This window comes from Culex pipiens, chromosome 2 (assembly GCF_016801865.2).
Source record: "Culex pipiens pallens isolate TS chromosome 2, TS_CPP_V2, whole genome shotgun sequence".
Taxonomy (NCBI): domain Eukaryota; kingdom Metazoa; phylum Arthropoda; class Insecta; order Diptera; family Culicidae; genus Culex; species Culex pipiens.
In genome coordinates, this window is record NC_068938.1 from 153,590,945 (window position 1) to 153,735,123 (window position 144,179).

The 144,179-nt window shown below is 34.0% G+C and overlaps 5 protein-coding genes and 7 non-coding genes across 16 annotated transcripts in view; 10 read left to right on the forward strand and 2 right to left on the reverse strand.

The window, feature by feature from the left end:
• The window catches only part of LOC120424599 (uncharacterized), an 81,912-nt gene extending 50,913 nt beyond the window's left edge, over positions 1-30,999 (forward strand). Inside the window, exon 4 of the transcript XR_008211991.1 lies at positions 30,841-30,999. The gene's annotated coding sequence lies outside the window, so the exon portion shown is untranslated. The remainder of the gene's footprint in view (positions 1-30,840) is intronic.
• LOC120429591 (uncharacterized) overlaps positions 1-30,999 on the forward strand; it is a 39,477-nt gene extending 8,478 nt beyond the window's left edge. The window contains exons 1-4 of one of the 5 annotated variants that reach the window (XM_039594627.2): positions 8,875-9,203; positions 18,971-19,352; positions 25,944-26,074; positions 30,264-30,999. In XM_039594627.2, the coding sequence (XP_039450561.1) occupies positions 19,208-19,352; positions 25,944-26,074; positions 30,264-30,419 (432 nt within the window). In that variant the 5' untranslated portion in view covers positions 8,875-9,203; positions 18,971-19,207 and the 3' untranslated portion in view covers positions 30,420-30,999. Of the gene's footprint in view, positions 1-8,874; positions 9,204-9,259; positions 9,482-18,970; positions 19,353-25,943; positions 26,075-30,263 lie in introns of those variants that run through there. The other 4 variants (XM_052707352.1, XM_052707353.1, XM_052707354.1 and 1 more) reach the window with 4 other exon arrangements.
• Positions 19,794-19,959, forward strand: LOC120429599 (U1 spliceosomal RNA). Its single transcript, XR_005607453.1, has one exon. It is a non-coding gene; the product is annotated as a U1 spliceosomal RNA (small nuclear RNA).
• Positions 25,070-25,235, reverse strand: LOC120429593 (U1 spliceosomal RNA). The gene has a single exon (XR_005607447.1). It is a non-coding gene; the product is annotated as a U1 spliceosomal RNA (small nuclear RNA).
• Positions 25,724-25,889, forward strand: LOC120429598 (U1 spliceosomal RNA). Its single transcript, XR_005607452.1, has one exon. It is a non-coding gene; the product is annotated as a U1 spliceosomal RNA (small nuclear RNA).
• A 9,632-nt stretch (positions 31,000-40,631) lies between the features above and the next one.
• Positions 40,632-78,952, forward strand: LOC120429588 (serine-enriched protein). The gene is made up of 7 exons (XM_039594625.2): positions 40,632-41,243; positions 41,513-41,669; positions 41,819-41,984; positions 63,567-63,700; positions 77,787-78,311; positions 78,474-78,649; positions 78,712-78,952. Exons 1-7 carry the CDS (start codon positions 41,026-41,028, stop codon positions 78,935-78,937), a joined length of 1,602 nt encoding a protein of 533 aa, XP_039450559.1. The 5' UTR covers positions 40,632-41,025; the 3' UTR covers positions 78,938-78,952.
• Positions 62,758-63,477, forward strand: LOC120429589 (probable small nuclear ribonucleoprotein E). Its single transcript, XM_039594626.2, has 2 exons — positions 62,758-62,978; positions 63,071-63,477. The coding sequence occupies exons 1-2, from the start codon at positions 62,843-62,845 to the stop codon at positions 63,208-63,210; spliced, it is 276 nt and encodes a 91-aa protein (XP_039450560.1). The 5' UTR covers positions 62,758-62,842; the 3' UTR covers positions 63,211-63,477.
• Positions 78,953-91,008: 12,056 nt separating the features above from the next.
• Positions 91,009-91,174, forward strand: LOC120429594 (U1 spliceosomal RNA). Its single transcript, XR_005607448.1, has one exon. It is a non-coding gene; the product is annotated as a U1 spliceosomal RNA (small nuclear RNA).
• Positions 91,175-99,938: 8,764 nt separating this feature from the next.
• LOC120429597 (U1 spliceosomal RNA) lies at positions 99,939-100,104 on the reverse strand. Its single transcript, XR_005607451.1, has one exon. It is a non-coding gene; the product is annotated as a U1 spliceosomal RNA (small nuclear RNA).
• A 1,112-nt stretch (positions 100,105-101,216) lies between these two features.
• On the forward strand, positions 101,217-101,382 carry LOC120429596 (U1 spliceosomal RNA). Its single transcript, XR_005607450.1, has one exon. It is a non-coding gene; the product is annotated as a U1 spliceosomal RNA (small nuclear RNA).
• Positions 101,383-103,410: 2,028 nt separating this feature from the next.
• LOC120429592 (U1 spliceosomal RNA) lies at positions 103,411-103,576 on the forward strand. The gene has a single exon (XR_005607446.1). It is a non-coding gene; the product is annotated as a U1 spliceosomal RNA (small nuclear RNA).
• Positions 103,577-129,690: 26,114 nt separating this feature from the next.
• Positions 129,691-130,546, forward strand: LOC120429587 (trypsin-7-like). Its single transcript, XM_039594624.2, has 2 exons — positions 129,691-130,175; positions 130,229-130,546. The coding sequence occupies exons 1-2, from the start codon at positions 129,738-129,740 to the stop codon at positions 130,529-130,531; spliced, it is 741 nt and encodes a 246-aa protein (XP_039450558.1). The 5' UTR covers positions 129,691-129,737; the 3' UTR covers positions 130,532-130,546.
• Positions 130,547-144,179: the final 13,633 nt, after the last annotated feature.

Sequence of the window (144,179 nt, forward strand, 5' to 3'; positions counted from 1 at the left end):
AGTAGACCACAAGCTGTTCGAAATCAGCGAGGAGGACATTAATGGTATCGCGTGGGAAAAAAACAACGTATCCGATTGACGATTATTTTCGGAAAAGGTGGCTTCCTGTACAGTTTCACAAAATGAACCACGTGCGCATTTATAAGTTTTTTTTTTGCATTCACAGTCGTTTTTGGGTGAAATCTAAAATTAAAAAAAATTATTATGTAATAATAAGGCAAGTGTTAAATAATTAAAACTTTCGTCATTTTGTAAAATTATAAAAAATTAAGCTCAATATATAAACCCCGTGATTTAAAAAGCTTGGAAAATCAAAGAAAGGAGAATGGGCAAATTTGTATGGGAGCTGGTCCAAGGATGTACACGAACGGGACCAATTTTTTTCGAAAGATCTCGCCGAGACATGAAAAAAAGTCTTCCGGACCAACTCTCTAAACCCCGGGGTTCAAAAGTTACATGTTGTTGAAGTTTAAGCATTTTGGGTAAAAATTGTACAAAAAATCGTATTTTTGCTAATTCTAAAATCATTTATAAAATCTCCATTTTATTATGGATTTTGCTCATCTTGACTTCATTCGACGCGTATCAGCAAAAACTATGAGTTCTAATATGTCTTAGCATGATTGAAACATGATTTCTCTTGTTTTTATACGTTTGAACCGTTTGTACAAGAGGCATCCCATAGAAAAAAGTCGAAACTTCAAGGTATTGAAACCGGATCCGACCCAGACTGCTTCAGTGAGTATGGAAGGCTTCAGTGCAATGTTGTAACAACTTATTGGGATGGTCTGAGTCATCCGAGAACTCCTTGGAGTTAAGACCGGCGAGTCTACCACCGTAACAAGCAAGATGTCGGCGGTTTTTGACCACTGATCATACCCGCATGGCTTCAGTGAGTATGGTAGACTACTATGCTGATGTGTTGGAGTGTCCTGGGATCTCCTAGGACTCCCTGGAGTTAAGATCTGTGGGTCTACTACCGTAACAAGCAAAATGTCGACCGGTTTTGACAACGGAAGCTTCAGTGAGTGTGGTAGACTACTTTGCTAATATGTTAGGATGTCCTGGGTCATCCAAGGACTCCCTGGAGTTATGATCTGTGGAGCTACAGCCGTAACAAGCAAGAGGTCGACGGTTTTTGACCCCGGAACATACCCGCATAGCTTCAGTCAGTATGGTAGACTGCTTTCTTAATGTGTTAAGATGTCTTTGGTCATCCTAGGACTCCCTGGAGTTAAGATATTTGGGTCACTGTAACAAGAGAAAGGTCGACGATTTTTAACCGCGCATCATAACCGCAAAGATTCAGTGAGTATGGCAGACTGTATTGCTGTTATGTTGGGATGTTCTGGACCATTCCAGGGAGACCTTGTAACAGCCGTAGACCAACAGATCATAACTCCAGGGAGCCCTTGGAGGACCCAGGACATCCTAACACATCAGCATAGTAGTCTACCACACTCACTGAAGCTATGCGGGTATGATCAGTGGTCAAAAATCGCCAACATCTTGCTTGTTACGGCGGTAGACTCACCGGTCTTAACTCCAAGGAGTTCTCGGATGACTCAGAACATCCCAATAAGTTGTTACAACATTGCACTGTAGTCTTCCATACTCACTGAAGCAGTCTGGGTAGGATCCGTTTTCAAAATCTTCAATTTTCGACTTGTTTCTATAATAAACCTCTTGCACAAACGGTTCAAACGGATAAAAACAAGTGAAATCATGTTTCAATCATGCTAAGATATATCAGAATTCATAGTTTTTGCTGATACGCGTAGAATGAAGTCAAGAAAATCGAAATCCATAATGAAACAGAGATTTTATAAATGATTTTAGAAATAGCAAAAATCCTTTTTTTGTATTTTTTTACTCAAAATGCTCAAACTTCAACAGCATGTAACTTTTGAACCCCGGGGTTTAGAGAGTTGGTCCAGAAGACTTTTTTTCATGTCTCGGCGAGATCTTTCGAAAAAAGTTGGTCCCGTTCGTGTACATCCTTGGACCAAATTCGCCCATTCTCCTTTAAACAAATGAACGATTTTTTTTAATTTAAGAAATGTTAGATACAGTACAAACTCTATTATTTGGCCTTGGAAAAAAATCACATCGGTTTATCGAAATTTCGAAAAATCGAATCACGATTTTTCCTCTTTGTCTTATTTTTGATGTTCTATTTCAGGTATGACCACTAAACAACTTCAAAGTGGTTATTCAAGATAGCGGTCAAAATGGCGACGATAAAAGATTGATTATTAAAAAGGAAATCAGCCTTTCAAATTTGTTAAAAAATAAGGCTTGTACAAATTTTCTTTAAAGTTTTTGTCATTTCGTATTTTATTTAATTCTTAAATTCAAAAATACTAAAATTCAAAAAATCCAATATTCTAAAATTCTAAAATTCTAAAATTCTAAAATTCTTAAATTCTTAAATTCTTAAATTCTTAAATTCTAAAATTCTAAAATTCTAAAATTCTAAAATTCTAAAATTTTAAAATTCTAAAATTCTAAAATTCTAAAATTCTAAAATTTTAAAATTCTAAAATTCTAAAATTCTAAAATTCTAAAATTCTAAAAAAATTTAAAATTTCTTAAAATTTCATAAAATTTCATAAAATTTCATAAAATTTCTAAAACTTCTAAAATTTATAAAATTTCTAAAATTTTTAAAATTTCTAAAATTTCTAAAATTTCTAAAATTTCTAAAATTTCTAAAATTTCTAAAATTTCTAAAATTTCTAAAATTTCTAAAATTTCTAAAATTTCTAAAATTTCTAAAATTTCTAAAATTTCTAAAATTTCTAAAATTTCTAAAATTTCTAAAATTTCTAAATTCTTCTAAAATTTCTAAAATTTCTAAAATTTCTAAAATTTCTAAAATTTCTAAAATTTCTAAAATTTCTAAAATTTCTAAAATTTCTAAAATTTCTAAAATTTCTAAAATTTCTAAATTTCTAAAATTTCTAAAATTCTAAAATTTCTAAAATTTCTAAAATTTCTAAAATTTCTAAAATTTCTAAAATTTCTAAAATTTCTAAAATTTCTAAAATTTCTAAAATTTCTAAAATTTCTAAAATTTCTAAAATTTCTAAAATTTCTAAAATTTCTAAAATTTCTAAAATTTCTAAAATTTCTAAAATTTCTAAAATTTCTAAAATTTCTAAAATTTCTAAAATTTTTAAAATTTCTAAAATTTCTAAAATTATAAAATTCTAAAATTCTAAAATTGTAAAATTCTAAAATTCTAAAATTCTAAAATTCTAAAATTCTAAAATTCTAAAATTCTAAAATTCTAAAATTCTAAAATTCTAAAATTCTAAAATTCTAAAATTATAAAATTATAAAATTCTAAAATTCTAAAATTCTAAAATTCTAAAATTCTAAAATTCTAAAATTCTAAAATTCTAAAATTCTAAAATTCTAAAATTCTAAAATTCTAAAATTCTAAAATTCTAAAATTCTAAAATTCTAAAATTCTAAAATTCTAAAATTCTAAAAAAATTTAAAATTTCTTAAAATTTCTTTAAATTTCATAAAATTTCATAAAATTTCTAAAATTTCTAAAATTTCTAAAATTTCTAAAATTTCTAAAATTTCTAAAATTTTTAAAATTTCTAAAATTTCTAAAATTTCTAAAATTTCTAAAATTTCTAAAATTTCTAAAATTTCTAAAATTTCTAAAATTTCTAAAATTTCTAAAATTTCTAAAATTTCTAAAATTTCTAAAATTTCTAAAATTTCTAAAATTTCTAAAATTTCTAAAATTTCTAAAATTTCTAAAATTTCTAAAATTTCTAAAATTTCTAAAATTTCTAAAATTTCTAAAATTTCTAAAATTTCTAAAATTTCTAAAATTTCTAAAATTTCTAAAATTTCTAAAATTTCTAAAATTTCTAAAATTTCTAAAATTTCTAAAATTTCTAAAATTTCTAAAATTTCTAAAATTTCTAAAATTTCTAAAATTTCTAAAATTTCTAAAATTTCTAAAATTTCTAAAATTTCTAAAATTTCTAAAATATCTAAAATTTCTAAAATTTCTAAAATTTCTAAAATTTCTAAAATTTCTAAAATTTCTAAAATTTCTAAAATTTCTAAAATTTCTAAAATTTCTAAATTTTTTAAAATTTCTAAAATTTCTAAAATTTCTAAAATTTCTAAAATTTTTAAAATTTCTAAAATTTCTAAAATTTCTAAAATTTCTAAAATTTCTAAAATTTCTAAAATTTCTAAAATTTCTAAAATTTCTAAAATTTCTAAAATTTCTAAAATTTCTAAAATTTCTAAAATTTCTAAAATTTCTAAAATTTCTAAAATTTCTAAAATTTCTAAAATTTCTAAAATTTCTAAAATTTCTAAAATTTCTATAATTTCTAAAATTTCTAAAATTTCTAAAATTTCTAAAATTTCTAAAATTTCTAAAATTTTCTAAAATTTTCTAAAATTTCTAAAATTTCTAAAATTTCTAAAATTTCTAAAATTTCTAAAATTTTTAAAATTTCTAAAATTTCTAAAATTTCTAAAATTTCTAAAATTTCTAAAATTTCTAAAATTTCTAAAATTTCTAAAATTTCTAAAATTTCTAAAATTTCTAAAATTTCTAAAATTTCTAAAATTTCTAAAATTTCTAAAATTTCTAAAATTTCTAAAATTTCTAAAATTTCTAAAATTTCTAAAATTTCTAAAATTTCTAAAATTTCTAAAATTTCTAAAATTTCTAAAATTTCTAAAATTTCTAAAATTTCTAAACTTTCTAAAATTTCTAAAATTTCTAAAATTTCTAAAATTTTTAAAATTTCTAAAATTTCTAAAATTTCTAAAATTTCTAAAATTTCTAAAATTTCTAAAATTTCTAAAATTTCTAAAATTTCTAAAATTTCTAAAATTTCTAAAATTTCTAAAATTTCTAAAATTTCTAAAATTTCTAAAATTTCTAAAATTTCTAAAATTTCTAAAATTTCTAAAATTTCTAAAATTTCTAAAATTTCTAAAATTTCTAAAATTTCTAAAATTTCTAAAATTTCTAAAATTTCTAAAATTTCTAAAATTTCTAAAATTTCTAAAATTTCTAAAATTTCTAAAATTTCTAAAATTTCTAAAATTTCTAAAATTTCTAAAATTTCTAAAATTTCTAAAATTTCTAAAATTTCTAAAATTTCTAAAATTTCTAAAATTTCTAAAATTTCTAAAATTTCTAAAATTTCTAAAATTTCTAAAATTTCTAAAATTTCTAAAATATCTAAAATATCTAAAATTTCTAAAATTTTTAAAATTTCTAAAATTTCAATATTTGAAATATTCTGAGATTTTTTGAAATTTTTAGAATTTTTAAGAATTTTAGAAATTTTTTGAGAATTTTTGAAAAAAATGAGATTTTTTTACAATTTTTGAAAATTTCTAAGAATTTTTGAAAATTTAATAAAAAATTATATTATTTTAGAGAACTTTTTGAGATTTTTTGAGAATTTTCGAAAAGTTTTGATAATTTTTGAAATTTTTTGAGAATTTTCGAGATTTTTTGAAAAATTTTAAGAATTTTCGAAATTTTTTGAAAATTTTTGACAATTTTTGAGATTTTTTGAGAATTTTTGAGAATTTTTGAGAATTTCCGGGTATTTTTGAGTATTTTTGAGAATTTTTGAGAATTTTTGAAATTTTTTGAGATTTTTTGAGATTTTTTGGGAATTTTTGAGTATTTTTGAGAATTTTTGAGAATTAAACTAATAAAAAATGGATAATTTAAGAGAACTTTTTAAGAATTTTTGATATATTTTAAAAATTTTAAAATTTTTAAATTTTTTTAAATTTTTTTTAAAATTTCTGAAATTTCTGAAATTCCTAAAATTTAAGATAAATAAATTTCTAAAATTTCTAGAAATTTTAAATTTCTAGAAATTTAGAATTTTAGATTTTGAGAATTTTTGAGAAATTTTGATAAATTCGAAAAAGTTTTGAGAATTTTAAAGAATTTTTGTGATTTTTGAGAATATTTTAGAATATTTGAAATATTTTGAGAATTTTTTACCAAAATTTTTGGAATTTTTAGAATTTTAGAAATTTTTTGAGAATTTTTGAAAAAAAAATGAGAATTTTTAACAATTTTTGAAAATTTTTAAGAATTTTTGAAATATTAATAAAAAATTAGATAATTTTAGAGAACTTTTTGAGAATTTTTGAGATTTTTTGAGAAATTTCGAAAAGTTTTGATAATTTTTGAGGATTTTCGAAAAATTTTGAGAATTTTTATGAATTTTTGAGAATTTTTGAAATTTTTTGACAATTTTGAGAGTTTTTGAGAATTTTTGAAAAATTTTGAAAAATTTCGAAATTTTTTGAGAATTTTTGAAAATTTTTGAGAAATTTCGAATTTTTTTGAGAAAATTTGAGAAAATTTGAGATTTTTTGAGAAATTTTGAGAATTTTTGAGAATTTTTGAGAATTTTTGAGAATTTTTGAGAATTTTTGAGAACTTTTGAGAATTTTTGAGAATTTTTGAGAATTTTTGATTTTTTTTGAGAACTTTCGGGAATTTTTGAAATTTTGAGAAATTTTGAGAATTTTTGAGATTTTTTGAGAATTAAATTTAAAAAAATTGGATAATTTAAGAGAACTTTTGAAGAATTTTTGATATATTTTCTCATTCGCAGTCTACGGCTCGCAATTGCAGCGTGAGTTCGGCGAACACCTTCACAGATCCGACTGCTGGCGGAGATTCTGGGGACTTGTTCCAGTCGGACGGTCTTCTAGTGGAGGCCACTCCGCTCAAGTCGATTCTCGAGGTGAAGATCGGGGGTCAACCTCCAGGACGCAACAGCTCGCTGCGCGACGCGGGAAATCAGCCAGATCGACGACCCGAGCACGCTGCACAGGTCTCAGCACCTCTATCCGGGTGACCCCGCCGCCGACGTCTCCGAGCACGGGAAGGACCTGTACAATCATTACCAAAAAAAAAAACATAGCTGCCGCGGTGCCGGCCACAAAGACTTTGGCAAGTGGAGCATCAACGAGTGCATTTCGGCCACGCCACCTTCTTTTCTTACTGCTAGCACCGGGACTCTCGTCACGGGGAGTAACATTCCAACGGCGGCACCGACGCCCAGCGGTAACCTGCTGCCCCACGGACATCGAGGACGGCCAGATCAGAACAATCGACTCGTTCGAACCTTCACAAGTCAAAGGCAAAACACATCGAAAAAAAAAAAAAAAATCCGTAGTAAACCGCTCACAGAATTGCTTTGATTTGGTATTGAATTATGATTAAATAAATGAAAAAATTGAAACCTCTTCTTCTTCTTCTTAATTCCATCCAAAATTTGAAAAGCAACGGTCAATTCAAAACAGTAAATATTGTAGTGGCTGCGTGCTGCGTGCTTTTGGCAGGCATGCGTTACGGCGTTACGTTTGCGATATCGAAAATCACCGTTTGCGATATTGGAAGCAATGCTTCCTGCTGACGGGTGTAAACGGAGGTTTGCGATTGGTAGAGCAAATCGGAAGCAAAGTTTGCGATTCCGCAAACCGGATTTTGTTCCGTGTACAACAGATCCATGGTTCCATAAGTGAACAATTTAACTGTGATGAAATAAACTTAATTACGGTTACCGTAAAACGGGGTGACTTTGATAGCCGTGACTTTGATAAGTTTGCGATTTTTCCGCAAAATGAAGAGTACAATTAAAATACGTACGGAATTGTTTAGAATCATACTGACCGTGGTAGAGAAGTGTTCAAAGTACCTCAAGAAGAACTTTTCATAAAATTTTGACAAGTTTAAAACGTTAGTTAATTATTGTTAAGAAAATGTTGATGAAAGTCATTATTTTAAACTTCTCAAAGTGTCATGATTTTCTCAATGAACATGATTTTGAATCGGAAAACGGAATGCATTTTCGGATTCTTTGGACAATTTTGCACTGGGAAAAGGTTAAATAAGTTTGTAAATTGTAAATAATATGTGTTTTTGAAACACGATAAAAAAATCTTCAAATTTATAGACTATTTCAGTGGAACAAATTTCATGTCAAATGTGAAAACTCGTGATTCGTGCTACGAATTCAGTATAAAATGCAATATAAATTGATAATTTTATGAACAAAACCAGTTTTAACAAATTTCAGGCAAAATTTCGACTTTTTAACAATTTTATCTAAAATTTATATGTATTTTGTTAAAAAGCTTATGAACTTACTCAACTAATTATTAACATTGATTTTTTTTTTCTTAAAAACTATATTAGCTACTTTAGTGATGGTACATTTAACGTACACATAAAGTTTGAACATCTTAAATATGATTTCAACAAGAAAAACTATGTCTATCAAAGTCACCCCGGAATTTAAACTAAGAATTTTTAACGTAAATATTTTTCTAAACACTATTGAAAAAACTTTTTCCCAAAATAGTGCATGGACCTTGTTGGGCCTTCCAACAGGTTAGGTCTCAAGATAATTATTTTTTAAAAACATGTACTGGGTACATGTTTTTTAAAAATAATTATCTTGAGAAAAACCTAACCTGTTGGAAAATATTCCAAAAACAAATTGAAATCCTATCAAAGTCACCCCGGTTTACGGTTTGCAATTTTTAATACCAAACATTGTTTATACGATCAAAATATCTTAACATTATTATGTTGTTTCTCAGTTTTACCTTACTTATCATGACCTCATAATTATTTGTCAACCCAAGTAAATTCAAAACAGATTTGTTATGCAAAAAAAAGTGAATCAAGTCGCCACCCTGTCTAAGCGCGCAAAATAACGCGTTCGTCCAGTACAGCATCTTACGCGCAGCATCCAGTCAATGGTCCACACCACTACGAAACTGGCCAGTGTACTAACCACAGCAGTTGATGTTGTTATTTTTACGAATTCCGCACCAGGGTGTGGCGTATTTACCTCGTAATAAGCCAAAGTAAACATTAAGCAACGTGCGCGATGGCTAGCTGGAAGTTAAAATTAAGTGATTTAAAAAAAGCTCTCTCATCGCCGCGACAACTTCCCTCCAAGCCGACGAAACTCGTTTTGTGTCCCCTCCTCGCAAGGACTTTTGCCACTTTGCCAAAGCCGCCTCTGTAGGAGTGGTCGGTCATCCGGAGGTTGGGAGCGATGAAAACGATAAGTTTGATCGGCCGAGCTTAGTATCTGTTGGTGATCGTTGGCAGAAAGAAGTGTTTTGCGGAACTTTGACGGCGAAAAAGCACGTGTGTAGGTCGAAGATCTTGTGCGGTGTTGTAGGTCGTGCTCACTTAGTAGTTGCGGTGATGGCTGTGAAGATAACCGTGTAACTTAAACCATGTACGGACTGGCCCCAAGAGAGTTACATCAAGTGACGGAGTGTATTTACATAATTGCTTATTGATGTACCAACGCTCGGCGGCCCCATCGAAGCCAGCTGTTGGCGGTTTTGCTGCGTAGTACCAAACCCTCTCGACTTGAAGATATTAAGTGTTTATTAGTTGAAAAGAGCCTGCGGTAATGAGTGAGTGAGTGTGTCTGTGTGTTGAGTAGGGGATGCTGGGGACCTTCCCAAGTTGATCAAACGTCACGTTTAGCACTCTGTAATATGCCAATTCCAATTCAATCCACAATCCAGCTGAGCTGTGTTGTCTTGAAGGATTGAGTTTGACAATGAAACCCAGACCCGAGGAGATATGCATTTAATCACGTGATAAGGTTCGCTTTGTTTTCGAACAATATGCTGCTTACCTGCAGAGACACGTGCTGCTAATATGCACTCAACAAATCATAAGTGTGTTATGTGTGGGCTTTATTATTTGCTGGGCATTCAAAAGCTGTTATTGATATTTGACGAGTAAACGATAGTGGCACGATCTTTCGAGCATCATTAAAGCTCAGACGTGTGTCAATGGCAGGGAGGTATGTGATAATGTTGGGCAATCAAAACGAGACCTAGTCAATGGAGATAATTCAAGGGCATTACGTCATTATAGATTAATGTTGAATTGATTCAAATTAAATGCAACCCCAAATCCTTTTGTTGGTTGTATGCATTTCGTTCAGAGTGTTTTCTATCAATCTAATAGAAAGAGACAGCAATTTCATAACACAGTTTTTTTGAAACTATGTTTTTTCCCCAAATCATATAAATTCAAAGTATGGGTTTAAAACAGGGGTGCTCAAAGTTTTTGAATGGCGGGCCAAATTTGATGCTCACATGAGCTTGCGGGCCATATGAGAAAAAAAATGATTTTTTTTATTTCAATCTATAACAAAATATTAGGAAACATAAAAAAAATAAACAGTTTTGTACAAAAAAAGGCTCAAATCAATTGGTTAAATTTTATTAAAATCAGAAAATCCAAAAAAATGCCAACATAAATATTATTCATCTGCTTTTCATTGCAACTTTCGTGCCTTGACAATCGTGATTTCACAAATATAATAAAAATTTTAAAGTTGTGTTTAAATTGATTTTTTTAAATATATTTTAAAAGTAATAACACAAATTCTGTAAAAGTGTGCAATTATTTTTTTAAATTATGTGCAATCTTAATAATAAATAGTTGCTTAAGGTTTTTTCAAAAATTATTCCTCCAATTTTAATAAAATTTCAATAAATATTTGATGAAAATTTTGACATAATTTACTCATTTTAATCACATTTAAATGTTACGTTACGTTACGATGTTACGATAGATAGTTACGATATGATAGATTTTTAACACAATATTTGTTTCATATAATCGGGATGAAAGAATGGATTTTCCATACTTTGATTAGTTTTATATTAACAAAATCTAAAAAGTTCACAAAATAGGCAAAAACTTAACCTTAATTTCTAGGAATTATAAAATCACGTCAAAGTCATGATCATTCAAAATGGGTCCGCGGGCCACAAAAAATGACCTCGCGGGCCACGTTTGGCCCGCGGGCCATACTTTGGTCACCCCTGGTTTAAAATATTTCTTTATACATGAATTTCAATACGAAAAATCTAGCTCATTTTTGAAAAAAAAAAAATCCAAATGCACGTTTTTTACGGTGGTTGACATGCCAGGTAAACCTTAGATTATATAAATATTACAAAAATCTCGTAATAATAAAAACAAAATAAATTGAAATAAATTAACCCTTTAATTCCATTTTTAAAATGTTTTTTGTAAATTTTTCTTGTGATTATTTCAAGCAACTTTTGCTACCGTAAACCGGGGTGACTTTGATAGGATTTCAATTTGTTTTTAGAATATTTTCCAACAGGTAAGGTTTTTCTCAAGATTATTATTTTTAAAACATGTACTGGGGTAGGCCACACAAAGTCCATGTACTATTTTGGGAAAAAAGTTTTTTCAATAGTGTTTAGAAAAATAGTTACGTTAAAAATTCTCGGTTTTAATTCCGGGGTGACTTTGATAGTCATAGTTTTTCTTGTTAAAATCATATTTAAGATGTTCAAACTTTATTTGTACGTTAAATGTACCATCACTAAAGTAGCTGATATAGTTTGTAAGAAAAAAAATCAATGTTTATATTAAGTTAACTAAGTTTATAAGCTTTTTAACAAAATACATATAAATTTTAGGTAAAATTGTTAAAAAGTCGGAATTTTGCCTAAAATTTGTTAAAAATAGTTTTGTTTATAAAATTATCGATTTATATTGCATTTTATACTAAATTCGAAGCACGAATCACAAGTTTTCACATTTTACATGAAATTTGTTCAACTGAATTTGCCTATAAATTTGGAGATTTTTTTAATTGTGTTTCAAAAACACATATTATTTATTATTTACAAACTTATTTAACCTTCTCTTAGTGGAAAATTGTCCAAAGAATCCGAAAATGCATTCCGTTTTCCGATTAAAAATCATGTTCATTGAGAAAATCATGACACTTTGAGAAGTTTAAAATAATGACTTTTATCCACATTTTCTTAACTATAGTTAACTAACTTTATAAACTTTTCAAAAATTTATGAAAAGTTCTTCATGAGGTACTTTGAACACTTCTCTACCACGGTCAGTATGTTTCTGAACCATTCCTTACGTATTTTAATTGTACTCTTCATTTTGCGGAAAAATCGCAAACCTATCAAAGTCACCCCGGCTATCAAAGTCACCCCGTTTTACGGTATACGAAAATAATATTACTCTTGTTTGCTGTTTTTCTTCTTTAATTTTAAGCTTTTCTCTTGCATTTATCTTGTTTAGGTTATGTTTTCTTTTTCTATAAAGGATGAGCCTTTTCTACACAGATTAAAAGTTACATGAAAAATCATGAACCGAAAGTTATCATGATTTAAATTTGACCGAAAGTTGAAAGAAATATGGAAAAATCAATCATATGATAAATTCAAAAATTACATATGATATGGCTGATAACCAGGGTTGTTAAAATATCAAAATATCAGCTCTCAGCTACTACAATTATCCCGCCTGAATATTCATGCCTCAAATACACTGCTCTTCTCTCCTCATTGAAACTCTCAGCGCCAAACATAGCCGAACACGTTTTCGTGTTTACCCACTCGCGATTATCATTTTCCTTTTCTCTCTCATTCCCGCTTCCACGATCATCCTACCGCAACATCGTTTAACCACAAAAGCCGCCACAAAACCAATTTTGCAAACGCAGTTTAGCAGAACGTCATGCGAGGTCGGCTCCTAATCGCCATCTCGCGTTCTCTCATTGCAGTATCCGGAGAGATTGAGAGACTCAACGGTGAGAGCGCATAGTCGAGGAAAAGGGGGGGGAGGGGGGGAGGATAGAGAGAGAATTACATCGCTGGGAATCACGAGACACAAGAAGAGATCTCACAAGCTATAGTGACGGCCGCTAGACACTCGGATATTTTTGGTGCAGAGATAATCTATTGATAGCTTTTCTATCACTCATTTGCTACACTGCTGATAACATTGAATTTCAGCTTTAACCGAACGCTGCACATCAATCAGTGCTTTTTCCAGGTTTTTTTTACACATATTTTGGTTTTTTCAAAACTGCGGAAACACCCATATTGATTTATCCCCTAAAGTATTATCTACAAATTAATATACAACAAATTTTGAATATTTTAACAACCCGAAAATTTGACAATCTTGGAAAAAGAGGACATAATCATCCTTGGTTTCACCTTTCATACTGAAAAAAGGTAAAAGATTTGAATAACTTGCTAAAATGGGGATAACAACGCAACATCTATTAATTTTCACTAAATTAGTTTTATTTTGATTTTTTTTTTTTTTAATTTATATTTATTCAGATTTTTTTTCTTCCATGTACATTCATTCAGTTAAAATATTATTGAGTGTCCAATCACAATCGATGACTTTTCACCTCAATTTTAAATACTAACAACTTTCATTTATTCATGAAATATTGTAGCTTTCGCTATTCAGTGATTTCAAATGTAGGAGGTCCTACATGTACAAAAGGGAAAAGGGATAACTTAAAACTAACTTATAATCTATACAAAGAGCGGAACAATGCAGCTGAAGACTGCAATGATTTTTGTCGAAATGCATCAATTATCTTATTGGACATAACATCCAAAGTGTCAACTTCGGCTAATTGATGGAGTTCACTGGTGCTGAACCAGGGAGGAAGTTTCAGAATCATTTTCAGAATTTTGTTCTGAATCCTCTGAAGTTTTTTCTTCCTGGTTAAGCAACAGCTTGTCCAGATCGGCACAGCATAAAGCATGGCAGGTCTGAAAATTTGTTTATAAATTAACAGTTTATTCTTGAGACAAAGTCTAGAATTCCTGTTTATAAGTGGATAAGTTTTATTTTGATAAAAACACCGGAGTATTACAAAATATATTATTTTTCTAATATTTTAAATTCTCATTAATATATGGGTAAAAAACGACGCCAAAGTTTGCAAAGATTTCCACTAAATTAGATTTTTGAGTTTGGGTTTTGATAAAGACTTCTCGAAAAAATTGATACACGGAAAAACTCAGTTTTTTTTTTATATAACACTTACCAATTTATTTCATTTATTGCCGCTAAAAGATAAAATCCCAAAATACGCATTTTTTTTTATTTTTCGACATTTTTTTATATGACATAATTTAAGCCATAATTCTTGATGGTAAATGGAGATATGAATTTATATAAAATTAGTTTTTTTAAGTGCCGAAAAACCGCACATTTTTAAAAGTCATTTAACCAAGTTAAATCAAACATTTTTTCACAAATTTACCCTTCTTAAGCTATAGCCACATTCGAATACATATTTTCGTTTTCCTTCGTTTTTTTTTCGCTCAGAAAATATCCTTCAATTTTCTTTTTGAGATAGTTAGTTTCTGGGTGATGAATAGAGAGAATGCGTAACGTGATTTTCGAATGATCCCTCTTTGTTTACATCTACAAAGTAGGAGGCTGTTCAAGCACAAGCATGACTTTTTTCTTACTGGTAAATGAGATGTTTTATAATCAGTGACATGTCTATTATTTTGTTTAGTTTTTAACAGTTTTTGCTGGAAATTCTTGTGTGTTTTCATGTTTCGATCGGTTTGAAGAGGTTTTTATTTTTTACGGGCGACGAAGAACTGTGGCGAGAGTGTCATTCTGCGATGTCGCAGATAAATTCCCTGGCTGATTTTGGAATCCTACAGCTATTCCTGGTCCATCGAAAAAACATTGCTAATTCTAGCGAAGCTGATCCAACAAATAGAAAGGAGTTTCACTTAACCAGTAGGTTTTCAAACGGAATCAAACAATTTAGACAGCTTCTGGATGAATCCAATAGCATCGACTTTATTAACAGCTTCATGCCTTCAATTTTCTTAAGATTTGTTGACTTCAAGTTCAGGTCCTCAAAAGCCAAAAAATTTTTGCAATTTTTGCAAAAAAGAAAACAATTTTTAATAATCGATAACAATGCTTTCTACTTTTGACGAACAGTAAATTGGTTCCACTTTGACAGTTCAAAATTTAGGCCGTTTTGCGAACCTCTATTCAGCACCCAGGTTAGTTTCTGAGGTACAGCATCACAAAGAATACGAATTGATATACATGTGTTTTCCCAAGTGTCCATATCAACTTTGTCGATTTATCGGAAACTATTGTTACAAAATTAAAAATTTGTGAAATTTTTCTGATCTCTTCAATAAAAATAATTTCAAGTTTTTAAAATGAGACAAAAATTCTGAAAAGGACAGCAAATAGTTAATTTTCGTCATCTCATATCTTAGACCAAATAAAAAAAATATTTTAATTGAAAAGATTTCCACTTTTTAACATTCAAAATCGAATCATTGGTTTTCGAGATATCGACACAAAGCTCACAAGCTAATTAAGTGACACTTAGAAAAACTCATTTTCATAGTTACGAGTTCTTTCAAAGACTTGAAGAGACAATTGTTGGAAATCTTCTGAGCTTGATAAAAATATATTTTTCAGGGTTGGCTTTCCTTCATAAGGTAATTAAAAAACTAACTTAATCCACCTATGTGGTTGGTTTTTATCAACATTTGGTGATATGATGAGTTTGGACACAAATTTCATCTATTTCTCAATAAAAAAATACACAAATGTCACTTAAGCGGTCATAACTTGAAACTGAGCGTTGCCAGATCTTCAAAAAACTTATTACCTAACCAACGATGGGTCGGATGATGGATCCGGACAAAGCTTAGGAATTTAAAAAAAGTATAAAAATATCACTTAAGTGGTCATATCTCGAGACAAGGTTGCCAGATCATCAATGTTTTGGACTCATTGGAAAGGTCTTTTGATTACCTAACCAACGATGGGTCGAATGATGGATCCGGATATAGTTTACATACATTTAAGTGAGATCCGGCTTCAAATGTACATTAATATCACTTAAGTGGTCATATCTCGAGACAGGGTTGCCAGATCGTCAACGTTTTGGACTCATTGGAAAGGTCTTTTGATTACCTAACCAACGATGGGTCGGATGTTGGATCTGGACATAGTTTATATACATTTAAGTGAGATCCGGCTTCAAAAAAGTACATTAATATCATTTAAGTTATCATAACTTGAGACAGGGTTGCCAGATCTTCAATGTTTTGGACTCATTGGAAAGGACTTTTGATTACCTAACCAACGATGGGTCGGATGATGGATCCGGACATAGTTTACATACATTTAAGTGAGATCCGGCTTCGAAAAAGTACATTAATATCACGTAAGTGGTCATAACATGAGACAGGGTTTCCAGATCTTCAATGTTTTGGACTCATTGGAAAGGTCTTTCGATTACCTAACCAACGATGGGTCGGATGATGGATCCGGACATAGTTAACATACATTTAAGTGAGATCCGGCTTCAAAAAAGTACATAAATATCACTTAAGTGGTCATAACTTGAGACAAGGTTGCCAGATCTTCAATGTTTTGGACTCATTGCAAAGGTCTTTCGATTACCTAACTAACGATGGGTCGGATGATGGATCCGGACATAGTTAACATACATTTAAGTGAGATCCGGCTTCAAAAAAGTACATGAATATCACTTAAGTGGTCATAACTTGAGACAGGGTTGCCAGATCTTCAATGTTTTGGACTCATTGGAAAGGTCTTTTGATTACCTAACTAACGATGGGTCGGATGATGGATCCGGACATAGTTTACATACATTTAAGTGAGATCCGGCTTCAAAAAAGTACATTAATATCACTTAAGTGGTCATAACTTGAGACAGGGTTGCCAGATCTTCAATGTTTTGGACTCATTGGAAAGATCTTTTGATTACCTAACCAACGATGGGTCGGATGATAGATCCGGACATAGTTTTCATATAGATAAGTGAGATCCGGCATCAAAATTCCAGCACCTGATTAACAACTCTGACACTTTTTTATACGTAACTTTTGAACTACTTATCGGATCTTCAAACAATTCAATAGTGCAGTATGGGGCACTCAAACGAATTGAATGCAACTTGTTTTACTCAAATCGGATCAGCCAGTGGCAAGAATTTTGAGCACCAAGGTGAATACGCACACACATACACACACACACATACATTTGTTCAGTTTTCGATTCTGAGTCGATAGGTATACATGAATATAGGTCTACGAGCTGTTTTTCAAAAGTTCATTTTTCGAGCAGGATTATAGCCTTACCTCAGTGAGGAAGGCAAAACAAAAAAGGTAAAATTTCCTAAAATTAAAGCGCAAATCCAAAACCGCTCACTGTATCGAAATTCATATTTCTGGTACTAAATTTGGCACCACTATAACTCAAATGATTTGTTTTTCAATAAAAATTATCAAAACATTCGACAATTCAAAAGTACATATTTTGGGAATCCAACTTTTAATGAAAAAAAAGTTTAACAAAAAATTGGTAATGTACTTTTTGATGCAAATTTTTGTTTCGATCCATTTTTTTTGTTTTTTACCACATTTTTTTTTTGTTTTTTACCGCATTTTTGATGTACAGGCCAGACTCGATTATCCGAAACTCTTGGCAAAATTTCATTTCGGATATCGAATCTTCGGATAATCGAATTACAAAAGATTTTTTTCATTGTCCTGCTAAGTACGGCCCCTAAACTACTCTAAAGTGATTTTGAATGTTTAAATTCAAAATGGCGATGATGAAATATTGAAAAAATGCATTGCATAGCAAATATTAATCAAAGTTTACGTTGCCCCATTCAAAATTGACCAATAAATAAGGGTGAATGAAAATATTTTTCAGTAAACTTCAAAATTCAGTTGTGAGTAGATGTCTAACAAAAATCAATTTCAAATGCATTTTCTTGTTTTTGTAATCATATTTGGCATGTTTGGTCTCGCTTTAAAACATTTAGATTTTTTGTAAAATTCCGATGTACACTGCCCATCATTGAAAAAATGTTTAATATCCACTTTTGTCAAAATCGAAATTTTAGCACCAAATGGTAGAGGATGTTCCAAAGCATCTTCTGAAACTTGAATTTCACAAAAAATAGTGTTTAGTTTTGGCTGCAGATGCGAAAAACCAAACGGCTAATATGCCATTCTAATTATAAATTGCCTTGACAAAGCATTGGTGTCAAACACTAATGCGCGTTTTCTCGGAATACATACTTGAATCTTCAAAAATTCTTAGACAGGTTATTCTTATTCAACACCCTAAACCCGGCATCTCCTTCCCACTCTCAGCCTCATCACATTTCGGAAGCATCACCCACAACGCGTAGCTCGTACGCCACACCACGCCACTTGGAATATTGCGACCCCGGCTTAACCCAACGCAACGCTAATACCACTCTCGCTTCTTCCCCACATGAGATTGCGGTGTTTATTGCCATCTCCACCACGCGTCACGTCACCGCAAAGATCGGCGGCTACGCAAATGTCAGAGCTGCCAGAGCTCTTCGAACAAGCTCGTCGTCTGCTTAATGGAATTTGTCAAACGGAATTTTAACATTTTGCGTGTTTATTGATTTAAATAACAAATTAGTCAGATTATCATCCTCAATGTCATCAGCAGCGCGCGCTCGGTTGGTTGGAGATCTCTAATAGCTGTCTAAACCGCGTTCGTCGCTAACTTCGTTGCAGTCGATTGGCGGGGGTGACTTTGGCCAGGTCGAACCTGTATACGTAGTTCTGCGGCGTAGCTGAACACGTTGTGTCGACCTCCAGCGAAACTCCGCGCCCAAAACCTGTATCGATCATTTCTGGTTCATCAATCAAAAGACTTGCGCGCGCGCGCAAGGAAACGAACCTGCTTATTTCGGGGAGGTCGTCGAAGGTTGTTGGGCACATTTCTTCGACCGCACCCTGGCCAAATCTGAACTTTTGGACTTGCTACATCGGTGTGGTAGTGATGCTGTAAGCGACTCGGCGCAAAAAAAACCTGCAACTGTGAGGTCACTGGCTGCGATGTTGGCTGTGTTTATGTCCAATTTCGACCTATTCCTCCAGATATTGTAAATTTCCGCGGTTCGCGCGCGCTCGCAGTCTGCGTTCGCCGCTGGACCGGTTCGGTTGGTGTGAATTTTTTTCGGTGATTTTGACTCTCCATCTCATTTTTTGGCGGCAACAGCAGCAGCGGCGGCTATCAAGAAAGTTTACGTAACCCACGGTGCACGTGTGAAATTGGTTGGAAAAATTACTGACCCACAGCCGCAGGGGGTCGCGAAGAAGAAGAAGAAAAAAAGCGATAAAGCGCAGTGAAACAGTGAAGAAGGAAAATTAAAATCATCAACCGGAAAGTAAGCCACTAGTGAGAAAACGAAAGTGAGAAGTGAGAAAAGATTGGAAGGTCTAGTGAGTGGTGAAAATGCGGGAAAACTTCTTCCTGCTGGTGGGGACGGCCTGCGTTCTGGTGGGCCTTCAGGTGGCCCGATCGGAGCTCAGTGCGGACGAGGTTGAGTACGACGAGGAAGGCTTCTGGATCGGACACGGGCTGGGCAGTAGGAAAGAGGGTGAGTTCAAGATATGATTACTGTTTGTCATTGAAGCAATTTCACAATTTGGTGCAAATAATTTTTTATCTTCATATCAATAACAGTAACGGTTTAACCACATGTATAAAGGTTTAAAAAAGATATTTTCTTTACTAATTTTATAATTATCAGCAAATCAATGAATCTATGACATTGCAACAATCTACCTTCAGTCTTATTGGTTCACATCATATTGATCAATTGGAGTAAACTATTGTATGGTTCAATTAGTTGGAATTCAACTGGCTTCTTATTTGAATGAATAATTTCTCATTTGAATATAGCAATTTTATGACATCAGTCTTTACCTCATTTTCCTCTTACAGGTAAAATTCTGACAAGATCTTCACAAAATTGTTAAAATCACTAGCAAAACATGTCATCTAAAATTTAAAACGATCCCTCGAACCACCAGAAGGCATACTTACCTGGCACAGGGGTTACCGTGATCATCAAGGCGGTTCCCCCAGGGCGAGGCTCGGCCATTGCACATTCCGGTCGGGTTGACCCCTGCGAATATCCCTCATGTGGATATCTCGTGTGTGTTATTTTTGGTAGCCGGGACGTGCGTACGCGCACATCCCGATTCTAATCTAGACTTAAAGAAATATTTTGAAAATTGGGTAAGCAATAAAAGATTCATTTATATTCAAAAGCATGCCTTGTAGAAATTAATTAGATTCTTATTTCAATTTTAGTCCCAAAACATTTAGGAAAAAAAATGGCAACGTTTGATTAAACCTGCCAAAAATGCCTAATAGTTGAAAATTGAAACAGTATTACGTCCTAGATGGGGTTATATTGAGTCAATTAAACTAAAACAATGTTCAAATAAAAAAGCATAGGTCAAAGAAGTCATCTACCAGTGACGGTTTCCACGCGAAATCGACCATAAAAATATGATTTTGAACCGGACCATCTCCGATCTTAATAAAACTTGCTGGATCGTTTGTCCTACTCAAATCAACAACTCCTGTGCACTCAGTTTAGTAATTCACAATGGCATTTGAATTTTAGGAATTCTTTAATTTTTAAATTATTGGTAATAACGTTTAAATTGAAAAAATCATATCTTTTGAAGCAGATGTTCAAAAAATCGATCGAAAGTGTGTTTTAACGAAAATCGTGCGCTCTTTTCAATAAAAATATTTCCAAAAGCCGAAACTTTCATTTTCGATCAAAAAACAGCCAAAAATTAAACTTTCTTCGAAAATCAGGCTAAATACACCCTTCGATTCAAATTTTGCCATTACCATTCGAAAGAGCGGACAATTTCCCATTTTTCTCCCATAGACACCAAGTTGGAGCGAAAGCGTTTTCGAGTGGTTTGTAAATAAAAACCTTTTTTCGTTTTTTTTTATTTTTTTCCAAAAAACTAAATTACATGTTTTATGGCAAATTTTGTAACAGATCCCATTTTTAAACATAAAATAAAGTTCTGCTTCCGTGTTTTTGAGTTTTTCCTTGACGTACCAGTTTCAAATACATATAAAAGGAACGAAATAATTACTAAAGATAACCAAAAAAGGTGCATTTAAAGTAACATTTCCTGAACCACTTTTATTATGGAAAAAATGTTTATCTCACTCGTCAGTGTTGTTAATACCTGAAAAATAGTTTGTTTTCCTATTTTTTTTTCCAAATTCATCAACGTGTTTATCAAAACTGTTTGCGTAGATTTGTAGCTAATTATATCCAGAATAAATTTGCAGAATAAACATGCTATTTCATCAAATCTCTGAAAAGTTACAACAATTTTTGTATAGAAAAGCTGAAAATTGTAAAATTCTGTGATATTTATTCCCTTTTCGTCCTACTATTACTTAAATTACTTCAGGATGACAAATCAAAAATCCTGTGTTGGATTTTAATTTTATTTTAATTGTAGAAAAAAAAAACACGTTGACAAATTATTGAACATCTTACAAAATTTTGCTAAGCGACTTAGGTGTATTGTTGAATAAAAATTTTGTATTTACGGTGTTCCAATACAACAATTTTCTAGGCAAACGGCATGGCCAAACTCTAAGGTGCTCGGATCGGCTTCAAATCTTCGGGATTCTCTACCCAAAATAGTTTTATACATAATTTTTGTTAGGTCATTGGAGTGGTTCCTGGCACGTCAGTGTGTGCTTTAAAATGGTAATTATGGCGATTTCCAAAACCATTACTTGACATTGTTTCAACCAACTTTAGTTATCCGGTTTGTACAAGAAAAGTGACTAATTTGGCTTTCAAGGGAAAATACGCATGAGTTCAGTTTAAACGGCGTTTGACAATGATTATTAAAAAAATACTCAAAATTGTCATCTTTGAACCGCCCTGACGTGACAGGAATCACCCTAAAACCCAAAAAAATAGGAAAAAAAACTATTTTTCAGGTATTAACAACACTGACGAGTGAGATAAACATTTTTTCCATAATAAAAGTGGTTCAGGAAATGTTACTTTAAATGCACCTTTTTTGGTTATCTTTAGTAATTATTTCGTTCCTTTTATATGTATTTGAAACTGGTACGTCAAGGAAAAACTCAAAAACACGGAAGCAGAACTTTATTTTATGTTTAAAAATGGGATCTGTTACAAAATTTGCCATAAAACAGGTAATTTAGTTTTTTGGAAAAAAATAAAAAAAAACGAAAAAAGGTTTTTATTAACAAACCACTCGAAAACCCTTTCGCTCCAACTTGGTGTCTATGGGAAAAAAATGGGAAATTGTCCGCTCTTTCGAATGGTAATGGCAAAATTTGAATCGAAGGGTGTATTCAGCCTGATTTTCGAAGAAAGTTTAATTTTTGGCTGTTTTTTGATCGAAAATGAAAGTTTCGGCTTTTGAAAATATTTTCATTGAAAAGAGCGCACGATTTCCGATAAAACACACTTTCGATCTATTTTTTTTTAATCTTCTTCGAAAGATATTATTTATCCAATTTAAACGTAATTACAAATAATTTAAAACTAAAAGAGTTCCTAAAATTCAAATGCCATTGTGAATTACTAAACTGAGTGCACAGGAGTTGTTGATTTGAGCAGGACAAACGATCCAGCAAGTTTTATTAAGATCGGAGATGGTCCGGATTTTGAGTGGTCGATTTCGCGTGGAAACCGTCCAGTGTTTGCATACGATAATTTTAACACATGATTCTCCGCAAGGTTAGAATTTTCTGATCGTTTGGTGTTGAAGGTTGATGAGCACTATACAAAAAAATAGGTACACGAAAAAAAGTGGATTTTTTAAATATTTTTTTCGAATCAAAATCCGTATTTTTGTAATCATATTTGAGAAATTTTAAAAGCAATGGGCGTAATATTGAACTGTTGGCCCTTTTGAAACATAAGTGGCGATTCAATTTTTTAAATATTTTTTTCGAAAAGATCGTAAAATTTCATGAAGGTTTCATTTATTTTAACATTGAAAATCGGACTATGACATTAGAAAATGAAGGGTTGTTTGCGTGAGACTTAGAAGACTTAATTTTTCCCGTTTCTCTGTCTTTAAGCCGCTGAATCTCAGCAACCAAATGGCCTTCAAAGTCTCTTAGACAATTTTATAGCAAATTTTCCGAACCTTTAAAAAAAGTACCATACTCATGGTCACAATTTTTAAAATTTTAAACTACAAAGATTTCGCTGAAATCAAACTTTTGTCAACTTTTTTTTATCAAAAAATCTGTATAGTACTTTTCGATTGCAAATTCAATTTTACACAAACAAAATTAGGTAAAAAAAAGTTTCATTATTATAAAAATAATTAAATATTGTATTAAAATTCCGAAAATCTCTATTTTTTCAAATATTCATAACTCGACGGCAACATTTTGACCATACTTCTCCATTGCTCAAAAGTTGCGGGTTTTGTTCCCTAAACATATAAAAGATCTTAAAAATAAAAAAAAGGATTTTGAGAAATAGAGTTTTTGTGAAAAAAGTTAATAAAAAAATCAGCAATTTTTTTTCCCGTATACCTTTTTTTTATAGTCCTCATCGATACCTACAATAAAACCGAAGACACAAAATTGATCAGAAAATTCCTTAAAAAGTTACAGATTTTTGAATATTTACGCACCAGCTGCCAAATTTGTATAGAGACTTGTATGGATGCGCCAATGACAAAAAAAGCTTTGAGCCAAGTTAAAAATACAAATAAAATCCATTTCTGGTTTTGGTAGAGAATTGCTCAATTTCTTATTTACTCATTTTCAAATTTAATTACATTTTTTTCCAGATCGCATAATTAAGTGGAAAATGGATTTTCCGAAAAATTGTGAAGTTTTTGAGCTTTGGTGTTCTCAGAAGCGTTGTTGTAAATGAAAAGGGGCAACTTTTGGTTTGGTTGAAAATTGGGGTGGTTCACGATCAGGGTGATTTTGAAAATCTAACTTTTCAGGAATATTTTTGGTCTTCTAGAAAGTTGTTGGGCTTGCAAATCCAAGCAACTTTGTCGAAGGCACCAAAATTTTATCTCGTAATCTACGCCTTCTGCGACCAAATTTAAAGAAAACATCTGAGCAAACCTCTAAAAACCAGTTTTTTGAACGTGGCAATTCTGGGTTAAGTTTTAGAAAAAAGTGATATTCGGACCACTTTTGGAGCTCTATAAACAATTTTTTTTATTTTTTGACAAGTCAATTTGGACTTAAGGGTCAAAAGTTACAGTTATTTTATGGTAAAAAAGATGCAAATTTAAAAATCAAATATTTCGAAAAAGCGCAAGCCAAATTTTAAGCGCCAGGTTGCATTTGAAAGAGGAGATCCAGCACTACAAACTCAGAGGTGTTTTTCTTTAAACTCGAGGTATCTTCATTTGAAAATGTCTAATTTTCAAGGAAAAACAGATAATAATCTACATTACCGACGGCTTTTTGGATGTATTTCACAAAAAAAAAACCCTTAACAGAACGAGGATTGAACCACCAACTTCTTGGTTATTGATCCACATTATATGTGTTGGTGAGAACTGCAGATCGCTGAAATGTTTACACGCGGGCAAAAATGATCTAGGGGCTTGCTGCAAAAAATGTTATAAAATTTGACATTTTCTGCAGCAAATCCACTGTTGCAGATTTTGAGATATATTTTTCCTTTGGGTGTAGGAGCTAACCTTTTCTTGTCCCATTGTCTCTTAGGGTAATTTAAAGTCAAAATTACAAAATAAAATTACAATGCAAGCTTAAACATTTCAATGGACTTTTTCTCACGAAAAGTATATTTAGATTCTTAGCTAAGTCTGCCCAAACTTTTCGACTCAATTTTCTATCACCAGAATAAACAATTTTTGAATTATTTTATAAATGAAATTGATTCAAAGTCAAAGAACACAGTTTTTGCCAAAGTTTATTATAATATTTATGTAATTTGTTATTTACCCAAAATTATGTCCAGAATCAATTCGCAAGTTTTTTGGAAAATGCCACAGCTCCAGTACTTATTCAACTAATAATGATCTTTTTTATGTGGGTCTCGTGGCGCAGGGGTAGCGGCTTCGGCTGCCGATCCCGATGATGCTATGAGACGCGGGTTCGATTCCCGCCTTATCCACTGAGCTTCTATCGGATGGTGAAGTAAAACGTCGGTCCCGGTTTCTCCTGTCTCGTCAGAGGCGCTGGAGCAGAAATCCCACGTTAGAGGAAGGCCATGCCCCGGGGGGCGTAGTGCCAATAGTTTCGTTTTCGTGATCTTTTTTATAAATACTAGGATCGGGATGTGCGCGTACGCACGTCCCGGCTACCAAAAATAACACACACGAGATATCCACATGAGGGATATTCGCAGGGGTCAACCCGACCGGAATGTGCAATGGCCAAGCCTCACCCTGGGGGAACCGCCTTGATGATCACGGTAACCCCTGTGCCAGGTAAGTATGCCTTCTGGTGGTTCGGCGGAACGTCTTGAACTCTTGGTGACATGTTAGTTTAGTAATTCAGAATTTTAAAAAAAATATTATTAGATTTTTGACTGAAACGGGTAGAAAAAGTAAAGATTGATTGTATGTCATGTATCTATTCAAATGAGAAATAAATCTTGAAAATCAAATAAGAAACAAAGTCCATTCAAATTCGCTGAAACACAAAACTTTGCGTACTTTAATATTATCTTATTGGTTTAAATCACATCAAACGGATGGGGGAAAAGTTTGCTTTTGTATGTTTCAGTAAGTGTGAATTACGAGTTTGGCTTCTTATTTGAATTATGCATTTCTCATTTGAATGTAGTTATTTTATGACATCATTCCTTAGCTAATTTTACCTATATCAGGTAAAAACCTAATAAGTTCTTCAGAAAAAATATCTGAATCAATAGACTAACATGTCACCAAGCGTTCAAGACATTCCCCCGAACCACCAGAAGGCATACTTACCTGGCACAGGGGTTACCGTGATCATCAAGGCGGTTCCCCCAGGGCGAGGCTCGGCCATTGCACATTCCGGTCGGGTTGACCCCTGCGAATATCCCTCATGTGGATATCTCGTGTGTGTTATTTTTGGTAGCCGGGACGTGCGTACGCGCACATCCCGATCCTTATCTACTTCAAAAACTTATTAGAACTAAATTTTCTTTCTTAAATTTTAGGTGACGAAATCCTCAAGATCCTGTACAAATCGGTGGGCCCGTTCAGCGAACCACAAAATGTCACCCTGGTGGAAAAGTTCAACGCTGGCGACGGAGAAAGCATCACTTTCACGCAGTTCAACTCCTCGAAGGTAAATTAGCGTTTAATGCAGCGGAGATCAATTTTACGGAAAATAATAATAATTAAGACGGCGATAAAAGTGGAAGTAGACAGCTTGTCTACGACGCCAAGGACAAGGGGAATGTCGGGGCAAAAAAGTGATTATTAGCACTAATTGCTAATGGCGATGAGTGACTTTGCATTATCTTCAAAAGCCTGACTAATTAATACTAGTCAGTCAAATGACCTTCGTGATTTAAGCCCTATCGAGTGTCTACTCGAATGAAAATGTTAAGACGTCTCTCGAGATAAACATAATTCCACCCTGAAAGCCTTTTTGTAACAGACTCTGGCTAAGGCGTCTAATAACGCCCAACTTTTTTTTCTCTCTGCTCTTTAACCACAATAAAGTGTGAAAATTGCAAAGCACATTTTGATCATAGATCATTAGTGCATTGACCACACACCACCAACTCACCCAAGATTAATATCTTTGACACTTGGGCAACCGCAGCCACCGGGCTGCATGCCATTGACCATAAAAGCTTGGGCCGATCTAGAGTATTTGGTACCGGTTTCAACCCGGCCGGCTTCGAAATAACAATCCACCTCCACCACCCCTTTCAATCGCACACCCTCTGTTGAGCTTTTTTCTGAGCCATATTCGTGGGTTGTAAACGGGGTGGATATCTTACAAATTGAGTAGGGTAGTATGTAGAAACAGCAACAGAAAAATGGTGCGAACCGTATTTTTTCTGATGCCTTAATTACAGATATTTACTGTAGTTCAACAAACTTTTTATACAAGTAACGTGTGAATTTATATTTAAAAACTGACTTGTGACAAATTGTATTGTAACATAAAAAGCGAGCATTTTTTCAAATGTATAAAAATATTAACAACAATTGTCGTAAATCCTTCGAAGCACTTTATTTTAAAACAAAAAACACAACATTATTGCTTTTATACATCGGTACATCCATGAACAAAACAAAACAAAAATATTACTTCACGGTCATAACAATATGAAAATTAAAATTAAAATATTCTCAAAATAATGTTTTATCATTAGCGTTAGTTTAGTATGGAGGTGAATAAATAAAATAAATAATAAATGAAATAACATCAACATAAAATAGTTATTTAAGAGCGAGTCCACGAACAGGGCATACCCCTTTGTATGGGACGTCGTCTGGATCTCACCAATCTGCCTGAAATTTTCAGGGGTTGTTTGTACATATAAAACTAACATCTGGCCAAAATATGAGCACTCTAGGTCAATGGGAAGTGGGGCATATCGGGACACAAAATTCGATTGTTCAAAAACATAAAAAATCTTTTTTTTCAATTTTCAATTCGGTTTTATTGGTGAATTATCAATATACAATAAGTTCTTTTGAAATACATAACAGAGTTTTGGAGTTCCTTTCAGCTGTGTGTTACATCATAATCCATTTTGGAACAATTGTTGCTTGTAGTTAAGGGGTTGAATCTGAAGGGAGTTATTGGCATTTTGATGAAAAAATAGCATAATTTTCAAACTCAAATAAAAAAGTGTTCCATCCAGATATCAACTCGGTTCGACCTGCAGCTTGTAGGGGGCATCTGAGACTACCATCTGAGACTGAGAACGCTTTGGGTAAGGCAGTTTAACATATTAAATAGACACTTTTACTTTTTGTGAATTTTATGGTTGTACATTTTTGCTCGGGGGACCCCGTAGATCCCATTTTCTGGTGATAATTTTATCATATTCATGTTCCTGAGACAATTTTACAATATAAACATCCATAAAAATGTTTATTTTTATCCATTTTAACCCTATAAAAAATGAAAGTTAAAAATTTGTATTCAAATTGATTATTTAAATTTATTTTTAAATATATTTTAGAAGGGGTGACACAAAATTTGTAAAAGTGTGTAATTTATTTTTTAAATTTTGTGCAATCTAAGTTATAAATATTAGCTTAAGGATTTTTCAAAAAATATTCCTCCAATTTTAATAAAATTTCAATAAATATTTGATGAAAATTTTGACATAATTTACTCTTTTTAACCACTTTTAAAACTGTTACGAAACGTGTTAAAATAGACATAAACTTAACATTAAAATCCAGGAATTATAAAATCACTTAACGTGAAGACTTCCATCATTGCCATGATTTTTCGTTCAAAGATATAAATTTTGCGTCCCTATCAATATTTTGACAAAATTCCTTCTACAAGTTGTTTATAATTGTGCCCTACACATGCTGATTCCTTTTGGTAACGATTATCCTTGCAAAGTTATGGAAATCGTCATTAATCAATGATTGCCACCTAGGACGTCAGTGATTGTAGCACAACACTATATATATTTTTTTTTTAGATTTAGATCAAAAATTCCTTCAGTGGCTTCAAGAAGGCAACAACCGGAACATGCTGATTCATTTTGCATAAGCATAAGCATAGGTGCTCACCCGCAGTTGCTACTCCGTTATTGACCAGGACCTCCAGAAGTTACATCCACGAGCCGTGGAAGATTAGTGGAGTCACGGGGAAGTGGATGGGAATGTTAGTCCGATCTTGAGTGATAGAGACCGCCCAATCGACTGCTTCTCCGACAAAGTATCACATGAGTTTTGAGGGGGTTAGTAGATGGGTATGAGGTCAGGATTCACGAGTGGCAGTGATGTGACCATGAGCATTTTGTTTATCGGTTGAAATTTTTAAATCTTAGGCAGCCGGCTGCGGAAAGATAGATAATTGATTATTTAAAATGGTTTATTTTTATCGAACGCGTGCCAGCCGAGCAGTAGTGCTATGGGCTGGACTTATCAGTATAATTTTACTGTTTTTACAATTTAGATAACGCGAGCAAATTTCAAAAATAGTAAATAAATGACGCTTTACCCTTCATAAAATTGATAGTTTGATGAGTTAATACTAAAACTGAAAGTTGGAATAAATTTTTACGATCATTTACGACGAAAATTATCGGGAAAAAAACCGGACTGTGCGTCCCAAGAAGCACTGCACTTATGAAGGCATTATTCAATTATAATGACCAATCACCCCATGCACACAAACAGCGACACAAAAGAGACGAAAATTATCGCGTAAAAACAGGACTGCGCGTCCCCAGAAGCACTGCACTTATCAACAACCGGAACATGCTGATTCATTTTGATGCAGAAATTCGTAAAATTGAACTCAATACAGAGCATTTTAGAGTGATGATCAATTTTCTTTGAAAATGATCAACGGCTTCACCTTAAAGATGTGTCAAAGGGCCATTTTACATGATCATCCAAAATGAGTCCGCAGGCCACAAAAAATGACCTCGCGGGCCACGCGGGCCTTACTTTGGTCACCCCTGGCTTAAATCATCAAAAAAAACGAGTTATTTCGAAAAGTGGTCAAAGACAATCTAATGGGAAATTGGACGAGCTTTCTGGTAAAAATACAGATAGACCTGATATAACTTATTTTCCATGCTGTTACAAAATTTTCCAATTTGTCAAATATAATCTTATAAGTTAACAATAAAAAATGGCGTTCCAAATAGCAAAAAAGTGTAATACCGTAAACTGGGGTCAATCGAGACACATGGGGCGAATTGGGACAGCAGTTTTAACCATGTTGGAGCACAATATTTTGATTTTTCTGGTTGGTTTCGGTTAGAACAGACTCAGGCCAACAAAATGTGTTCATCCATTTCCAAATTTATAAGCTTTAAGTCCTCTAAAAACTGCTGTCCCTATTCAGACTGTAGTCCCGATTCACCCCAGATTACGGTAACCATTATATACATTCAATTTAATAGCTGGCATAGAAACGACAACTTTCAAAGGCATGTTTGTCCCATTGGAAACTATTAGTTCCACTTAATTAACAATTTTTCACAGTAAAAAAAAAAAGACATCAGAGCTAACCAACACTCTAAATTCGACTTTCACGCATCAGCTAATCTGATGCATCGTCATCGTCGTTGACTTCGTCGTCACCGATGTTCATGACCTCGATCGCACCAAACAGCTGATAAATGTGGCGTGAAGCAATTTTGAAACGTCCAAATAAGGCCCAATTTCTGGCGGTTGGCCTCCAATCACTGTCACTTTTGTGTGATTCACGGTGCGACATTGACCTTTTTTTTCGTCATTTTCACAAAATTGAAAATGTCAATCGATTTGAAGGTTGTTTTGGCAGTTTTTAACGTTTTATTTTTGATTCGTTCCAGGTCCTCACATACTTCCGCGAGGTGGTGCTGGACTTCAACCCGAAGAACTTCTACATCAAGCTGAACCTGTACAACATCACGAACCTGCGGCTACAGCGAACCGTGTACGGCCACCGATCACCAAACGCGCTCAAGAGACGATCGAATCTCGTCTGAGGAAAAAAACGCCACTGAGTAGTTGTATAGATTTAGGGCATCGCAGCTAAGACTAGCAAGTAGGCAACCCTAGAAGTATTATAAAACTGTTTAGCTGATAGATCGTCTAGAAGTTAAGTTTAATCACCGATAATACCCCGTTTCAAACGCGAAGTATTTTGCTAGGACTCACAAAACCAAAAAGAAGTATGTTGAAACTTGAATCGTTTGTAGTATTTTATAGAAGAAGAAAAGACGTCAACTTTAAGAAAGTTACTCGTTTGCAAGATTGCACCATCGTCCCCACAATAACCGATTGTACAAACTTAAGTTTAGCGCTCAAAATCAACCCCAATCCCCAAATCAAAACCATTGAAAATATCGATTCGTTCAAAAAGATACCTCAAACATTACACAATCACAGCCAAAAAAATAAACGCAGGTCATTGAGACTGTAATCACACAACCCCCCCGACAGGAATTTATGTCAAACAAACAAACCGCAAATCGTTAAATACTCAGAAGTGAAAAAATGGTGCTCGAACATACGAACAGAATTAATAAATGCAAATAAACAAACACAAACAGACACAAAACGTAGTAGAGACATGCAGACTCGCTAATTTGAGTATAATGACAAATTCCCCAATTGAAAGTAGAAGTTATGAAAATTAACACGCAACCAACAACTATACATTTATGCAAATCGCGCCAAATGACACAATGCGGCGTTCCAAAGTGGAGTTGCTTTCCTTTTGGTGACGATCCATCTTAGGTGGGCAAGTGAAAAGTGCTTGGGCAAATTTGTGCAGTCGCGTAATCACACGTGTGATTGACGTTTGAGGAGAGGAACTCCGGATGGCTGGCACCTGTTGATATGTGTCAATTATGCAATGGTAAATACAGATGTCTTGCGTTTTAGTTGTTTAATTAGAAAGAAATTATCCAATTTAATATGAGGTTACAACAGTAATGTATTTTTTCAGTGAACTTTTTGTACATGTATTATTTAAAAATTGTAAAAAATTCTGAAAAAAAAACATATTGATTTGTCTTAAAAAACACAGGCCTACAAATTTGGCCCACCATTCAAAAACTTTGAGCACCCCTGCTATATAGAATCACTCAAAAAATGGACTTCTTAATTAGATTTCCTATACCCACCTTCACGTATACGTATCTACTCGGGAACAAATTCAGCGCAAATGTCTGTGAGCAATTTTTCCCGAATTCCGGCAATGTTTGTATTTTTTTATTTAGCTAAAATTTGTGGGGCTCTTCCCTAGGATCAAAAAATCCATTTTGTGTTATTGTTTTGCCTATACGCCTTGTATACAATTTTGGCAGCTGTCCATACAAAAATAGTAAGTATATTGTAATTCTAAATTTAGTTTGTTGCGATATCCTGTTAGTCAGACTTTTTATCAGGGCAGGGGGTGTACAAACCGGAAAATAAAATTCGAAGATCTGTGACTTTAAGAGGAATTTCCGGATCTATTAAGTATCATCGGCAAAATTGTCGATAGAAGAATATTCAGAAAAAAATAATGCAATGCCATTTTTTCTACCGATTTTTAAATAAAAAAAATTGCCACCGTGTTATTACTTTTTTATTTTGTTCTCAATAAAATAGAAATCTTACTTCAAAATTTCGTTTTATATCAGTTTTTGATGTAAAATCTAGTATGCAATTTTTGATCAAATTTATCAAACAGACATTTTTAATAACGTGCACCGTTTTCGAAACATATCCTAGCTGTTTGATTTCAACTACAAAAAAAAACAATTTTTCTATTAAAAAAGAAATTTCTTGAAAATTCAGATATTTTTTTTTCAGAAAAAAACATTGAAGATTTGACATCTGTCTGCTCAAATACAGTGGATTAAAGAAAAAGAAACAGTCCAGAGCGGCCAATCAAGTAAGAAAAGTCGAGAATTCGCCAAAATATGCAAAAATCAGGAAAAAGTCGCGAAATTGTAAATTGTTGACAAATAGTTGGGAAAATTCGGGAATCCCGAGCGCACGCACCTGACAACAAAGTTCTAACTTTTTAATAATTTTATAATCTTTTGTAGAATTTTCAAATCAATTACAGTCAATTTGTGAATTTTTATTTGAAATTCCTTTTACAAGTTAAATGCAACTGAGAATTGAAATGCTATTTAAGGAATTACAATCCCAATAAATTTTTGAATAATTATGATGGCATGTTTTTACAAAAGCTTATCAAAATAATGTTAATGAATAATGGATTTTGATTTATTTTTGACTTATTTTATTGAAATAGTAAGAAAACAGTAAACTTGAGTTTGGCAAAAGTTTTTTAATTTAAATTGTAAACTAAATTAGGTTATTGCCAACATTATCCAAATTTCACATTCCCTATTTTTTATGAATAAAGTTGAAAAATATGAAAAAACTTGATTTGAATAAATCGTAGAATCTTAACAAACAATTAAAAATCAAACCGTTTTCTTGCAAGTTTCCAAATATCAGAATAGTCTCAATCATTTTTTATCAATCTGTGGAGTTTTTTTCTTTTTTTTTTTTTTTGCTTTTATAATTACACACTCGACTAAGATTTATCCAAAATTCAATAACCTCATAAATACTGCATCGGGCACTTAACATTGAAATAACAGCACTTTACCGTTCAATTACAGCTTCTAAAAGTGATTTAATTTGAAATCAGGTAATTAATAGCTTAATGGGAAGTGAACAAAAAGGTTTCTCTCTCGGTTTTACCAAATAAGTTTTTAAAGCAGTGAAAATGTATGTATACAGGACAGAATCCTTAACCTGCAAAACATCTGAAAGTTTTCTTTAAATTTTCAATTTTTGCGCTGAAATCAACATGCAAATCATCTTATTCACATTTCTAACATCCTCATAAAATCATTGACCGGAACACAATCAGCCGTCAAAGTTTTCCCTTCCAAAGACTTTATTTTTGGGTTCAGAAACTTTTCTCACCATTTCACCTTAACCAGTCCTAGGTTGGACCAAGTTTGTTGGCAAATTAGGATTTTCAATTTTTCCATGTCAATAAACGCATTGATAAGCGTTCGTGCCTTTCAAAAACTTTTCGGAGGACGCTTCCCTTCCCGATCCTGACACTAATTTCAATCAAACGAATGATCGGTGAACACCGGATGAGGTGAGGGGAACAATAAAGAAGGGTTTAATTAATGGTGACACGTCGGGAAAAGGTATTCGAAGGGAAAGTTTTGTGTCACGAGTCAGCGAACTTTCGTTATTGGATTTCAAGGTGAGTTTTGGGTAGAACTGAGCGAGTCATTTGAGATAAAGATCATTTAAACATAAAATTGGTCTATCATGTCATATTTCAAAAATTAAATGTAAGTTTAAAATTATTCAACCTACCAACAAAAAAAAATACAAAAAAAAAACCTTGCGTCAATATGTGCCTTTCACCAAGACAGTTATTAAAATCAGCTTTCAATCAAACCGTTCGTGATTGTTATTTAATTGATTTTCTCCGCATAAAATTCCTGTCGCCGAGGAAAAAAAACATCCCAAACAATCGCTCCCCACTCGTTAAAATAACATCAAAATTGGATCGGGGGTGCAAAAAGATCCCCCAAAAAAACCCACTTTGCCGGATACCCGTTTGAAATTACATTTTGATTCCATTTTAAGGGTAAACCAAATTCAATTATTTGCGCTCTGCCGGCACACGATAATGTGACTCTCTTTTCCTTTTTTTGGACACGCAGCAATAGGAAAAGGAAAATTTCCAGAATTGACTGTGCGTGATGATGTTTACTCTAGCTCTCGTAGCGTTCGGAAAACCCCCCCGGAAGTGACGACGTGAAAATTGGGAAAATGGAACCGCACAAGCTGTTGTGCGGGATGTGATTTTGGTGGGCGAGGGTTGAGCGAAATACTTTGCATTCCATTAAAAAGAAGCGTTCTTGTTGTCGTTCTGTTTTGCGAATGTGTTTAAATGGATTTTAGCACTCTTTCAGTGCCAATTGAAGTGATTTTTATCATTCCTAATTTTGCATAAGTACTGAGATGGAAACACGCTGCATAATCTAGTGTTTACATGGAAGGATTTTGTTAAGCAAAGTGTCACAGACAAAAATGGTAATTGTGTAAAAAAAATATTTTAGCAGAAAAAAAAAACATCCAAACTGCAAAATACAATGTTACAAATCTTACTGTAAACGCTTATCTAATTGTTATAATCAATTGAATCTATTTATCTATGTCAAATGAAATGAAAAGCAACCTCAGGACACGAATCGCCCTACACTGTGAAAACATGCACTCTGGGTGCTCTATGAAAAGGCAAAAGTAAATAAAAGGGCGTGATGATAAGTGCTGGAAAAGCAGTAATTGAAAAATAAATAAAAGTGAAAAAACGCGAACGATGGCGTGTTTTGAAGAGACTCAAATGGATTGGTTATGGTTGGAATATATTTTCAAATTATCGTACGTTTCTTTAAACTTTTAAGTATCCCGAGCATGAGTAAATAACAAGGGAAATGTGTAATAATACCTTTCTCAGGTATCAATACCAAATTTTGGTATTCCTGGACCCTTTAAAATTTGTCTTAAGGAATTTGCAAGAGCAATATTTGGTATCATACCAATTTTAGGTATTGTTTTGATAATGCAAAATTGCAGAATTTGTCAATAGTCGGACACCACATTTTGGTATTTTTTTGGTATTACAGTATTTCAGCAAATTCCTCTGAAACTATGGGAAAATATTGACCAATTTGACAAACTAATAAATTTTGCACTTAAATGATGTCTCAAAGCGAATGCTTTCATTGAAAACCGGAAATTTCAAACTTGATTTTAAACATTTTTGATATACCCCCTAAAGAAATGCCTTGAAATTGGGAAAATTTTCAGGATATCACATTTTGGTATTATTTTGGTATTGAAGTGTTTTATCAAATTCCTCTGAAACTATGGGAATTTTTTTTACCAATTTGACAAGATATTTAATTTTGCGCTTTAATTACTTGAAACCCAAAAATGTTAAAGCTGATTTTAAAATTTTTTGATATACCCACTAAGTTTTTTTTTAAATCGTTGAAATTTCTCAAAGTCTGGAACCAATAACTTTGAAAAACGAGTCAATCGTCAGTTTATTGAATTTTGGTGAATTTCAATCCAGTTTCATTTTAATAATACTTATTTTTCAATCTTGTTATTTTTCAGAAGCTTCAAGAAATTCAAGCACAAGCCGTTCATCAATGACAAATTTATTCGATGTTGTGAAGAATATCACTAAGAACAACATGGAATCATCAGGTGAGTAGATTTGGCTGTTGCATATGAATAATTTCCGTTTTTTTTTTTCAATAACTGCAACTGCTACACTAAAAAATGGCACGCAATACCAAAATTTGGTATTACTTGGGCAAATAACAGCGACCAAAATGTGCTCTTGTTTGCCTGGATGGTAAAATACTATGAAATCATACCAAAATCATTTATGTGGAAGACCACAGGAATGACGAAATATGATTTTCCAATGGCGCGGGAATACCTTAAAATAAAACCATGGCAATACCAAGTTTTGGTATTCAAGCAATGTTCAAAAATCCAGAAGACCTCAACTTGGTATTGAAATGGTTTAATTTTGTGGTATTATTTTACCCTTGGAATAACATGGTTTGGTATTGTTGTGCCCTTCCACATACAAGACTTTGGTATGATTTTGTGGTATTTTACCATCTATTACATATTTTGGTTCCTGGTATTTGCCCAAGTAATACCAAAATTTGGTATTCCCGTGTTACTTACCCCTGCTCGGGATACAATTACTACTTCTAAAATAAATGAATTACTATATTTTGGAACTTGTTGAAACATTCTACAAAGTGTCACTGGATAGTATAACTTTTTTATTTCTCCTCAAATTGAAAAAAAAATAATCTTAAAAAAATTGAAAACATTCCCATGTATTTTATTTGATTAACTATACCTTAAATTCCAATCGTTTGAAAATTGAACCAATCTCTCCCCTTACATTGTCACCCCCTCACATTGCAATTGGGTCAAATGAAACTAAAATACAAAGATATTGTAAAAACAAGTCATCTAATGGTGTTTCATGTTCGAGGGAATCATATTGACATGCTATAATGGTTGAAGTAAAGATTTTCAAACATTTGAGTATTTTTCGAGCAATTCCAACAAAAATATAAAAAAAAGATTTTTCGAGAGGTAATTTTTCGCCAAAAACGTATTTCAACTTATGACATCTGCCAAAATGTCATCTTAAGATGTCCCATACACAACCCTTTGAACAGAATTTAGTTTCACTGAGAAGAACCTGAGGAATGGTAAAATCCGTAAAAAATCGCTATGACTCAATTTCATCCATAGACCCTATATCATCCCCGCTGACGGTATATAGTTTGCAATTTAAAACGTGTTATTTACTTTTTGAACTGTAAGATTTGAAATGATCACAAACATTAGAATATAATTGTTACAACAATTGATAAGACATGCATGCTATGCATATTTAATTGAACTAAAAAAACATATAATAGCTTCGGAACCATCAAATAATAATAAAAAATTGAAAAACTGGACTTACTAAGTTCAGAGGAGTATTTCTCTGATATTGTGCTTATTTGTTTAGTATTCACTCTAACAGAACTATGCTCCTATATCTTGGAAATTAATTTCTACTTTCTTTCACTCATCGTTGATTTCATTTAGATAGTCAAATCCCCAAAAACAATAATACTCATAACAATACACACACCCTTAACACTTGATTGAATTCCATCGTTTCATTCACGCATCTCTGTGTGCCCTACTTTGACGAAAAACCTATCCACACCATAAATAAACACTTATGGTGAATGGAAAAAGGATAACACTCAACTCGATCTCCATCCTCCCTGAACCCACTAACTCATCATGAACAAATGCGATGCTTTTTCCCCGTTTCCCCCTTCTCGTTTGCAATCAATCGCAAATTCGATATCATCTTTCTGATTGTGAAATTTGCGGTGTCCATTCAACGCTCGGACGAATCATTTGGAACAACCTCTCTGTCGAAAAAGGATGATTCTTCTTCTGCCGCTGGCAAGGATATCCTCTTCTAGGTGGCAACTATGAGCAGCTAAAATTAATTACGTTCCCTCTTCTGAACGAGATGCGATGATGATTGTTGACTTAGAAATGAGAATAATTTCTGACCAGTCGATTTTTCTGGACTTTTGTGTGGTTCTCTGTGATATTGAGATACTTTCTATGACACGAATGGGTTTCCGTCTTGTTGTCGCCTAAAATGTTATTTGAATAATTGGATCATACAATTTTAAAAATTATGTACTAAAGAGCATTGTCAATGATTCAATAATTAAGTATCTTTTTTTAACAAACTTCCAATCAATATTGTGTCTTTGTCAATGTTGAAGGTATAATTGCAAGACAGTGAGCAAGAGAGCAACTCTCTTTTCCCCTGATTCCTTTTGTTTCTCTCTGCTTTGCTCCCATTTGCTCTGGAGTAAGAGTAAACAGAACCAAATAATACAGGAAGAGAAAAAAATCTGGAGGAAAAGAGAGTTGCGCTGTTGCTTACTGTCTTAATCTTCCGGCAGTCGCGCTACTTTTTGCACAAAATGCGACTTCCAAAAGTTTAGAGAGGATCTGCTTGTCTGTGATCGAAGTCGGTTGGTCGGTGAAGCGCTCCGCAGTGTTTTCGCGTTGTTCGGGTTTATTTTGCTATCTTCGGACGCGTGTGTAGTGTTAAAATACAAATTGAGGAAGCCTTTTTCATAGTAACATGGAGTACATTGATTTGAGCTAAGTTAAAATGCATTTAGCGTCGAATTAAACGACAAGATTTTGTCTTCTTTTTACTGTTCCAAATTAAATTATTCTTATTCTATCGACGGTTAAGTCGACTGATAGGTCGACTGTCAGGGGCTAACCTCACAAGCGTGAGCGCGTTGCTGATTGGTAGTTGTGATGTGTAATGACAGTTCTTTTTCACGTAGTCAGAAACGGGAAATCTGTTTAATTCATGACGAGATTAAAATCCAATTGGAAAGAAATGTTATTTACAAAGGAAGAAAGGAAAGTGATTTGCGTGTGTGCTCTGATGAAAGTTTAAGCGACAGCCTTTTGCTATCACATTGTACATAGTGAAATTTGCTACTGATTTGTGTTTCGTCGACGTGAGTTTAGGCAGTATGTTGAAAGACTAGGATGAACCCGGTGAGTTTGTTCCGAGCTTTCCTTTTCTCTGATGAACTAATGGGCTAGATAAAGCGAAATCATAATTAATTTTGAGCTAGAACAATGTGTAAACAAATTGTTATGTTTCGTTCTTTTAAAAGAAGTGAACATTGAAATTGAAATAAATTTCAAACTGATAAATAACGACTCCAAAATTAACCACTTGTGAACTATCTTGAACAAAAAGGGGACAAAGTATTAAAAATCCAAATTTCATTGTGAACTTGGCTTTTTTATATTGAATGAGTTTCCAGCAGGATGACCCCTTCATGTGAACGCAAGTGAGTGTAAATGATCACCTCTTAATCTCATTTGATTTAGTTCGATCTTTCCACAGCCGGCTGTCTGAGAAAGAACCTTTCCTAAATTAATTTCCTCAACAATTAAACGGGAATCTCTCAACAGCAACGTCTGAATACTTGCCTTGAGATTAATACAACATACTTTAAAATTTTTAATGGAAAATTAAATAAACGGGAATTGTCTCAACAGCAGCATCCGATTGCTTGCCTTGAGAATAATATGGTATCCGTTAATTTCATCTATGCCACTGGTCGTATCGCTTGCTTAGGGCGAATCCCAGACCATTATTACCCCACACAACTACCAACTCCACGCGACACTTACGCAGCCCTGTTGCTTAAATTCAATTAAATTTGGTTAAACGGCCAATTTGATCGAGTTCCACTGTAGGGTTGGGAAAAAGAGCCTGCGGTTTCGCTACCTTTTTCTAAGTAAGTCAAGCATCAACATTTCCCGTGCTCCTAATCCTTATTCCTGCCCCGGTGAATGGTGGAGATGGGAGCGGCCGGCAATGGATGGTTTTCATGGTGCTGCCTGTCCGGTTCTGGTAGAATTGGTTTTAATTCCCTTTAATCAATTTCTAAGCAACCTGGGCTGGACAATCATCACATATACATGATGAAATCCAGTCTGCAACCAGCTAAGATCACCATCTCCATGCGAATGCGAATGCGAATGCGAATGCGAAAAATGCGACTTCCAAAAGTTTAATAATTTACATAATTTTACGGTTAGAAATGCTTTCGTTCTGTTATTTATTTTAATTGATATTTATAAAATTTAATTGATAAGTTTTAATACATCAATCATGATTATGAAGGATTTTTTTTAATAACTCATTTTCTAGAGAACACTTCACCGGTAGTGTCCGAAGCAGAGAGAAAATGATCCTGGTGATATGATTTTATGACAATTCTATAGACCGAAGATATCCACGGTGTCAGTGGCACGGAAGGAGATATGCCATTATTGTTCGTTCGTTGTTGATTGTTATTTGATTTCGGGGTTGGATCGTGATTTTATTTTCTCATTTTCATCGAGAGGAGGGCTGTGATTTTGTGGTGAATCAACTATGAGTAGGTAGGTTGAAGTGAGGAACCTCTGGCTGATTGTTATTGAAGATGGGTTTGATTTGTATGCGAATAAAATTAATTATTATCTATAGCCTAGAGATATGCAACACTTCTACACAATTAAAAAAAATCAAGTTTTGATTTGTAATTTAAAACTTTATTGCAAACTATGTTTTTGTTAACACTTTTTGCTTGCAGATTTCGGCTTATCATCAGTCTTAAACTTAACAAGCTTTGGTGTAAAAAACTCTAATGTATATTTAATTCTTAAACAAAAATTAGAACGTGTCAAAACTTGATAACCATACCCTATTTCCATAAAATACCAGATCAAAACATAAAACGCCACAAACAACCGACCATTCCGACAGGTATTTCTTGCAGGTGATGTTGATGTGTAAGTGTCAGAAAGACATCCCAAAGCAAGAGAGGATCGAAGAAAGGTGACTGAGCCGGTTCTGATCTCTGCTGCCAGTTGCCATGGTTGCGTACAAGTGGGCTTAGCTCTTCAGATTTTTGGCTTGTTTGATGGTTATTCGTGATCAAAAGTGCCTTAAATTAGTGTTTTTTTGTGCATTGTGATGAGGTTTAGTGTTTGTGATAAAAATCTACAAGAATATCGATCGATTGAAACGATTTTGGATGAATTGAAGTTTTCTAAATTTTGGGCAACTCGATTTGAAGATCATTATTTTCGTTCGTTGATCGTTGGCTCGCGGTGTGAGTGTTGAGAAAGAGTTGCCTTCACCTGGCACCAATATTTGCGCAAGGAAGTTGCGATCGCGGCTGCACGTGTGGTAGTGGTACAAAAGCACATGTTGTTTACGTTTTCCGCTCGTTTGTTTGAGTGTCGTTTTGTGTAAGGTGTGTTTTCAAAACAAATCGCGAAAACGTGACCCATCGATCGTTTGTTTGTTTACATTTGCACGTTGAAGAGCTAGAAGTAAACTTTCGCGATCGCGATCGATTTTTCCTCTTGAGAAAAAAGCTCGCAAAGCTAGTTTGAATGAAATACGAAATCAGCTATCACAGCGATACCACGAGCGAGGGTGCGATGGGAAGCCGTGCGCAGTCCGTGATCTGTGACAAGGTGCTGGCCGGGCTGCCCCAGCTGCTCGACGATCTGCAAAAGCTGTCCGAGGATCAGGACACCGCGGACGTGGTGTTTATCCTCGGGACCTCCGAGGAGCGCATTTTTGCGCACCGTATCATCTTGATGGCTAGGTTGGATTGAGTTTAAGCATACCGTCATCTGGGGTGAATCGGGACTACAGTCTGAATAGGGACAGCAGTGTTTAGAGCACTTAAAGGTTTCAAATTTGGAAATGGATGTACACATTTTGTTGGTCTGAGTCTGTTCTATCCGAAACCAATCAGAAAAATCAAAATATTGTGCTCTAACATGGTTAAAACTGCTGTCCCAATTCGCCCCATGTGTCCCAATTCACCCCAGTTGACGGTATTTATATTCAAAACTAACAAAATTATTTTAGATGCAAATCGTTCCAAAACACAAAACGCGGTGAGATCTGTCGCATTCCGGGTTGTTCGGTGTTGCCATCTGCCCCGGGCGCTCCCTCACCGATTCGACTGCCACACATCGAAGCGGACATATTTCGGCAGTTTATCCTCTACGTGTACACTGCAAAGGTATGAATCGGACCAGAACGGTTTGTGTCTTTGCCCAAAAAACTTAAGCTTAGGGTGGGTGTTACTGCTAAACACGATTGATTAGAGAAAGACATGAACCGTAAAGCACTTTAAAATTCACTACTGAACTAACTTATCAACATTTTTAGATCATGCTGCAAGATTCGAAGGTGTTTGAAATGATGACCCTGGCGCAGGATTTGGGCGTGGAAGAGTTGAAAATTGCCTGCGAGGAGCACGTCAGAACGACGATGTCGGTTGCGAATGCTTGTACGTTTTTGGCTGCCGTTATGGAAATTCAGGATAAGGCTTCTGGTAAGTGAATTGCACACTTTTTGGAAGTATTCACGGTACAATGCGTGTTGGGTTGGTCCTTACCGGTCGACGATAGCTCAGGGGGGTTGGATCGGGGTTGTCCGGATTGTTGGGGGCGCCTTTTTGTCCTGGGCTGTTCCGTCCGTTTGGTGGGGTTTTTGGGGGGAATTCCGGGGTCCAAATAACAACACGTACACACAGTTTCACATAAAACACTCAGCTACACTAAACACATTTATTAAAACTACAAAACTACATATATTAGGCACACAAAATACAGATTAAAAATCGGCCTCTTGGCCAGCTAGTTTTCGCTGCTGTTCAGCTTTGGGGTTCGCACAATTATTATTTAATTATTCTAATCATTGGCCGGGCCGGCCAGTCCGTTCCGCGTATTGGTGTCCATCGATCAGCTGGTCCAGCACACGCACACAGCGGCCGCCGCCGTGTGGATCGCGAGATGCACCAGTGAGACGGGATGAGCTGCAGTCGGTGAGAAGCGAGATTGCCTGCGCTACCGTACACGTAGACAATGCGGGAACGATCGAAACCAATTCTACGAATGTTTCTGATTTTAGCATAGCATAGCATTGGTGTCTACCCGTAGATGCTACTCTGTTATTGACCAGGACCTCCAAGAATTGCTCCGTGGACCACAGATGAAGAGTAGGAACCAATCATCACCACTTCGCAACTTTCAAATGTCCCTATCATGCTAGCCAATCACAGCGCCGGCCACGACCAGTGGTAAGACACGGGGGAAGTGGATAGGAATTTTAGTCCGATACTTGAGTGATGAAGACCGCTAAATCAGCTGCGTCTTCGACAAAGTATCACGTGAGGTTTGAGGGTGTTAGTAAGATGGGTGTGAAGCTAGGATTCACCGTGGTAAGTGATGCGGCCGGTCAAATCTATTTATAGTCCTTAATTCTTCGTATGTTCTTGGATTCATTTTTGGAAGCTTTCCAATTCGGTTCACCAAGCTTTTTGTGGTGAATTCTGGTCGTGTTGAAACCAGTGTCCTTGAATTCAACTTGCATTCAATATTGCATTTTCCTGTTCTTAGGTTCACACAGATTCCAATCAAGTTTCTTGGATTCTTATAGCATTCTTAATCCTTCTAGACAACTAAGCCTCGATGGTCTGGTGGTTAGCATTTTTGTCTGCTGACCCAAAGGACGGGGGATCGAACCCCGCCGCGAGCTAATGAATTTTTCGTTCATATTCAAGTGTTCAGAATTATTCCTTCTTTCCATAATTTCTCGATAGGGGCAGATGGGAATCGAACCCAGAACCTTCCGCTTACAAAGCGAACAGCGTAACCATTCAGCCACGCTTACCCCATTCTACGAATGTTTCTGATTTTCTGATTAAACGTGGACTGAAGTGTAATGAAACTACGATTGACTGTTGATAAAAGAGTTCCAATTTAAATGAAATCCATTGAACAAAATACTTATGGGTTGCATGTCATTTTGGGCAAAAAAACGTTTGAATTTAACTCGATTTTCACTCATCTATCTCTCTCTTAGTACGTAAAAGGTATGTACGGTACATACTTCGATGCCTCTGTGCTCTGATGTACTAACTGACTTTTGGGCCAAAATGAGTTAATGATGACATCTTTTAGCTAATTAAATTCCCTACAAAACGCTTTTAAGAGATCTGAAAAATTCGTTTCCTACGCGGAGATATCGCCCTGCAACCATTTGTACTAACTGACATTTTCGAACGCCTCATGGATGTGCTCTCTTATTTTTCATCATGGCTTGACCTTTTGAAAACACGCAAATCCATAAAAATACGATTGCACTATAATATTATGGTAAATTGCCAGGTGTCCTTACTAGTTTGAGCAATATTATGGAGCACTATTTTGGAAGGCAATTAGCACAAGTGTGCACATTTGGATACGTGAAGAAGTTGTAAGTTAGACGAAGTGCGTCAAATAATTATTTAGTGGCAGAGTTTTTTTAAATTGGATGACCCCTGAGTTAAGCTAAGTGTGACATTGGTAGGTGGATGTTATTGTTACGTAGTTTTTGGATTGGACGACCCCTGCAGTTGTTTTAAGTGTGCACAACGACTTAAAAATGTTTTAAATTGGATATTTGGGTTAGGCAAAGTGTGAGATTAATTAGTGGATGTTATTGTTACGTAGTTTTTTTTTTTAATGGACGACCCCTGCAGTTGTGCTATGTGTGCACAACGATTTAAAAAATGTTTTAAATTGGATATTTGGGATAGGCTAAGTGTGAGATTAGTTAGTGGATGATGTTGTTACGTAGTTTTTTTGGATTGGGCAACCCCTGAAGTTGTGCTAAGTGAGTTAGGCTGAGTGTGCACAACGACTTAAAAAATGTTTTAATTTTATGGTGTAACGAATGTTACGGTGTAACAAATGTTACGGTGTAACGAATGTTACGGTGTAACAAATGTTACGGTGTAACGAATGTTACGGTGTAACGAATGTTACGGTGTAACGAATGTTACGGTGTAACGAATGTTACGGTGTAACGAATGTTACGGTGTAACGAATGTTACGGTGTAACGAATGTTACGGTGTAACGAATGTTGCGGTGTAACGAATGTTACGGTGTAACGAATGTTACGGTGTAACGAATGTTACGGTGTAACGAATGTTACGGTGTAACGAATGTTACGGTGTAACGAATGTTACGGTGTAACGAATGTTACGGTGTAACGAATGTTACGGTGTAACGAATGTTACGGTGTAACGAATGTTACGGTGTAACGAATGTTACGGTGTAACGAATGTTACGGTGTAACGAATGTTACGGTGTAACGAATGTTACGGTGTAACGAATGTTACGGTGTAACGAATGTTACGGTGTAACGAATGTTACGGTGTAACGAATGTTACAGTGTAACGAATGATGCGGTGTAACGAATGATGCGGTGTAAGGAATGTTACGGTGTAACGAATGTTACGGTGTAACGAATGTTACGGTATAACGAATGTTACAGTGTAACGAATGATGCGGTGTAACGAATGATGCGGTGTAAAGAATGTTACGGTGTAACGAATGTTACAGTGTAACGAATGATGCGGTGTAACGAATGTTACGGTGTAACGAATGTTACGGTGTAACGAATGTTACGGTGTAACTAATGTTACGGTGTAACGAATGTTACGGTGTAACAAATGTTACGGTGTAACGAATGTTACGGTGTAACAAATGTTACGGTGTAACGAATGTTACGGTGTAACAAATGTTACGGTGTAACGTATGTTACGGTGTAACAAATGTTACGGTGTAACGAATGTTACGGTGTAACGAATGTTACGGTGTAACTAATTTTACGGTGAAACTTATTTTACGGTGAAACGTATGTTGCGGTGTAACGAATGTTACGGTGTAACGAATTTTACGATGTAACGAATGTTGCGGTGTAACGAATGTTGCGGTGTAACGAATGTTGCGGTGTAACAAATGTTTCGGTGTAACGAATGTTACGGTGTAACGAATGATGCGGTGTAACGAATTTTACGTTGAAACGTACGAATGTCACGGTGTAACGAATGGTTCATGGTTCACTGAACCAGGATTGAACCACAAAGGGAGGTTTAAGCCGAACCAATAGATGAACCTAGCCTAACCGGTTCATTTGGGAACTCTTGTTGTGCACACTTAGCACAATTGCAGGGGTCGTCCAAACAAAAAAAACTACGTAACAACAACATCCACTAACCAATGGCACACTTAACCTAACCCAAATATACACCTCAAACACCCTTCAAGAAGTTGTGCACATTTAGCACAACTGCAGGGATCATCCAATACAAAAAACTACGTAACAATAACATCCACTAACCAATCTCACACTTAGCCTAACCCAAATATCCAACTCAAACAAGAAGTTGTGCAAACTTAGCAAAACTGCAGGGATCGTCCAAACCAAAAAAAAACACGTAACAACATCATTCACGTAGTAGTGCACACTTAGCACAACTGTAGGGGTCGTCCATGTACAAATTCTAAGTATTGATTTTTTTGGAGCACTTTTGTTCTATTCGATACAAACTAAGAATCCATTGCAAGAGACAAGGGTTTCCAGCAAGGCCTCAGACTGGCAAGTAATTAATAATTACTTTGATTTTAAGCTGGTAATTAGGTAATTCATTAATTACTTAGTAATTCATGGTAATTAGAGTAATTTAAAGTAATAAATTGGTAATTATAGTAATTTTCGAATAATTAAAGTAATTTTTTTTAATTGTGCTTCTTCAACAAAACTTTTTGACTTTTATACATAATCTTTTATAACAGTATTTTTTTATTTCAAATAATAGTGTCACACGAAGATTAAAAAAAAAAGACAAAGATTAAAAAAAGACTGGTTCTTATTCACCAAAGTTCTCTCCTAAAACTTTCTTAAAATTTATTTTAAACATGTTTATTTGTTAAGCTGATTAACAACAAAAGTCAACGCCATGATATATTACTTAGTGAAAAATGTTTTGTGAATCCAAAATCTATTAATTTTTATTAAACAATTGTAGAAATATGAAACTTTTTGCAAGATTAACATTAGAACTGATTAATTTTTTATGCTTTACCTTCTAATAGGCAGTCAAAATTATTTGAAGTTTATGTGGATCAAATATTTAAACCAAAATGTACTTAATTATCATTGATAAAAGCAAAGTTTTCAAGTGATAGCCATTTAAAAATCAATAAAAATAAAAATAAGTTTATTTAAATATTTTTTCATAGTCTTCAGAAATTTACAGTCCCGTAATATCTCTTTTTTTAAGAGTTGAGCTATTTTCCTGCAAAAATTCCAAATATTTCTGAGACAAATGTTTCAATGTTAAAAATCAAATTCAGTGACTACAGTTGACTAATATTCAGATGCAGAAATTAAATCCAATGTAAATGTCATATTTTACATTATCCATATTTTTGGTAACGGATTTTTTAAATAAGCTTGAGAAAAAAAAAACAAAATTATGTCAAACCAATGTTCAAAAAATAATGTAAAACTTAACGTTATTTTGATGAATTTCACAGTTTTCAACTGCAAATATTTTTCAAAGTATATGTTTGGCACGAAAATTAGGGGGCCTTTTTTCAAAAAACTTCAATATTTTGATGGCATTCGACTTGCAATAAACTGAAAACAATTTAAAGTTGTGGTTTGGTTGAGAGTTTTAGCAGAATGCATTAATGTGAATACAAAAAGTTGTTCCTTTTTAAAATTAAATAATTTAATATTTTTTTCATATATTTAAGTAAAACAGTACAGTAAAAATTTATTTTGCGGTTAAAAAGATAATTTAAAATATTAAGGAAAAATAAGCCTGCAATTTGTTTTAAAGCTACGCTTTTCAATTTTTGCTTTTATGATAAGGCCGTTGCAAATATTTTTTGAAGTTTATGTCTCTCGGCTCTGACCAAATTCAATGGGGGGGGGGGGGGGGGTCAAAAAATAAAAAAATGAAATTACAAGCCTAGGATTCAACATTTGGATGAAAAAAGTATTTTAAAATGCATTTTACACGCACCCAGTTGCTTTCCAATCATTAGTTTTCACATATCGAGGTATCGACGAAAAAAAAATTTTTCGTCGGATTGTACATTGGTATTTTATGAAAATTCAAAATGTTTTCAAAGGAGTTCAAACATGCTAAATATGTATGATGATAAACGCAGGAAAATGCATCCTAACTGGTTTTCAATTAATTAAACTTTAATTTTCATTAAAATTTTGAAATTTTCCGGAAAAATATTTTTCTTGCCCCCTGAATATTCAGGCCGACTTTGAAAAAGGGGGAGGGTGCCTTAACATGACTTCAAAAAACGTCAGTCAACTTAAATAATCTTTTTTGCAAATGATTAATAAGGGTTTGGTTGATTGAAGCGTGAAACATAATGGAATTTCGTATCAGATAATAGACAGGTTAAATTGGCCATAAAACAAATTGTTCATATCAATTGAGCTACTTATTTTTTACCTGTGAATGGTATAATTGAATACTTATGTCAATTTTATAATGAAATAAAGTTTACTCGCTGTAGAATATTATGAAACTTCACCCCAAGTTTCAGCGCCCTCTAATGTCCCGCCCGTGTTGATCAATTGGACCGCGCACTGGACTTACAATCCAGAGGTTGCTGGCTCGAATCCCGCGGCGGGCGTACTAAAATTCTTTGTGTAAATATGGGTATCCGGCGCCGTCGCTCCGTGCCGTACTCAAACACTTAGGAGCCCAGGGCGGCGAAGTCCTTGTAGATAAAAATGAAGACACTAGTGGTTGGTACTTGCAAAGGTGGCCGACAGCTATAAAGTCAACTTCGTTTCTAATGGGGGGCAATTTTGACGTTGATCGCCTATAGCTCGGAAACGATTTTCAATATGTAAACTTTACGTTAGTGAAATATTCTGCTATTTTCAATAAAAAATATATGCAAAATTCACAATATCCAGATTGGTACAAAAATAAAATAAAAAGCATAATTTAAGACTTTGAACAAAAAAAATTGTCTGTCTTTCGCTTGATAAAGAGTGTTTTTAATTTATTTTATTAAGTTTTATTTTTAAAAATGCTATCGAATGAGCTTTTAATAAATAATTAAGTTAAAAATCGTAGAAATATATTCTTAAATTTATTTAATATTATTTTTTTTATCGCAGTCAAAAGTAATTAAGTAATTTATGTAATTAATCATTTTGGACCAGTAATTTGAGTAATTAATTGGCAGACTGGCAAGTAATAAACGCTTCTGGAAACCCTTGGCAAGAGACACACTTGTTCTAACTGCAATCTACCATAACAGTTCTATGGTTTGTGTCCTGGATATCTTGCATTTCTGAAAAGGTCGTATGACATGATGGAAATAAAATAAACTAGATCAAAGTTTTTACAAAATCATTTTCTTCTGTTTGTAAGCGTAGAACTATTCGGTTTTCGTCATAGTTGGTCTTATTGAAGCTATTTCATGGATTATCATACTTATATTTATGAAACATCACACTTCACTAAGTTTTTCTTCATAAAATTCAAGTTTTAACGGTAGTTGCTCTCAAAAACTGCAATTTTCACAATAAATTTAATGATAAACAAGTCTATTAAAAAAGTATTGTTGAGAAAAATGTTACTTAACTAGCAAAAATTCAAAGTTACTACGCAAAAACATTGAAACAACAAATAACTACTATTTTTAAAATAAAATGACTCTGCGCACTTTTGTACCAAGTGCCAGGTTGGAAGTATACACGACTCTGCCATCGAAGAAGCATTTTAGCTCAACTGCAAAATTCGCCCTGTGCACGTTTGTGCTAACTCATACAAATCACTGTTCAAGACACACTTGTGCTAATTGCAAGCATGATTTTTTTTCGTAATTTCTCTGTCAAATTTTTTTTGCATTTCAAAAGTTTTCATATTTTACCATATTATTAAGTTATGTCAGGAGCATACTTTAAAATTATTAGGACAATTTTTGCCTTCCTCACCTCACTGAGGCAAGGCTATAAAATCACTCGAAAAATGAACTTCTTAAATACGACTTTTAGATATACCTTCACGTATACCTATCGACTCAGAATCAAATTCTGAACAAATGTCTGTGGGGATGTGTGTAGACATGTTTTTTTCCACACGATTATCTCAGAACTGGCTGAACCGATTTTGGCCGGATCCGCCTTATTCTGTTCGTTTTGGGGTCCCCTAAGACCCTATTAAATTTTATTCTGTTTAATGAAGTACTTTTAAAGTTATGCCAAGAAAAAGTTTTTTTGTAGCTGCATAAAAGGGTGATTTTTGCATAACCTCAAAGGCCGGATCTTTTTGCTTACGCGCGAGAGTCGCGCAGCATGCGTAGGGATTTTGGTCCACGCGGGGGATTGGCAGCCACACCCCCTTGCATGCGTATCGCCCGGTTGCCACATTGCTTAAGCAGTGTCTGCGTCTCTTCTGGAAAAAATCTGTATTGATTATGTTGCTGCATCATTTTGTCTCGACAAAGATTTACACGAACTTTTTAATTATTTTTTTTATAACTCATGAGACTTTTCTCCTTTATTTTGGAGAGTTGGTAAAAAAAATAATTGAAAATTGCTGTTCAAGCAAAATCAATAATTATAAAAAATAAATGAAAAAAAAAAACTCTTAAATTAATTTGTAAATACAACCTAAAATACAACATGAATACGAGGAAGGCACCAATCACCTTAAGGTGGATTAAGTAACGTTTTTGTCGAATAGTTTCCCAGAAACAGAAATTCAAAGTTAAAAAATCGATTTTCTCGTAACTACCAAAATGTCAGTTAGTATAAGAGAGCACACAAGCATCGACTTGTTACAATGGTTCGGCATCATAGCCGCAAGTCCTGCAAGCTCTAACGCAGATGCTCTATGCTACAATCACCATCATCTTCCTATTATAGGATGCCATATTTAGCATTTGGTATGACAACTGAAGATTAGCTTTTTTCTATTGTATACACAAGAAGTGAACTGTTGCAATACATTGTATTGCGTTTTCACAAACTGATGCAAATAAGGTGAACTGTTCCAATAATTAATAACAAAATGTCGCACGAAATGCCAAGGTTAATCGTTGCTACGTCCGTGGTAGAAATACAGAAATGCGTAGAAGCATAATACTCAGTCGTGAAACACAGTTGACGTTCAAAAGTCATGTTTGCCTTACGCACCTCAATGAGGAATGGCTATAAATCACTTGAAACCTTCTAGACTTACCTTCACGTATACAAAACGACTCAGAATCTGATTCTGGGCAAATATCTGCGCGTGTCGGTGTGTATCAAAAGTGTCACTCGATCATCGCTGGACGGCCTTGACCGATTTTGACCGTTTTGGTCTTATTCGATCCGTTTTGGGGCCTATAAGTCTCTATTCAATATCAGCAAGTTTATATAAGTACTTCAAAAGTCATGCTAAAATAACGATTTCGACTTAAGTCCAAAAGATTGCGATACCACCCTTTTTGTAGAAAAAATCGTCATGTTATACATTTTTAGAAAGCTAAAGCTTGAAGATCTGATAACCTTACCAAAGTTACGAGCACTCAAGTGTTCATTATACTCTTTTTTGTAGTCGGATCTAAGATATTTTGACGAAAAAGGTATCCGGATGTCCATCATGCGAATCATCGTTAGATTTGTAATTGAAATATTTTTTTTCCCCCATTTTCGTCATTTTCTCTTGATTTCTTTTTTTTTCGCTAAACCATATTTTGATACATTACCGTCATCAGGGGTGAAATTGAAGACATTTCATTATTTTTGTATGACCCAATGTCACCCTTGTTGACGGTACGTACAATTTTCCAAGTAATCCGATAAAAATAGTTTCTGACATGGGCTCATTGGTACCGAGACCGTCAAAACAGCATTTAAAGTGTTCATACGACATTTTCAGATATCAGGCTAGAATTTTTTGAACTTTAAACTAATTTGCTTAAAATGGGGGGAGGTGTCCACGTGCTTCCATCCCGCCAGTCCATATGTATAGCCTTAGTGTTGTGTTTTCTGTATTTGATATTTTGTGAACCACACCGTATGCTGTACTCGACAGATATGGACTGTAGCCCGGGTCAAAAAAAATAAAATTGCTCAAATCAAAAAGTATATGAGATTGCCCGAAAGAGTACTCAAAATGGGGCCTACAGCCCAAATTTCAGCCCATTTGGTTGAAAATTGGCTTGCCTTGAGCAGGAATAAGTTTAAATGGGAATTAACCCGTAAAACTTGAGCAATTGGGTACATTGCTCTGTACAAGTCTGTCGTTGAAATTTAACGACTTTTGCATACCATGGGGTCCAAGGGGATGTTCTGGGAAACAATTCCTCTGAAGGGTGCAAGATGATCCGAGGCCTCTAATCTTGCCTAGAAGCAGAATCATTCCGGCGTCGCCGAAATTCTCATGGTCCCAGCAAAATGTACTGGGATAAATCAAAGCACACTAAGAAGGCTGCCTCGATCAGAGGACGCCACATGTCAATCAGCCACCACGTGGAAGGAGGGGTGTCTCCAATTTTGGCTTTAAAGTGGTTCTGTCAATGTTAAAACATTTTATTTAGTCAGATATTTGTGCAAAAACACTTTATAAAAGTCAAATATCATTTTAATCTCCAATTTCCAGATACCCTCCTGCCACGCGGTGGCTGATTGACATGTGGCGTCCTCTGATCGAGACAGCTTTCTTAGTGTGCTATGATTTATCCCAGTACATTTTGCTGGGACCTTGAGAATTTCGGCGACGCCGGAATGATTCTGCTTCTAGGCAAGATTAGAGGCCTCGGATCACCTTGCATCCTTCAGAGGAATTGTTTCCCAGAACATCCCCTTGGACCCCATGGTATGCAAAAGTCGTTAAATTTCAACGACAGACTTGTACAGAGCAATGTACCCAATTGCTCAAGTTTTACGGGTTAATTCCCATTTAAACTTATTCCTGCTCAAGGCAAGCCAATTTTCAACCAAATGGGCTGAAATTTGGGCTGGAGGCCCCATTTTGAGTACTCTTTCGGGCAATCTCATATACTTTTTGATTTGAGCAATTTTATTTTTTTTGACCCGGGCTAATGGACTGGTTCCCGGCCGGGCTGATGGGTCTCGCAGCTGGCTAGTTGAACGTACCTGTTAGAACATCAAATCATGATGTTTTATCCTTTTGTTTCCTTAGTAACAGTAGCATAGTTAGTTCAGCAAGGGAAGCAATAGTTTGATCCGTTCAGCTGTTCAAGCAATTGCTTTCGATTCAAACTTGTGCTGAACATTGTTGGACTACCTAGACTACTGATCAAAGGAAACAAACACGAGGGTACAAAGGGATAAGCTCCCCCCGGATGGGGCTAAATTGTGGAACGCTCCCAGTGAATTTTACTGAGCTGTTTTGGACATTTTAGGTAATAGTTGTACAAAAAAATAGTTAAAGCTCGGTATTAATTCACTGGGAGGTCGTGTAAAAATGTCCGTGCTTGTGAAGTTCTGTTTCTGTGTCACTGTTGTGTTAGTTTGTAACATGTTCGCCATGAAACTTCTAACCAGCAATGATTAGTTATGCGGAATTCTTCAAGTACGGGAGCACGACGAAATTAGACGACCCGAAGAAATAGTGAAAGTGATAGTGAAAGCAAATAAATGAAGTGTCAATAAATAATCATAAAGTGACAGTATTATTATAAATATATTTAATATGATATTACACTTTACAGTTGAGTTGAAACTCACTATCAGAATCTAATGTTTTCTTGTGTTCTCTTTTGTTCTTTTCGTTTCAAACCGAATGAGCGAGCATCTGACTTGCTACACAGCTGCAGGACAAATTAACACCAGCTGTGATCAATACCACACCGACTGTCAGGATTGCTACCAAGCATGGTGGCCACGGCTATATGTCCAACCGAGAGACCTCCAAGGTCGCAGGGAAGTATTAATTAGTATCGCCTTTTTATTTCTGACCCTTTTGTTAATACAAATTCCTTTGCAGATACCACTTTAAAAGTATGGCTCGCGCTCTGCTTTGATGTTTTGCTTTTTCTATCCGCTTTCTACCCCCAATGTGTCCTGCACTGGGGGTGCCTGGGGTAACTTCGAGTTGACCTGGGCCGCCCGAGGAATTATGTCGTAGGTGGCTCGTGTACAGGTTCACTCACCTCTCCTCGCGGCAAGGTTTTCCGTAGGTCTACACTCGAACATGCAACATGGGACAGCATGAATCTTCAGCTGAAGCCGGACGAATGTATTCCGAAATTACAGAATTACAGAATTTAAACTAATTTGCTTAAAATCTTACACGCAACCGAGCTCGGCTGAAAATCGTGCAAAATCCCTCTCAAGTCGAGCGGGAATTACTACCGTGCACGGACAGGCGAGAAAACCCTCACGAATGTGTTGCGGGAAATCCGCAAGAAATATTTCAAGCTTGAGTAAGCGGGGAATAAACACACACATGCGTGTTTTTACACATGTATTGGTGATATTTTGGGATCACATCGAATATGAGTGTGTTAGTGAGGTTTTTTGTGGGTTTATTTGTATTGGTAAGCTTCGTCGGGAAAAAATGGCTGCCCTCCCATTCAAAGCAAATAAAAAAATAACGCAAAATAGGTTTCAAAATGGTTTATTCACAAAAAACACTTCATAATTTTTTATCGTTTAACACTTTTCACAAAATTTATCACATTTTTCGGGAAGCGCACGGGAGCCGGGAGCGGATCAGCACCCACACGTTGTTGCCGGAATCTGCTTGATGAAGTCATGGCCACGTCTTGTCCGCAGCTTGGCCAACGCTTTTGAACGACTTGACTTGGCCACGGCTTGTCCGCAACTAGGCCAAAGATTGTCCGGGACTTGGACACCAAAGCTCCAGCACTCCGATGAACCTAAACACAGAAAAAAGTAGACGAATTTAACTTCATGCTGATATCGTTTTATTTTGTTTTAATCTCACCTTTTTGGGCCACTTTTTTTGTAACTCGTTCCAATGATGTGAATTCATAGAATTTCAAACGATTTCGGATGAAATTATCTTCGAAATTTGCTTCCGATCACGCGAAAAAAAAACAACCGCTGCGTTCAAAATCTCGTCTCCACTCAACTGTCATTGCAAGCAAAAAAACAGCAGGAGTTGTTCAAGGCAATCGGGTGCTATAAGGTATGACGGACTTTTTTGCTTTATAAAAGTATTTAGATAATGGGAATATGGGTATTTTGAGGAAAATTATTATATTACATGTTATATTATGATAATTGGAAAATAATGTTCAAATTTGTATTATGTAGAGAAATAATAATCCAAACAAAAACATATTTGTACAGGACAATATTCCACCATACCTTCTAATATTTAAGCTCTTGGTGGACGTTTGCTTAGTTACTATTCTTAAATTGCCGTAATGAAAGTATTGGCATTTTCAGAAAAAAAGAATATCCGTTACTTGATCGATTATTATTATTATTATGTAATGGATTTTTTATAAAATTGTAAAATTGTCAAAATGTTAAAATGTCAAAATGTCAAAATGTCAAAATGTCAAAATGTCAAAATGTCAAAATGTCAAAATGTCAAAATGTCAAAATGTCAAAATGTCAAAATGTCAAAATGTCAAAATGTCAAAATGTCAAAATGTCAAAATGTCAAAATGTCAAAATGTCAAAATGTCAAAATGTCAAAATGTCAAAATGTCAAAATGTCAAAATGTCAAAATGTCAAAATGTCAAAATGTCAAAATGTCAAAATGTCAAAATGTCAAAATGTCAAAATGTCAAAATGTCAAAATGTCAAAATGTCAAAATGTCAAAATGTCAAAATGTCAAAATGTCAAAATGTCAAAATGTCAAAATGTCAAAATGTCAAAATGTCAAAATGTCAAAATGTCAAAATGTCAAAATGTCAAAATGTCAAAATGTCAAATTGTCAAATTGTCAAATTGTCAAATTGTCAAATTGTCAAATTGTCAAAATGTCAAATTGTCTAATTGTCAAATTGTCAAATTGTCAAATTGTCAAATTGTCAAATTGTCTAATTGTCAAATTGTCAAATTGTCAAATTGTCAAATTGTCAAATTGTCAAATTGTCAAATTGTCAAATTGTCAAATTGTCAAATTGTCAAATTGACAAATTGTCAAATTGTCAAATTGTCAAATTGTCAAATTGTCAAATTGTCAAATTGTCAAATTGTCAAATTGTCAAATTGTCAAATTGTCAAATTGTCAAAATGTCAAATTGTCAAATTGTCAAATTGTCAAATTGTCAAATTGTCAAATTGTCAAATTGTCAAATTGTCAAATTGTCAAATTGTCAAATTGTCAAATTGTCAAATTGTCAAATTGTCAAATTGTCAAATTGTCAAATTGTCAAATTGTCAAATTGTCAAATTGTCAAATTGTCAAATTGTCAAATCGTCAAATTGTCAAATTGTCAAATTGTCAAATTGTCAAATTGTCAAATTGTCAAATTGTCAAATTGTCAAATTGTCAAATTGTCAAATTGTCAAATTGTCAAATTGTCAAATTGTCAAATTGTCAAATTGTCAAATTGTCAAATTGTCAAATTGTCAAATTGTCAAATTGTCAAATTGTCAAATTGTCAAATTGTCAAATTGTCAAATTGTCAAATTGTCAAATTGTCAAATTGTCAAATTGTCAAATTGTCAAATTGTCAAATTGTCAAATTGTCAAATTGTCAAATTGTCAAATTGTCAAATTGTCAAATTGTCAAATTGTCAAATTGTCAAATTGTCAAATTGTCAAATTGTCAAATTGTCAAATTGTCAAATTGTCAAATTGTCAAATTGTCAAATTGTCAAATTGTCAAATTGTCAAATTGTCAAATTGTCAAATTGTCAAATTGTCAAATTGTCAAATTGTCAAATTGTCAAATTGTCAAATTGTCAAATTGTCAAATTGTCAAATTGTCAAATTGTCAAATTGTCAAATTGTCAAATTGTCAAATTGTCAAATTGTCAAATTGTCAAATTGTCAAATTGTCAAATTGTCAAATTGTCAAATTGTCAAATTGTCAAATTGTCAAATTGTCAAATTGTCAAATTGTCAAATTGTCAAATTGTCAAATTGTCAAATTGTCAAATTGTCAAATTGTCAAATTGTCAAATTGTCAAATTGTCAAATTGTCAAATTGTCAAATTGTCAAATTGTCAAATTGTCAAATTGTCAAATTGTCAAATTGTCAAATTGTCAAATTGTCAAATTGTCAAATTGTCAAATTGTCAAATTGTCAAATTGTCAAATTGTCAAATTGTCAAATTGTCAAATTGTCAAATTGTCAAATTGTCAAATTGTCAAATTGTCAAATTGTCAAATTGTCAGATTGTCAAACAATGTTTCAATTTTCAATGACATTTTGACAAAACAATTAAAGAAAACAGTAAATTCTTCAATTGTTCAATATGTTTGAGTCATGTCACTCCTGTGCCGCACTGCTAAGTGAATTTGTGCTGATCGGCGATACAAATGAAGCACGCATACTTGTGCACAGCACTGACGTGTGAGATACAACTGCCCTTTGAGTGTTTACGTTCTTGGTCAATGAAATTGAAACATTTCGACATTTTCCTGTGATGGTGTGCGTGAATTTTCGAGACCGTTCAAGTCGGGAGGGATTTCCTCGCGATTTCAGCGTTGTTCCACACAGCTCAAATTGGGAGGGCCGCCCTCAAGGATTTCTCGTTTGCGTGTACTACCTTTCATTTGTGTCCATGCGACCTAAAACCGGTAAAATCGGCTATTCGTCGATCATCGACTGTATTTTTTCATATACTGAACTGAATCACCCTGTACAATTGAATATTAGTAAACAAAAACAATTAACAAGAAAAAACCTCTGGGGAAATAGATTGAGGTTAAAAATTCTTCATCCATAAGAAAGGTCATTTCAGAACCTTTCTAAAAATATATAATATGACAGGTTTTTATGCCAAACCACCCTTTTTTGCACATTGTGAAATTTATATGCAGCAGTTTATTAATCTTAACTTTTGATGTGCTTATTAAATCTTATAAATTTCAAAAGGGACTTATGGGGACCCAAGACGAATCGAATGAGGCCAATACGGTCAAAATCGGTTCAGCCAGTGACGAGATATTCCAGTGATATTAATTTTCGGTACACGTGTCTACATACATCCGAACACACAGACATTTGCTCAGCTGGTGATTCTGAGTCGGTATGTTCAAATGAGGGTGGCAGGGATACCAGGTCTGGTGGAAGTCGAATTCGTAGACTTGTTCAAAAAAAAATTTCCAGGTGGTTGGTGTCTAGGGAACACAAAATATTTTTATTTTAGCTAGGGGTTATAGAATTTCCAAAACAAATAGTTTTCTTTTTTCTTTTAAATCTATTTAAGGTTTTATCAAGATCAATAAAAAATTAATTTCAAATTTCATGCCTAATTTTACGACACTATATTTCTACAGTTGTGCTACTGTACATAAACTACAAAATATAAATGATTTATTGAAAATATTTTTTTTCGTGATTTTATGTGCATGTGTCCGTTTCCTGATCTTCATTTAAAATTAATTTAAAATGACAACCGATCTGTCTAACAATCGAATTTAAAAAAAACTGTTGTGGAAGTTTTACAAAAATTCAAAATATTTTTGAACAAACTTGAAGGAGCTTAAAATGGTTATGATACATTGTGCCGTGACAGAATGACGTTTCTTTTTTTCAGTTTTTTGCTGTAACTCGGAAATTTCAAAGAAAACATCCTCAATATTTTTACAGATTCTGAAAGTAAATTAATTTGCCATAAGACATTGGGCTAAGAGTTTAACGTTTCGGTTGCTGTTTTCCGTTCGTGTTTTTCGACGAGAAATTTATTCTATTTTCTGGATATGATAAGCTTTGGAAAAATAGTTTCTGACCACCGGATATATTTCAGGATTCCGAAGGTGGTTTTGAGGTGTTTTTGCAGTTTATATTTCATTTGCGTCGAAAGTCAAGGTTATAAATCTTTAAATGTTTGTAAATGTTGGCTTTACAAGCCTTAACTATACACAATCCAATCACAACATATATTTCGCCAATAAATCAAGTTTTAAAATTTTCCTACTGGTATACTAGCCCGGAGAATGTGTCTTATAAACACAGGAAAATGCATTTTAATGTTGAATTGATTGCACTCCTATTTTCAAGATTTTTTATTACAAAAAATGGTTTACCATATTTTGTTAGGTACCTCGTTAGGTACCCTATTCAGAAGAAAAGGCAACACTAACATTGAATTAATGTGTATTACATAAAAAAAAATTGTCCACAGTCTTACATATTACATATAATATTACTTAAATTACATTTGCAACGTTTTTAAGTGCTTTGTAAACAGTCGAAAATTTTTATCTTGCGAATGAACTATCCAATTGATTTGGTGTTTTCGGCTAAGATTTTCATATTTTTTAGACCGTTGCATTTTTTTTTAAATAGTGTTTTGAAATGCATTTTACACCTGCCCAGTTGTTTTGCAATCATTAGTTTTAAAAATATCTAAGTACTGAAGATTTTTTTTTTCGCAGAATTTTTTTTTTGCAATTATGTACAACGGAAATTCACTGAAAATCCAAATTTTTCAATCGATCGCAGACATGCTAAATATTATTTTTAACTCTAACAAAAGAATACACTTTTTTTCAATTACTTTTAAACTTTTAAAATTCCCAAATTTCGCATTTACATTTTTTCAAAAAAACCTCTGCTTGGCCGTGACTTATAAAATTTTCACCCAAAACATTTTAAACTTCATTTTTGAAAGTAGAATTGAACTTGCAAACGAAAAGCATTTTTCAGAAATGTTGATAAAGCTTTTACAAAGAATTTTTTCTTAATAAGTGTAAATTGCATTTTTTTTTTAGTTTTTATTTAAGTACACGTCTAATAAACATTGTAGATTTGTCTTTTCGTTCCTGCGATACAGCCACTTAAATATAAAGAATAAAAAAATGTTTTCAAAATTTCACCCGAACAGCAAGATTTTTTTATTCAAGATAGCCCTTTCATTCATTAAATATTATTTAAATTCAGAAAATTTGAAATTTTCCGAAAATCCTAAGCCAGGGCCACCTAACATCCGGCAGCGAAGGCATTTTATCTGGCCTACGGCGGTTTTCGAAAATTGTTTGTGTAGACCAGCGATTCTCAACGGGGGTACAAAACAATCTGAAGATAAAAACAATCTGAAGATAAAATTTTAACATTTTTAACAAAACATTTATTGAAGCATTTATATGGATTTTGCTTTTATCTTTTTTTGTACAAAACACAAGTTGGTGAAAAGTTACAAATCGTCTATATATTTTTTTTTTATTTTGCCAAAATTAACACATTTGAGCAATTCTCTACGAAATCGGTATTTTTTCTTTAATTTTAATTTTTGTATTTTCAATCCGGCTGAAACTTTTTTGGTGCCTTCGATATGCTTAAAGAAGCCATTTTGCATCACTAGTTTGTCCATATTATGTTCCATACAAATTTGGCAGCTGTCCATACAAAAATGATGTATGAAAATTCAAAAATCTGTATCTTTTGAAGGAATTTTTTGATCGATTTGGTGTCTTGGGCAAAGTTGTAGGTATGTATAAGGACTACACTGGAAAAAATTGATAAACGGTAAAAAATTAGTGATTTTTTATTTCACTTTTTGTCACTAAAACTTGATTTGCAAAAAACACTATTTTTAATTTTTTTTAATCAAGACTAACATTTCAAAAGGTTAAAATTAAAAAAATGACCGGTTAAAATTTAAAAAAATATCCATACCTGCAACTTTGCCGAAGACACCAAATCGATAAAAAAAATCCTTCCAAAGATACAGATTTTCGAATTTTCATAAATCATTTTTGTATGGAAAGCTGCCAAATTTGTATGGAAAAATATATGGACAAACTAATGATGCAAAATGGATTCTTTGGGCATACCGAAGGCACCAAAAAAGTTTCAGCCGGATTAAAAAATATAAAAAATGATCGAAATCTCAGAGAATTGCTCATTTACCATATTAATGCTCTGGGCATACAAATTTCTCGAAGCAAATTTGGTTATAGTAATTTAGAAATATAGAAATAATAAAATGTATAAACAAAAAATATGTTTTATAGATGGTTTGAAAAATATTTTTCCTTATTTTTGTTTAAAATCTTTGAATTTTAAATTTATTTGATTTCACGAATAAAAAATTAAATAAAAAAAACACTTAAATTTTTTTTGAATGCTTAAATTAACCGAAAAAAATCAGTTTTTAAATTGTATTTTTAAATTTCATGTCAATTTAAAGTAGAAAATAGAAACTAGAAACAAGAAATTAAATCATCGATTTGAAAATACTGCAACAAGAAAACTGGGTTATGGATTTTTTTGCCAACCTGTATACTGCTCCAACTGCCATTTTTAAATCAGAATTCTTTAGAGCAATCGGCAAACATTTGAATTTAAAATTAATTTATCAAAGTGTGGAAATATTAAGGAGGGCGCCGAATTGATGCTTCGCCAAGGGCCCCTTGGACATCCCTGAAGCAAAGTAACATTTTTCGAAGAGCAAAAGTTACTAAAAATGTCCTCATGAACACGGGAAAAATATGTGGAATTTTCACTTGTAACCTCTTCTTAGAGAAAGTTACTCAAAACCCTATACAATATTCCTACTCCCAATTTTTGTTAAAGGTTTTGATCCGGAGAATAACTTTTTAGAACATCGCAAAGCGCTAGGAGTTGATTCCGAAAAGAAACAAGATGTTTTGGGATATTTTTTTTTTGTTTCTTGGGCCCAATACACACCACATATTCTAATTTCAATCCAAATTTGCCTTTTAACTCAAGTTTAACTTATGTTACGATTTTGTTTTAAATTATTTATTAATGTTTTATTCACAACATAGGGGGAGAGGGGGTCATATGCAACTCCGGGGCAAAATGCACCCACAGCATTTCTCGATATTAGGAAGAATTTTCCGGGGAAAAAATCATAGAAATTGGAAGCTTAACATTGTAAAACTATGCTGGAAAAGTTTGAGCATGGTAGGGTAAAAACAGCCAAAGTTATTTGCAAAACTTTAAAATGTTGTGTTTTGATCTAATTTTGATTGAACTTCCATTATGATGTTTGGACAATATAAAAAGCATTTATTGATATTGTAAGTGTTTGTTTATATAGTTTTTACCACAATCTTCATTATTCTATAGATAGATGAGTCCAAAAACATGAAAAATTTATTTTTGATTGAATGTTATGTAATAAGCGTGGTCGGGGCAAAATGCATCGCTGTGATGCTCCTTTGTTAAAACAGCGGTGTCATCTAGTGGTGGCTAGTGAAAACTGCTTTTACCCGGTGCATTTTGCCCCATTTTTGTGGTGCATTTTGCCCCGTTGTTGTAGTGCATTTTGCCCCAATGCTGTGGTGCATATTGCCCCGCATGATTGTTTGGAATGAATCAAAAATATTTTTAGAAATATGCATTTTTAAGCAATTTTGAGGGGTTTTCAAGACATTTTACACATGGGTGACGATGTTATGGTTGAGAAATCACAGTTTTCCCTTAGGGGGTGCATATTACCCCTTCTCCCCCTAATTATTTTTCAATCATCGACTTGACGTGACCTCAACCCACTAGATCGGTTACTTATTTATAAGCCTCATTTCTCCTAAACGACTTTTCAATTTAACGATCTTTAAAACTTCTTGTAAAACTGATTGTTCAAAACGTTTTCATAAAACATTTTTATCACGCAAAAATATAATTTCACGTCCTTCATACAATTATCAGCCGGTATGAAAATCCGTAGATTTTGGAGATCAATCCGTAGATCCGTAGAAATGGCTAAAATCCGTAGATCTACGGAGAAATCCGTAGATATGGCATCCCTGGCAGGGTGGGTCTAATTAAAAAGTTCATTTTTGGAGTGATTTTTAAGCCTTTCCTCAGTATGGTGAGGAAGGCATAAATTTTAATAAGATAAAAATTAAAAAAAAAACTGAAAAAGTGAATATTTCGATCCTACTCGCCACCAGGATGCGTGCACGTTTCCGTGAAATTCCTCAATTTAAGTTTGCCATAATATTTTATTTATGTCTTTTTGCCTTACTGCCACCTGCTTCTCGCTAGAACAACTTTTTGTAAAGCAGCTAATCGCCACCAGGTTGTATTACATACATGTGTTGCCGCTGTAATCAAATTATAGCGAAACGTTTTCAGCGGTACTCCCCTAAAAATCACCACAAGGGTCCATATCTGACACCTGCCCACTTCTGTCAAGCGGCTTGTTTTCATTCTTCGACCGCGTCCCTCTCGCTTCGGCCAAACGTTTTGTGTAATTTCCCCGCGACAAAAAAAAAAACCGGCCTCCAAAATGTCGTTCAAGGGCTCCAAGGTGCAGAAGGTGATGGTCCAACCCATCAACCTGATCTTCCGCTACCTGCAGAACCGGTCCCGCGTGCAGGTTTGGCTGTACGAGAACACCCACCTCCGGATAGAGGGACACATCGGTAAGCGCTCGGTTCTAACCTCAATCTGGTCCGGTCCCCGGAGGAAGGAAAGTAAACAGAGTTCTAATCTGGATTGAGTTTTTTTTTTGCAGTCGGATTCGACGAGTACATGAACCTGGTGCTGGACGAAGCCGAGGAGTACAACATCAAGAAGCAGAACCGGCGCACCCTCGGCCGGATCATGCTCAAGGGGGACAACATTACGCTCATCCAGAACGTTCAGGCGAATTGAGGCGGGGACGGAGCTGACCATCAACTTGAATTAACTTTAACTTTTTAAATATCTCTCGTGTGAACTTGTGTGAGGGGAGAGAGAACCATCTTCTGAGAATTAATTTCATTTAAATGCCGATTCTGTTATTTTGTAAGACTAGTGAACGATGTTTCGTCCGGGAAGAATTTGAAGGCGAATCGTTTACGAATTAAAACAATCTTTTTGCTGTAAAGTGAAAAATACTGCTGTAAAGTAAGAATAAATGGAAGGATAATGAATTCAAAATCGATGTGTTTTCAGTGTAGTTGCTATAAAAATTAAAATTCTAGTTTAATAGTGCAACACCTAATTGAGAAAATTATAATTATTTCCAGGTGCGAAATTTGCAGCTCCGTTTTTGGAAAAGTGCATAACATACATTGCGGAAAATGCGTCCGAGTGCGTCAAGACGAATGCGTTTCTGAACCTCACCAAGGAGGGACTGATTCAGGTCATTTCGTATGATAATGTAAGTATGACATTTTGGTTAACTCGAATTCTTTTAACTGCTTTTTAAAATAATTCTAAAACTGATTTAAATGTATTGGGTAAAACTAGTAGGCTAGGCCACACAGGTCTGAAAATAGTTGGAAATTTGCCGAAATCTGTGAAAATCGGGAAAAGTGGAATATCCAAAACATTGTTTGCAAAAATTTAACACTTCAACAATTCCAGAACCTGTTTCGAACCTTTTTGTCCTTTTTTCCCGTCCTTTAAAACGACCTATTCTTGATTCTGGTATAAATTTGGTGAGTTTTTTCATTCTTTCAAACATGGGCACGATGCTTTGGGGCTAAACGGGACACAAAGGGCGAATGCGGATAGCAGTTTTACATATATGTTGTTGCACAACATTTTGGTATTTTTTTTTATTGGTTTCGGTAAGAACAGACACAGAAAAACTAAATACAGTATGGCCCATAAAAAAATGCGACATTGTTATTAGGTGTAAATCGGGACTATTTTTACTATTTATGATGTATGTAGCATGTGTACACGTTAAATAGGTTCAAAACAAACAATCAATGCCTTTAAAACCATTCCCTTAGCATACAATAAGTTACAGCTCATTGAAATTTATAATTTTCCAATTTGCTCTACGCCCAGGCCATATAAAGAAAAACATACTTTTTTCATGTTGGTCGATCTGGATAGCCTATTATGGTATTTTTATGGACTAAAAAGTATACAGCCTTCAAGGTTACTGTTTTTGGAGAGTTGTAAGAGTTAGTTCCACCGAATTTTACGCATTCTATTTACCAGTTATAATAAAATAGTGAACTTTTCAAAAATATCCCGATTCTGAAAATGCATCATTTTTTGGGATTTTTTGGAGCCTGCAATGTTTCAACGAAAAAAACAAATGCTACTAATGATGGTAATTGATACTAACAGATGCTCTGATGTGACTTTTAACAATATAGAGCCGCTGGGCACGCTTTTGAGCCATCGACAACGGTTTTAAGTTATTGATTTATTTTGACAGAATCACACAAAATAATAACCAAAATGGCATTTTTCACACAAATTACCAATTTTAACAAAATTAAAAAACTTCGTTGATTGGGCGTATTTAAGAAGGACTTCTAATGATGCTTTCGGCACATTGTTGGATATTTTAAACTGTTTCGTTTTTGAAATATAAATTATTTAATTAGGGTAAATATTGTTCCAAAAATACATTCATAATTGTAGACCACCTGTACACAGTTTTGGTGAACTGCAAAAAACTATCATGACGATATCTTCAAAACATACTTAACTAACACCATAATACATTAAAAAATCAGATTGTTAAATAAATTTAAGAATGGCACCACTTTTTCTGTGAAAAAATGCACAAGTCGTATTTTTTTATGGGCCATACTGTAAGTCCATCAAAATCCATATTTGGAACTTATAAGTGCTCTAAAAACTGCCCTGTTCAGACTGTAGTCCCGATTCGCCCCGTTGATGACAGTTCTCTAGTTAAAAATCCGACTTATAAAATATGTTTTTACTTGTTTTCTGCAGACCCAAAGGTTATGACTCTCCTTGAATTAAGCTTGTATAGTCATTTTTTGTAATTTTTTGTAGGTCAGTGAACATAGCATGTTTTGACTATTTACTCGAAATATTTACAAAAAGAAAAGGTTAAAATGGATGTTTAGAGAAAAAAATCTGGAGTTTTTTTTAAAGGTCCAATAAACCAAATTTCCAGTCCAGAGTCAGGGGTATTTAAAAACACCCAAAAAGCAAAAACTGAAAATTTGGTTTATTGGACCTTTTAAAAAACTCCAGAAATGGGTCATATGATCAAAAGGGCGTAATAATGAATGTTTGGGCCTTTTGAAATGTTGGTCTTGATTCAAAAAAATTGAAAACATTTTTTTCGAAACGATCAGAAAATTTCACGAATGTTTCATATTTTAACATTCAAAATCGGACCATTAGTTGCTGAGATATCGACATTAGAAAATGGTGAGTTGTTTGGGTGACACTTGAGCAGTTCTCTCAGATTTCGGTCATTCGATTTTTTTTTTGTATTTCTAATCCGACTGAAACTTTTTTGGTAAATTTTATTTATAACTTAAAACTTGATTTGCAAATAACACTTTTTTTTTATATGTTTTAGGGGACATCAAATGCCAAATTTTCAGAAATTTCCAGGTTGTGCAAAAAATCTTTGACCGAGTTATACATTTTTGAATCAATACTGATTTTTTCAAAAAATCGAAATATTTGTCGCAAAAATTTGTCAACTTCATTTTTCGATGTAAAATCAAATTTGCAATCAAAAAGTAATTTTGATAAAGTGCATCGTTTTCAAGTTAAAGCTATTTTTAGGTAACTTTTTGAAAATAGTCGCAGTTTTCAAATTTTTTTTAAATTAGTGCACATGTATATTTTTGAAAAGCTGAGAAAATTCTCTATATTTTGCTTTTTTGAACTTTTTTGATACGACCCTTAGTTGCTGAGATATTGCCATGTAGGGCGTCCAATTTTCCCGGGTTTTGAATTTCCCGGGAAACGGGAAAAATATTTTTGGAATCCCGGGAATTCCCGGGATCCCGGGAAATTTTTGAATCAGTAATAAAATCTATGTTTCATTATATTTGTTATGTTTTCAAGCTTAAAATCATTAATTAGCTTAATAATATCAAATGGTCATAATCCTCACTTCAATCTAAACAAAGACGACAGTTTTAAAATAGCCTAAAAGATTTTTTTTTATCTTTGTGGTGTTTAGGATTTTATATCAACTACTATTTTTAATTCCAGTATGATTAATTATTTTTTATTTGCGAATCAAATTACATAATTCTTGAGTTTTTTTAAAAGGTCCAATAAGCTTTTGTCTTCCATATGTTTATAGAACCTAATCAAAAAAAAACTTCAGCATTCTTTCATATATTTTTTTTCTTTTATATATATTTTTATATGACATGACTAAAACAGCTTAAAAAAAATATTTTATGTGTCTAAAAACCAAAAAACGACAATAAATAAAATGATACCAGTCAATGTTATATTTTATATAACTTTGGAATTCATTGTTTTATTTAAAACATATTTTACAAATTATCTTCAAGTTACTACCGGCAACCGAGGGAAAATCAGAATTACAGTCTAAATAGGTACAGGAGATTTTAGAGCAATACATTTGGAAGTACAAATTGTTTTGTTCTGTTCCTGTTTTAACCGAAGTCATCCAAAACGTCATGCAATTATTTTTTGCTTTAATAGCTGTATTTATTCGTTACATTTGTACGTATTTGCCCTAGATGCCGGTGTTTGATTATAAATAATTTGATATGAGATTGTTTTTTTTCAAATTTAAAATCGAAAATATACGTCAATATATCCAGTCTTTAAAAAACATAAAATAATAGAGAAAAAAATTTAAAGCACTAAGCATTTTGCGGACCTGTTAATTAAAATTATAATATTTTTTCCTTAAAAGCCAATTTAATGCTGAGATTTGCTGAATACAAATTTTAATTCATTTTATTGTTCTACTATAAATCTGAATTTCCAGACCAAAATATGATTTTTTTTCAATTTCGGGAATTCCCGGGACAAATTATAGAAAATCCCGGGATTCGGGAATTCCCGGTTTAGGAAAAATCCCGGGATTTTTGTCCCGGGAATTCCCGGGATGGACGCACTATTGCCATGCAAGTGTTTAAAAACATGAAAATTGATGTTTTTTAAGTCTCACCCAAACAACCCACAATTTTCTAATGTCGATATCTCAGCAACTAATGGTCCGATTTACAATGTTAAAATATGAAACATTCGTGAAATTTTTCGATCATTTCAAAAACCTACCATTTCATACCTACAACTTTGCCCAAGATACCAAATCGATCAGAAAATTCCTTCAAAAGATTCAGATTTTTGAATTTTCATACATCATTTTTGTATGGACAGCTGCCAAATTTGTATGGAAAATTATATGGACAAACTAATGATGCAAAATGGCTTCTTTGGGCATACCGAAGGCATACAAAAAGTTTCAGTCGGATTAAAAAATACAAAAAATAAAATTCTAAAAAAAATACCGATTTCGTAGAGAATTGCTCATGAACTGTTTTCAAATTGCAAAAAATTACCATTTTTGTAAATTCCATCTTAAAACGCCTATAACTTGACACGGTGCACTTTAACGAAAAAACGTGTAAATTCGATTGGAAATCGAATCTATAATTTTGGAAATTTAGTTTTACAATTTCTTAGATTTTTATTCAAAAATCATTTTTTTCAAAACCAAAACTATCCTAAACCATCCTCTTAAAAAAACAAATTCCAAATTTCAAGCTTATTTTTTTTTTGAATCAAAAAATATCAAAAAAGTCTACTGTAAATAAATTGCAGAATATCAATGAATTTCAAAAATAAAATTGAAAAATAATAAATGCAAATGGCCTTACCACTTGATCTTGAAATTATGTTTATTTTTTGGTTTAATTCAAACTTTTAGCTCATTTTTGTTTTGTTTTCAAGGGGAAACGTGGTTAAAATATAGAAAGAAAATGTATTGTCATGTCGTCAGTTGTGTGCTATCTTGTGACAACGACCATTTAGTACTTTTCGAGAAAATCGATTTTTAAAGTCTGTTGGTAAATAATTTCAAAACTATGATTGATAGAGCCAAACTTTTTGAAGCAATCGGTTCGTATACTATCGCTTAACAAACGCTCCAATTTCAACTAATTTGGTTACACCAGTTAAAAGATACAGTAAATAATGTAAACAAAAATCTGAAAAGCACGTGTCACAAGTGTGTTTCGAAAGTAAAATTGTACTACGTGTCACAAGTGTGCACAGAATTCCCATACAAACTAAAATAAGTTCAAATCAATGGTTTAATCGACTTAATCTGTATATTTTTATAAACAAAAGGTTGAATTGCCTTTAGAAAGATGTGTGTACATAAATTTGTGAAAAACAAGAAAAATTTTCCACATTTTCCAACAACATGTATGACGTGTCACAAGTGTGCACAATCATTTTGATGATAAATTGGTCTATGTCACAAGTGTGTATTGCGATATCCGGGAAACGGAAGCGAGTTTCCAAAATCGGGTTAAAGCATCTTGTAGTGTTTGTTAAGTATAGCAAAACGTCATCATTAACTCATTTTCGACCAAAATGGTCTATGTCACAAGATAGCACACAGCTGACGATGTATAGACTAGTTAACAAAATGTTTCAATTTGGGATTGTGATTGCTAATGATAGTAATAATAAAATTGAAAAGTGTATCAGACTGTCGATTGTTAAGAAATATTGTATACCATGGTCGTTTTTCGGGGCTGGAAAGTTAGTAGCGCTATTAAAAGCCCATTAAAAATGGGGGTAAAATTTTGTATAAAAACAAGCCGAAAATCATTCACCATCATCACAGATTGTTTAACTATTCAGTTTGAAACATCTAACTCCCTCCAAATCAAATCAAACCATGAAGATCACCTTCTTCCTCGCTGTGGTGGCCTCCGTCGCCTATCTGTCCACGGTGACCGCCCAGGATGTCACCGTTGCCGCGGACCCCTCGGTCATAACTGGAGCCGGAGCTCCTGCTCCGGCAGCTCCGGAAACCACAAACAAACCGGACACCACGACGGTTGCTGGAACCAAGAAGGATGATTCCTCGGAGGAGAACGGATCGGATTCGCATGAGCGCAAGGGCCATGGCAAGCGTGGCCATGGAAGGAGACACGGTAAGGGTAAGGGTGGCGAGAAGGAGACCACCAAGGGCAACAAGGGAGACACCAAGGGACAGGCCAACAAAGAGAGGGGACAGGCCAGTAAGGGAAAGGGACAGGGTAAGAACTAAGGTTGTGATGATCATGGATATTTATAAATTTGCTTTGTAGAAAAGTAATCGAAATTGCAAAATTTATTGGAATAAATTGTTTACTCCTTTATTTGACGTTCTTGGTCAAATTGTGTCTTCGAAAGAATTGTTGTTCTGTACTCAGGGGTGACGTTAGGTCTGGGGGTGAGATTGAGTCATACAAAAATGCTGAAATTTGTATGACTCAATCTTGATACTTGATATTTTTAAGTTATTGACATACAGGGTGAAAACCTTTAAAGGTGTTAACCAAAACCTAACTTTGTTGGATAACGTTTTAGAGCTTTGGTGTCTTGGACAAAGTTGCACTGGAGACAATTTGAAGAAAGTTTGTCGAAGAAGCCACAATTCTAGCTCTTGATCTACAAGAGGTAAACGCCATTTCTGCCAATAAGGTCGAAAAAGACACTTCGGTGATAACTTAAAATAATATTTTTGGAGGTGTTTTTGAGTGTTTATTTAGATATTATTATACTGTTCTTGAATGACTTTGCTTCGCTTTGCTTCATTGTTTTGAAATGATTTTGTACCGATTTTAAAGTTGCGATGTGGTGTATTTGGTGCAAAACCCTAACAATACATCTGAAAGGACATTCTTTGTATCGTCATCTGGGGCGAATTGGGACACATGGGGTGAATTGGGACAGCTGTTTCAGCAAGGTTTTTGCACTATATTTTGATATTTTTGATTGATTTAGGTTAGAACAGATACAGATCAACTAAATAAGCGCATCAATTACTAAATTTAAAACATTTAAATGTTTTAAAAACTGCTGTCCCTATTCGGACTGCCTCAGTTGACGGTACTACATATCCTGAAAATATTCCAGTAAATATATTTTGATATCTGATTTGGTTTGGCTGATTTGATTGGGGTTTCAATTGAATTATATACCAATTTTATACGGAATGAGCAAACATTAATAAAAGGTGACAAAAACTTCAAATATAATGTGCATGAGCATACATTTTTTTAATTTAAAATGGCTGTAATTCGAAAAAGTTCGAATAACAGCCATTATAAATTCGATTTTGAGAGAAAAAAAAACTAACATTTTTCGATTTTTCAAAAAACATTTCTGAAAAAAGAAAATGAACAGCTTAGAAAATTTCCTATTAATTTGCCTAAGAAACATTGAAAATTGGTCTATTCCTTCCTGAAATAAAGTCACTTAAATATAAAAAAGCAAAAGCAATTAAAGTTTTATTTCTAAGTGTCGACCAGACAGCACTAAACTTTCAAATGCTGATGTCTCAGAAACTAATGGTCCGAATTTCAATGTAAAAAAATGAATGATTCGTAAAATTTTCTGATCGCTCCGGAAAAAGTTCCTTATGTTTTAAACTCAAGACTAACATTTCAAAAGAGTCAAAGACTCTTCTTCATTTAATTCGAAAACGGTGCATTTTTTTTAAATGCATGAAGTACATTTATGTTGAAAATTCGATTCTACGAAATGATATGCAAAAGTTGTGTTTACTTAAAATTCTATTTATAAAAAATCACTGTTTGAACAAAAATACTCAACTGTAAAATCTCTGCCTTACTTCTCTATGGCCTGTTTTGATTCCCAAAAAAAAACGAAAATCTAGAAATATGATTTTTTTAACGAAACCTTTGAAGAGACAAATTTATTTTAAAAATAAGTTATTTTTTGAGAAGGTACCTTTTTCTGTATAGTCCTTGCTAGAGGGTGACGATTCTCGAGATTTTCAATTTCCCGGGAATCGAGAGTTGAATTTGTCCATTTCCCGGGAATTCCCGGGACCCGGGAGTTTTTTTTTACTATGCCAATAGTGGCAAAATTCAAAAAGAAAAGTATTAAATTTATTATTTATTCGTTAAATTAAGAGCGAGTCCACGAACAGGGCATACCCCTTTGTATGGGACGTCGTTTGGACCTCACCAATCTGCCAGAAATTTTCAGGGGTTGTTTGTACATATAAAACTAGCATCTGGCCAAAATATGAGCACTCTGGGTCAACGGGAAGTGGGGCAAATCGGGACACAAAGTTTGAAGGTTTAAAAACGTCAAAAGCTCAAAAAGGCTATAACTCAGGCAAAATTCAATTTAATTTCAAAATTCAAAATGCATCTGAAAGGGCTTAAAAAATGCAACAAAATGCAGGGTAGAGCATCCCAATTTGTTGAATCTGAAGGGAGTTATTGGCATTTTAGTGAAAAAATAGCATAATTTTCAAACTCAAATAAAAAAGTCTTCCATCCAGATATCAACTCGGTTCGACCTGCAGCTTGTAGGGGACATCTGGGACTACCATCCGAGACTGAGAACGCTTTGGGTAAGGCAGTAAAACGTATTAAATAGATACTTTTACTTTTAGTGAATTTTTTGGTTGTACATTTTTGCTCGGGGGACCCCTTAGATCAAATTTTCCGATGATAATTTTATCATATTCGTGTTCCTGAGACAATTTCACAATAGAAAAATGCATAAAAATGTTTATTTTCATCCATTTTAACCCTTTAAAAATTAAAAGTTCAAAAAAAACTTATATTCACAGTTATTTAAAATCAAGTTCGTTTCCAAGGATACTAGATGACACCAGAAAAAAGCAGCTTCTTAACTTTTTTAAACTTTTATTTTTAAGAGGGTTAAAATGGATGAAAATAAACATTTTTATGCATGTTTCTATTGTGAAATTGTCTCAGGAACACGAATATGATAAAATTACCACCGGAAAATTTGATCTAAGGGGTCCCCCGAGCAAAAATGTACAACCAAAAAATTCACTAAAAGTAAAAGTATCTATTTAATACGTTTTACTGCCTTACCCAAAGCGTTCTCAGTCTCGGATGGTAGTCCCAGATGTCCCCTACAAGCTGCAGGTCGAACCGAGTTGATATCTGGATGGAACACTTTTTTATTTGAGTTTGAAAATTATGCTATTTTTTCACTAAAATGCCAATAACTCCCTTTAGATTTAACCAATTGGGATGCTCTACCCTGCATTTTGTTGCATTTTTTAAGCCCTTTCAGATGCATTTTGAATTTTGAAATTATATTGAATTTTGCCAAAGTTATAGCATTTTTAAGATTTTTGACGTTTTTGAACCTTTAAACTTTGTGTCCCGATTTGCCCCACTTCCCGTTGACCTAGAGTGCTCATATTTTGGCCAGATGCTAGTTTTATATGTACAAACAACCCCTGAAAATTTCAGGCAGATTGCTGATGTCGATGCGAGATGGGTATGCTTTGCTCGTGGACTCGCTCTTAAGTATCCTCAAAATTTTCAGGAACTATATAGTTTACTACAATTGTTTTAAAATGTTTACCAATCATAATTCGCAATGAGTGACTTTTCAAATGTTGCACAAACTTGTTCCATGAACTTCTTATTATTAAATTTTTGTGAAGTAAAAACATAGCTAATATATAATTTCCCAGTATCGAGATTTTTGCAATATGATAAATAACGACTCAAAATAACAATTTAAACTTTTTTTTATCTTTTTTAAGGTCAACTGTAAATTTAAATTGAAGATATATTTACAGTTATCAGGAAAACCGGAGTATTCACAATTGGCGAACCTTAACTTTACAAAGATTACCGCTCCAGAGTTTTTTTTTCCCAAAATATAATGTAATATTGAGGTTGACGTGAAACATAAATTGACATCGCTTTGACATAAAAAAAAGAAATTACCTTGAAAATTAACTTAGGTACCTAGAAAAAAAAAAGACAATTGCTATGCTCGAGAGAAGATATGGAATTTGAACTTATCTTGAAAAAGCTTTTACCTCTTAGAAATAATAAATAAAAATAATATTTCTAGAGTTTTTTTCATAACGTCCTATAAACACTCTGGATTTATAAAAAAGAAAACATTGAATTTCATTTCTGGGGTGTAACTGCAGAGTATGTTTTAAGGTAAATTTTGGGGTCCACATTTTTTGGCTTCTCTAAATTATAGTTATTGGATTTTTTGACAAGTTAAAATTTAAAAATAAAAAAAATATATATGAATAGGAAGATTAGAGAACCATTGGTTAATTTGAATTTGAACATAGAACATTAAACACCCAATGTTACAAAACAATTTTGAATTTTTCAAATACTTCTTGATTAGTTTATATAATTTTGCTTCAAAATTTATAAGTTTAAAATTTCCCGGGAGTCTCGACCGAATTTCCCGGGAATCGAGAAGTCCAAAAATGGTCGATTTCCCGTGAAATTTTTCCCGGGAATTCCCGCTCGTCACCCTCTAGTCCTTGCGAATACCTAAAAATCAATCAGAAAATTCCTTCCCAATACAAAGATTTTCGAAAATTTATTTATAATTTTGTATGAATATCTGTCAAATTCGTATGGAAAATTATTCGAACAAAACTCAATTAGAAATTTGACCAAATAAGTGAAAATTAGGTACTTTTTTGTTTCAAAAACCTTTTGGATTCTTCTTTTTTTTGTAAAATAGTATAACAAAAATATATATTTGACTGGAGTTTAACTATTTTTTTCTGTGTACCATCAGCAGGTTGTGGGTTGACCTTTGAAGGTTGAGTTCGGGTCTTAAAAATTTGCCTGAAAATTAACCAGCAAACTTAGCCCAATTTTGGACTCAATTTTTCAACCAATTGCTGTGCAATATATATTTTTTTTTCTATGTCTATTCTATGTTTAGGGGAGAGTGGAGAGACTTGCCTGTATCTCGTTAGCGTGTGGGTAAAAAATTAGCTTTGTTTTAGAAAGTTATAAGAAATTTTCATAAAGTTACTGTAGAATAAAAATGGAAAAATAATAAATTGTTCGGATTGAGTAAGACATGATTCTAAAAAGTACTGTGAAAATCATCCAAGAGATGGCCCTTATTTCCCTTGTCGAAGCCCTTTCCCTTGCCCTGACCAATTCCGTGGTTCCGTTTGCCACAATCCTTCTTCTTCTGGTCCTGCTTTTCCGGCTCATCCTTGGCCCCTCCAGAGTATGGCGTATCCCAGGGAGAGCTCTCCGATGCCACTGCGGGAGCAGACGAAACTGGAATGGAAACGTCCTCCTTAATCAAGGCAATCGGTATGGTTGGGTCGATGAATGCATTTTGGGCTCCGATTGAAGCCAGAAAGGCGACGGTGGCCAGAAATGGGAAGAGGAAGAATATCTTCATGGTTTGGCTAGGGTTGGTTCTGATGCTGGTTAAAGAAGTTTGGATAACTGTGATAAATATACATTTTACATAGCCTTTTATAGTGGATGTTAGTTACTAATGAGTTTTTGATAGCCATAGTTTGCTTTGCTTTGGTTTCTCCTGTCTCGTCAGAGGCGCTGGAGCAGAAATCCCACGTTAGAGGAAGGCCATGCCCCGGGGGGCGTAGTGCCAATAGTTTCGTTTTTAGTTTGCTTTGCGGAAGCAAATTCAAACGCTACGCATGATTTTTTTTGTTCAATTTGTAGTTGATGGATACTGTAATCATTTGTATGAATTAATTTTAAAATTCATACTTTATATTTCATTAGAAATTTACTTCACCTATTTTATACTACTTTAGCTCACAACATATTTTTCTATTTTTATTTTTAAATGTCATGGTCATGAGTTTTTTTTACTTTTTTTGCGTTTTTGAAAAATCAGAAAAAAAATTCTTAAGCAATACTCATGATTTTTTTTCCTAAAGTAAAGAAATGTTTACGTATAAAAACGATACCTGTAATAACAATTAAAAGCTGATTTTCAATGATATCGAAAAAAATTGTTTGATATTTCATAATTTGATTTGAATTCAGTTTAAAATCAATTAAAAACAACAAACATATCATCGATTAAATTTGTTATTTCATAAAGCTCGAATTGTTAAGCTTATAGAAAATGAATCATAACATTTATGTAATTTTTTTCAAGGTATTTTTTCAAATTGCTTTATAATTGACTCGAGTAATGCGAAAATGATCAAAGCGAAGTGGAAATGCCATTAGACCTTTGATAAACATTAAATGTCGATTAGTTTGGTGGAATTTAATCCATAGCAAAAAAAAAAACAAAAAACAAAATTTATTTCAGATTTATTTAACACATTTTGTTACATTGTAACACCTTACATGTTTCACACTCCAAAATTTTAATTATTCCCCTGTCCACGTCCCTGCCCTTTCCCCTTGTTGCCCTTATTTTCCTTGTTCGGCCCCCGTCCCATGTTGCCGCCCTTGCCCTTGGCTCCCTTATCAAAACCCTTTCCCTTACCCTGCCCAATGCCGTGGTTCCGCTGACCACAGGTCTTTTTCTGGTCCGGTTGCTCCGGAGCAATGGTCGGCAGGGGCTCTCCGTTGCCGTACGGTCTCGCTGATGGTGTGGAGTCAGGATCAATGAAAGCGATGAGCATCGGATCGGAACCACCTTCTGGAACATTGGGTACGAATGGGTCGAAGGCAGTGACCTGGGCTTTGGTTGAGGCCAGAATGGTGACGGTGGCCAGGAATGGCCAAATCTTCATGGTTTGAGATGAGGTTTGTTCCGGGACTGGTTTAAAATTGTAGATTGATTAAACTGTTGTGGATATCGAGGATTTTATCTGCATTTATAGTGAACTTTCTCTTTACCACTAATGAGTTGTTTGCGATGCGATGCATATCCAAGCGGAAGTTATTATTTTACATGCATCAAAAACGCATTAAAATTAAATTTAGAAAATCATCTTTCTTCTTGCTACTACTATTTGTGATTCTCTAGATTTTTGCACGTTACCCATTTAGGGGGAGAGGGGGTAATATGCACCCTCGGGGCAAAATGCACCCCCTGCTTTTCTCGGTATTTGGAAGAATTTTCCGGGGAAAAAATCATAGAAATTGGAAGCTTAACATTGCAAAACCAAGCTGGAAAAATTTGAGCATCGCAGTATAGAAACAGCTCAAGTTATTTGCAAAACTTTAAAATGTTATGTTTTCATCTAATTTTCATTGAACTTTCATTATGATTTTTGAACAATATAAAAAGCATTTATTGATATTGTAAGTGTTGAGGTATATAGGCAATCAAACGTCAAAAGTACCACCCACTAGAGGGCGCTGAAACTTGGGGTGATGTTTTCATTATAACCTACAGCGAGTAAATTGGTTTGAAATTTGAAATTGTTTTATTTCATCATAAAATCGACATTTATTAGCAAATTATACCATTTTCAGGTAAGAAATAAATAGCTTAATTGATATAAACGAAAATATTTTTGTGATGGCTGATTTAACCTGTTCATTATCTGATTCAAAATAAGGGAATGTTTTAATCAACCAAAACCTAACTAATCAATTGAGAATGTAGATTATTCAAGTGGACAAATATTTTTTAAAGTCACTTCTACCATAAAAGCAAAGCTCTTGAATAATGGCAATTGGAATGATTTTCAAAATTAGCAATCTAACCTCATTCTCGCGTTTTAAATCCGGATCTCAGAATTTTCAATGAAAAAGGCAACTTAGCAAAAAAATCAAATAGTCAGTCGATCGAACTTTTTATTTCTTACCTCCTATTAACTTTATTTTATTCCAAAAGATCAATTTTCTTTTAAAAAACCTTAAAATAGTTTTCACTCCCCTTTGCACTTATCGCGCAAAAACGTAAACGTAACCTTGCACCAAAGTTCTCCTACTCGAATGTAGGTGGCGAATCGAGTTTTTAACTTTGGTTTTGGGGGCCTATAGTTTTTGCCATAATCTTCATTATTCTGTAGATAGATGTGCCCTAAAACATCAAAAAAACATTTTTGATAACATTTTTTGCAAAAAGTGTGGTCGGGGCAAAATGCACCGCTGTGAAGCTCCTTTGTAAAAACAGCGGTGTCATCTAGTGGTGACTAGAGGAAACTGCTTTTACCCGGTGCATTTTGCACCATGTTGTGGTGCATTTTGCCCCGTTGTTGTAGGTAGTGCATGTTGCCCCATTGTTGCGGTGCATATTGCCCCGCATGGTTGTGTGAAATGAATCAAAAATGTGTTTAGACATTTGAAAATTTCGAACAATTTTGTGGTTTTTTAAGTCTTTTTTCACATGGATGACGAAGAATAATAGTTGTTTTAGAACAGCGAACAAAATTCTTCCAAAGTAATGCTGTAATGGTTGAGAAATCACAGTTTTCGCTTAGGGGGTGCATATTACCCCCTCTCCCCCTACTTCACTCAGGCCCATAGCCAGGGGTTCTGAGGATTGAAAATTGAAAGGGGACGCTTCTGTTTGTAGCCTAACATATTTTTATTTCATTTTTCAATCCCCAGCTCGGTCTCGAGGAGGAGGACGTGTGGCGATGTGTGCTAGCCTGGGCCAAGAACCAAGCCGGAGTGACCCAACCGACGGCCCACTGGACCGAGGAGGAACGCCAACGGGTGTGTCAACAGCTGGCGCCGGTCATTTCCCACGTACGACTATTTCTAATCGACAGTCAGGTGTTCGCAGAAGAGGTCGAACCGACGGGAGCGGTTCCGATCGAGCTGTCCCTGGAACGGTACCGTCGGGCGGCGTTGCATTCGAACAAACTTCCGGCGTCGGCCGCACCCATCCAGGCTGGTCCCGGACTGGCGGAGAACGATAAGCGACTGCAGCCCCGGTTGATGCTGAATCTGTTTCATGGTTCGGCGATTCTGAAGAACGACAAGATTCACATGCAGGGCACGCTGAACGGGTTCTACGGGGCGCCGAAGCAGACCTGGAGATTGATGTACCGGGCGTCGACGAACGGGTTCTCGGCGGCGGCGTTCCATCGGCACTGTGATGGAGTGGCACCGTTGTTTATTATTGCACAGGTAAGGAATTTCGGGTTTTGTTTTTGTTTTTGTTTTTGTTCTGGTTCTGGTTCTGGTTCTGGTTCTGGTTCTGGTTCTGATGTTATGTTCTAATCATCCACAAATAATGTGCAACAACAAATATTATTGTCGAAAACCAATTAATCTTGCAATTCCTTTCAGGGCTCCCAGGGCGCCATCAGCGGTGGCTTCACGGACGTGGCCTTCGCCAAAACCAACCGCAAGGGCGGATACATCCACTCGGAGAAGGCGTTTCTGTTTGCGCTGAACTACAACAACGAGCCGCCGAGCAAGTTCGAGATCGTGAAGAAACCGTACGCGATTTGCTACCACCCGGAGTGAGTTTGTTAGAATGGTTGATGACTTATGTTTTGTTTTAATTAATTATTTTATTTTTCAGTTGTGGACCAATTTTCGGCGCTGGAGCAGATTTGTTGATTTCGAACAACTGCAATATCAACATGGAATCGTACTCGAACTTTCCACATTCGTATGATGGACCTAACGCCACATTTGGAAACCTTTTTGGAGATTATAACTTTTCCATTGCTGACTATGAAGTGTTTACGTTGGCTCCTTCGGCTGTCCCCGGGGGGATAAAGATGAAGCATGACCGGTATCCGTGAGGAGAAAATTGGTCTAAATTTTACAGGTGCAACGATATGAAATTTTTGAATAGCATTATATTTTTAAGGGTAAAGTATTCAAATAAAATTATGTATTTTAGTATATGAAATAAAACTAATTTTCTTCACAATTTTAAGTTTTTTTTTCTGCATTTTTACCCTCAAATTTGATCAATCTCGACATGATCAAAGATACGCTTCCCGTCCAAATCCGCCATAAAATAACTTTAATCTTCAAACGCAATCAACTCGACGACCAAGCAGCATTACCCTTTGGGATCGGTATTCAATTATGCGCAGAATTGCGGTCACTGATTGCTCTTCATGCAGTGCCCATAACTACCATCCAGACGGAGTTCTACTATAGGGAAGAAATGTCCCGCTGCGGGTTTAAGCTGGTCATTGGACTATCGGTGGCCCACCATCGCCGGCCGGCTCATAATGCGCTCGGATAATGACAAGATCTTAATTCTATTAGTATCGATCATTCGTGCTCCCTGCAGTGAGTGCGTTTCAAAGGTTTTTTTTTGTACGAAGATACACGGGGTCCTGTGGGTTTAAGCCGTGGAGAGGTCAGTTTGCTGGCAGCAGTTGCTGGTTGTGTGATTTAGTTCGGGAGCGCTGAAGTTGTGATATGGTTCTGGTCGACTGTTTGGATTGGCAGGAAAAGCTGTGCAATCTCTGGAAATTATTGATATGGAATATTTGATTGAAATAACCATTTTAATGACAAAAATTTCAAATGAAAAATAAAAAAAAATTGCAAAATTTCAATAAATTGATTAATTTTTATTTTTTTGCCAAAGTTTCAAGTATTTTTCCGAACTGTGGTTTCAAAATAAATTTAAAAGAAATCAGCCTGAATTATTTTTTTGAGTAAAACAAATTTAACCATAATTCAGCAGGTCGTATACATGACACCGTGGAAAAAGTGGGTTATTCTCGACATTTTGCGGAGAGAATCGATTTTTTTTTCCAGAAGTGTAGCTTTAAAACATTTTTATCGATTTTTATAATATTTATCTTGAGTCACTGAAAAAAGATAGAAAAATTAAAATATAAATCAAGTTTCTAAATAACTTGCTGTGAATGGCACCATATTTTGCCACTACATAATCGGCAATAGTTGAACAACAATAAAAAAAAAATTAATCATGAAAATCTCATGGGGTATTAAGTAGATTTTGGTGAAATAGGGGAAGTTGGAGCAAGTGCAATAGGCGAAGGAAATGCTCGTTAAAATCCATCAAAACGAAAAAAAGTAAGTTGGATCTTTCGACAATCCTCTAATTCCATTCCAAAATTGTTGAAAATGTCAGAAATTTTAGAAATGTTTAAAATGTCAGCAAGATCCAAATCATCTAAAATGCTAGAAATAAAAAAAAAATATCATGAATGACAGCAAATGTCAAATATGAGGACAACAAATCTGCTCCAAAATCAGAAATGTAATAATTTTAGCACAACAGACGAAATGCCAAAAATAACAGCAAAAATTACTAAGAATGTCAAAAATTACAGAAAATGCACAAATCTCACGAAATGTAGGAAAATTTTCAAATGTCAACTGTCGACAATTAAAAAAAATGAAAATTATAAAATTTTTGAAAGCTTTGAAACTTTAATTAAAAAAGAATCTGTTTTTTTAATTCGTAAAATTCTTAAAATTATTAATTTTTTTTAAATTTTGAGATTTTTGAAAATTTTGAGATTTTTGGAAAAAAAATTGAAGGAGTTTCGTAGTTGAACTACCAGAAACACCTGAAAGTATGCAGCACGTTACCAAATTGAGAAAGGCGTTATGTTGGCAAATCCGTTTACAATTGTAAACGAATTTGTTGCAAATGTGAACGGATCGTCTACATTGGTAAACCGATTCTAGAACAAATCGTTCACAACAGGCCTGCCCAACGTTCGGCCCGTGAAGCCATTTTATCCGGCCCGCTAAGGCTTTTTAAAATAGTTCTATGGCCGTCTCTTAAGGCTGTTCATGAAATGTTAAATAAATTAATTGATTGTCTGAATTAAAAAAAAATAATCTTAAGATCAAATTTTAACATATTTAAACAACATTTTTCATGTTTGAATTTAATTCTTATAATTTCTATATTGATATTTCTAAACTGAAAAATGGTACAAGAAAACAAAATTATCCCTTTCGTAAAATTGTGCAATTTATGAAAAAACTTGGATTGTTGTCTTAAAATGTACAAAAAGGCACTAAATTTAAATGTCTCAAATTGAGTCAAGAAATTTGGGAGCAAAAATATGTTTATCGTAAACTTTGAATTTTAAAGAATTACGAATTGCAAATGATTGAATATATATATATATTTTCGGCCGGGTCCGGTGGCGCAGTGGTTAGCGTGGTAGCCTCTCACCCCAGTATGGCCTGGGTTCAATCCCAGACGGACCCGGTGGCATTTTTCGAAACGAGATTTGCCTGATCACGCCTTCCATCGGATGGGGAAGTAAAACGTCGGTCCATTAGCGTAAAAGTGGTTTTGAGTGACTCACCACACATAACCTTCGGACGCCTAGAAATGAGCAGAAACTTGCAACAGAGCCCACAAAAGACCCGGGGGTCGTTAAAGTGGATTGCTTTGCTTTTTTTTATATATTTTCTGCACTTTTAAATTTAGTGTGTGTCATTTAAAAATATTTTTTTTAAATATTTGAATAAAGGTGCACAACAACGCAAAATGTTTTTATTGATTTGTAAAGGATATACGAATCCAAATTTCGTTTGAATAAATTTTACTATGTCTCCATTATTTTTTTTATTTCGTAGTGTTGAGGAAATTAAACTTTAAAAAATTACGATGACAACTGAAATTTGAATGTTTTTTTTTAATAAAAATTTGCAATCGTCAAAATCAACAACTATACAATTTCAAACAAATAAAAATTAAAATAAGTCAAATGAACACATTTTTGAATGGTATCTTTATTATTTCTTCTTAAAATCAAGATTTATGAATCTTATTTGCATTCTTATTTGTTCTTCTATTTTTATTTACTTTAAAAAACCCAATCATAAAAATATTGAAAATAATGTGTTTACTTTTAAACTGTCTGCCTGTGTGGATCAATCGGACCGCGCACTGAACTCACAATCCAGAGGTCGCCGGTTCGAATCCCGAGGCGGACGCAAAAAAATTCTAAGTGTAAATATAGGTTTTCGGTGCCCTCTCCCCGTGCCATACCTTCACACTTAGGAGACCCGGGAGGCGGAGTCTTGTCGCAAAAAGAACGATACACGCCTGTGGATCCGTTGACGAAACCGCAAGGTTTAAGAGGGCCACATTATAAGGTGTTACGTCGATTTCGTTCGTTACTTTTGAACTTTTATTAAATGTTAGTTCCGGCCCGCCACTGCTTCAGAAAAATCAGATCAGGCCCGCAGGGCCAAAAGGTTGGGCATCCCTGGTTTAAAATGTTAACGGATCCGCCGACTGGATTTCTTCCCGTGTACTTTATTGCTTAGAAACATAGGTTTAGAATGCATTTTTAAAATTGATTGATAATGTCTTACTTATAGATTATTTTGAATTTTGATAATATAATTTTATTATGTGTAGGACAGTTTGGTTTACTAATATGCATCGATTTGATTGCGTTTTAATAATAAATAATATTGTTGCACACATAAATACTTTTTTACATGCATTTCATGGACATTTCAAAGCAATAAAACTGGGAAATTGAGGTTAGGAAACTTTTGTTGGTGTTTAATTTTTGACAAAATGTGATATTTGGATTCTTCTTAATTGATGAGAAACTTAACGAACTCAATTTTTAGTGACTTTTTCGAGGCTTTTCAGAAGATTTTTTTTAAATCGATAAAAAAAACATCTCTAAAAAGAGTTGCACTGGACCTCCAACGAAAATGTCAATTCCCCCCGCAAAATGCCAGGAAAGAGACCTTTTTTCGCGGTGCCAAATATCAGACTTAACGATTTTTTTAATCTTGAGTTTGTTATACGAAATAGACCATCATGCGTTGGATTATAAATGGGTCATTCCCGCCCGTGTGGATCAATCGGACCGCGCACTGGTTCACAATCCAGAGGTTGCTGGTTCGAATCCCGCGGCGGGCGCTCTAAAATTCTTTGTGTAAATATGGGTATTCGGCGCCGTCGCTCCGTGCCATACTTTCATACACTTAGGAGCCCAGGGCGGCGAAGTCCTTGTAGTTAAAAAGGAAGACACTAGTGGTTGGTACTAGCAATGGTGGCCGACAGCTATAAAGTCAACTTCGTTTCATTCTACGCTAATTCACACAGCAGTTTCCCCGACCCCTCTCCGATTTGCGTGAAACTTTGTCCTAAGGGGTAACTTTTGTCCCTGATCACGAATCCTAGGTCCGTTTCCTCATGACGGAGGGCGGTACGACCCCTTCCATTTTGGAACATTTGAAAAAAATACGTGTTTTTCAATAATTTGCAACCTGAAACGGTGATGGATAGAAATTTGGTGTCAAAGGAACTTTTATGTAAAATTGTACGCCCGATTTGATGGCGTACTCAGAGTTCCGAAAATACGTACTTTTCATCGAAAAAAAAACACAAAAAGTTTTAAAAATTATGCCACTTTTCGTTACTCGACTGTAAAATTTTTTGGAACATTTCATTTTATGGGAAATTTAATGTACTTGTAAATTATTATTTTTAAAAGATTAATTTTTTTTAACAGCACATATTTTACCAGTACAACATTAAGAAACGTTTTACTTCCTCAAGAGTGAATCACTCAAGCTCCTCAACTCTCTTTCACTGTGATGTCTGATTTTACTGCATCACAAAACGCATCCGCGGAGAAATTGTTCACCCAATACTCGCGGGAGTAATGATTTATGGCATATGCAAATCTCTGCATCCCTATGCCTGCGGCAGGCCGAATAATTGAACAACGTGCTTGAAATATTTCTGTCGACAATTGTATCCGATCGCCCGCTCGGACTCGCCTCAGATCTCGTTGTGGTGGAAGTTCATTTAGCAGACAAGGTACAATTCGCCGCCGTCAGTCGTCTGTGCAGAGGGACTCCATGGGCTTTTGATGGATAACCGGCGACCTGATATTAATCCTGGGAGTTGCAGATTATCACAGCAGCAGGCTGCAAGTAGAATGCAGGGTACTCTAGAGAGACTTGATCCATCTGGACCGCATAGTGCACGGCACCACCCGCCAATGGTTAGGGTGTCAGCTTGAGTTTGAATTTGAAAATAATCCGGTTGAAGTCTATTTTGAAAATCAATATTTTCAAAATTTAAATAGACACCCTGCTTCGAGAAAGGACCCACAGTCTAGAGTTCAACCCAGAGTGCGCGCACTTATATGGGAGTCGCCTGTCAGCCGGACTGACACTTGAAATATGGAAAGTCATCTCATCGCATGTGTGTACTTTTACGTGCATGTAAAAGCAAATGGTTGTCGGTCACAGCTGCTGGTCGGCCACAGATTGGTCCGTACCGACAGTAGCCCCGGCCGTAATCTGTGTGGAGTATCCCATTGTGAGAATATTAATTTAATGCGGTATTTAGACGAGACATGCCACCGGCTGGACGCGACTGCACTGATTGACTTTGATCTATCGAATGGTGATGGAATGGCAAGGAGGCTGATCATGATGGTTTTTGTATGGGTTAGCATTATACATTTTAACTATTTTATTTCACACTGACTTTATACTTAAGAAAAAAATGAGTTGAGATTAGCCCATTGATATCCGAGCCTAAAGATGGTGAAATTTTTTTTTTCATACAAAAATTACATTTTTAAAACGCTGATAACTTTATAGATTCGAGTTGTACAGCATTGGTATGCTCTACAAAGTTGTAGAGCATTAAATTTCCAATGAGAATCTCACTTTTGGGAATATTTGGAGTGAAGTACTGCACCGTGCAGACCAAACCGTAAGAAAATAGGGTTTTCCATACATTTTTTACGATTTTTTCCACACAAACTTCACCTTCGAGTATCAATGGGTTAATGTTGACCGATTTTGCTCATATTTGGCCCAGAGTCCTAAAATAGCTCAAGGAACAATATTCAGCTTGTGGAGCGAGGTTTTGAGAAAAAGTCCCATACAATTCTCTTCATATGAATTTTGAAATCATTGACCAGATTTCGAATGATCGTTTAAAAAAATAATGAAAAATAGACTAGCTTTGAGATTTTTTTTAAGCCATGTGATGTGTCAGCAGGGGTGATATTGGGTCTGGGGGATAAAATCAGGTCATAAAGATTTAAATTTGTGTTAATTTGTATGGCAAATCTCAACCCACAGACACAATGTCTTCCATGCTGATGGTAGATTTAATTTAGGCCGATGCAAATATTTTTCAAAGTTTATGACGCCCGTTCAAAATGGGACCGAAAAGACAGATGGCCATTTTAACTTAATTTTCAAAACACTTCAAATTTCAATGAAAACAGAAGTCGAATAAGCGGAAAAAAGTTTGAAATGCTTATTACTACGTTGCCAATGATATTTAGCATGTTTGGGCATGTTTAAAAATATGTAAAGTTTTTTTTTAATTCCTATGTACAGTACCGCAAAAATTTTGTTTCTGTTCAAAAATCGTCAATAGTTAGAAATGATTGCAAAGCAACTTAACTGGTGTAAAATACTTTTTAAACATTTTTTTTTCATTCAGCCAAACATATTTGCAAAGGCATTATCAAGCCATCAAAAAGTGTTAAGATTATATCTTAAAATGAAAAATAAAATGTAAAAATAGTGTGTTAACTATTTTTGCATTTTTTTTATGAAAAAAAAACTTTTATTGAAGACATTTTAAAATGTTTGGGTTCATTTGTAAATTTCAAAATTATTTTCACTAAAAAGAGCATAACATTTCACAAAAGTTTTATTGTTGACATTGAAAATCGAACCAATGGTTAATTAGATAACTCTTTTTCATAATTTTTTCCTTGTTTTTCCATACAAATTTGGCAGCTGTCTATACAAAAATGATATATGAAAATTCAAAAATCTGTATCTTTTGAAGGACGTTTTTGATCGATTTGGTGCATTCGGCAAAGTTGTAGGTATGAATAAGGACAACACTGAAAAAAAAAATGATACATGGTAAAAAACATTTGGTGATTTTTTATTTCACTTTTTGTCACTAAAACTTGATATGCAAAAAAAAACTATTATTAATATTTTTCATTTTTTGATATGTTTTCGGGGACATCAATTACTAACTTTTCAGAAACTTCCAGAATGGGCAAAAAATCTTTGACCGAGTTATGAATTTTTGAATCAATAATGATTTTTTTCAAAAATTCGAAATAATGGTCGCAAAAATTTTTCAACTTCATTTTTCGATGTAAAATCAAATTTGCAATCAAAAAGTACTCTAGCTTAATTTTGATAAAGTGCACCGTTTTCAAGTTATAGCCATTTTTAGGAAACTTTTTTAATAATAGTCGCAGTTATTTATTTTTTGAAATTAGTGCCCGTGTTTGCCTACCTTTGAAAAACATATTTTTGAAGAGCTGAGAAAATTCTCTATATTTTGCATTTTTAAACATTGTTGTTACGACCCTTAGTTGCTGAGATATTGCCATGCAAAGATTAAAAAAAAGGAAAATTGATGTTTTCTAAGTCTCACAAAAAAAAAAAACCACCATTTCCTAATGTCGATATCTCAGCACCTACACGGAAAAAATCAATTCTCGAAATCGTGAATTAAATTCACGAATGCGAGATCCTCAAAGGAATATATGCACGTTCATAGTGCAAATGCTCCATACTCATGAATAAATTCCTTCGTGGTTCTCACATTCGTGAACTTAATTCACGATAACGAGAATTGATTTTTTTCTGTGTAATGGAAACATTTGTTAATTCTTCTGATCTTTTCAAAAATATATTTTTAATTTTTTTGAATCAAGGCTAACATTTTAAAATGGCCAAACATTCAATATAACACACTTTTGAAATGGTAGTCTAGATTGAAAAAAATAAAAAAAATTTTTTTTGAAAGGATTAGAAGATTTCACGAATTTTCATATTTTACAATGAAAATCGGACTATTAGTTGCTGAGATATCGACGTTTAAAAATTGTGGGTTGTTTGGGCGAGACTTTGACAACATCAATTTTTTTCTTTTAAAAAGTGGGCAAACATGTGCACTTATTTTAAAAAAAATAATAACTGCGACTATTTTGAAAAAATTTACCTAGAAATGGCTATAACTTGAAAACGGTGCACATTATCAAAATTTCACTAAAGTATTTTTTTTATTGAAAATTAAATTTTACATCAAAAAATGAAGTTGAAAAATGTTTGCGACCAATATCTCGATTTTTTTGTAAAAAAAAACAGATTTGAATAAAAAATGTATAACTCGGTCAAAGATTTTTTGCCCATTCTGAAAATTTCTGAAAAGTTGGTATTTGATGTCCACTAAAACATATCAGAAAATGAAAATATAAATAAAAATAGTGTTTTATTGCCAATCAACTTTTAGTGACAAAAAGTGAAATAAAATATCACAATTTTTTTACCGTGTATCATTTTTTCAGTGTTGTCCATATCCATACTTACAACTTTGCCGAAGACACCAAATCGAAGAAAAAATTCCTTAAATAGATACAGATTTTTTGAATTTTCATAAATCATTTTTGTATGGACAGCTTCCAAATTTGTATGGAAAAGTATATGGACAAACTAATGATGCAAAATGGTTTCTTTGGGCCTACCGAAGGCACCAAAAAAGTTTCAGCCGGATTAAAACATACAAAAAAAATCGAATGACCGAAATCTCAGAGAATTGCTCTCATGATAAATTTGAAAAGAGCTTTTTTTTTTCCTATTTTTGTTAGCTGTTTTGCTGCTTACATTTTTTGTTGAAAATCTTTCTGAAAAAATAAAGTAAATCTAGTAATTTCCGGGCCATTGCTTAACAACTCCTTGCTATTTATAATCAACAAATTTATTAAAATTATGTCATAACATCTGCTTCAAAGTTATGTTACCAATTTTTTATAAAATTCAAACTCCTAGAAGCATATTTCGTCTGGTTTTAGGTTTAATATACATTTGAAAAAATCTTGGTATTATTACACCTGGGAATGTCGATTTTGCTGGATTTTGCATGAATTGAGGTAAAATTACACCAAAAAGAGGTAATTTTCTCCGATTTTTTTCTTTCTAAAATTTAATATCAAAATTATGATCGTTCAAGAGTTATTTTATCTCACAATAAAATGTTTTCCTGCATTTTTTTTTATTTTAATTATTAAATAAGGCCGTTGCAAATGTTTTTTGAAGTTTATGTCCCTCGGCTCTGACCAAAGTCGAATGGGGGGGGGGGGGGGGGGGGGGCCAAAAAAATAAAAAAAATAAAAATTGAAATAACAAGCCTAGGGTTTAAAAAAAAAATTCGCCCCCTGATTACTCAGGCCAACTTTGAAGGGAGGGTGGGCGACATAAACTTTGAAAAATATTTGCGACGGCCTAAATACAGGAAACATCACATAAAACCAAGATTTATTTTTTCTTTATTAAAACATGTATATTTGTATTTGGTTTGATACTTTCATAAGTTTTGCATGTTTTACTACACTGTAAAAAAAGATTAAGGGTGACCACCACATCATTACATTTATGGATCCAAACCTGACATAAATTGATAGTAAACAAAGAGCATCTAGGCGGGATTCATTCAAAAAATTCTCCAAAAAACAATTTTTCAAACAAATGTTTGATGTTTGGAAAGAAGAATTTAATTGGTTGGAAATTTCTCTTATTTTATGTGGCTTTGCCAATGTTTTTTTGTTTAAATGTAATTTCTTCCTGAACACAGAAAAAACTAAAAAAAAAGCGAAAAAAATTGAGCAGTGGAGGCTTAATGTTTGATTGAAACTTAATTTTTTTAAATGAAATTTGTATTTTTTGATTTTTTCAATATTAACAATTTAAAGATGCCTGATTGAATCCTGATGGGTTAAGTTTTGGTGCCATTTTCCCCTCCAAAATTCTTTCCATCACGTTCGACTGCTCATGATTTATTTATGTTTATTTTTTTATTGCATCGAGCAACATTTTCAGATGAGTCAAAATGCGTTGAAAATAAAAAAAGCTCCACAAAGAAAATCTCATTTTCAGGTGTAAATTTTATTCTTTCCCCACTCTTGCTAACATCAAAACCATCCCCCTCTAAATTGGCCAATCTAGTTTTGATTCATAACCTTTGCGGCCATAAATCACCACCCTAAACGACAATAACCTCCAGTTACGATTCTCTCACCTGACGAGAGTTGCCCCAAAATCAGGTTGTACCATCCAGCACACAAGGGTCGATCCAAATTCCTCCCCAAAATGTTTTTTTTCACCTCTCTTTCGGGCGAGCTCATCATTTGATGGAGCTCAACAAGAAATATCAAAATATTATTCACTTTTAACGATTCCCGCTGAAGAAGATCAAGAAGTCCGTCCCAGAATCATCAACGTGCCCGTTTAATGGTTCGATTTCGAGGAGCATGAAAACAGATCGAGTGATAAATCATAAGATTTCGAGGCGGCAATCGTCCCGAATGAATTAAGAGAAATTAAAGAGCATCATTTTCCATTCAAAGCCCATCGATCCGAGCCGGGATTACACTATAAAAGCAAGATTTATTGGACGGCGGCTGGAGTACGAATGTGCATTTTCATGACGGGGTCCTCCTATATCGTAAAAATTTGTAATTAAAATCAGACTGATTCGCCTGGATGTTTGTAGGAAAGTGTTTTGTGGTGGAGGAAAAATAGACGGTCTCGAGCTTTATTATACCACCTATATCGTTTGACGCGGTGCTACCGTAAGAAAGCTGCTTTGAGAGCTTTGAAGTGAAGAAGAAAAAACCGCAACAGTATCAAATTTAAACATTATGGGGAGATTTTTTTTCAGCTAATCGAAGCAATTTTAACGGTCTATTAGGCTATTTGCAGGATTTTATAACTGCCATAAAATAAGCTTTTAGATGCAAGTGTTGAACATCGTGATTTATGTGAACCTCATTGGTCTGTTGATATTGATATTAAAAAATGCTCTTAACCTTTAAATAAGTTTCATCTACATGACTTTAAGCATTTGCATTACGAGCCAGGACCACAGGCAGAAAAATATAAATTTAATATTTGCTAGGCACCAACTTTTAAACTGAATTTTGTGTGTTTTGTCGTATACCGTATAACAAATTGAGAATCGATCAAAAACATCCATTAAGTCTCAACCCAACCAACGACAACGCGCTGGAATGTTTGCGAAATAATTTATAAATTGGCAATCAATAGGAAAATTATATATCTTGACTTTTTTTTGATAAGGTCCTATAAACAAATGTAAACATTGAGTGTATCCCTTTCACACCTTATGTCAAAGTCCATCGGAGTAAGCGGGATACACTCAATGTTTACATTTGTTTATAGGACCTTATCAAAAAAAAGTCAAGATATTCCCCGGGAAATGGCACAATTCACACAGCTCTCTGTTTCAATTGCCATTGATCGGATCGGCCTGATAAGAGCAAAGAAGAAATGCCTCGATCCTGGGACTGAGTCGTCGTCGGTGGAGGAGGAGATCATACAACACACTGACGGTATCTACCTCTAGCCACATAGATGAAGTAGTATCAATGAGCGGGATTGGTGATTTGTTTCAATAATCCGCCGGAACCGGGCGGCAAACCAAGAAGTCATTCATGTGTGCGCTGGAAATTTTGTGATAGCGCGGGCTCGTGCGGCACAATGGGCTCAAAGGAAGATGAGTTGAATGATTCGGTCAGCTAGAAGTGTCGAGTTGGATTTTCAAAGTTTGACGAAAAGACACAAAATTGTCTAATAAGAGCCTGAGGAATACTGAAAGCAAATGTGTTTGACGGATTCCAACTTGAAAAACTAATTTGAATATTTCGATAGTTAAGAACCTTACAAATGGTGCTGAAGCAATAATTTATTTCTGGTTAGAAAACATCCTTAGTTCAGGTAAACGTCTTATAAAAAAAAAAAACTGCAAACGCTAGCGAAATATGTCTCCTGAAAGTTAAATCGCTCCCCCAAACCACCAGAAGGCATACTTACCTGGCATAGGGGTTACCGTGATCATCAAGGCGGTTCCCCCAGGGCGAGGCTCGGCCATTGCACATTCCGGTCGGGTTGACCCCTGCGAATATCCCTCATGTGGATATCTCGTGTGTGTTATTTTTGGTAGCCGGGACGTGCGTACGCGCACATCCCGATCCTAATCCTTTATTAAAAAAAGAATATTTGATTTTATTCTTTTTCATTTTATTTTATAAATACAAGGTGATTTTGAATTTCAAATTCTTCCGATTCCAACAGTCTGATAAAACGTATATTTCACCGTTACCAAAAAAAAATAAATAAAATAATAATACACATAATAAGAATTCTCAGCGGTAATATACATATTTACTGATAAAATTTATTCGAATCATTGAAAAGTGAAATCTATATATATAAAAAATTTCGACGGTTTTGTTCGAACGCGCATCAGTTGATAACGGAAAGTCGGATCGGAGCGTTCTTTGCTGCGTTGGGTTCGTATAAGCCCAAGGAAGGTTCTTACGCTAAAGAGTGACAACTTTGGCCACTCCGGAACCGATTCCGGAAGATCTGCAGATTGTATGGGAAAAGTTGCGTAAAATCAAATTTTGATCACAGGAGGCTAAAAACGTCAAGAAGTGAAAAAATGACAAGACGAAGTTTGTCGGGGTTAGCTTGTATTTTATAGACATTTTTGAAATAGCATTATTTCAACATTCAAGAATGGTGGTAAATTTTATAAAATCTGGAATGTCTGGAACATGTATAGAAAAACTCGTCAAGTAAAATCATTTATAACCCTTGAATTTCTGATTATTGATACTATAACTTCAATGCAAAATATTTATACTATACTAGTTTTTTTTGTCGATTTCGTCGCCGTCGTTTTAACTTGTCGTACGTGCATTTTGGGCCAAATTGAGTTAAGAACGCCATTTTGTGCAGCTAACAATGCCTCACCTTTTGACCTTCACAGATCCCCAAAATTCGATTTCAATCCTGAGATATTCAATAAAAACCAAAATAGCTCCGCGGATTTTGTCACTTTTCATATGAAAGAAGTTTCAATCTTGTCGTGCTATCTTGTCACTCCCTGAAAAATGATGTAAGTGCGACAATTGGCCAAAAGGATTTCAGGTCAGGATGCGTTTGACGCACGTACAAGTGAGACTACCGTAAACATTTGTAATTATAACTCGGGACTCCGGCAAACAAATTCAACCAAACTTCGGGGCAATGCACAGAATGGTCAACCAAACAAAACGTGTTTTTTATTGTTTACATTGCGTGCTATCGTTTTTGTTTATTCAAGGTTAAACATTAAAATGCGTTTTTCTCGGAACGTCGAAATGGCGGGTGCGACATGATAGCACGACAGCGTCGATTTGTTTTATTATGTTATGTAACTCATGTTGAAATCAATGCATAAACATGCTGAAAAGTTTATTAATTGTTTTTTTGTTTAATTTGCTTAAATTTAATTTGCTTTGCAAAAAATGCTTTAAATAACTCAGAGTTCGAAATTACATCAAACATTTTTTTTTTTCAAAAGAGAATCTGTCCAAAAAATGACTGCTTATAGTTTAAATAATGTATTGACTCACAGAAATTACCGAAATAACAATTTAACATCTTAAGTGATTCGCTAGTTCATAGAAATTTGGTTTTCCTCCCGGGCGGAAAGTGAGTTGTTGGATATAACTTCGAACTATCTTGGCTTGTTTATTCGCATCTTGCTGTAAACTCCTCGAGTTATGACGAATTGAGGTGTTAGTGGTAGTTTTTTTAGACTTAGCAAAAATTTCGAAAATTTTATTTTTTCCAAAATTTTACCCGAACATCATGAAATGATTATTTTGACTTTATTTCAAATTTATGCTGGACTTAGAAAAATTAGCAGTCACTGACATAATTTTCGATTTCCGACACTTAGAATAATTTTCATGACCTGATATTTTAAAGTTTGATTTTATTTATGCTGGACTTAGAAATTTTTGCGTATATTTTTCAATGTGTCAGCATTTTTTTGGGACTTAGAAAATTTTTGGGCGTTTGGAAACATGATAAATTATTTTGATGTTTATTTTTGCTTTGAACCAAAATTTCGGAAAAATCGACGAAATTACAGGAAATTTTTGTCCGATTTTTACAAAAATATCAGTTTGTTCCTAAAATAATGTCCCTAACAAAACGTCTTCATTGAAATTTTGAAATTCGAAAGTCGGTTTTTAATAATTATTGATATACCCCCTACAAAAATCGTTCCGGCACTTAGAAAATTTACGGGATCCGTATCACGACAAGATTTTTGGTAGAATTTATTTGATTTTTTGGACTTAACCAAATTTTGGCTTTCGACCAGTAAAATATTTTTAACACTTAAAATTTTTCGAGAACAGGAAACTGAAAAAAAAAATTGGGACTTAGAAATTTTTTGGGAGTTTAGAAACATGATAAATTATGTTGATGTTTATTTTTGCTTTGAATCAAAATATCGGAAAAATCGTCGAAATTACAGGAAATTTTCGTCCGATTTTTACAAAAACATCAGTTTGTTCCTAAAATAATGTCCCTAACAAAACGTCTTCATTGAAATTTTGAAATTCGAAAGTTGGTTTTTAATAATTATTGATATACCCCCTACAAAAATCGTTCCGGCACTTAGAAAATTTACGGGATCCGTATCACGACAAGATTTTTGGTAGAATTTATTAGATTTTCAGGATTTTGCGAAATTTTTGCTCTCAGCCAGTTGAATATTTTTCAACATTTTGAAAAATTATTTTGATAAGGAACATTATCAGGCTTTTTGAAATTTTACTGTGGATTTTTGGACTTATGCAATTTTAGGAATATTTTCATAAACTTTTATTTTCAATTTAAAAAAAAATGGAATATAGAGACTTTGGATTTTTCGTGATTTGGAAAATTATTGAGACATTTTGGCAATTCAACGCTTTCTCCACAATTTTTTAATGAGTTTTTAAAGTAAAATAATTTTTCAACTTTGAAAAATCTTGTTTTGATGTAAGTGCGTATATTCCTGCAATATTACTCATATTTGTGAAGAGGAAGAAGGGGTGGGGGGGGGTCTGAATTGTGGCGGGGTGCAATAAAAACCAATAAAATTATTTTTGGGATCAAAATCTACTTTATGAACTTGATATGATTTTTGGAAGATTTCAGTTGTTTGCTACTATAAACTCAACTTGATGTGGCATTGTTGGTCAAATAAACTCAACAAGATTTTTCGTAGATACGCCTCGAACAACTTATGTTCGTGGCCATGTTCGGTTATCTCTTAACCATACCCTGGGGTGAACTTGACTTGTTCGTGTTTTTACGAACATGGGTAGATTTTTCCAAGATGCAACTTTCTGCCCGGGCTTGCACTGCCGCTCTAATCTAGTCCGTCCCATATGTAAAAAGTGGGGGCTGAGATAATGCCGTGAGAAGGCAAAAAAAAATTGCACCATTTTTCACATTTCTAATCAATTTTTTTTTGCTGAATTTTTATACAATTATTTCAATATTAGTTCAACAAATATTTCTAACATGAATTTGTTTCATAAAACTTAAAATTTAGAGATAAATTTGTGTTATTTTCATACTAGAACTGACTTGCCTTTATTATTCTATAAATAAAGGCAAGTCAGTCAATGATATCAAGGTAGGCTTAAACATTTTCACCAGAAGTTAAACTGTCATTTCAAAGTTTGTTTGGGTAATTTTCACAAATGCAAGTAATTTTCACAAATGATATAAAATTACGTGATTTTCTGTTTATTTAAGATTCATTCATTTACAGTAAAGTTCATAACATATAAAATGTTATCATAAACGAGACTAAACTACTACACTGCCTCATAATGGTATGTAGTTCCTTGTTTACTCGTGGATGTCCCTTGCATGAAAAAAGCACAAATGGTTTCATATATTACGCATCAAAATTTATAAATATTCTTGCAGATATGAACTAATTGTAATAGTTTTGTAAGTTCTGCAGGTTCTAAGAAACATAGTCCGTTAAATTTAAATGGTTCCACGTTCATTAAATCGATTCAAGAGATATTTCTTTGGAAGGAACTGACTTGCCTTTATTTTGCATATGGGACAGCACAAAAGTGATTTTTATTTTGGAATTTTTAGAACAAACATAACTTTTTTATTAAATTGGCTCAAAGTACATGTAAAAACAAAACTTTTGATTGAGCGGCAGTGCAACTACTTCATTTTCATTAAACGCTTGGTAACAGAAGGTTCTTAAATAGTAATTAAACAAAAACTTAAAAAATGGTCAAATAACGCAGTCAAGTTAAAATATTTAAATAATAAATTAATGCGTAATAATATAAAAATCGTTTTTCGATTCAACTTTTTTTTTGTAAAGAAATGATTTCATTCCGGGTTTTCTCAAATGTTTATTCTTGACCATTTATCAAAATTCACGTTTCATTCTATATTATTTAAACATCAAGGTACTGCTTACATTTGAATGAAAGCAAAAATATACCGAAAATTTCTTGAAGAACTGTTTTTACATGAATGATTCATCATTATTCATTATTAATGTAATTGGAAGCCGTGCAATCCGCGAAAATTGCCTTGGGCCGTGAAATTTAAGCAATCCCGTGAAATGCCGTGAAATCAGTGAAATTCAAAGAAATTTCATCGAAGTAGTTTTACGATGCCCTTTATGTTTTCCATACGCAATTCATGAATAATTAAACAATTATTGTTATGTGTTAGTGGGAAAATTTACGAAATTCGAAAATTTGGATTATTTCAACTAATTTTATTGTTTTAAATTGCGATATCTTTTTATTTACTAGATAGTAGAAAAAAATCTGTTTGCAAGGTTATACTCTATAAATGAAAAAGCAACAGATTGAAATGTTTAGTTTATAAATTAAATTATATCTAGAAGATAATCTGTTTGATGCGAACAAGTAAAACAGACCAATTTGTTTCAATTTTATTTCCAGAAATTTTACTTTTAAGATGCGGTTTTGTCGCGATTTAATTATATGAACCTGAATTTTCAATTAAGCCCATGCGAATTTTGTATGCAGTTTAAGCATAAGCATAAGCATAGGTGCCCACCCGCAGTTGCTACTCCGTTATTGACCAGGACCTCCAGAAGTTACATCCACGAGCCGTGGAAGATGAGTGGGTGCTATCTTTCCTCGCTTCGCAACTTCTCAAAGGCCCCTATCATGCTGATCAATACCTGCGCCGGCCACGACCGTTGGTAGGGTCACGGGGAAGTGGATGGGAATGTTAGTCCGATACTTGAGTGATAGAGACCGCCCAATCGACTGCTTCTCCGACAAAGTATCACATGAGTTTTGAGGGGGTTAGTAGATGGGTATGAGGTCAGGATTCACGAGTGGCAGTGATGTGACCATGCGCATTTTGTTTATCGGTTGAAATTTTTTAAATCTTAGGCAGCCGGCTGCGGAAAGATAGATAATTGATTATTTAAAATGGTTTATTTATATCGTACGCGTGCCAGCCGAGCAGTAATGCTATGGGCTGGACTTATCAGTAGAGCAATTCTCTACCAAAACCGGAAATGGATTTTATTTGTATTTTTTGATTTGGCTCAAACTTTGTGGGGGCCTTCCCTATGACCAAAGAAGCCATTTTGCATCATTAGTTTGTCCATATAAATTTCCATACAAATTTGGCAGCTGTTCATACAAAAATGGTACGTAAATATTCGAAAATCTGTAACTTTTGAAGGAATTTTTTGATCAATTTGGTGTCTTCGGCAAAGTTGTAGGTATTGTTAAGGACTATTTAGAAAAAAATAGGTACACGGAAAAAAAAATTTCCCGATTTTTTTATTAACTTTTTTTTCACAAAAACTCAAATTCCCAAAATACGTATTTTTTGATTTTCGAGATTTTTTTATATGTTTTAGGGGACAAAAATCCGCAACTTTTGAGCTATAGAGAAACATGGTCAAAAAATCTGCCGCCGAGTTATGATTTTTTGAAAAACTGGTGATTTTTGGAAAAAATTGAAATTTCATACATAAAATTTTTTTGACCTCATTTTTTTATGCAAAATTGAATTTGCAATCGAAAATTACTTTACAGATTTTTTGATAAAGGGCCCCGTTTTCAAGATATAGCCACCGAAAGTTTGATTTCAGCGAAATATTTGCAGTTTTTCGATTTTTAAAAATAGTGACCATGAGTGACCATTTCTAAAAATATTTTTTTTGAAAAGTTCAGAAAATTTGCTATAAAATTGTCTAAGAGACATCGAAGATTGGACCTCTGGTTGTTGAGATACAGCGGCTTAAAGAAAAAGAAACACGAAAATTGAAGTTTTCTACGTCTCACCCAAACAGCCCACGATTTTCTAATGACGATATCTCAGCAATTAATGGTTCAATTTTCAATGTTAATACATGAAACATTCGTGAAATTTTCCGATCTTTTCGAAAAAAATATTTTGAAAATTTTTAAATCAAGACTAACATTTCAAATGGGCATAATATTCAATGTTTGGCCCTTTTAAAATGTTAGTCTTGATTTAATTTTTTTCAAAATATTTTTTTCGAAAAGATCGGAAATTTTCACGAATGTTTCATGTATTAACACTGAAAATTGAACCATTAGTTGCTGAGATATCGTCATTAGAAAATCGTGGGCTGTTTGGGTGAGACTTAGAAAACTTCAATTTTCGTGTTTCTTTTTCTTTAAGCCGCTGTATCTCAACAAACAGAGGTCCAATCTTCGATGTCTCTTAGACAATTTTATAGCAAATTTTCTGAACTTTTCAAAAAAAATATTTTTAGAAATGGTCACTCATGGTCACTATTTTTAAAAATCGAAAAACTGCAAATATTTCGCTGAAATGAAACTTTCGGTGGCTATATCTTGAAAACGGGGCCCTTTATCAAAAAATCTGTAAAGTAATTTTCGATTGCAAATTCAATTTTGCATAAAAAAATGAGGTCAAAAAAATTTTATGTATGAAATTTCGATTTTTTCCAAAAATCACCAGTTTTTCAAAAAATCATAACTCGGCGGCAGATTTTTTGACCATGTTTCTCTATAGCTCAAAAGTTGCGGATTTTTGTCCCCTAAAACATATCAAAAAATCTCGAAAATCAAAAAATACGTATTTTGGGAATTTGAGTTTTTGTAAAAAAAAAGTTAATAAAAAAATCGGGAAATTTTTTTTTCCGTGTACCTATTTTTTTCTAAATAGTCCTTAACAATACCTACAACTTTGCCGAAGACACCAAATTGATCAAAAAATTTCTTCAAAAGTTACAGATTTTCGAATATTTACGTACCATTTTTGTATGAACAGCTGCCAAATTTGTATGGAAATTTATATGGACAAACTAATGATGCAAAATGGCTTCTTTGGTCATAGGGAAGGCCCCCACAAAGTTTGAGCCAAATCAAAAAATACAAAAAATAAAAATGGTCGAAATCGGCCGGTTTTGTAGAGAATTGCTCAGTATATTTTTACTGTTTTTACAATTTAGATAACGCGAGCAAATTTCAAAAATAGTAAATGAATGACGCTTTACTCTTCACAAAATCGATAGTTTGATGAGTTAATACTAAAATTGAAAGTTAGAATAACTTTTTACGATCATTTACGAAGAAACTTATCGCGAAAAAACCCGGACTGTGCGTCCCCAGAAGCACTGCACTTATGAAGGCATTATTTAATTATTATGACCACTCACCCCATGCACACAAACAGCGACACAAAAGAGACGAAAATTATCGCGAAAAAACAAAACTGCGCGTCCCCAGAAGCACTGCACTTATGAAGGCATTATTTAATTATTATGACCAATCACCCCATGCACACAAACAGCGACACAAAAGAGACGAAAATTATCGCGAAAAAACAAAACTGCGCGTCCCCAGAAGCACTTCACTTATCCATGCGAATTTTGTATGCAGTTTTTTTACAAACTCCTTCTATTTTTCCCAAAACAATCGATTGTAAACTATTTAGAATAAATTTAAGTAAACTTTCAGTTTAACAAATATGTCGGAAAAGAAACGTTTAATTATTTTTTTGCAATTCCGTCGTGAAACTACTTACTTTTCCTGTCATTCTTGAACGACGAAATAGCCTACTTTTCTGTACCAAAAATAACAGAATCGAATAGCAACACTTTTCAAAATAAATGCTGAAAAGTTCTACTTTTCAGCACTGAAATGGGTGCTGAAAAGTTGAACTTTTCAGCACTTGTTTCGAAAAGTAACACTTTTCAACATTTTTTTGATTTAAACGATTTATTGACAAAATACATGAAAATTTGACTCAAAATTTCACTCAATGGAAGTTTTTCGGAATTGCAAAAAATGTTGTATGGAATTCGTTGCAAAACTAGATTTTTTCAGCACTCGTCGTATTTATCCAACTCGGTGAACCTCGTTGGATAAATGTACGACTCGTGCTGAAAAAATCCTTTTTTTGCAACTTGTTGCATAAACTACTATTTTGGGTTCTTTTGAAACAGTTTTAAGGGTGTCATGAAATTTGTCTGTTTTGTGATAAGCATGCCGTGAAGTTTTGATTTTTTCTCCGTGAAAAAACACTAGCCAAACTTATGATCTTTAATTGATTACTATTATGGGTGTTTGTCTTTGGATGTACTTATAAGTTTAATGCAGCTCTAATTCATTATGTAGCCGTTTCATAATATAAGTTTTTGCATGCCAGATCTATCCAAATAAAAAAAAAGGATCTTGAAACATTTGCTAATTCTAGTTTTAGCAATCATGGTGTTTTATTCCATAGCCAATCCATAGCCAATACTTTAAAAGACTAATCAAACAAAAAAATGATCCAGCCACAGGTTAATTAAGTAAAAACAATATATTGCAAACTTCAACTTCTTTAGGTTTTTTCTGAACAAATAGGTTTATTAATTATTCCAGAATAGGATCGGGATGTGCGCGTACGCACGTCCCGGCTACCAAAAATAACACACACGAGATATCCACATGAGGGATATTCGCAGGGGTCAACCCGACCGGAATGTGCAATGGCCGAGCCTCGCCCTGGGGGAACCGCCTTGATGATCACGGTAACCCCTGTGCCAGGTAAGTATGCCTTCTGGTGGTTTGAGGGGATGTCTTAGTTTGGAGAAGACATGATTTAGTAGCGATTTGGTAGGAGTTTCAGAATTTTACCTGTGCAAAAAGGAAATTCCAATGAGAAATCTTAAATTCTACAACAACAATATTTAATGTAAATCTGTCCAAATTTCCTTTTGGATTAGCAAACCAAACTGCAAGCCCTTTCCAACGACGTGGATCCAACGGTTCCGCCAGATCGGTTAGAGATCGTGGCGACCTCGGCCTAGTGCCTATTTATTCGTGGCGAGAATCCTCGGCTCGTTTGCTGCCATTACCTGTTATTGTTATGGCTGGTTCCATTCCACAAATTAACTCGTATTCTTGTATTGCACAATTTGATGGGCCCAGCGTACTTTGCTCCGCGCTGCAAGGCACTGCCTCGTTCCTTTAACTTTTTTTTCAGGATGAAGCGCGAGATCCTCTGCAGAAATTGTTCGATGAGTCTTGGCCTTATATTGATATCATTATCTGATGTTTCAGTGTTTTATTGGCCAATTCATTTCTTCTCTTCCGAGTGAGAGCATTTTCTCAGCCATCCCAGGTCCAAGGAATTTGCGCGGAACCGCCGGTAAGGGGAAGGCAGCAAGTTTTGAATACAATGTGGCGGCATGCCAAATGAAAGCGACGTGCTGCTCCTCAACGGAATCATCGCCGTGGGGTCTTTGGTCCGGGGTCCAGGGTTGAATGAAAAATCTCCAGGTCGTACATCAGATCATGCGGCCCGAGCTGACGAACGTATCGTGGCAAGTGGATCTGCTGGCTCGGCTTCGAAGACACTGCCGGGCACTGGGGATGGATGTCGAGTGAGATATGATTCATCGCTGGAAGGAGGGAAAACACATGTTTGAACGGTGCATTGTTCAACGGGCCCTGGGCTGGGAAGTAGGTCGAAAGAGGGTTTGGCTTCCGGAAAATGTTGGGGAAATATTCGCTGATGTACAGTTTGAGTTATTCCTATTTGAATAGATATCTCATTTAAATTTCTTCATTACGGGATTTTACCTGGTTCTCGAAGAATTTCTACAAATCACTACTGAATCATGTCTTTTTCGAACTAAGACATCCCTTCAAATCACTAGAAGGCATACTTACCTGGCACAGGGGTTACCGTGATCATCAAGGCGGTTCCCCCAGGGCGAGGCTCGGCCATTGCACATTCCGGTCGGGTTGACCCCTGCGAATATCCCTCATGTGGATATCTCGTGTGTGTTATTTTTGGTAGCCGGGACGTGCGTACGCGCACATCCCGATCCTATATAATTAGCTTTCAAAACTTTAAAACTTTCAAATGTACACAAATTTGGAAGCATTGCATTTCAGTTTTGGTTGATTCTAAATTTCTCATGAAATAAATAAAACCATTTTTGCTGCTAATCTTGAATTGCTTTAAATTATATTTTTCGCTGCTAATCTTGAATTGCTTTAAATATATTTTAACTATTCTACAAAGTGGAACAACATCAAACCACGCCGCCAAATGTGAATCTTCATCCACGAGGCCACCCGCCGCGTTCGGAGTGGGAAATTCTTCCAAAGACACATAAATCAGGCGACCATTTCCCTAAGCTCAGATTGATTTTGAAGACGAGCCGCCGATTTGTTTGTTTTATTTCGTCTCGCCAAACCCCTCTGATTATGCATATCAAGGGTGGTTGCCAACCGACGTCAACTTATGATCGAAAATCTCAGATTTAAGCCCCTTCAAGTCAATAACAGCCCCACCCACCCTAGATTCCAGGCCATGGGTGATGTGTCACCGCGAATGTTTTGATCCATCACCGAAATGAGTCAAAAGTAAAGCACGTCAATCAGCCCAGGCCCGAATTCGGTAAATCAATACGTTTTACGATCCTGTGAAAATACGTTGACGGTTTGTTTTATCGCGGGCATAAATTAATTAACGATGGCCGTCGTCGACTGGTGGCTGACTGGCGGGGTGATCGCAAGGAAATTTTCGAACAGCAGAAATTAGGCAACCCTGGGCGGGTGTGTCGTTTGCAAGCCATGACCACCCACGAACTATAAGCCACGCTCTTAAAAAGGGTTTCAATGGCTTATTTTGGACATGATAACAGATATCCAGAATAAATTCTTATATAAATAAATATTGACTTCATAAACTGTAATATTGCACATTAAAATCTTGAATGTTCTTAATGACACTATGAAAGTTTTGCTTTTGTCTGTAAAAATCACCTTGTCAACAGCTTGCCATCTTCCCATGATCTGTTTTGCCGAAAACAAGAGCAACTCCGAGTGGTGGCAGTAAAATTTATCGCTCATAGTCCATCTCTCCTATGAAGAATCGGATACCACCCGCCTCGAGGTGATCCGTATGGGATCGTCGGATCATACATCAACCGACGGGACCCTGGCCTATCTGATTGAGACCCTAGCGAGGAGGTCGCCGGAGGAGTCCCAAGAAGTGATTCCGATGGTTGTTGATTGTATTTATAGAACCGATGACACGATCGTAAATTGTGGGGTAATTTAGACGGGATCGTAAAAGCAAACCGCGCAAGATGTCCCCAAGTTGGTAGGATTCTCCGATTGGCCAACCCCCGAAATTGTCGTTAGGTTATCAGATCCGAAAATTAGACCTTGGATGGCAGACGCTGATAAGGAACCAAATTTTGAAATAATAAATTCATCAGAGGAAAATTTTTCTAGATATGCTGATACGGATCGATACTTAAAGCCAAATTAATGTGAGTGATGCTCGTTTTTGATGGCCGTGGTGAATAAATTAGCCGTCACAGCTTGACGTGATCTCGTCGAAAGTAGACCGATCCGTGTCAATCACGGACCAAAACGAGGCTTCCCACCCCCAGATGAGGACGTTCCGTCGTGTGTGGTCCCAGCTGGCCAGCTGTTCGAGGTTTCCAATTCTTAATCATCGATTTAAGCGCACCCATATCGCGGAGTCGTGATCTGATTTCGTTCGAGCGTTGATTTCGGCCAATTAGTCAATTTATTAATCATTTCTCAACCCAGTTGTTGACGACGGGAGAGCGTTTAATTGCTTATTGGTCGGGGTCAGTCGGGCAATTTGGATCGATATTAAAGCTCGTTTTGGAAATTTCTTTAAAATGTGAAGTTTGCTGTTGTAGAGTTTATCAATTTCTGATTCGAATTAACTTCTCATTGTAATATCTTTCGCACCTTTTTCTGCTTAGAATTTTACCTTTTTGAACAGGTAAATTTCTAGATCCCCTACAAAATCGCTACCGAACTATTTCTTCATAGACCTAAGAGATCCCTCTTAATCACCAGAAGGCATACTTACCTGGCACAGGGGTTACCGTGATCATCAAGGCGGTTCCCCCAGGGCGAGGCTCGGCCATTGCACATTCCGGTCGGGTTGACCCCTGCGAATATCCCTCATGTGGATATCTCGTGTGTGTTATTTTTGGTAGCCGGGACGTGCGTACGCGCACATCCCGATCCTAACAGAATCAAAAAAAATTTAGTATTCTGAATAACTGAAATCATGTGAAATTGTTGCTGGCAAAACAATGTTTAAAAATCCAATATTAACCCATGTGATATTTCAAGTTTCAGGAAGGTTTAACAAATATTCCTAACTATAAAAAAACCTTGAAATTGTTTCTTAACACTAGGACTGCAATATAGGGAGGCTTTTGAAACGACTCCAGAGTCCACTTCAATCCTTACTTCAGCTTCAGAACATTTGGTGACTCTGACTGCAGTTCTTTAAATCCCTCTTGAATTTTTTAATGTAGCATTTTAAAAGACCTAATAAAAATAAGTTATGAAAAAAAATTATAAAAAAATATCGAATGTCAATTTTTTTAACTTTGGAATGAAGGTCTTTCAAATCAGCCAAGGGGGGAATGCAATGAAAAAGGTTGAGAACCACTGGCTTATACAAATTGCAGCCTGCTTTTTGAAAATTGCGTTTTTAGGAAAGAAAAATTTTACTCAAAAATTTAGTTGATTTCAGTTCAAATCAAATTTGCAATGGAAAAGTACTTTAAGAAATTTTGATGAAGTGTACCGTTTTCGAGATATGGCTAATTGAGGGAACTCAGCAGCCAAGGAAGTTATTTTCAATGTAAACCATTATTGTATGATTTTTATAAAAAATTGGCAGTTTTATTTTTTTTTAAATGGTGCTCATTAGGAACTTTTTATGAAAATATTTGTTTCGAAAAGTTCAGAAATTTTCCAAAAATTTTAATTGTTAAAGTCCTACCCAAATAGCACCCCATTTTTTAATGCCAATATCTCAGCAACTAACGGTCAAATTTTCAATACTAAAGTAAAAACATTTATGAAATTTTCGGATCTCTTTGAAAAAAAAGCATTCTAATCTAATCTAATCTAATCTAATCTAATCAGACCCTAGCGCAGCCAATCTTTCGAAGGGATCCTGGAGAGTGCCTAAGGTTAGATGACGCCTAGCACTCTTCTTGTCATTTATTAACATTTGTAGTGCGCCATTGCATTAGAATGCATTGAAACATCACAAGCGTTAAAGCGGCCAGGCCTACTGCGTAAAGCCGTATCGCAGAGATGACTCGTAATTGGGTTGAGTTTGAGCACTGAGTGTTCGAACAACAACACAATTCTGAATCGACAGGGGAGGAAGAAGCGTGGGGACACAACACCATACGCTCCGAGATTTTGGTTGTATTCGTTGGGAGCACCATGCTAAGAAGGTTTGGTACTCCGGGACCCTCTGGGATGGGACATTGTATTTCCACGAATGCCCTTGACACTATTTGCCGTGGTTATAGCGCCACAACTCGCTCTCTGTAACAGTATTCCTAATTCCAGTCCACGCTCACCAAGTCGTCATGGCCTAGTGGTTAGCATTTTTGCTTACCAATCCAAAGGACGGGGGATCGAACCCCACCTCGAGCGACTTTGATTTTTCGTTCATATTTATCATTTCAAATTTCTGTGTTCTTAACATTCTCGTTGGGAGCAGATGGGAATCGAACCCAGAACCATTCGCTTACAAAGCGAACACCGTAACCAGTCAGCCCAGCCACGGCCGCGCTCCCTCTTCGAAAAAAAAAAAAAAAAAAAGGATTCTATTTGAAAAGGTTAAAAATCTACAGTTAAGGGCTTTTCAAACATCAGCTCTGAGTAATAAATATTTTGGAAGAATCGGAAAATATCACAAATGTTTTGTTTTTTAATATTGAAAATCTTAAAAATGGTCGTTGAGCTATTGTTTTTTTTTAATAATGGCCAGTTCGATTTAATATAAAAAAAACTATTTTTCATCAAATTTTATTCATTGCAAGGTTCAGCATTTAATTGTCTTATTTTGAATGTCTAAAAAAGAATGTTACAAAGAACTTACTCAGCTTTCCAAAATATAATCAGAAATGTATAAGATTGTACACTTTAAAAATTAAAAATGTTACAATGTTACATTGCTTCGGTGCATTTGATAAAAATGAAAAGCACTTTTAAATTGCTAATTCAATTTAGCTCTTAAAAATACATTTTTCTACTTTTCAAAAATCTTTAATTTTCCACCTCTAGGTTCTCTCTAGGTTCTCTCTAGGTTCTCTCATTTTTATTTTTATTTTATTTTATATTTATACTGCATACTTTTTGTCAAGAAAATACAGACTCCACCTTTGATGAAAAAGGTTCCAGCATCAAGCTGTCATCGCGACAGTTTCAACATCCACGTGTGTGATCGTCACTCAATCAATACACGCGCGCCGGCTGAAGCAGTCTCGTTCTGTAGAGTAGTTATTAGTTGAATTAGCAGTGTAATAAACTGTATTTCTTGTTGCAGTAAAACATCGTTGTTACTCACTCCCGACATCGTAACAGCTATCTAAATGGCTCTTTCATTGTGACCATTTGAAAAAATAGCATCAAGTGCATATTTTTGATCAACACACATTTGCTCAGTCTAAGAGGTCAAATTAAAAAGTTCATTCATCGAGTTATTTTATAGCCTCTCTTCAGTAAGGAAGGCAACACTTTGTGAGAAAATTGTTCATAATTTGAAAAATACCTTTTATTTTGGTGATGATAATAAAATAATAAAAAAAAGTTTTTGTAGAGAGTAACTACACGGAAAGGAGTTCCATCTAAAATTTAACAATTCAAATTAGCTGGCTTCAAATTGGTGAAACAGTGATTTTTTTGGTTGAATCAGCTAAAATTTCAGCTAAATTTACCAATCTGGGATTGGTGAAATAGCTAACCCTGATTGCTGATTTGCTTTCCAAAACTGACAGCCCAAACCAAAATGACAGGAGAGATTTTACCAAAAATAATGGTGTTTCAGCACAATTTTGCGTAAAATTACCAAAAAAACTAGCTGGAACCGGCAGCATGGATTTTTGACAGATCATCAGTTCGAGAACAAAACAAAGCAACGTCCTGTGTCGTGTTCGATCCTGTTTGAGCCGCTCAGTTCGTGAAGTTTTTTTTTGATGATTATGTGTGTTGTTTGAGTGCAAGTGCAAAAGGTGATAGAATGTGTTGTGTGAGTGAATAAATTAAAAGCCAGGAAGATTTTCTGCGGATCGGCACCTGAAGGAATGTTTCAGTTGATAAGGTGAGAAGTTTTTTGTGTTGAGGGAAAGTGGTTAGAAGTTGAGCCTCTCGTTACTGTTTGGACGATGCGTAGGTAAAAAAATGTACTTAACATAAAGTGGGGGCATCCCTAAACCACGTGAAAACATTGGCAGGGGAAAGGGGAGACTGGCAATTGTCCACACTCTACTTTTTTGTATGGACATCTGTCCACTTGGAGGGGCGGCTGGTACAGAATGTCTAGACATAGATTGGCCGATGTTTGACAAATCCGAACAAATAGGGCACCTAACGCCTTTAAAGCACATCAAAAAATAGTGTTAAATATTGTTAGAAACGAAGTTAAATGAAGTTCAATTAAGTTAAATTTAGTGAAATTAAGTTTAATCAATTTAAGTTTTATTAAATTAGTTAATTTTAGTTAAATTAAGAAGAGTTTATAAAAATAAGTTGAATTAAGCCAAAATTTAGTTTAATTCAGATAAATTCAGTTGAAAAAAGTTATTTTTAGTGTAATTTAGTTGAATTTGCCAAAATTTAGTTAAATTAAGTTGTGTTAAGTTAAATTTAGTAAAATTAATAAAATTAAGCAAAATTAAGAAAAATTAAGCAAAATTAAGTAAATTTAAGCAAAATTATGTAAAATTAAGTAAAATTAACTAAAATTAATTAAATTAAGTCAAATTAAGTAAAATTAAGTAAAATTAAGTAAAATTAAGTAAAATTAAGTAAGATTAAGTAAAATTAAGTAAAACTAAGTAAAATCAAGTAAAATTAAGTAAAATTAAGTAAAATTAAGTAAAATTAAGTAAAATTAAGTAAAATTAAGTTGTGATAAGTTAAATTTTGTAAAATTAAAAAAAATTAAGTAAAATTAATACATTAATTTAAATTAAGCAAAATTAAGTAAAATTAAGTGAAATTAAGTAAAATTAAGTAAAATTAGGTAAAATTAAGTAAAATTAAGTAAAATTAAGTAACATTAAGTAAAATTAAGTAAAATTAAGTAAAATTAAGTAAAATTAAGTAAAATTAAGTAAAATTAAGTAAAATTAAGTAAAATTAAGTGAAATTAAGTAAAATTAGGTAAAATTAAGTAAAATTAAGTAAAATTAAGTAAAATTAAGTAAAATTTAGTAAAATTAAGTTAAATTAAATAAAATTAATTTGTATTTTTGTATTTTTGTATTTTTGTATTTTTGTATTTTTGTATTTTTGTATTTTTGTATTTTTGTATTTTTGTATTTTTGTTTTTTTGTATTTTTGTATTTTTGTATTTTTGTATTTTTGTATTTTTGTATTTTTGTATTTTTGTATTTTTGTATTTTTGTATTTTTGTATTTTTGTATTTTTGTATTTTTGTATTTTTGTATTTTTGTATTTTTGTATTTTTGTATTTTTGTATTTTTGTATTTTTGTATTTTTGTATTTTTGTATTTTTGTATTTTTGTATTTTTGTATTTTTGTATTTTTGTATTTTTGTATTTTTGTATTTTTGTATTTTTGTATTTTTGTATTTTTGTATTTTTGTATTTTTGTATTTTTGTATTTTTGTATTTTTGTATTTTTGTATTTTTGTATTTTTGTATTTTTGTATTTTTGTATTTTTGTATTTTTGTATTTTTGTATTTTTGTATTTTTGTATTTTTGTATTTTTGTATTTTTGTATTTTTGTATTTTTGTATTTTTGTATTTTTGTATTTTTGTATTTTTGTATTTTAGTATTTTTGTATTTTTGTATTTTTGTATTTTTGTATTTTGTATTTTTGTATTTTTGTATTTTTGTATTTTTGTATTTTTGTATTTTTGTATTTTTGTATTTTTGTATTTTTGTATTTTTGTATTTTTGTATTTTTGTATTTTTGTATTTTTGTATTTTTGTATTTTTGTATTTTTGTATTTTTGTATTTTTGTATTTTTGTAATTTTTTATTTTTGTATTTTTGTATTTTTGTATTTTTGTATTTTTGTATTTTTGTATTTTTGTATTTTTGTATTTTTGTATTTTTGTATTTTTGTATTTTTGTATTTTTGTATTTTTGTATTTTTGTATTTTTGTATTTTGTATTTTTGTATTTTTGTATTTTTGTATTTTTGTATTTTTGTATTTTTGTATTTTTGTATTTTTGTATTTTTGTATTTTTGTATTTTTGTATTTTTGTATTTTTGTATTTTTGTATTTTTGTATTTTTGTATTTTTGTATTTTTGTATTTTTGTATTTTTGTATTTTTGTATTTTTGTATTTTTGTATTTTTGTATTTTTGTATTTTTGTATTTTTGTATTTTTGTATTTTTGTATTTTTGTATTTTTGTATTTTTGTATTTTTGTATTTTTGTATTTTTGTATTTTTGTATTTTTGTATTTTTGTATTTTTGTATTTTTGTATTTTTGTATTTTTGTATTTTTGTATTTTTGTATTTTTGTATTTTTGTATTTTTGTATTTTTGTATTTTTGTATTTTTGTATTTTTGTATTTTTGTATTTTTGTATTTTTGTATTTTTGTATTTTTGTATTTTTGTATTTTTGTATTTTTGTATTTTTGTATTTTTGTATTTTTGTATTTTTGTATTTTTGTATTTTTGTATTTTTGTATTTTTGTATTTTTGTATTTTTGTATTTTTGTATTTTTGTATTTTTGTATTTTTGTATTTTTGTATTTTTGTATTTTTGTATTTTTGTATTTTTGTATTTTTGTATTTTTGTATTTTTGTATTTTTGTATTTTTGTATTTTTGTATTTTTGTATTTTTGTATTTTTGTATTTTTGTATTTTTGTATTTTTGTATTTTTGTATTTTTGTATTTTTGTATTTTTGTATTTTTTTATTTTTGTATTTTTGTATTTTTGTATTTTTGTATTTTTGTATTTTTGTATTTTTGTATTTTTGTATTTTTGTATTTTTGTATTTTTGTATTTTTGTATTTTTGTATTTTTGTATTTTTGTATTTTTGTATTTTTGTATTTTTGTATTTTTGTATTTTTGTATTTTTGTATTTTTGTATTTTTGTATTTTTGTATTTTTGTATTTTTGTATTTTTGTATTTTTGTATTTTTGTATTTTTGTATTTTTGTATTTTTGTATTTTTGTATTTTTGTATTTTTGTATTTTTGTATTTTTGTATTTTTGTATTTTTGTATTTTTGTATTTTTGTATTTTTGTATTTTTGTATTTTTGTATTTTTGTATTTTTGTATTTTTGTATTTTTGTATTTTTGTATTTTTGTATTTTTGTATTTTTGTATTTTAGTATTTTAGTATTTTAGTATTTTAGTATTTTAGTATTTTTGTATTTTTGTATTTTTGTATTTTTGTATTTTTGTATTTTTGTATTTTTGTATTTTTGTATTTTTGTATTTTTGTATTTTTGTATTTTTGTATTTTTGTATTTTTGTATTTTTGTATTTTTGTATTTTTGTATTTTTTTATTTTTGTATTACTGTATTTATTTATTTTTTAATTTGTCAATAGAATAACAAAGCCGTACTATAAGGATGATCAACTAGAACATAGTTTAAAAAGCCTGGAAACTATTGAAACATCCAAAAAACTTTGCTGGACTACCAAAAAACGTACCAAGAATAGCGGAAAATCATGCTACACCAGCAAAAGTCTTTTTGAAAATAAAAAACAACTTTACAGGCAGCAAGGGATTTTTAAAATGATTTCGAAATTTCCAGTTAAAACAGTCGAAAAATTAGCTGGACTTACCGAAAAACGAAGCAAGAACAAAAAAGAAACGAGCTAAATCAGCCAAAAGGCTGGGTGAAGAATGCGTGCTTTGCAGGCAGCAACGGAGGCTTTTGAAAGAAAACTTGTAGAAATAGTGGAAAAATTAGCTATTCCAACCAAAACACCTACCAAGAATAGTGGCAAAGTTAGCTAAACTAGCTAAAAAGATGTGTGAAAATACCTGGCTTCGCAGCCATCAATGGAAAATTTTGAGAATGATTCCAAAAAAACTAGTTGAAACAGCCTAAAAACTTGCTGGGCTAACTATAAAACTTCCTAGAATACCATAAAATCTAGCTAAAATAGCTAACAGACCTTCTCAAAACATACAGCTTTTGAGACTGACAGCATTTTTCCAGCTTGCAAATTAGTAAAATTTACTAAAAATTTAGCTAGATTTATCATTTTTAGGACCTGGATCCAGCTGTCAAATCCAGGAATTTTTTTTAGGATTTCCAGCTAAAAAAAATCGTGGTTGGAAAAACAACCAATTTTTTTAGGGTTTTTAACCGAAAATTAGTAAGATTCACGATAAACCTTCTTTCCGTGTATTTTTTATTAATAATTCTTACGGATACCTACAATTTAGCGGAATACACCAAATCGATCAGAAAATTCCTGCTCTAGCTACAGATTTTTGTATAAAAACATATAATTTTTGTATGGACAGGGCAGATGCCAAAATTATATGGGAACTAGTATGGACTAGTATGAAAAAAGTGGTTCTCACAAAATTTCAGGCAACTTAAATATCAATAAAATATAATATCGGCCGATGTCTGGGAGATTCAATTATTTAAAATAGTGAGAATCGTAAACTGGATAAAAATAATCACAGAAGCCTCTACCTGTCCAACACGAGAATTTCTCCTACTCTGTTTCGTCAATGATATTTTCGTAGAATGTATCATCACTATCTCCGTTCCAACATTGTCTCTTGATCGACTGCCCCTCATCATATCACCCCACAGATCTCATCATCACACCCTGTCAACGTTACCGCAGCTGGATTTCATTTTCTCACGATCAACGCTGCTTTTGTTTTCGCGATGTATTTCAGCAGAGAGCCACATTTTAGTAGCACTCCAACAGCATCCCGTCACATTCCTGAACTGGCCCTGGTCGATACCTTTGCCGATATACTTTGCTTCCTCCCTTGAGGCGATTATCACGGAAATGCAGCGCCGCGAATTGCACCTTTTTGCCTTCCTTTCCTCGAAATAGAAACGTTCAGCTTAGTCGCTCTCACTTATCGATTTGGTCTGATATGAGCAACAACCAGAGACCAGGGACCCATTGTCTAAGCGCAGATTGGCCATCGTTTGGCCGCCTGCCGGAGGCTGCTGCTGCATCGGAAGAGAAATGCACTCCTCGCTCGCGAGCTCGGTCGGGAAAATTAGATAAATGGCCAAAGTTGGCAGGAAAAAGGCTTATTCATTTCCTACTTGCAGAGATTTTTGGCGAGATTTGCTATCGTGGACCACTTATTTGAATAATGATCAATTATCATAAAAATACCTCTGCTGGCTTCGCACAGAAAGTCAATTCCGCTAAACAAATTGGTTCAAAAATGGTTAATCCCTCCAAAAGTGGACGTTAACAAATTTGAATGGAACATGTAATGCATACTAGCATTAAACATAAGTTTAATATAAGCCGGTGAGAAAAGTTTCGATCCCTGCCCTGGTCATAAATAATTCACAACAGGCAGCAGAGGCAGGAACTGGCCGTGCAACAAACGCCATGTACCAGTCCCAATCTTTATGCTTATTGGAATCGAGGTAATTTGAATATTTTTTATCAGTCTGATCCTCTCTCCCCTCGCACAATAAGTTCGCACTTGGTCAGGCTTTCGGCGGGGGGGGGGGAAAGGATTATCGCGCCCTGGTCAAACGGATCGACGACGAAGGCGACGAAGATCGGGTTCTTCTTCTCTTGACCTTGTCCAACTAGAGAGCTTGTATAAAGGAGATGAACTCTTTGAATATAGATTAATGAAGGTTGTTAACGATAAAATTATCGATAGTTCTATTGTTATCGTCGGGACAATAACGATTATCCATCGTTATTGTTATTTTGATTATTCTATCGGCGATAATCTTATCGCCGATAATGGACGATAACTCATTTTTAAAATCTTTCTAAAATCGACTAAACTCAACCTTATCATGTTAAATGTTTAATACTATCACAAAGAGTATTTTTTTGAAAATGTAGAGGTTCAAAAGTATAAATTTTCTAAATTTACGCAAAATAGCGTATTTTTTTAAATGCTCTAATTTTCATAATTTGGAACATGGTCCATTAGATTTTTCACTTTTTTATAGTTTATTTTATTTTCTCAAAATATGGTATTTTTTTTTTTTGAAAATACTCAGCAAAATTTTGTTGTTTTCTCAACTTGCTACTTTATTAGAATTTTTTTGAAAATGCTAAATTTTCACAAAATATCGTATTTTACGTAAATACTAAAATTTAAATAAATTGCAATATGGATATCAAACAAATCGAAATTTTGTATGCTTTTCACTTTATTAGAGTTTTTTGTTAATACTAACATTTTCACAAAATACTGTATTTTTCGAAAACACTCAAATTTATCACTCAAATTTATCAAACGAAGCGAATTTTTTTATGCTTTTTCACTTTATTAAATGGGTAATTCTCTACCAACTCACACGAAATCGGGAAAAGTTGCCTCGACCTCTCTTCGATTTGCGTGAAACTTTGGCCTAAGGGGTAACTTTTGTCCTTGATCACGAATCCGAGGTCCGTTTTTTGATATCTTGTGACGGAGGGGTAGTACGACCCCTTCCATTTTTGAACATGCGAAAAAATACGTGTTTTTAAATAATTTGCAGCCTGAAACATTGATGAGATAGAAATTTTGTGTCAAAGGGACTTTAATGTTAAATTAGACGCCCGATCGATGGCGTACTCAGAGTTCCGAAAAAAAACGTATTTTTTTTATCGAAAAAAACACTTAAAAAGTTTTAAAAACTCTCCCATTTTCCGTTACTCGACTGTACAAAAATTGGAACATGTCATTTTGGAAATTTAATGTACTTTTCGAATCTACATTGACCCAGAAGGGTCATTTTTTCATTTAGAACAAAATTTTTCATTTTAAAAATTTCGTGTTTTACTAACATAGCAGGGATATTTTTTGGAGTGTAAAAATTTTCTACAAAGTTGTAGAGCAGACAATTACAAAAAAAAATGATATATGAACATAAGGGGTTTGCTAGTAAAAATCACGAGTTATCGCGATTTTACGAAAAAAAGTTTTGAAAAAATTTGTCGTCGTCGATCATGGCCGTTCATCGCCACCTGCGACAGACACGGACGACGAAACAAAGATAAACGCAAAAAATAACTTTTTCAAAACTTTTTTTTCGTAAAATCGCGATAACTCTTGATGTTTATAAGCAAACCCCTTTAGTTTGTATATAATTTGTTTTGTTATTGTCTGCTCTACAACTTTGTAGAGCATTGTTACACTCTAAAAAATATCTTTTTTAGTATTTTTTCGATAAAAAATACGTGTTTTCGGAGTTCTGAGTACGCCATCAAATCGGGCGTCTGATTTTACATAAAAGTCCCTTTGACACCAAATTTCTATCTCATCACCGTTTCAGGCTGCAAATTATTGCAAAACACCTATTTTTTCGCATGTTCAAAAATGGAAGGGGTCGTACCGCCCCTCCGTCACGAGATATCAAAAAACGGACCTCGGATTCGTGATCAGGGACAAAAGTTACCCCTTAGGACAAAGTTTCACGTAAATCGAAGAGGGGTCGGGGCAACTGCTGTGTGAATTGGCGGAGAATTACCCTAAAGTTTTTTTGAATTCCAGAATTTTGTCAAAATACCGTGTTTATCAAAGATATTCAAATTTCCAAAATTTTCAATATTGGTATCAAATGAAGTGAAATTTGGAATGCTTTTTCACCTTGCTAAGGTTATTTTTTAATGGAAAATACAAAATTTTTCACAAAATACCGTATTCTGTTGAAATTAGTTCTAAAGTTTTAAATATTTGCAAAATGGGTACCATTTTCACCATTTTTAATTTTTGGAAAATACTAAAATTTTCACAAAATTCCGTAGTTTTTGAAAGTACTCTAATTACCAAAATTTACAACATGGGTATCAAAAGAAGCGAAACTGGCTATGTATTTTCACATTATTAGAGTTTTTCTAATACTAAAATTTTCACAAAAAACCGTATTTTTTCAAAAGTACTCAAATTTTCATAATTCTCAATATGGGTATTAATAGGGATCGTTCTTTTATTACGTAACGCAAACATTTGGATTTTTCGACCCCCTCTCCCCTCGTAACAAAATTTACATACAAATTTCAAAAAAAAGTATGGAGCGGCCCTTTTCCAAGACTGCGTTACGTAATAAAAGCACACTGCCTAAACGAAGTGAAATTTCGTTCGAAATCAATTTCGAATATTAAAAAATACGAGTCTGAGAATTTAAACTTTAAGTGATAAAAAGTTAAATACAATATATTGGAATTTGGGAATGCATAAAGAACGTTTCATGCAAAGAAAAAAAAAATTGTGAAAAATTTCGTGAAAAATTTGTGAAAATCGTAAATCGGAACTATAAAAATTAACACTGGAACGCCCAACGCATGTCCAACTTACACGGACGCCCAAGCCTCACAAAAAAGGTGGAACGGTAACTTCAACCCGCTGGTACTCGGGCATGACTCAACCAATCGGGACGATTCTTCTTTCCAGTGATTTGTTAGGATGTCTAGATGATCCTAAAATTTTGCAGAACTTGATTTGAACAAATCTGTAATTTTTGCGATCAAAAACATCGTTTCAACTTTTTTTTAAACGACTGCCTCCGCGGAATTTTTGGAACGATGTTTTTGATCGTAAAAATTACAGATTTGATTAGGGGACCGGCCCGTGGCTTAATGGCTACGGCTCCCGCCTCATAAGTGGAAGGTTCCGGGTTCGATTCCCGACCGGTCTCCTTGAAATTATTCGACTATAATTGAACTTTGAATATGAACAAAAAAAAAAAAAAAAACGTATGGAATCAGGTGGGACACCTTTGGATTGGTAGTCAGATGCTCTAGCCAATCGGCCACCGAGGGGTTGACACCCCTTGAGTAAATTAATCTGTAGTGGTGAAATAATGTCACAAGGTCATTTTACTACATAATACAACAATCCCTTTCCCAACGATTCCCCTACACACACCACACACCATATTCTATAAATAACTCGAAGTGGTTGGTACGGTATGTAACCACTTCTTCTTCTTCCCCTGATGATTCCATGAAATGTGGGTTCCGTTCATAGAATCGGTAGGCCGGGCCGCTTTAGTGAGTGTAATACATTTCGGGGGTTCTCGAAAGTACTGCAATCATTAATAATGACAAGAAAGAACTTGAGGCGTAATCTAACCATAAGTTCTTCCCGGATGCTTTCTTCGAACTGGCTGCGCTTGTGTTCGATTAGATTAGATTAGATTAGATTAGATTAGATTAGCAAAAATTACAGATATGATTAAATTAAGTTCTGCAAAGTTCTAGAATCATTTAGACATCCTAACAAATCACTGGAAAGAATAATCATCTTGATTGGTTGAGTTATGCCCGAAAACCATTGAGTTGAAGTTACCGTTCCAACTTTTTTGGAGCCTTGGGCGTTGGAATGTTAAAAAAATATATATCAGATTTTTTTTTCAGAAACATTGATGATTTGCTTCTCGTTTCCCTACTTTACATACTTCCTTATTTCCAACCCGTAATCGGCAGGAGGAAACTCTAAGGAAGAGCGGTGCGCGTCTCAGGAATGCAAAAATTGTGCCACCTTTGGAAGTTCTTCTCACGAGGCTAGGTGGCGCTCCCATAAAGCACTGCTGAACATTGGCGTTGTTAAGGGACCATTAACAAAGTATTTTGCTTTAATCATCTAAAATACTTTATTTCAAGATATTTTTGGAATACACAATATAATTTTTCAAAAATGTTGACAATTGTAAAATATACGGTTTTCTAACAAATCAAATTGAAAATCTCGCTGCGCCCATGGTCTGCCCAAACCCCCATTCAAGTCACGCGAAAAATAGGAGTCTGCAAATCTTAAAGCAGCTTAAGCTGCACATCCCGATAAAGCAGTGCGCCCAGACTTCATGCGTAGCGATGACTTTGCGGATGAAAGGTCACTATTAAAATGACCTCGAACTTGTGAGCCCATATTTATAAACACCATTGCGACCGTAGACGTCGTACGGCGAGCTCATCATCTTCATAAATATTTATTCGCAAGCACTCGTGCATTACAGCTGGGTTTTGCACGAAGTTATCTCGAAGGGTCCTGCTGCAAGTGTGCGGGTGTGTTCAGCAAATAACTGCCACTATTTGCATTTTTCCAGGTTGATCTGGTGAAATTTTAAAATCAAATTTACCTTTGGCACTAAAAAGATCCAAAAAAAAAACAAAAATTTTGAAATAACAAAGAAATCGATTTGGAAACCGAAGAATAGCTCCAAATACTCATTCGATTCTGCTAATGATCGTTTACTTTTGATAAGCTGCGATCCAGCTTCTTTTCCAATTCCCCAGGAGGTGCCTTAATCTGTAATGACAGCCATAATAGCTTTTATTTATCGAAACATATCGGACACATAAAAGTGCCCCTTTACTCGGCTGTGCTGTGCGATAGCATATTATGCCAGCAATGATGAGCCTTAAGCCGCCCTGGAACAACATCGAAAACAGGCTGACCGGTGGAGAAAAAGTCATTAAGATGAAAAATAATGTGATCCTGTTTCTGGCGGGGCTCCTTGGCGGAAAAGTATGGCTCATTTGGGGGGACCCCCAGAGGATGGGATTTAGTGGATCTGCCGATGCCGAGACATATTGTCATCCCCGTTGTCGTTGTTTTCATCCGCGTTGACTGTTCCGTAAGATCGGTAATTGCTTCTCGAGTTGACCCTTTAGTTCTTATTTTTTTTTAAATGACAAAAAATAATTTTCAGGTTAAAACTTAAAACCTTTTTTTGTATTTAGCATTAAAAATTGAATCCAATCCAAGTTCAATTCCAAACCTCAAACTCTGAAAGGGTTAAACAGACGCCACAAGTGCCATCCCCGAAAGGGGTAGCTTTGGGCTCCCTGCTTGCTTGCAGCAGTCTCACACGAGCCGGGGGACACATTTTTCATGCACTGATCGCCTTCTTTATGTCACACCACAGCCAGTGCTGGACCCAGAATATGCACACGAATGGCACCAGGCAACTGTTCCTGTTGCTTCCCATGAGCCCATAAGGTATCGTTTGCAAGGGTGGTGGATTTGCCATGAGAACCGCGTCGCACAGTGGACTGATATTGCAGGTTGTATCCGGAAAGGTGGTCACAATGAAAAAAAATGGTATGAAATGTTTTATATTCGGTATTTAACATTACAATTTGTTAAAAAAACGTGATTTTCACCGATAGAATAATTTTATTTATACAACAATGCAACAACTTTCTACGTACCGTCATCAGGGGCAGGGTTGCCAGGTTGCCCGGTTACCAGATAAATCGGGGAATGCCAGATTTTTCAAGTATCAGCCAGATTAAAGATTCATCCTTCTCTGTGCCAGATATTGACAGATTTTGCTTGATTTTTCACTTTATGCCATTTTGAAAAAAAAAATGATTTAGATTAATTCGTACATTATTGAAATTCGAAAAAAATATAATATCACGCTTGATTATTTTTTGAATACTGAAAATTCACTCTTAAAACATAACCAATAAAAATGTTTAATGTTTGATAAACTTAACTCACAAATCATACACAATTTTTTAATGATCAGCCTTACCCTAAGATGATAGTTTTTGTGAGTTGCGCGTATCCACCGACAGATGGCAACGTGAGCATCGTCGGAGCACGTCCGCAAAAAAAAAGCGTAGCTCATAATTCGTATGAGAATTATTTTTTTTTCGTGACGGCTTTCGAGACACGCTCCCTCCAAATATTCTAGAATAATGTTTGAACATGGCGTATCTCTAAACAAGTTTTTCAAGAAAATGATTCCATAATGGAAAAATTGACGTTTTGGCCGATTTTAGCGTGACATTCTTTATGGATGACGCCGAATGTGTTTTTCTTTATGAATTCTACAAACTTTTGAACTAATTTATATCCATCTAAGCATTCAGAATTGTTAGATTCTCGTCTGCCAGATTTTCCAGATTTTTGATCGACATTCTGCCAGATTTTTTTAAATTTTTACTTGTAACTCTGATTCAGGGGTAACAATCTGGGGGTGAGATTAAATCATACAATTCAAAAAATACTCGAGCCACGCCGAGACATTTTCATTTCAGTCAAGTTATGATATTTTTTTGTGATTTATGGAAATTCTCAAAACAAACCTGAATTTTGTTTTTCCAAAAATTATAATTGGATATGACATTTAATAAGCATTCGAATATTGTTTTTGAGAAACATTGCATTTAAAAACACTATTTTGATCCCAGTGTTGTAACCCTGACTTGCCATTTTAATTTTAATATTTTTTTGGTCAAACTTCAACGGCCTGAACATAGCACGGTGGGTTAGAAGGGGATTATTATGCGACTTGCATGCACCTCGGAAATTCCACCTGGAGGTTGTTGGGGGGACTATTCTGAGTCAGAAAAATCGATTCCGAAAATATTCTGTCGGTGAAACTGATTTTACTGATTTTAGCTAAAAAACTTGATATATCACTTAAAACCTCTAAAATACGTCCAAAATCTCTGTCAAACTCTGGACAACGTTGTTAATGTTTATCAAGATATGAATTTTTAGCTCCCAAAATATATTGCTGACACAGCGCACCATAAATCGATCCATAACTTGAGTTCCAGAGTCATCAGGATGTGTAAAATAGTGTTATTTCTTCAAAAATATTTTAAATTTTCTCTGGTAAATAATCTGTCATGGCTGAATGCAAAAACTAATGTTCTGGCATTGTTGCAAACAATATGAAAAACAATTTTGCAGAAAAAAGTATGATTTTTGATCTATTTATAATAAAGTTATGTCTATTTTAGTGAGAAAAATGCTGCCAATTTTCATTTTTTATATACAACTCATTTCTGCTAGAAACAGCTACTACGATCATACTCAGTTTCTCATATAAAGTATGTTTGAACGGCTTCCTATAGAAAAAAAAACAAAATTAGAAATTGCACAAAATGGGCGCATTTTTTTGAATTATTCTGCTAAGTGACGAAAGCGACAATCTTGGTTAATAAAGTATTTTTTAGTTTCTTTAATTTAATATACATTTCGTTTATTTTAAACTATTACAGAAATGTAAGCTTGAACTCGTAATCCAGATCTCGTTTGTTTGAAGACATATTTTAAAAGGGTTCACAACGTTTATTTGAAGTTGCAGAAAAAAATTAAAGAAAACAACAAAATACTTTATTAACTAAGATTGTCGTTTTCGTCGCTAAGCAGAATAATTTAAGAAATGCGCACATTTCGTGCAATTTTAAATTTTGATTTTTTTTCTATCGGAAAAAAAATTAAACTATTTTTGAAGAAATAACTCTATTTTACACATCCTGATGACACTCGGAAGTACATGGTGTACTTTTCAACAATGATGAATCCCGCATAGTTTGGTTATTATATGTGAGAAACTTATTTCGGATTTGAATTCATACCCGGACAGACGGTAATAAAAAAATTCATGCCATTTCAATAACAAATACTGTTAAAATAACACAAAGTGTTATGGAATCTTAATCCATTTTTGCATAAGAGTTTAATAACAGTTTATGTTATCAAAACACAATTTGATATTGGTTTGTTATTGGTTGAAAGCCAAAACAACTTGGGAATAACATTTTTTGTTATGGAAGAATACCGCCAACTGTTATTGGGATGATCGGATTAGTTGTTAAAATAACAAAAAAAAAAAAATAACAAAGATTTGTTCGAAAAATAACTTAAAATGTGATTAGTCTGTTATTACAATAACAATCCAATAACAAATAAATCATAACGACGAATAACAAATCTTGTTATAAGTAACATAAAATGTTATTGACCTAGTATTTTCAAATATCAAAAAATGTTATTCCCAAGTTATTTCCGTCTGCTCGGGTAGGACCATGTATTTCCGAGTGCTGAGCAAAATCAAACTTTTTTCAGTAAAATAGCTGTATCTCGTCTATAGCTCAGTTTAGATTGAGGTTTACATTGATTATTATGTAAAATTGTTCGGGGAACACGATGGTGATATAATAAAAAACCCGATTTAATCCCACCTGGGGTGAGATAGAGCCTTTCTTACTAAAGAATATAACAATAGTAGAACTTCTTCTTCAAATTCATAACAACGACTTTGTTTATTTATAACGTCAGTACAAAAGAAAGTCTAATGATGAAAGCAAAGTATTATTAATGATATGTTTTCCAAAAGAAATAAAAAACGCAATTTTCACAAAAAGAATAATTTTAATCGTACATATTCTTAATCAAACAAGCGTTTATGACAAACGCGAGCATAGCAAGCTTCCCATGCGCCAGTGACAACGCACACCGCGGTTTTGGTTTTCTAGCTTCGGTACGAGCCCTTTTGTGTGTTGGAATTTTGGTTCATCGTACCATTGTACCGAACAAAGCAGGCGTAAAGAAAAACCGAGGTACAAGTGAACCACGTATGCCGCACGGTGCAGGAAAGATAGCCATTCGACTTCTACAAAAGTGACAGAGTCAGAGATAGCGAGTACCTTAGGTACACACCAATTTCTCATTACTGAATTCAGTTAAATTTACTGAAATCTGCACTACTGAAATTTTCAGTTAACGAAAACTTGTTGAAATTTCAGAAAACTTTTACAGCTCCATACAAATTATATTATATTATAAATTATAACACTAAAAATTAACTGAAAACGAACATCAGAATTTGCTGTGTAGAAAGCCATTGGAGTCGCCAGCATTGAAAACTTTGAAAACGATATAAATGATGAAAAGCTTAGAAAGCTCCTATTGGAATCCAATGAACCCTGTTAAATAAACTTACGAAATCGCGAAAAAATGAAGTCTACTTTAAGGCGATTTAAGGAGCACACGGGAAACAAATTGATTGTAGCCGGATGAATGTCCTATGTCACAAAAGTTTTTGCATAAACATTGGAAAGTTATGCAAAAATGGACAGGGCAAAAGAAACCGAAAAGCTACGATATCTTACATGTTAAAGGAAACATCGGTAGACAAGCTACTACAAAACGAGTATAAGTCGAGCCACAAAATATATGCGCCAGCATTCTCGCGCCAGTATTCGAAGCTCAACTTGACAACTTGGCGACGAAGCGTCGAAAATCGATGCAGTGTGATTTTTTGACGATTTTCCGTTTAAAATTCATGCTGAATCGAGATATTTAAGAAGATGAAAATGACGTCCAGCCTTAAAGTAAAACCTTTACCTTTCTTTAGTAAGAAAGGCAAAAAGTAAACCGTTCTAAAAATTGATCCGGATTGCCGATAGATGTCAAATTTGTTTCAGATGCTCACTCATGGTCTGTACTATGAATGTAGCAAGAAATTTCGGATAAAATTGGAAATGGAAAGTGTTGGCGAAGGTCACCAGGTGGGCTTTTACCTTTTTTTATGGATTTTTTTTCTTTTGGTAGGTTAATCAAACGGCTCTGACTCCAGAACCAGATTATGGATCTGGATGAAAATTTGGGAGGTTGTAGAGATCGAAAAATGCAATTTTTGAGATGAATAAAAGATATGACAATGATTTTGGACCATATTTTCATTTGAAAACTGCGTATTTTGTTGAAAAGTCTGGCCGCATCCGAAAACAGATGGATATTTCGAAATTCGGTCTCAAAATGACCCTTGTTCAGCACACCAGCTTTCAAATGCACTTGGAACAATCAAAATCGAATATGGGGGAGCCGAGAACTACGCGACATAAAATTTGGTAAAAATTTTACCACACACGGACATCACTCGAACTCCACGGAATTTATTTTCTCATAATTCGAGGGTTGGAGAAAGACGAGTTCTGTCAAGGTGAATCGATAGAGCGTCGAAAATCGATGCAGTGTGATTTTTTGACGATTTTTCCGATTAAAATTCATGCTGAATCGACATATTTAAGAAGAATGACGTCCAGCCTTAAAGTAAAACCTATACCTTTCTTTAGTAAGAAAGGCAAAAAACATGAGGAATTGATCAAAACTAAATTTTAATACTTAAAACGTTAAAATATAATACAAGGAGGCATCTGAGGGTTAAAATTTTATTTTTATCGAATTCCTTGTTTTTTTTAGCAAATCGTCAAAAAAGAGGATGGTGCCAAAAATAGAGGGATGGTCTAGTCAGCACCAAACTTGAGATTTCTGTTAACTATCGGTAGATGAACGTTCCCTTCAAGTTTGGTCCGAATTATTATTATTATTATTATTTATGCGACATTTATGCGAACAAGGGCAGTATATTGAGAGGTTTTTTTTTTTTTTCAAAAATCGGTCGAAAAATGACAAAGGATTGTGCTTATTTGGATGAAATTCGAAATAGTTGTTTTTTTCTTTGTTATGAAATTTTAAATTAAAAATTTCGAATCCAACATCCCACAATGCACTGCATGACACTACTCGATTTCCTTGCAGATGACACCCAGGGCATTTCCCCCATACGGTTTGGTTTGCCCCAACGACTGCTGTTCCGGATCGAGGCTCTTCCGCTGCTCTGTTTGATATTTGTGTTAAACACCCAGGGTAATAAAATCGATTTCAAATTAATAGATGTTATATTTTACGATTATGATAATGCTAATTAGGAATAATATTCATATTTTTTGTTTGCAAATCGCTGAATTACGGTTATGTCCGTTTGCTTCTCTCCCTTCTGGGCCTTTATATCTCGCTTAATCCCATGCATGTATACAAGGTGGTTTAAACTTGGTCGCAATTCTGGGGATATCTCGAACATCCTCCCCGCGAGGGAGCTACCGACCGAGTCCCATCGATAAGGCGATAAAATTTAGAGCATTTCGCCAACGGGCGCGGGAAAGCTTCGGTTGCAGCTGCAGGTGTCGATGATCTGGAATGAGCTAAGTGAGTGTTATAATCGCGGAATTAATGGGTTAAATCATGTCGTTAAATAGAAGCGACTTTTGGTTACAATGTTGCATGGGTGCTTTCTACGACTAGAGCAATTAGTATGAAGAAGCATTTTATGCTACTTTCCATGTATAACTTAATCAGACAAAATTAGAGTTTTGATACATAACGAGAAGAAACTTAAATTTCCCTTTCAACTCAAAGTTTGGACATGGTTCAGACTTAGGATGTCATTCATTACAAAGACTGAGCTTTTACAAACACCAAAATTTAAATCTCATCTGCCCTACAGCGTGGGTGGCCGGAATCGCCAAATCACAATTTCGAGTGGCGCTAGCACAATTTGAAAACTGTGATGTGGGAATGTTTTCCCAAAATCCGAAGGCGCATTTTACGATCGATTTTAGGAAATTTGGACCAGCTAATAGCGCGCGGACTTGGGCACGCATGAAAATGCAAGCAAGCAACATTTCACCCACGCTAATTGTGGCTAATGTGCAAGCTCGAACGTTGAAGGGAAGGGAAAACGTTTCAAATTTTGAGAATGGAATAAATTATGCTTGAAGAGGCCCGTGGACCTCCGAGGGTAATTAAGTTTTATGTGGAACGTACTGAAAATTATACCAAACCAGCAAACGTGAATAATTTAATACAAATTACCGTCCAAAGAGGCTGCGCGCGTTGATGAGAGTCTGGTTGTGTTTTATTTTTCCTTCGACGACCTGACGACTTCGAAAGTGTTGAATCGCGAGCGTGACTAATAAATCGATTCGGCCCGGGTCCCGGGGCTTGTGTTTGTTTAACAGCGGGCAAATATTGTTTCCAAAATCACTTTTTAAAATTCCACGACGAGTTTTACGATTCATTTTCATTATTAAATTACAGCTATTTAAGATTAAATTACACCTGCGCCTGCGTGCCTCTGGGCGGGGTGTGCGATTGGGGTGTTGTTTCTTTATTTTTGTTGGGTTCACCTCGTCTTGCATTTTGGGAATTCTTGAAGAAATCAGAAATGTTCTTTTTTTATTTTGCTTTTGGGTGGTCAAATGCTTGAAAAAACATTTAAATTTAAAGAATTTAAAGAATTTAAAGAATTTAAAGAATTGAAAGAATTTAAAGAATTTAAAGAATTTAAAGAATTTAAAGAATTTAAAGAATTTAAAGAATTTAAAGAATTTAAAGAATTTAAAGAATTTAAAGAATTTAAAGAATTTAAAGAATTTCAAGAATTTAAAAAATTTAAAGAATTTAAAGAATTTAAAGAATTTAACGAATTTAAAGAATTTAAAAAAAATTGAAGAATTTAAAGAGTTTAAAGAATTTAAAAAATTTAAAGAATTTAAAGAATTTAAAGAATTTAAAGAATTTAAAGAATTTAAAGAATTTAAAGAATTTAAAGCATAACAATATAAAACAATGAAGATTGGTGCTATTTTGCCTATTTCGAAAATCATTGCAACGCATTTGGCAGACTTCGGATTTAGACTGATAACCCTCTACAACCCAACCCCGCCTTTAGACTGGCTTTGATTTAAATAATCGAAAAAATGCATTGGAATGAATGACTCTCAAAATTTTAGAAAATTTAAGGGTTGGAAGTTTGAATTGGTTTATGTGACCAATGTTTTAAAAAATGTCATTTTTAGGGGTCAACTTTGGCTATGGTTTTAACTAACATTTCCTATATTTCAAGTAAAAAGAAGTATGCAGTAATTTTTGTAGTGTCCTAGACTACGCATTTTTTTACAATTTAAATGATAATTGTGCCATTTTATAGCAGAAATGTGAAAAAAGCAAAAATTGAAAAAGTGGCTGTTGAAACATGTAAAAATTAGAAAGGCAAAATGTAATAAATAATAAAAGGAGGTTGTAGAATAGACCAAATACTATCAAAAACAAACATGAACTAAACAAGATAAGTGAAAAATAAAATACTAAAAATGAAACAACAAAAACATAAAACAAGAGAAGTAAAGTTTTTCGTAGGACAAAAGTTGCTCAAAATGACCTCCTGAACACCGAAAAAATAAAAAATAAATACGAAAAAAAATTTGGGCATTAGAGGGTTAATTATTAATGTATCTGGTGGTTCGCAAGAATATATTTTCACCTTTTTTAATTTCAATTTTTTTTTCACATTTGAAAAGCTTAAAAAATACCGCTTTTTAGCAAAGATACTAGACTACACAGCGCTTTTAGAAAAAAATATGTTTTGGTAGTTTTTATTATGTTTTACAAATTTCGTCGAGAATTCCCCAACTCCAAATTCTTCACCGAATTGAGACCACGAAGCTTCAACCGAAAGCGTTACCCATCACCAGGCAGCAGCCACCATCATCTGCCATCCGATCCCTTTATACATTTGGCTGCCCTGCCTGCCATGAGGACCCACCAAAAACGGACCCTGTCTGCGCGCATGGCCGTAACTACGGCCAGATCACGACACCGCGGAGATGCGCGCTACTCTTCGCCGGTGACGCGCGCTTGATGGAAATTTATGAAAATATTGACGATAATCGATTTTCGAGCGATATGAGGTCGAATAAAAGGTGATCAACGATCGATTTCATCTCACACCTTAGTCCGTGTGCGCGAACGAGGGACCGAGGCAGATCTTGAGCGGGGTGGAAGGACTAGCTGCCGGATCGCCGTGGCCAGATCTGCTCCGATCTTCACACGGATACGATTTCGATTTAAATTTATGAATATATTTACCGTTTATTCGGAATAAAAGTTGTTATAGTTTTGAGTTTTTTTTTTCTGCTTCGTCTCCGTCGAGGTTGTCAACTCGCGTGAGTTTTTGACGACCTGGCCGTTTGTTTGTCCGCTTGTCGTCGCCGTTTTGGACCCCGGAGCCCGGATTGTGGCCCCGATGAAACGGGACGACGGCGATTTGAAATTGTCATAATTTGGAAGTCGTAAATGTCACGATATTGATGGGAAAACGAAACCCAATACGAGTCGTATTTATTTGCTTCAAGACGACGACGACGAGAGTGAGTTCTCTATCTTCTGGCATGGCCAGAGACTGGAACCGTTTAGCAGGTTTAGGACCAAAACGCCTGCCTGATGGTTGGCTGTCATTCGTTTTGTATTTGATGTCGTAGTTGTTGGGCTTCTAAACGATGTGATCTATTAAAACTGGGTATGAGGTCCGCGTGTTTTGAGAATTGAATGAAACTTATGATAATTTTATTGGCCTCGTAAAAAATGGATCATTATGGGCTTTGGTTGTTGATGGCGGGGTTATGAAGTTGAAATCAATATTTTGTTTTATTGAGCTGAAACGAATATAACGTTTTGCAATAATTTCATTTAAAGAAACCTATTGACAAGGTGCTTTTTTGTTGTATCTCATTCTCCAGAATGAACCATTCTCCCAAACCAAATCTTAAAATCTTCAAATCTTCCAATTTTCAAATCTTCAAATCTTCAAATCTTCAAATCTTCAAATCTTCAAATCTTTAAATCTTTAAATCTTCGAATCTTCGAATCTTCAAATCTTCAAATCTTCAAATCTTCAAATCTTCAAATCTTCAAATCTTCAAATCTTCTTATCTTCAAATCAGCTTTTTTTTGACAAATTGACACAGTTTCAGCTTATGGCTTAAGAGCTGCTCATTGGTATTTTATTAAAATTATTTTTAATTAATTTTTGTATTGAGCAATTCTTTACGAAATCTGTCTTTTTTAGAGTTTTAATTTTTTGTATTTTTAAATTTGTTTGTCCATATAATTTTCCATACGAATTTGTCAGCTGTCCATACAAAAATGATAAATGAAAATTCAAAAAACTGTATCTTTTGAAGGAATTTTTGGATCAATCGGCAAAGTTGTAGGCATGGATACGTACCATTCTGAAAAAAAATTATACACGGTTAAAAATTTTTTGGTGATTTTTTGTTTAATTTTTTGTCACTAAAACTTGATTTGCAAAAACACTTTTTTTATATATGTTTTAGGGGACATCAAATACCAACTTTTCAGAAATTTCTAGGTTGTGCAAAATATCTTGGACCGAGTTATGATTATTTTAATCAATACGTATTTTTTTAAATCGAAATGTTGGTCGCAAAATTTGTAAAATCAAATTTGCAATCAAAAAGTACTTTAATGAAATTTGGATAAAGTGCACCGTTTTCAAGTTATAACCATTTTTAGGTAACTTTTTTGAAAATAGTCGCAGCTTTTCATTTTTTTTAAATTAGTGCACATGTTTGCCCACTTTTGAAAAAAATATTTTTGAAAATCTTAGAAAATTCTCTATATTTTGCTTTTTTGAACTTTGTTGATACGATCCTTAGTTGCTGAGATATTGCCATGAAAAGGTTTAAAAGTATGAAAATTGATGTTTTCTAAGTCTCACCCAAACAACCCACCATTTTCTAATGTCGATATCTCAGCAACTAATGGTCCGATTTTCAATGTTAAAATATGAAACATTCGTAAAATGTGTCAATCTTTTCGAAAATAAATATTTTCAAAAATTTTAAACCAAGGCTAACATTTTAAAAGGGTATAATATTGAATGTTTGGCCCTTTGAAATGTTGGTCTTGATTCAAAAAAAAAAATCGGAAAGATCGGAAAATTTCACGATTGTTTCATATTTTAACATTCTAAATTGGACCATTAGTTACTGAGATATCGACGTTTGAAAATGGTGGGTTGTTTGGGTGAGACTTGGAAAACATCAGTTTTCATGTTTTTAAACCTATTCATGTTAATATCTCAGCAACTAAGGGTCGTATCAACAAAGTTCAAAAAAGCAAAATATAGAGAATTTTCTGCCATTAATTAAAAAAAATTAAAAACTTTGACTATTTTCAAATAAGTTACCTAAAGCCATTTCAACTTGAAAACAGTGCGTTTTATCAAAATTTCACTAAAGTACTTTTTGATTGCAAATTTGATTTTACATCGGAAAATGAAGTTGAAAAATTTTTGCGACCAATATTTCGGTTTTTCAAAAAAATCAGTATTGATTAAAAAATTTATAACTCGGTCAAAGTTTTTTTGCACAACCTGGAATATTTTGAAAAGTTGGCATTTGATGTCTTCTAAAACATATTAAAAAATAGTGTTCTTTGCAAATCAAGTTTTAGTGACAAAAAGTTAAATAAAAAATCACCAATTTTTTTTTACCTTGTATCATTTTTTTCAGTGTAGTCCGTATCCATACCTACAACTTTACCGAAGACACCAAATCGATCCGAAAAATCCTTCAAAAGATACAGATTTTTGAATTTTCATTTATTATTTTTGTATGGACAGCTGCCAAATTTGTATGGAAATTTATATGGACAAACAAATGATGCAAAATGGCTTCTTTGGGCATACCAAAGGCACCAAAAAAGTTTCAGTCGGAATTATAAATACAAATAAAATTGAATGACCGAAATCTGCTAAATGAAAAAAAATCAAACCATCCACATTAACGACCCCCGGGTCTTTTGTGGTCTCTATTGCAAGTTTCTGCTCGAACCTAGGAGTCCGAAGGCTTGAATGGGGAGAGCACCCAAACCTCTTTCTACTCCAAGGAACCTTCCACCCCAGTGTTTGAACTGACGACCTTTGGATTGGGAGTCCAACCGCCGCCAGCGATTCCACCGGAGTAGGCTTGGTTTGGTGTGTTGTTTGTACTTATGGCATGGAGACGACTCCTACACCTGGAATAACTTAACGGCCTAACAACCAAGGCCGGGACCGACATTTTACTTCCTCATCCGATGGAAGGTTGAAGCAGATGGGAATCGAACCCAGAATCATCCGCTTACAAAGCGGACAGCGTAACCATTCGGCCACGCACTGCCACGCTAAATGAGTAATTCCCAAATAAAACAGATGACTTCACTGCGTCCAAAAGCAATTCAATCGAGCTGTACCTCTACGTTGATTACAACACCTGAATAGAGCGATAAGCTGTTTAAAATATCAATTCAGATAAAAGGGCTCGGGTACTCGGTTATCTCTGCATGACACAGCCAAATATTGAAACCATTTACTGCTGCAAATTCAAATTCTGATGGTTCCGAAGCAGCGCAGGTGTACTTCATTTGAGCCCTTTTATCTTGTACTAAAAATGTGGTTTTGCCAGCACCTGCAAATGATTACCAGCTCCGCACTGATAAGGGACAATTTGGTCGGCTACCGTGGTTGCGTATAAAACCGCCCTCACCCTTCCAAGGGTTCAGTATCAGTTGACCAGTTGCAGCTTAATCACTCCAGATTCACCATGAACGGACTAATCCTCACTTTGGTGGTTGCCCTCGCTGGGGTTCACGTGGCACGTGGTCAAGAGGTGGAACCTCCAGCGCCGAACTCGCCGTTCCAGGCCTCGTTGCGTTCCATGCCGGCCCGGAACCACTTCTGCAGCGCCGTCATCATCTCGAACCAGTGGCTGCTGACGGCTGCCCACTGCGTCCAGGGTCGTACGGCGGCCAGCTTGAAGGTCGTGGTCGGAAGTTACACCTTGGATCCGCAGGGAACCGAGTACGAAGTGGCGGAATTTGTAAAGTACCCGTCGTTCAACCCCATTTACTACGAGCATGATATCGCACTGCTGAGGACCGCCACCCCGATCGTGATGAACGCCGATGTCCGGGTTATTCCGCTGCCGAGTGGTGACGCCCCGGCTGGAGAGTTGGTCATCCTGTCCGGATGGCGCTCGGATGTAAGGCTGTGAGTTTAAAATCGAAGCACAAACTGATCAACCCTTTCTTCCAGATCCTCGATGAAGTCCCCAACGACATGATGATGGCCCGGATGGTGACCATCGACAACACCGAGTGCGAGCAGATGCACGAGGCCGGAGATTCGCACGTGAATATCTACCCGACGAACGTGTGTGCCCGGCCCCGGATGGCGGGTTGCTACTGTATCATCGACTCAGGAGCTCCGCTCGCTTCGGAGAACGACGTTCTGATTGGAGTGTTTTCCATCTCGGCCGGATGTGGCCGAATGCTGCCGGCTGTGTACTCCCGCGTGCACGCTTATCGCGGATGGATCACCTCGGTGTCGGGAGTCTAATGGCAACCGGAGTACCTCTGTCAACTGTTTATCGGATCGTAATCTGACCCAACTACCACTTCTTCTAAATTTTAGGACACTTTTGTTTTACAATTCCCACTCACAATTCACATTGATAATGTGCAATAAACTCAATTGAAATTAAAGATATTTTTTTCTGATCAAGCAGTGCTGCCAGTTAATTATAAAAGACATCTGAAAGAGCTAAAACTAGCGCCACAAACTTGTGTATCCTATTAATCTTAAGCTGTTAAGTGTGCGTTTGTTACTTGTCACCTGGATTAGCACAAGACCTTATTCCACACTTACAGAGGGAGAACTCTAGGCGTTGCTGGTGACATATCGTTAAATAGTCCGGCTTCGCACTTTTTCCCCACATCCAGTTGGATCACGTGGAAACAGAATTCCAGAGCTGCCCGTAATGGAGAGCGCTAGATAAAAGCTCAACACGTTGGCTCGCGTTCGATGCAGCAGCTGCAGAAGTGAAACAGTAGAAAATAAATGTGGCACCGATAAGACTGAAGCTGGGAAGAGGGGGACGGACCGGCTGGTTGGTCGTGGTGACAATAAATGAATTTCAATCTGGTCACGACACGGCGGCCAAAGAGGCGTCGATTAATTTAAACGCTGGTGTCCGGATAAGCTTGACGCGATGAAGCTACCATGGAAGGGATGTCTTCTGGTGGTGAAGAACAATTGGAAGAGCATTGAGGAAGAACTTTCTAGAGTAGAACTGATTTCTTTTTCTGTTATCTAAACTTAAAAACTAAAAACTAAAAACTAAAAACTAAAAACTAAAAACTAAAAACTAAAAACTAAAAACTAAAAACTAAAAACTAAAAACTAAAAACTAAAAACTAAAAACTAAAAACTAAAAACTAAAAACTAAAAACTAAAAACTAAAAACTAAAAACTCAAAACTAAAAACAAAAAACTAAAAACTAAAAACTAAAAACTAAAAACTAAAAACTAAAAACTAAAAACTAAAAACTAAAAACTAAAAACTAAAAACTAAAAACTAAAAACTAAAAACTAAAAAACTAAAAACTAAAAACTAAAAACTAAAAACTAAAAACTAAAAACTAAAAACTAAAAACTAAAAACTAAAAACTAAAAACTAAAAACTAAAAACTAAAAACTAAAAACTAAAAACTAAAAACTAAAAACTAAAAACTAAAAACTAAAAACTAAAAACTAAAAACTAAAAACTAAAACTAAAACTAAAAACTAATAACTAAAAACTAAAAAAACTAAAAACTAAAAACTAAAAACTAAAAACTAAAAACTAAAAACTAAAAACTAAAAACTAAAAACTAAAAACTAAAAACTAAAAACTAAAAACTAAAAACTAAAAACTAAAAAAACTAAAAACTAAAAACTAAAAACTAAAAACTAAAAACTAAAAACTAAAAACTAAAAACTAAAAACTAAAAACTAAAAACTAAAAACTAAAAACTAAAAACTAAAAACTAAAAACTAAAAACTAAAAACTAAAAACTAAAAACTAAAAACTAAAAACTAAAAACTAAAAACTAAAAACTAAAAACTAAAAAACTAAAAACTAAAAACTAAAAACTAAAAACTAAAAACTAAAAACTAAAAACTAAAAACTAAAAACTAAAAACTAAAAACTAAAAACTAAAAACTAAAAACTAAAAACTAAAAACTAAAAACTAAAAACTAAAAACTAAAAACTAAAAACTAAAAACTAAAAACTAAAAACTAAAAACTAAAAACTAAAAACTAAAAACTAAAAACTAAAAACTAAAAACTAAAAACTAAAAACTAAAAACTAAAAACTAAAAACTAAAAACTAAAAACTAAAAACTAAAAACTAAAAACTAAAAACTAAAAACTAAAAACTAAAAACTAAAAACTAAAAACTAAAAACTAAAAACTAAAAACTAAAAACTAAAAACTAAAAACTAAAAACTAAAAACTAAAAACTAAAAACTAAAAAACTAAAAACTAAAAACTAAAAACTAAAAACTAAAAAACTAAAAACTAAAAACTAAAAACTAAAAACTAAAAACTAAAAACTAAAAACTAAAAACTAAAAACTAAAAACTAAAAACTAAAAACTAAAAACTAAAAACTAAAAACTAAAAACTAAAAACTAAAAACTAAAAACTAAAAACTAAAAACTAAAAACTAAAAACTAAAAACTAAAAACTAAAAACTAAAAACTAAAAACTAAAAACTAAAAACTAAAAACTAAAAACTAAAAACTAAAAACTAAAAACTAAAAACTAAAAACTAAAAACTAAAAACTAAAAACTAAAAACTAAAAACTAAAAACTAAAAACTAAAAACTAAAAACTAAAAACTAAAAACTAAAAACTAAAAACTAAAAACTAAAAACTAAAAACTAAAAACTAAAAACTAAAAACTAAAACTAAAAACTAAAAACTAAAAACTAAAAACTAAAAACTAAAAACTAAAAACTAAAAACTAAAAACTAAAAACTAAAAACTAAAAACTAAAAACTAAAAACTAAAAACTAAAAACTAAAAACTAAAAACTAAAAACTAAAAACTAAAAACTAAAACTAAAAACTAAAAACTAAAAACAAAAAACTAAAAACTAAAAACTAAAAACTAAAAAACTAAAAACTAAAAACTAAAAACTAAAAACTAAAAACTAAAAACTAAAAACTAAAAACTAAAAACTAAAAACTAAAAACTAAAAACTAAAAACTAAAAACTAAAAACTAAAAACTAAAAACTAAAAACTAAAAACTAAAAACTAAAAACCTAAAAACTAAAAACTAAAAACTAAAAACTAAAAACTAAAAACTAAAAACTAAAAACTAAAAACTAAAAACTAAAAACTAAAAACTAAAAACTAAAAACTAAAAACTAAAAACTAAAAAACTAAAAACTAAAAACTAAAAACTAAAAACTAAAAACTAAAAACTAAAAACTAAAAACTAAAAACTAAAAACTAAAAACTAAAAACTAAAAACTAAAAACTAAAAACTAAAAACTAAAAACTAAAAACTAAAAACTAAAAACTAAAAAACTAAAAACTAAAAACTAAAAACTAAAAACTAAAAACTAAAACTAAAAACTAAAAACTAAAAACTAAAAACTAAAAACTAAAAACTAAAAACTAAAAACTAAAAACTAAAAACTAAAAACTAAAAACTAAAAACTAAAAAACTAAAAACTAAAAACTAAAAACTAAAAACTAAAAACTAAAAACTAAAAACTAAAAACTAAAAACTAAAAACTAAAAACTAAAAACTAAAAACTAAAAACTAAAAACTAAAAACTAAAAACTAAAAACAAAAAACTAAAAACTAAAAACTAAAAACTAAAAACTAAAAACTAAAAACTAAAAACTAAAAACTAAAAACTAAAAACTAAAAACTAAAAACTAAAAACTAAAAACTAAAAACTAAAAACTAAAAACTAAAAACTAAAAACTAAAAACTAAAAACTAAAAACTAAAAACTAAAAACTAAAAACTAAAAACTAAAAACTAAAAACTAAAAACTAAAAACTAAAAACTAAAACTAAAAACTAAAAACTAAAAACTAAAAACTAAAAACTAAAAACTAAAAACTAAAAACTAAAAACTAAAAACTAAAAACTAAAAACTAAAAACTAAAAACTAAAAACTAAAAACTAAAAACTAAAAACTAAAAAAGCAAAAAGCAAAAAGCAAAAAGCAAAAAGCAAAAAGCAAAAAGCAAAAAGCAAAAAGCAAAAAGCAAAAAGCAAAAAGCAAAAAGCAAAAAGCAAAAAGCAAAAAGCAAAAAGCAAAAAGCAAAAAGCAAAAAGCAAAAAGCAAAAAGCAAAAAGCAAAAAGCAAAAAGCAAAAAGCAAAAAGCAAAAAGCAAAAAGCAAAAAGCAAAAAGCAAAAAGCAAAAAGCAAAAAGCAAAAAGCAAAAAGCAAAAAGCAAAAAGCAAAAAAGCAAAAAGCAAAAAGCAAAAAGCAAAAAGCAAAAAGCAAAAAGCAAAAAGCAAAAAGCAAAAAGCAAAAAGCAAAAAGCAAAAAGCAAAAAGCAAAAAGCAAAAAGCAAAAAGCAAAAAGCAAAAAGCAAAAAGCAAAAAGCAAAAAGCAAAAAGCAAAAAGCAAAAAGCAAAAAGCAAAAAGCAAAAAGCAAAAAAAAATACTATTTTTTGGTTTTGTTATTTTTGGTGAAGAAGGTAGGCCGTTTCTTCATTTGAGATTGATAGCAAAAATATGTAGTTTCATATTGGAGTTGCAAAAATAGTTTTTAATGCGTAGCTAAATAAATTAAAAATTCGACTTCTGATCAGCTTTCTACAATCGAAAAACAACCTAGAGTAATTCTCGCTGAAAGTGGACCACTATTTACACAAGGTGCTCAAAAATCAAAAGCAATATACTTTTCCAATAGCCCCCACCAAGTTATGAACGAAACCATGTTTGGTTGGTTAAATTTGTCCTCACCTCGGCGCCACGAAGCTTAAACATTTTTTTTAATTGGTAATTTTTTGACTTAGGCGCACCTACAAAATTGCTCATAACTTTGCAAAAGTTCAACGAACCCTTGATGTTTAGGGGTGTTTTGGAAAGGAAATGAGCAGAGCTTTCGAATGCACTTGTCAGAAAAATACCGTTCCATACATTTTTTAGCCACAAAACACCAATGTATTTTTAAAAGTCATTTTTGAAGGCCGGCGCCCCGCTTTATCGAAAAACTGACAAATCCATTCGAAAGCTGAGACGATTTCACATAAAGGACCAATAAATCTAAGGTGTATGTTCCTCCTATCTTTTTTAATCTAATTTTGATTCTGCGAGCGCAGCGCTCCGTTCGCATTTTGGGCACCCAAAATGTTGCAATTTGCTTTGTTTTGTCAAAAAATATATGTGCCCACTTTTTAAATGATCATTTATTGTCCAACGATCAAAATGCACTTTCGATAATTGACCAATATTTATGTTTTTGGGTTCTTCCAGCCAATTTAATGCCGAAAAATTGTTTTTTTACTTTTTTTTTTTTGTAAAATGCTCACTTACAATTGGGTGGACTTTTTTTTCAGTAGAACTAATGAATTTAGCATGTAGGAAATTTCACCACGAACATTTTTCTCTAAAAGAAAACGTAATTTCGATACTCCAGTGCCAAGATATTTAAGTTTTAGTGAGAAAAAAAAAGTGCCAATTTTACAAATTTCTCCGACATTTAGCACGGCCTATTATTTACATGCGGCATATGTTTTGAAGGCCAGAGTATGGTTTCTTATAGTTATTTTGGTCGCTGAATTCGGATCTGGAATCAAATTTCAGATTAACATTTAGATTTGGAGCCACGCCCAAAAGTTATTTGCGGTAATATGCTGTAATTTTAATCGCTAGTGATTTCGGTCATATTTCATCTTTCGCTCATCTATAATTGATGTTTTACTCACGGATTTTTTATGGAGATTGTTTTTTTTTTCATCTTCTGATTGTTTTGAGAGGCCTCGTGGCGCGGTGGTTAGCGGCTTCGGCTGCCGATCCCTAAGTGGCTATGGGGAATACACGCAAATAATATTTGAGCGTGGCTAAAATATCACTGTTCACTGTTAATCTGAAATTTGATTCCAGATCCGAATTCAGCGACCAAAATAACTATAAGAAACCATACTCTGCCCTTCAAAACATATGCCGCATGTAAATAATAGGCCGTGCTAGTTGTCGGAGAAATTTGTAAAATTGGCACATTTTTTTTCTCACTAAAACTTATATATCTTGGCACTGGAGTATCGAAATTACGTTTTCTTTTAGAGAAAAATGTTCGTGGTGAAATTTCCTACATGCTAAATTCATTAGTTCTACTGAAAAAAAGTCCACCCAATTGTAAGTGAGCATTTTACAAAAAAAAGTAAAAAAACCATTTTTCGGCATTAAATTGGCTTGAAGAACCCAAAAACATAAATATTGGTCAATTATCGAAAGTGCATTTTGATCCTTGGACAATAAATGATCATTTAAAAAGTGGGCACATATATTTTTTGACAAAACAAAGCAAATTGCAACATTTTGGGTGCCCAAAATGCGAACGGATCGCTGCGCTCGCAGAATCAAAATTAGATTAAAAAAGATAGGAGGAACATACACCTTAGATTTATTGGTCCTTTATGTGAAATCGTCTCAGCTTTCGAATGGATTTGTCAGTTTTTCGATAAAGCGGGGCGCCGGCCTTCAAAAATGACTTTTAAAAATACATTGGTGTTTTGTGGCTAAAAAATGTATGGAACGGTATTTTTCTGACAAGTGCATTCGAAAGCTCTGCTCATTTCCTTTCCAAAACACCCCTAAACATCAAGGGTTCGTTGAACTTTTGCAAAGTTATGAGCAATTTTGTAGGTGCGCCTAAGTCAAAAAATTACCAATTAAAAAAAATGTTTAAGCTTCGTGGCGCCGAGGTGAGGACAAATTTAACCAACCAAACATGGTTTCGTTCATAACTTGGTGGGGGCTATTGGAAAAGTACATTGCTTTTGATTTTTGAGCACCTTGTGTAAATAGTGGTCCACTTTCAGCGAGAATTACTCCCTACCGTTTTACGCCACTCTCCATCGGAATGGCACATCAATTTTAAGCCGATGACTTACAACCGCCGCGCGCGTCTTATCTCTTTCGCGTAACCTTAACTGCGTTCCATTCCAACTCTCAAATTTCAATCAAACCGCGCGCCGCTCTGCGACGATTTGGCCTACGCCTTTATGCACGCTACAATTCACACTAAATTATGGTTCGTGCGAGTGTGATTTCTCGCGGTTATCACCTCGATTAGGACAGAAATAGTTTTGCTCGCTCTCTCGCTCGAATTCAATCACCCAATTCCCAGAAAGCTTATGCGAGGCTCATAAAAATCGCCGATTTATCGATCGTGACACCTAAACAAATATTTGTGATAATATGATGCTTCCTCTCTCGATAAGAAACGGTGACAGGTGGAATTTTGAGCAGATTTCATCGAATTTTTTTTTGGCCGGAAAACCAGCTGGAACCAGCGACCCGCGATCGAAGCTAATTAATACAGCCGTAAATTTCTCTTTAACCTTTCTGCCGCTGAGTTGCTGGTACAGATCCAACCAGGCTGCCACCAGGTAGTCCGTACAGGCCACCGACTTCAACAACAACGACGACGACGACGCGCTGAGATTCAATGAATAAAATTACCGTAAATTATCGAAATGAGGAAATCTTCTGTCCAAACACGGTTAAAGTCGAGCAGCGAATCCAAGTCCCCGCGCACAAGTGGATTGTTGAGGGGCGTTTATGAAGTTATGAGGGGTTCCTCGCGCGGTAGGGCGTATGACTTTGATGAGGCTGGAATTATGGAGAAAACCTCCCGCAATACGCCTGCCGGCGAAGGTAGATCCGCAGCTGTGCCAATAACTGTCAATCTTTACTGTTAATGGGTGCCATTGATCGGTGCAGTTGCCATTGAATTTATCAATCAGATTTGGTAGTACAGGTTCGAGGAAAACGTTAGGCTAAGTTGGTCAACAGCTGGAGCAGAAAATTTTATATGATAATTAATTACATCATTTTGAAAAGGATATCAGAGTCAGGTATCCTTTCCAGTGGCGCTTATTACGACTCCGACTACGGCTTCTGGAATTAAGTGACTTCAACTCCTTATGGAATTTAGAAAATAATAAGAAATGCTTAAAGGTAGAAGAATTCATTCCACATCCTAACTGTCATTTACCCGGTTGCCTCGTGATAAATTAATATCCAATAAATATTCGTGAGCTTGATGTCCAAATTCCTTTCCCCTCCCCCCTCACCTTCCAAAGTGACACTTTCGCCGCTTAGCCCGGGAATTGATTCTTCTCTATTCGAAGCATAATTTATTTCCCGAAAGCATCATTATGTGTCTCATCTCAAACACCTGATCGTGTTTGGCTTCGGGGCACTTGTCGTAGATCCCTCGGGGGCTATAACTCAACCCCCGAAGAGAGCTGGAGGAGAAACAGGCCCCTCCGGAATGTGGTGCTCATATGGCACCATGGCCGGACGACATACCACATGCCGCGGGCATGTGAAACTCAAAACCGTGAAACACGCGGCCCGCGTGTCTCGTTAGCGCCCGTAACATCTCACTTTTGCAATTAGCATTTGAACTACAAACTGCGCTGGTATGTTGGTGCGAACAGTTTGATGTTGTGAGAGCGAATCGTTTTTTGGGTTGGGATTTCTAACAGAGTGGCATGTGAACTTTTTGCTTCAAGACTAAAATTTTAGACTGTTTAATGAAATTTTGAAAAATTTCAATTTCTGAAGAATAAATAATTCAGACCATAATTCATTTCCATGCTGCAAAAGTGGGTTACCTGATGAGGAAGACGCGACTGTCCAGCCGGAACCCCCTCTGGGAACCCATTTGACTTTGGTCCTTATCTAGGCGCTATTATCTTTGACGATTGTAGATCAACGTGGACATTAACAAAATCAGCGGGTTTCCCTGAGCACAAAAAAAAAATGCAAAAAATCCGTCGTCGTCTGATGAGGACTCCGATCCGATAAAGAGCACTCTGAACTCGTAATAAACTTTTACGAGCGCAATAACTTGCATCTTTTAGCCCGGCTTGATGATCATTATCATTGCCCGGATTGATGCTGATTAGGTCGATCGCTCTCTGACAGTCGCCGAAAGATGCCGCTGCCGCTGAAGACGATGACGGTATGGTCTAGACGAGGTCGATTTGGTGGTTTGTTCCGGCGAGCCGGAGTGATTTAGGGAGCGTTAAAATGGAACCGGTCAATCTGTAGATCGATGGGAATTGATTTATACAAGCAGATGCAATGGCAAGTGGGAATCACTGACTGAATTCACTGACGTTAGTAGGGTAAACTGTATGTTTACGAATTCACGTTGTTGCACATTGTTTTGCATGATTTGAGAAAAGAAATGTAACATTATTTTTTAATCATAGAAAATTTTCAAAAAAATCGTCAAGGAAACACTGAAGATCTCAAAAAAACAAATCATTCGACCATTAGTTGAATATTTTGCTTATTTTTTATGTTAATCTTGATGTTAAAATTGTCCTTTAAGGGTGCACAGCAACCAAGGAAGTTGTTGTCTTCTTATTCCAAAATTGACAAACTTACGGACCCGACCCTGCAACAACCTGATTATAAAAATAGGCAAATTTTGTTGTAAATCGCTTAGTAGACAGTATTTTAGGGGATGAATGAAAAAATATATCGATAGTTTCCGTAGTTTCGAAAATACTAAAATGTCTGTAACAAAAATCTGGGTGCAAAAGCTCTGGTTGATGTGCACCGTTTAGGGATCGGAAAATTCAACAAATTAATGATTTATTATTTTCCGTTGGAAATCGGAGAATCAGTTTCGGAGGTTTCAGTACTTCAACTCATTGCTATTTGGGCTAGTAAAAAATAAGAATCATTTCTTTTTCAAATTATGACTTGAAATTGCTTCAAATTAAAAATGGTGCTTTTTTTAATAGGACTTGTCGAATGCAAATAGTTAAGCCATGGCGCATTGTTTATTTTGAGAAAGTAACCTAGATTTGATTTTACTTATTTTGACAGAAAAAGTTGAAGAGCAATTCTCCAAGAAAACAGCCGATTCCGACAATTTTTGTTGTTCGATTTGACCCAATCTTTGTGGGGACTTTCCTTACAAAACAAATCATTTTATGCCATTAGTTCACCCATATAAGTCTTCATACAATTTTTGAATGCCAATTTTTAAACTAACTTTTTTTTTGTTTGAACCTTATGAAATGTTACTATTGATTTAAACATTATAAAAATATTGCTTTCGAAAAGTCTATATTTTTTTTACATTGAAAATTGGACCATTAGTTTATGAGATATTGGTATAAGAAAATGTGGAAATGTTTGGATGAGCCATAAAAAACTTAAATTGTATCGTTTTTTTTATTCGCCGCACAGAAAAAAAAGTTGAATTTTGAAATGTTGAAAAATTGGTAGGTTGAATATTACCTCTTTTTTGAGTTATATTTTATAAAAAATGTGTAAAAATGTGAACCTTATGAATATTCATCAAAAACAGATGAAAATTCATCATTTTCTGGGGAAAAATTAATCATTTTATAGACACAAAATCTGTCACCATTTCCTGATCCTTGGGCATTAGTAAGAACCTCGACGCCGTTAGCAATGTTGGCTTTAAAATAAAATTTCGTGATAATATCACTTCCCCCAAGCCAACATTTTTACCATGCGAAGCGGGCCTCGACGCTGTGTCTAGGTTTAATTCCTAGCTAGGAGCCATCAGTGTCTTAAGAGGTGGTCCCAAGGCCGAGTAGGAGTTCATGAAGCAAATTAGTCGTCTCCCACCCCTTTTAAATTGAAAAATGAACTCTGAAACCAGCGCTTACTCACAACAGAAACAGAGGCCTCTTCTAGGCATTGTAGGATAGAATAGATTTTGAAATTTATTTAAAAAAATGTTACGTGCAGAAATTTTAAACTTCCATTTAAGTAATAATACAAAGCATTTTGATATGTCAAGACCGGCTCCGTGGCTTAATGGTTACGGCTTCTGTCTCACAAGCAGAAGGTTCAGGGATCAAATCCCCGTCGGTACCTTTGAAATTTGGAATCAGGAATTTGAACTTTGAATATGAACAAAAACGAAATTGAATCAGGTGGAATTCGAACTCACACCTCTGGATTGGTGGTCTGGGACGCTAATCAGTCGGCCAACAGAAGCTTTACACTCTAGCAGTGAATTGATCCGTAGTGTTGAAACATGTTATCTTCTCATACTAAATACGCGCTGATCCCTGAATTGCCTGAGGGGATTGGAAGTCTAAATATAGATCGAGTTTCCTTCAGATGCTTGCTTCTATGTTTAGGCGGGGCCGAACAACGCCCAGCGACCTCGGAATTGGACCGCAAGGAGCTCTGTCATTCTGAAACGGGTCGTTGGAAGCAGCGCGAGGGCTGTCACCACCTAATACCCGGGACTGAGATAAGTTGTATCAGCATTCGGCATGTACAAAGTCTGATACAAACTATACTTTCCCATAATATCGCTACCGGTTAGCGGGTATTGGATTGGACCACACACACACACACACACACACACACACACACACACACACACACACACAAAATCTGTCACCATTTCCTGATGAATTTTACCATCATTTTTTTTTCTGTGTGGTTTTAGCAATCAGAAGACTAATTTTCAATGTCTCTTATGCAATTTAATTGGAAATTTTCTGAAAAAAATATTTTTAAGAATGGAAAATCACAGCACTATTTAAAAAAATCGAAAAACGGGTATTTTCCAGTTAAAATAAAATTTTAAGTGGCAATCTTATGAAACAATATCAAGAAATCTGTAAGAATGAGTACATTTCGATTGCAAATTTAATTTTAAGTTAGAAATTCTTAGAGCGTCCAATTGCCCGTCCCGGGAATCCTGTTTATCGGGATTTTTTTTTAATTTCCCGGAAATTCCCGAAATTCATTCATTTACATTTTCTTAACTTTTTGATACATTTTTCAAATAAAAATTACAAAAAAATATGATTGCTATTACTTTATTCAATGCAACATACTGTTCTTATTGAACATACCGATTTGTCTGAAAATTTCATGGCTAGGTTTATTCGGATGATATTAATTTCTGAATTATTCACAACATTCTTGTTGGCAACAAAAATTACGATATTATTGAATTAAAATAAACTATTATAATCTCTATAATTTTTTAAACGAAAATTGTTATTATATCATTTAAACTTTAGAAACCTATTCCCACCATAATCAAAATTGAGTTTGCTTACGTTTTCATTTACCTTTACCAAATTGTATGAAATTGAATTGGTTACTTTAAATGTCTCAAAGAATTAGGAAATATGTTTAAAAGTGTTCAAGAAATAACAGTTCATAGTTGAAAATTTGTACAGCACTAGAGCTACCAAGACCGCAAGAGGTTCAAATATGAAACTAATACAAATATTTTAAAAAACTTCTTAGTATTATAAAGAAGATGGAAAAAAATATTTGAAAATTTTGAGTTGTGATTGCTTCAAAAATTGTATTTCAAGTAAAAAAAGCAGATTTTTAAGCTAAATTCAATCCTTATCTTTGTATTCATTAGCTCAAACCAGTATGATTTGCTCTGTATAAAACATATTTGCCATTATATACAAAATGTATGCGTTATTTTTTTTTCATTTCAACTTAATCATCAATAAATAAGTGTGGATATTCTTTATCGTATTCTCTCAAACAGTTCACAGAGACAAATTAAAAAGCAATTTTATGGTGATAGAGCATTGATTTATTTTACTCACTGTCCTAACACTGTGATTAAAATTTAATACCTAGGGGGAATTCTCATATATTTGGCAGGTTTAGCACTCGCTCCTACTTCCATCCCATTTGCTGATTTTCACTATTTAAACATCTTATTTTGTTAAACTGTTGATAGCAACTTGCTTGCTCACTCCCTATTGAGCTATTTGTCACTCGATTTTAGTTGAAAACGCTTTTTATGAGCTCTAATTGAACGTCAATGTGCTGATATGGCAACATGAGAAGCACGATGGAGTTAGATGCTGTTCGGCTATTTCTTTTAAAAAAACTTATGATTTTTAATTATATTTCTTACGAATTAAAAACAGCTAATAAATTAATAAAAAATATTTATTTTCTTGAAGTTCTAAGTTTTTTTACAAGTTGTCAAAGCATTGATTGATCCTCATACTTATTTGTCCGTGTAAGTTGCTATTCTATACATTTTTGTTGCAATATGTCAATCAGAACCAGGATCAGAACAATTTTCAATAAATTTCAGATTTTCCGGGATTTCCCGGGAAATTTGTTAAAAAAATCCCGTTTCCCGGGAATTTTGAAAACCCTTGTAATTGGACACCCTAGAAATTCTCTACGGCTTAAAAGACGTTTTTTCCCATAAAAAATATAAAAAAATGAAAAATGTAAAACATACAAACTTTGAGAAATTGTTTTTAATGTAAAAAAGTTGATTTAAAAACCGTATTTTTTTCTGGTGCCTATTTTTTAGTAGTCCTCATACAACTGTGTTTATGTCCTGTTTCAAAAATGCCTTCAATTTAATTGATTTATTCTGAAACATTGCCAAGAATGTGGACCTAATACCATAAGACAAACAAATCAGTTTAAAACGACACCAAATGTTCCGGAAAAATCATAAATGCCAGTAACAAACGGTTTCCCCTAAATAATAATACTCACATTCCCACTGGGACACAAAACCTAAATTGCTGATTACAGTGTCGTCACCGAATTTATTTACCCCGTTAGCATAACTCACGGCGGGTGGTACTCTCGGTACCCAGCATACATGCAGCCAGTGCTGCGGAAGGTGGAGAGTTCAACGCGTGACGTCGTCTACAACCACGTGAGGCGAGGGTTAGTCCGAGAGCTGCTAACTCGCTAACGACGCGGTTCCTCCATCGGCGATTATCTGCAGCGCGCTGTTTCAGTCGTCCCATTGCGCGCGATTTACGGCAGCCTTTGAGTTTAGTCCTTCCCCACTAGTTGGACCTATTAGCCGCACATTCGCAGTGAGAAAAGTATTTTCCGATCATAAAGCTCATAAATAATTTCCTCACAGCTCGCCCTGGTTGGGTTAGCCGTCGACGACCCACACACGTGTGCAGGTGAGTGAGCCTGTTTT

Bases quoted from the DNA above. Each gene is read 5' to 3' on its own strand.
- LOC120429588 (XM_039594625.2), top strand. From the start codon at position 41,026: ATGAAATACGAAATCAGCTATCACAGCGATACCACGAGCGAGGGTGCG. The intron at 41,244-41,512 runs GTTGGATTGAGT...AAATTATTTTAG, and splicing joins CGTATCATCTTGATGGCTAG to ATGCAAATCGTTCCAAAACA. The intron at 41,985-63,566 runs GTAAGTGAATTG...AATTATTTCCAG, and splicing joins AATTCAGGATAAGGCTTCTG to GTGCGAAATTTGCAGCTCCG.
- LOC120429589 (XM_039594626.2), top strand. From the start codon at position 62,843: ATGTCGTTCAAGGGCTCCAAGGTGCAGAAGGTGATGGTCCAACCCATC. The intron at 62,979-63,070 runs GTAAGCGCTCGG...TTTTTTTTGCAG, and splicing joins CCGGATAGAGGGACACATCG to TCGGATTCGACGAGTACATG.
- LOC120429587 (XM_039594624.2), top strand. From the start codon at position 129,738: ATGAACGGACTAATCCTCACTTTGGTGGTTGCCCTCGCTGGGGTTCAC. The intron at 130,176-130,228 runs GTAAGGCTGTGA...CCTTTCTTCCAG, and splicing joins TGTCCGGATGGCGCTCGGAT to ATCCTCGATGAAGTCCCCAA.